This window comes from Necator americanus, chromosome II (assembly GCF_031761385.1).
Source record: "Necator americanus strain Aroian chromosome II, whole genome shotgun sequence".
In the NCBI taxonomy this organism is placed as follows: Eukaryota; Metazoa; Nematoda; class Chromadorea; order Rhabditida; family Ancylostomatidae; genus Necator; species Necator americanus.
The window spans coordinates 18,782,687-18,902,895 of record NC_087372.1 but is presented as its reverse complement, the minus strand read 5'-3'; the positions used below and the strand labels follow the sequence as shown (position 1 = coordinate 18,902,895).

Here is a 120,209-nt window from a genome sequence, read left to right as displayed (position 1 = left end):
CGAGACGTAAGGTTTCGTAGGCTAAGGAACAGCGACAAATGGTTTGATTCTGTGCAACCTCTTGCTCAGGAAGGTTAGGTTGGGCAGAGCTATGTTGAAGCACAACAAACCTCGGCGAAGATGCGGAGATTCGCATCAGGCAATAATATCAGCTCGCCGATTAAGTCTGCAAGTCAAGTCAGTTAATCTGGAGCAATTTACATATTGCAGCATGTTCATTTCTTGATGCTTCTTTTGGTAATCGAAGGCATGTTCTTGACGCCTTCCGACACGATATTTATGCTGTGTAAAGCTAATCTTTTTATTGGCATTTTTTCAAATTGAAATGTTTTGCAGAACGATGGGCAACACGTATACCTCTATTTCCACTCACGATCCGAATGATTTATTAGTGGGCAGAGATAAGTGAGTATCACTAATAGATCACTTGCAAGAGGCACCGAATTCTTGTAGTGTGCAGTCGGCGGCGAACATTTTATTAGGTTGAGTCGAAAGTTCTCGGACAATGTGGTAGTGATGATTTCTAGAGATCATCACTCAGCAAAGAGCTGACAAAAATGGACGTGTTAGTTACCGTTTGATAGAGTGTAAAATTCTCTTCAACTTGTAGGTTAACAATTACACTGAGCTAGTTCCTTTCCTGCCACCATGCCGCGCAATTTCAAGTCGTCGTCACTTCACCTCCCTCAACGTCATACTTATTCTCCATGTATCTGGCGAAGAACCAGCAAATATCGATAGACGTCTGAGGGAAGTTCACAAGGAGTGCAATCCCACCAAAAGTACAGTCTACAAGTGGCACTCGAAGTTCGCGTCGGGCGACTATTCCATGGAAGATGAAGACCGTTCGGAACGCCCGATGGAGTTGGATTTGGTCTTGCTGCGGAGACAGGAGGAAGCCGACCCGTATCAAATCACTCGCGAACTGACAGTCGCTCTTGGGGTGAGTCAAACCACAGTTCGCGGATTGAAGTCAATTGGCAAGGCGCGAAAACTAGGTCGATGGGTACCACATGCTCTGACGCAGTATGAGATGGATTGCCGCGCTATACTTTCTCTCCTCACGCTCAAGCGCACCCACACGTGACTTGAGCACCTAGTCACCAGGGATGAGAAGTGGATTTCCTATTCTAACATTCAACGGCGTGCCCAATGGGTTGACAAAGGTACGGAAGCAGAAGACGTCCCTAAACTCAACGTACACACCAAAAAGGTTATGCTCTGCATCTGGTGGAGTGTACACGGCGTCGAATACTGGGAGCTGCTCGCCTAGGGATGTACAGTGACCGCAGACGTCTACGTTGAGCAACTGAGGAATTAGAAGACAAATCTCGAAAATGCGCGCCCGCAACAGCGCAAAGTCTATTTCCAGCATGACAACACTCAGTCACAGATTGGAAAAATGACCAAGGCAGAACTGAAGAAGTTCTTTTAGACCATTTCACCACATCCACCGTATTCCCCAGATCCGGCTCCCTCGGATTACCACCTTTTCTCCTATCTCCAACGTCATCTGGATGGTCAAGACTTCCAAACTCGCGACGATATCAAAAAGACACTCGAGCAGTTCTTCAAGGAACAGTCCTCAGCTTTCTGGAGCAAAGGCATCTATGATCTGCCTAGACGTTGGCAGAAGACCATCGATGCCAATGGGGCATACTTCAAATGATTCACAGTTATCGTTTGAAAATTGCAAAGTAAATAAAAATATTGTCAATTTGTTCGAGAACTTCCGATCCATCCTAATAAGTCGACGTGAAGTGTCGCATTCCCGGTGATCCCGGTGATCCGACACACTACGTTTGATCCCGTCTAAAACGTTTTGGACAACGTACAAATTGGGCAATTTTGTTTGTTTGGAACTGTTTTTAAATAGGATTATTGCAAAGAAGATACAAACTGATACTACATGTCAGAGAATACTTGTAAACAGAATTACCTAGTGTTCATTTGATTGCTTAACACATGCAAAAAAAAATGCAGGGAACCAATGAAGAGGTCAGCGACTTTTTCGGGTTCCACATTACCCGCGGTTCGACGAGCAATTCATTCTGATTCTATAACTTCTCTAGCTGTTGTCAGACCCGGTATGGTTATAACAGGAAGTCGTGATAAGGTATGTGACTTGATTAGAAAGAAAACAGCAGTTAAGTTGTGATTCTGAGTATGCTCGAAACTTATGTTTTGATTGATTATGCATGTGCTGGTATGTCCTAGAATTGTTTTTTTTTTGTGAAGTTGTTCCTAGTGTTGTCTGAATGATCAACTGTTCACTTCGTTGATGTGGACTAATCGACAGTATTATCTCGCATTACTTCGTTCGGTTTGTCCAGAAGAAGCACATGGAAGAAATCATTTTTTTAAAAGAAGATTTTTTTTTGGATTTTTGTGGAGCATACAAGCTCTTCATGGAGAGCGGCTCGAGTTAATCTGTTGGAAACTTAGAAGCAATGATGAATAACACCGTAAATCTCATTTACCATTTTTTCAATCTTTCTCATTACGAAAGTGTTTACGAAAGGCAACAACTGTGGTTATTGTGACTTTTCTGCATCTTCCTTGCTAGTATCTATATTCAAGACTTAGGTGACTGCCATCCAAGACATAGAACCGTAGAGAACATTAGAATCAACCTTTTGTTGTTAACATACCCTATTATTAGTGTTACGTAAAAGTTCCAATTCTAACGAGTGAGAATCTATTATATGTATGATGTTTGCTCAGAAAAAGCACCCGAACAAAATGTCAAATTAAGTGTTTCGAGATTAAATCCAAGAGAACTTTGTTCTCTCAAAATAGTTTACTCCCAAACCACATGTCTAAGTATGAGAAGACTTCGCGACGTGTGTTGGTAAACAGAGCTGTGGGCAGCATAGAAAGAATTCGAAAAAAGAAACATTTTTGGCTTTCAAGCAAATGTAATATGAAAGAATACTCGTAACACAGTTTTGAGAGTGTTCACGTCTATTTCGTTGTAATAGTAATTACACTGTACTTACTTACTGGGGCACTGTACTTACTTTAAATGTTCACTCCTGTTTATGCATATAATCCCTGTTGCTTCAGCAGCAACGACTGACAGTTACAGTAAATATACACATGTGGGTGATCAGTAGCATTAGTCGATAAATACTTGCAAGAACACGCATCTAATGACAATTCATACTCTTTCGGAAAGTTGCATCCGCACGAATTCGGGCTAACCACTAACATTATTGCTGCTGAAGAGAAATTGAGATTTATCGAATTGGTAGAAGTGCTGGCACCATCAGAAACACTATAAATTGTTTAGCAAAATCCAGCGGAGGATTGACCGATTTCTGATCACGTCGAATCATTGATACCCTTGACAGAAGTTTTTGCAGTAGCAAAGTCAAATGGTAACAATGTTGGTTCAACACAGAGGGAATACTGTGATGACTGGGTTTATAATTGACTATTCATTCTTTACATTCAAAAATCTTGAAGGTACAGTGGTTTTTTTGCCGAATGGTAATTGTTTAGCATACATTGTTTCTACCAAATAGCAAGAACATACGACTTGAAGTTCCTTGGAAGACATTACAGACACACTTGTTATCCGATGTAGTAACAGCGGAAAGCCATTTACTAAGTTACAGTTTCACTATTCCTTCTACTTGAAAATTCTCGTTCTTTAACCGCTCCGCATAAGGGACGTACATTCTACGAATATGATTGTAAACGCGAAAACTTACTGAATGATTGTTATTCGAGGCATATTATTATTCGACTATAAGTTCGGTTTTTTTGTTAACTGAACAATTTTGCAACTTTGCTTCATAGTCTGAAAAAACCGGCTGTGGCATGTATTTAAAACATATCAATGGGAGTTTTTGGAAGCTACTTTTCGACTTGTGAATTCATGCTTCTCCTTTTTTGACAACGAAATTGCTGAAACAAAACGTTCCCTTCAACAGGAACATATAATGGCTTCCTTTTTTATAGGATGAGTATTGTGTGATTTACAATTTCAAGGTCAATTTTAACTAATTCAGAATTTCGCATCCTAAATTTCCTTATCCAGATTGTTGGTGCTTGGTGCTGTCAACAGTCCTATGGTTGATATCAGTGCTCTACATGGGGTTTCTTTTGGAAATAAAACACTGTTTTACTGCGCGTAGATGTTACCTCAAGTAACGATCATTTCTTGACTCCAAGTGCGTTTCTTTTCTATTTTCATATTCTAAAATAGAGTTCCAGATACCTGACTTTGTTCGATTCTTGTCATTTACTCAACCTGCCAATGCATGATGTGAAACAAAGTCTGGAGACCAGACGATTGTTGAGAATGTTGGTCTTTGTTTCACATGAAATGCAGCAGCAAATACCGTTACGACGAAAGAGATGAGTGCAACCTACACTCCAAGACATAAACCTCGTTAGGCTCCGCTTGGAATCGCTGTCCAATCGATAACTACACAGAACTTTCCATACTTCATCCGTGTCAACCAACACAAATTTACATACTCCTACGAAGAGATTTGCTCCTTTGACCTCAAAAAAGCCGATTCTGAAGAAAAAAATTGAAAGAGGTAGGCCATGCTCTACCACGAAGTGTCAGTTGAGTAAAGAATCATTAGAAGATGATAGAGAAATAAGAGTGTTTTGCGCGCAAACTGGAATAACCGTTAAGACACAGAGCGAAATCGGATGGTGCTCTTGCCTGCAACAATTCGGCTACAACACAGAATCGATGTGACTTAAACGAATCTGAGGTGGTGCAGATTTCAGGTGGAGTATTCGTATACGGGATAGGGGACTTGCTAATTGCTGTAAAAAAACGGCCCGGAAGATGCGGCGCCGCACAAGACTGGCGCGCTCCAATCGAACCTCTTGTGCAAAATGGTGCGCCAAAACGAATGAAGCCGTATCTTCCGGGTCGTTTCTTACGGCAGTTAGGAAGAAATGGACGGGATCACCCCTCTCTCCATAGTCTCCCATCCCACATACGAATACTCCACCTGAAATCCGTATCACCTCAGATTCGTGGAGTGATGCCTTTAAAGGCATCGCCCCACGAATCTGGGGTGGTGCGGGTTTCAGGCGGGTAATGCCTATACGTGGTCGTAGATTGTGGGAAAGAGGGTGATTCCATTCATCTCTCCCTGTATAAGTGTAAACTGACGATCCCGGAACTGTTTCTTACGACGGCTTCTGTTGAACCCATTCGGTTCGGATTTCGCAGGCGGGAAGGGACGCAAGGGTACATTTCGAAAGCATCCGCTAAAACGACTATGACTGCGAGCTAACGTAGCCTGAGGTCATAGCTGGAGAAGTATTCAAAGATTCAAACTTCTACATTTTCCGCTCAGAAGATTTTTGAGGGCGACTGTATATGATTGTTTATTCACTGTTTCTTCTTCTTTTGTCCGCTTTGGGTTATTGGGTAAGAATATGGTTTGTTTTTACTGTGAACCTTTGTTGTAGGACCAGACTTTATCAAAACTGTCAGTAAAATCGGGGTTAAGCACAAACATATCTGAATTTTGAGACGCTTCCATTGAAAGCAGTAATCCTGTAGTACAGATGTGGAAAAAGCAGTTCTGAATGGCCGCCTTCAACAATTTTTAGCGACGTTTTGACGAAATGTGGAAGTTTGACTATCTGAACACTTTTCCAACTTCGACCTCGAGCTATATTAGGTTGCAATTATTGTCTTTAGCGAATATTCGGAGATATTTCGTTCCCTTCTCTTCCATACGCTAGTTTCTGGATAGATTCCAAAGAGACAAAAAACTTTTGTTGCACAGAGTGAAATCGTACATGGATTTGTTTTTCTTATTTTCTTTGTTCTGTGTCTATTGTTCTATGTACATTCTGTGTATGTCAAAGCAGCCTGCTCACATGGTTGGCATGGTCCCTCAAAGATTTGCATCTAGAATGATTACCCTGTCACGAAGAAAGTGATCTTTGGTTTGTTCCCTTCCTGCTATTTCAGACATTGGCGCTGAACAATGTGGACACCGGCGAATGTGTAACGATGTGGACAGGTCATGAAGCGGAAGTCACTAAGGCAAGAAGTTATTATCAAAAAAGTTAAGAGTGAAAAAGCGATACTGACCAGCAAAATAAACTTTTCAAAGAGGTTCTGAAGTTGGGAGCCAGGAACTTTTTCTGAAATCACGATGAATAAGGAGGTAAAATGCGTCTCATTTCACAATAAATCACTTCAACTGCATGGATCTTTGGTAAAATGGAAGAGGTGATTGGTATCTTTCAGCTTGCATACGAAAACACTGTCGGAAATCATTTTGTGCTAAGCGGCTCAAGGGATCAGTCTATCAAATTATGGCAGTTTCATTCTAGAGAAGCTCAGAAGACGTTTCAGGGTCACACACTAGGAGTAACTGGACTTGCTATGATAAAAGGTGTGTTTCATCCTTCACATGTTTGAAACGCCGCGCATGAAATGACTATTTAAGAGAACTGTTTTATTTCTGGGTCGAGGGATACTACATTGAAAATCTGGGATGTGGAGTCGACGAAGAGAAGCGTGCGAAGCGCTCAAGTAAACCGGAATTTGGTTAGTTCTATACTATTTGCGGATGGGATCTAACTGATTCCTCACAGTAGAATGACAGCAATTCTAACCTTGCAATATCTTGTCTACTTCGTTGCGAAAGGTGCTACAGATGATGATAGGGACTTACTTGAACTTGCGTAATATTTGGCTGGTGTGCGGTGTCATTTATCGTCGATTTAGGTGCACAGCAGAACAGACAACGAGTTAGCACAGCGCAAACGAACATTGTAGTATGAATTACTTCGAATCATCAGAGCTGTTCTGCATTCCACGTTTTTTCGCCTCGAGTTGTCAGTTATGTTTGGTTGAGAACGTACTCCACTAAGAAATTTTGCAACGTTCTCCAATACTTTTTAAATCGAGTACATGTTTAATTTATCTGATTACACTTAAATATTATGTTAAAGGAGCATGTTCAATTTTGCAAAGGACTGAAAGATGCAACTGTCTACAAGGAGAAAAAAGTCCAATATGACCTTTGTTTTTTTCATTTCACAGGTTAATAGTCAGTTCATCTCCGTTTGTTTAGGCAAAAAATTGAACGGTAACTGTGCTTGGTCTTCCTGGGACACCGAAAAAATCCACGTACTCCTGACATATTCATCTATGGAACTTTAAATTGTGCACTTGTAACTCTACTCTCAAGTTCCGCACATAACTCCTTGACAGCTAAATTAGCAATATCCTCAAGAACATTTTCAAACACTAATACATAAAAGCTTGATGCTTACTCTCCACGCCACAACAGTTTCGTCCAATTAAAAAGCTAATTCTGAGGTTTCTGTTTTAAGGTGACGCACATCACCTTCCACTTGCCTTGCAACGTTATTGCTCAATCTTCAGAGGATAAAGAAGTAAAGTGAGCCAGATCGTGGTTCCCTGCTGAGATATTTGAGCCTAATGCGTGATTTCAGACTGTGGGATCCTAGAAATCTTGAACTTGTGGCGCAGCTGCCGCGAAAAAACCATATACAAATGCACTGCGAGTTTATCGACGAGAAACTTCTCGTGTCGACGAGCAACGGCTTTAACGGTTACGGCTGCGAAATCTCTGTAAGCAAAGAGAATTGACTCTTTCGTTCAAAGGCTGCATAGCACTAAATTGACGAAGCTGGATCTCTTGACGAACAGTAGGGTAAGAGTTGTACATCACAAGTCTGAACGCTATCACACCCAGTTTCCTCTAATTGCGTTGAAAGAAGGCGACAGGACAAGGCTGCTTCTCTTAAGTCGTTTTTCAGAGCAATTAGGGGGAATTGAACATGAGCGTGCTCATTCTCGTAATCTACACCTCAAACACTATATTTTAGTGGGGAAATCCAAGCTATAGTAGAATTAGAATGGAGCACGGTGCATTTGCGCTACCCTACTGTTCGTCAAGAGATCCAGCTTCGTCAATTTAGTGCGCTCGAAGCGGTACGGTGGAGCGTAGCGGTTAGGATCGGGTGAAGATCCTTGATACCACTGTTCATTGCTGCAGTTCGTGATGGTCCCACTCGATTTCAACCGTTCGTGTGTTCATTCGTGTCTTTTTGACCACACTGTACTTCATAGTATACTGAAAAAGGCCTATCATGAAAGCTTAATTCGCATTCTAGATTTGGGACTTGCGCACGCGCAAGCTCTTGCGGGAACTTCGCGGCCACGAAGGTTCTGTGCCATGCGTTGCCAACCTCACACAACAAGTTACCTTGAAGAAGCTGCTAATGAGTGTCTCCATGGACAGATCGGTACGGATATGGAACATAGAAGATGGAGGTAACTGAGTTCTCGGAGACTTCTTCGATTTATTTAATGTAAAACAAGGAGAAGGACCAAGGAAAAAATCTTTGAGCAAATGAGAAATAGCAGTACTAGTGGCATCAAAATCTAAGTATCAGATTGAGGAAGACGTTTTGGGTAAAATGTAGTTGAATGGGGGACTCGGTGGCGCCCTTATTTCTGGAAGTAAATAATTAAATCAGTCGGGGCCTTAAGACCTAAGGATTAGTCTTAAAGGATGTATGACATGTAAGTTAAAGCTACTAAGAGGAAAAAATAGACAATGATTGGCCCCACTTCAACTACACTTTCTCCGACGTTTTTTCACGCACCACAGGTTTCGACAGTTTTGGTTTGGGGTACATGAGTGGCTATACTAGAAAGAATGAGATGAGGATCTCGTCTTCAGGGGGCTTTTTTTCGCCAACCACACGATTGACCCGCACATGAGACAGACATGTAAAAGCTTCAGCAAAAATTTGTCTTACACCCTAAAAAACGCTGCATGTTTCTCTGCTTCTGTTTTTGGACAGTCCCATTTCCTCGAAAAATCGAGTGAGTGTCGAAAGGGTGTATTCAAGAAACTTATTAAATAGCGATACGTACAACCGTTCTCCTTCCATGAGTAGAATTCAGAAAAACCGGCACTAGTTTTGACGGACGCGGTAACCACCATCTACTTCTATAACTTCCATGCAACCCTAACTGCTCCACGAATTTGTTGTGCTGCTTCTGAGCTTTGCGGGCGATGGTGCGATGAAAGCTGGTCACCGATAATGGCAGATTTCCTCCACATCTCTACGGTGCACCTCCGTGTACTTTAAGAAGAGCGATCGCGGTCCATTCCATATACGACAACGCTCTTCTCTATTTTGTGTCGACTTACTAGTGAAATGGAAAACGAATTGTTTTCAGTTCACGTAGCATCCTAAAATTTCGATCCTTCTGAAAAATCAAATTGCAGTCAAAACCATTGAATCTAAGCATTACAAGTTTTTGTGCTGTTTTTCTTTTAATAAAAGATAAAGCCATTTATTAATTAACTAATACGTACCGTATGTTTCCATAAAGGAGATCCTGTTACTTGCCTCAGTCGATGGCGACGCCTATTGAAACGGTGAAACGGTCAGAGATCAATCCCTGACAGAAGTGAGGTTTTTGTATTTGGAGTTAAAGATTCCAAAGGGCACATTTCTTATCCAACCATGATGAGCTATCCTATTAACACGCAAAAAAGCATAGAAACACTGTAAAGAAATTTCCTCGAGTTTCTGAATAACGAGGCTCAATGTAAGTTTAATGAAATATAACTTTGCACTTTTTAGAGGAAGGATTTAGTTGTACTTGAGCAACGATTACTGTGTCTAACTCTCCTAATTTTTTTAAACACAGTTGAGAAAAATTCTAAATTTTTACTCAGATTTTCGAATTTTTCTCAACTAGTTTTTGAGGGAGCCAGAACACCTGGGGGTCAAAATATGGCACCGAATTTTCAAACCAAGCTACCGTAGTCTAGCAACGAGAAAAAGCAAAAAATTTCAGATTTCCGCCTGCGCGTCAAAATCTATATGACTTCGCACAAGGTCCAGTAACTGAGCTCGTAGTTGACAAAAACCAATTCGGCTAAGTTTGTGATGGAGAAGGATTTTTGCTGTCAGAATTCAATTTCAATTTTTCCCAGGTAGTTTTCGTTCTTCCAAAAGTTAGTCGAGAAAAAGTTGAAAAATTTGCTGAAATTTCGAACTTATCCTCAACTAACTTTCAAAAAACCAGAGGATCTCAAAAAAAATCTTTTGAGTGTTTTACAGCGCGATTTTTTGTCTATCTAACACATCTTTGCCTGTCCTTTTTCGTCTTTTCTGCACGCGGTTATCCATATTTCCTTCAAAGTTACAAAATTCAATCGGTCCACCGGTTCATTTTTTTCGATTTTGCAAAAACGAAGATTTCGGCAGAGGCTGAACTATTCGCCACCTGTAATCATTAAAGGATAAAGCTACTTTATCCTTTTATTCATTGTCAGTGAGTAAAAGTGTGCGCTTTTAGAATGGGTTCTGCTTCGGTATTAGTTGTTTTTTTCACTCTGCAAAAATGGAAAAATTTCGGTAGCAACCAAAAAATTGTTGTGATAAATAGAACTGAAGAAACGAATTATATTATAGACGCCACAGACAGTTCACTGCAAGAGTGGCTCTGCTCATATCTCCTGCATCACTGTATCCGCGGGATATGCCAATGGCAGGATTGCGGAGGTGTGAAAGTAATTAACGGGGCTTGAGGAAACTTTGCCCGTTTTCAGGCCACACATTTGTCAAAAGTAAATTCTCGAAGTATTTTGAAATCAGCAACTCATTTACTTCCGAACGGTTCTTTCAAAATTTAATTTTGACCACTTCCAAGAATTCCGACGGTTTGCGACGGATTACACGTACACACACATACACACGTTACAGCATAAGCCCGTTATTATATAGCATGATAATCGTGATTATTTGTAGTAGTTTCAACTATTCCAGCATTCGATGATGATAGCTAACTGACAGATGGCCTTATCTTTTGTAAAAAAAAAAAACAAAACAAAACGTACGTACATGCAACATGCAACGTATTGACGGTAGACTGGAAAAACTTACGATTTTTTAAGCAGGTCACTCTAAAGGAAGGCTGTGCGCCTTAGTTCAGAACGCATTGTGTAATTTATACTCTTTTTCTTGTCTTCGTTCTTTTTTCGCTTCCTTTTTCCTTCTCTCGATGTCCTTCATTTGTTTAGTATTTTCGCAAACTGGTTCCTGACCGAAAGGTGTGAAAATTTCCATATCTCTTCTTACGATCGTCTGTTGAAAAATTCTCGCTTGACCTTGCTCATATATATCCACCCACGTATCGAAAGCCGAGCCGAACCAACAGCCGAAATAACATCTCCGTAGTGGTAGGAACAATTTGGCTTACTTGGCATTGAGTGCACACTATATGACAAATTGATACAGAGGGGGAGATTCTTTTCAGTTTCAACCACTGAATTTGGAGACTAGTAGTGAATTGCAATGAAATATGTGTTCTCCGCCTGTTTTTTGGTTGTTGGAAAATTGTTGTTATTCTTGAAAGGAAATGAACATCTGCAGCAGTGAAATTTGTAGCGCCCCTCTGCTGCTACTGGATTGAGAAAAGTAGCGTCATTTGTATTTTCACGTATCTGAGAGCGTGCATCAAACCGCTTGATTTTATCTTCATTACGTGGAAACTACAAGTTGATCGGAACTTTTCGGAATCAACTTTCTATTTTTCTGCATGTTTATCGTGGCGACCGCCTATCTTGTAGTACTGTGTGATCACCTAACCTGATACATAGAAAGCTTCTTTTAGGAAAAAAAGGGCATTTGCGTTTGGATTGAAGGATACCTTATAATCCTTACCAATACTTTAATACTCTCAACTTTCAGTCTGCGTCTGGGAGGAAACGGTTGTCACTGACACAGACCTTTTGCAATGCGTATCCTTCAACGATGGGCAGTAAGCCTACATCTCTTCAAAACTATCGATTTCATCAAGTTATTTATTTAATACTAATGATGTAGTGCAATGATGCAATTTACAGTGTGGTCGTGTCCGGAGGGAAAGGACTTCTCGCTCACATACGTGTGCAGGGAAGAGCAGGAAAACCGTACTTCCAAACGCTCTCGGTGCAAAAGATGATCTCTTAGACTTTCAACGTGGTTCTAGGCGATTTCCGTTGTTAAAATTTGCTCAACAAACAGGAAGACAGCTACCTTGTACTAATACCTGACCTGAGCACGAATGTCATATAGTCATTGTTGGATTACCTACGGCACGGTGACTAAAGGCGATCGATTTGTTTCGTTCATCAGACATCAGGAAGCCCTTCCTTCCATGACGTGATTCCCAATGAATATCTCAACCGTATCGTGTCTTAAAGTTTGCACAGTGAATAAACAGTTGCTTCCAAAATTTCCTTTATTATCAATCAGTAAATAGTGGTGCGATACAAAAGCAAACTTCAAAACACATATTTCATCCTTGCTAACTGGAAAAGCGTATAAGCGAAACTGGTTCCCTTGTTTCTAGTAGAGCAATAAGAAGAGTCACTCTTCGTGTAGGCACAACATTTCGTCAGTCGGCTCAACGTCCGAGAGGACTGCGAATTCACAACTTCAGGCATCTCGTAACACTCAAAACGTTCCGATAAGTGGTAGGAGAATGGAAGAATTATTATCTGCACGTTAGTGACCGAACTATATGAGGCTACATTATGGAGCACCCTTTCCGCTTAGCTCCCTTCCCGTCAGGATCTTCCATAGTCAGCGTCAGTGTGCGTTTCTTTTCGAGCGCCAACAACTGTTGGAACAATTCTGTAATGTTGTCGTTGTTCTTTGCGCTTGTCTCGATGAATCCTGTTCCCCATTTGGCTGCCAATTTCGATCCCGTCTCTGTGGCCACCTCTCTTCTCTGAAACGTTCAGTCAAAGCTCAGAAGTAATGAAAGTGTAAACTTGCTTAGATAAAACTTCATCTCATTTCGCGTTATTCATTAAACCTAAGAGCTACATATTTAAAGCATCTGTAAGTGAACTCAAATGTGTATGTGGAAAAGTAAAAGTACAAAATTTGCATTTTCTCTCCAAAAGGAAACCCATTATCTTTGATTAACTTCTTCAGCAGCAACTCACAAAACTTATTTTGAGAAGGACATTTTCAATAGTCAGCAGATCTATTCTAATGTCAAAAGTTGTGTGGCTGCGCATTCATGATAATTACTGAGGATCTATCAAACAGTTGTTTTTTTTGCGGTGTCAATATCGTTAAAGGCATCACCCCACGAATCTGAGGTGGTGCAGATTTCAGGTGGAGTATTCGTATACGGGATGGGAGACTACGGAAAGGGGAGTGATTCCGTCCATTTCTTCCTAATTGCGTAAAAAAACGGCCCGGAAGATACGGCTTCATTCGTTTTGGCGCACTATTTTGTACAAGACGTTCGATTGGAGCGCGCCAGTCTTATGAGGGGTCGCATCTTCCGGGCCGTTTTTTTACGGCAATTAGGAAGAAATGGACAGAATCACCTCCCTCTCCGTAGTTTCCCATCCCGTATACGAATACTCCACCTGAAATCTGCACCACCTCAGATTCGTGGGGTGATGCCTTTAAAGGCATCACCTCACAAATCTGGGCTGGTACGGATTTCAGGTGGGTTCTACTTATGACGGGATCGTAGATTGTGAGAAAGAGGGTGATTCCGCTCATCTCTCCCTGCATCACTGTATAAAGACGGCTTCGGAATGCGGTTCCTCATGATGTCCTCTATTGCAACGCGTCACTTTTGCCCCCAGCCCCGCTTGGTATTCATTCGAAAATCCATTCGAATGCCCCGATAGGCAATTCACTTCATTCCCCACAATCTACGACCCTGCATGGGTATAACCCACCTGAAATTCGTACCACTCCAGTTACGCTGGATGACGCCTTTAAAAATAATTGCCAAAGCTACTGCAATAAAAATAGGACACGGCTGGATGCAAAGCGGGCGGAAATTCTCAAAATCGCCACCAAGTCGCCTTGTTCGTAAGACACCGTTAAAATGTATTTCTCATTGAAGAACTTCGCCTCGTATTCTTTGTTCAAAATTTAAACAAACCTCCTGGTCATCGCTCTTATTTCCGACCAGCATGATTGGTGTCTCGGCCAAGCTGTTCCCCTTAACTTCCATCAGAGTCTTCACAATTGGCGCAAGTTCTTCCAGCGACTGTTTACTGAAAAAATAGGAGAATATGAATGAGTTGGACGATATTTAGCCTTTCTGAGAAGGCTACTCATAAGGAAAGCACGTTGATCGTAACAACTACATAGAAGCAATTAGTGGGAACTTCTCTAGTCGAACAATAGGTATATAATAGTTCTCTTGAACCAGAAAATTGAAGCGCCGGTACTTCTACATAACATCTTAAAGGATAAAGGACAAAATGTTTGGCATTAACCAATCCTCTTGGGATGCGCCACACGTTCACTTCAATTCAGAATCGTTTGAGTTTACGAGCGTGTAACTGGCCATATCACCTGCGGGGGCTGGCCTATGTGTCAAGTCGGTGTTTTTATCCTCCCAGAGAAGTCTGATACCAATTAATACCAATCATTTACCAATTAATACCAATCTGATACCAATCAAAGATGTCCTCAAAGAAAATCTTTGAGGACATCTTTGATCTTATGTACAGAAAGCGAAATATCCAAACTTCAGGTGGCAAAACGTTGTCTGGTCCTCCTAAGACATTCAACTTCTACAATTAAAAGCATCACCCCACGAATCTGGGGTGGCGCGGGTTTCAGGTGGAGAGTTCCTACACGAGGTCGTAGATCATGGAGAGAAGGGTGATTCGGTTCATTTCTTGAAGATGAAGCGTGTGCACAAGGCTGGCGCGCTCCAATCGAACTCGTTGTGGAAAATAGTGCGCCGGAACACTCGAAGCCGTATCTTCGAGGCCACTTTTACGGCGATTAGGAAAAATGGACGGAATCACTCTTCTCTGCATAATCTACGACTCCGTATAATCATATAACCCACCTGAAACCCGCTCGACCTCAGATTCGTGAGGTGATGCCTTTAATTTGATTTTTACGACTGAGTTCGTCCCTTACGACCAATTCCTGCGTTGGTTGGAATCCGAAAAAGAGGATTTGTTTTTAATTTAATTTAGTTTTGCTAACATAAAAGTTTTCAAATGATGCAAAGTGACTACCACTTACATCATGTACCGTGGCCCATATAAAGTTTGACCGGCTATGGAGGATTCATTTTCAGACATTTTTTGTGCTTCACTATGATGTTATTGGTTTTCTCCATATTTTTAGTTCTATTATCGCCACTCTTATTGTCTCTTTCTACATAACATTTCTACATGACGGTATCACTTGAGGATCGTTCGGCAATAGTCGCCATGTGCAGACGCGGGTCGTCAGTCTGCAAAATTTCAAAGACGTTCAAAATTCATCGTAAGTATACCACATCATAAAACATTTCAAAGAGATTGGGAGGATTTGCGGTTCCTGCCCTTTGATAGGCCGTCAAGGACAAACGTTGTCGAAAGCAAACCTTGGAGGATGTGGTGATTCTTTGGACCAAAGAAAACACTAAAGATATTGACTAGGCTTTCTAACGAGATTGGGCACCAGCCCATGGCGCAAAGAAAACACTGAAATGGTTCGAATCCAAACTATCGAGTATCTGGACGACGGAATTTTGGCCGTCAAACTAACCCGACTTCAATTCTTTGGATTTTGCTATGTGGTCGATCTTGGAGCAAAAAGCCTGCTCTTTTAAACACAAGTCACTGAATTCGCTGAAACTATGTAGCATAAAATAGGCATGGGAAATCTCGCCGGAAATGGTCGCGCGCATCCACAAAATTTCCCAAAAAGATCAAATGCTTGTATTCATGCTAAAGGCGGTCATTTTGAATGTGATGTGTGAAGTCTTATGTAGAATTTTTGTGCCTAGTTAATAAAAGTAAATATTTCTTATTTGAATTGATTGTCGCAAAGATGTGGATAGTTTTTCTGCGTCATACTTCATGTGGACCACCCTGTACGTGGTAACGAGCCTGGGTTGCAGTGGCTGTGGATAATCTAAAGAAAAAATTGCGATCTTTGTCTTGGGTTCCAATGTAATTCCACAGCAGAGTAGTTCCAAGTGAAAGCCAGCCCGAGAGCCAGAGTAGAGTGGAACTAGCTGCACCACTGCGACGAAACGCTCGCAGTCAACAGGGTGGTTTAAAACCGTGTCGTGAAGCTTACTTGACGAAACGCTTGCACCCTAGATCAAAACGTCTTTTTACTGCACTGTTCTTGAACTAGCTGGCAAACTCCTTAACGTTCATCGTCCTCAAACTCGTACAGATAGTCGTGAAGAAACAGAAATTTTGTTACGTACTGCAGACTATAGCGCATTTTAGCACTGTGGATCAGGTAGGTGAGATAGAGATGACAATTTCCGTAGCAACAGTGAAAGAAGACAACATAGAAGCCCTTTGAGTTGAAAAAGCTGAGGGATTTGGAGAAGAACCGAAGCAAGTTGTAGAAATGTAGGAACAAGTTGGTCCAGCATATATATCGCATGTCACAGCTTTTCCTCTTTTACTGTCGTTTTGCTTCTACGAATTTATTTGACTCTACAGTTCTGTTACTTTTTTTTCCCTTTCCAGTCACTCCTAACCCTCCATGAAGCAGGGAGAAATGGAGTTTGGAAGCGATAACTGTTGCTCAGAGTTTTTAATACCGGTACACAAATCTGGTAGTACCACATACCATACTTCGCCTGGGCCAATGCACCAATTTATAGTATTTCTGTTCAACTCAGCAGTAACCTTAATGAGATATAGTGGGGTCAAAACGATATGAAGCACGGTGCATTTGCGTACACGTTCGAAGCGGCGCGGTGGAGGCTGCAGTTGGAACCGATGTGGGACCATCGCAAACTGCAGCTATGGATGGTCCCAGCAAGGGTCCCAGTGCGATCTTAACCGCTACGCTCCACTGCGCAACCTTGAAAGAAGTCGCGTACGCAATTGCACCGTGCTTCATGTCGTTTTGACCATACTATATGCTGTGAAGCTCGAGTGTCTAAGGAATGTACCATGACAACATTCACTCACAACACAGTAATTCGAATTATTTGCCCTTTTATTCTTTATTCCTATTCCTTGCTGAATTCCTGATTTCGAGACCTAACAGCAAAAGCAACTAAAGTGTGGGCTTAGCCTGCTTAGGTATCGTCATGGCAAGGCTTCCCCGATTCAAACCCAATGAAAGTTTAGAAGTATACAGCTACCATATGGTATGGGATTGTAAAAGTGGAGAAGGTTGTTGACCTCCCGCACCTTTGACTAACGTCCAGTGTTCTAATTTCCTCACATGCACACTTCTAATGCAATCATGGACCTCCTCTACGTTATGTATCAGTTTTAGGGCAGTAGAAGAGGATCCGATGTACAGTGAAGAAGTCCGAAAATATCTCACTCCCTTCATGTCTCTCACACCACTATTCTTCCATCTTCGACAAATCCTTCAAAAAACTTGTCGCTTAGGAAGCAGGAGAAAATACAGTCAGGGATATTGACTGCATCGTCAAACGGATTATGCTAAGAGTATCCTGCTTTATTCCAGTCCTCCCGAAAACATTCAGTTGAGCAATAAGTCGTGAGTTTTGTTTTAAACATAAAAATGCACCATTTTAGTGGCCTGTAAAATGAAGATTCATAGAGTTAAAGTTAATCGTAACACGATTGTCGCGCACAACAAGAGGTTAGAGATCGAAACGCTCATAACTTATTCGTCAACTCCATAGTGACCAGTACATCTCTGCTTCCCTAAAATTGTGATAGAACCTGTCACACGAATGCCGCCTTGTTATTGTCCATTTCTCTAATGAAGCGCATGAAAATGAGAACCAATTTCGCCCATGTGCCAAGTCAACGTTTTATCCTCCCAGACAGGTCTCTTTCCATTTTACCGATCCCAGTGGTTTGAAAGGCTTGGTTGGCACTACAGCAGATACGAACCTCCTATCGATCGTGCAGACACGGCGGAACCTCACACCGTCTACACCCACCCCGATGAAAAGAAAAGAAGAATATAGCAACAATTTTTTCTCTTTCCCTTTTCTCTTTTCAATTCGATTCTGAACTAGTCTTCGTGAGCAAAATCAGGGGATGCCATAAACATTATTTGCAAGCCTGATTAGCAAAATCTGATTAGCTTTCGGAAGTCGAAAGCATTGCAACGGAATTTTCTGGTCATATTCTAATAGCGTACTTATTTGCAGCTGAAAGTAAGAAAAAGCAAACAATTCAAGGAGATTTACGTTGCTAGTATTCAATTATCAAATGAACAGGCTTTCCATATTACGCGTGTTTTCATTGCATGTTTGTCTTGAAGTAATCATATTTCACCAAGGATATAAAAATTGCATCCGATAAAAAATGTTGGGTTGTAAGAGTGATGACATATTATCCACTTAACAATAAGATGCAAAAATTGGCAGATAACAAGGAAATCTTGGATAATTAATTTCACCCTTATAAAATCGCTATAAAATCATAATCATTTGTGAGACTAGGGAAGGAATATGTACATAGAACCAATTAGGGAACTATTGCACTTCCACGCAGACACTTTTACGTTCCAGAAAAAACGGTTGCAGTCCAAAGGAAATTCTTAATTTTCCCTTTTTTTATACTAATTATTCAAAGAGGTTTAGAGAGACTGTGGAGGGATGCTTCAGAAGGTCTAAAATGATTGAAGGTCCACCTTCTTATGCAACCTCGTTTCTTTTTTCTAAGAAGGTCAATAAACAAATTACAAACTCTCAACAATCTTCAAGAACTGTAACTGAATAATAAACTTAAGAGAGATATTAAGGAAAAATGGACGCGAACTAAAACTAACTTTTTATATTCTATATTCAGACATTATCAAACGAGCCCACTCAATTTCTATTCTGCAGTCATTCTTTCGTAAGCATTAGTTGACTGGGCTCACCACCGGGTACTCGGACAACACACATGTCCTATTGATTGAGGTGCATCAGTTGGTGCACGATGAATAGAAACGGAGGTTAAAGGGACTAACTTCCTGTCCCTCTAGCGCTGCTTTCTTCGTTTAAACGCATCACCCCACGTATCTGGTGTGGTACGGGTTTCAGGTGGGTTATGCCTATACGAGGTCGTAAATTGTGGGTAAGAGGGTGACTCCGTCCGTTTCTCTCTGTATCAGTGGAAGCGGACGACTCCGGAATGCTCTTTCTTATGATGGTGGGGAAGAAGCGCAATGGCGCAATAGAGGACGTCATAAGAAACAGCATTCCGGGGTCGTCCATTTCCATTGATGGAGGGTAAATGGACGAGATCACCCCTTTCCCCATAATCTACGACCCCGTATACGGATGACCCGTCTGAAACCCGTACCATCCCAGATTCGTGGAGTGATGCCTTTAAGTCAGCAAAGGGGTTAACTGTCATTATTTCAAGAGAATTTTCTTGAGAGAGCTACTACGAAAAGCCACTATCAAGAAAAAAGAAAATGAAAGGATTGTGTGGGAAATTGTCTATGTGGAGGTGAAGGAACTAAAAAAGAAGTAAGATTTTCGGAAGCGAACCTTGTAACAGAGTAAATGAGGACGAATGCGTGTCCTTTAGAGATAGACAACCGTTGCATGGCCGGAAACTGGTGACTTCCTGTAGTGTCTGTAATTTGGAGCGTGCATACATTCTTCTGGTTGCAGCTGATAACCTGGAATAGATATCTGTAAAGTTCAAGCTACCCGATCGTGCTTGCAAGATCTCTATGAAAAGTGGTGAGGAATTGATGTAATGCTTCAACCGTCTAAAATCGGCCAAATGCTACCCGTAAATCCTTCCATTTAGACTTCATTTGAACAAAATAAATCTCGCTGAGGTCCATTTTAATATTATGCAACACAACATCCAACATTAGCAGTCAGTGGTAAAAATATCATAATCAACCATTTGAATTGTCTACATTGAAAAAGGAGAAATTGTACAATAAGAAAAATTAAAAGCGCCTACGTAAGCAGAATACAAGCCGCTATTTTGTTTTTGTTTTTAATCTGCAATGTGTCCACAAGTTTCGGAAGTCATGCCGTATCTTCTACAACTTAAAATACTCTGGACCCCTACTACCGAGCTATCCGTTTAATCATCAAACTTTTTCTCCATTATTTAGTGCTAGGGTAACTAGCACTACACTTCTAAGGAAAAACGCCTAAGAGACGAGAAATTCCGATCCTCCAAAGTCAGTGAGAAGCTATGGGGACTGAGTGACAAAACAGAGCTTGTCTATTAGCAGTTGGTAAAAGTTAGTGGCTTGATGACAATTGAAAATTGGACAGCACCATTAAAATCGTTACAAGATCACTGAAATGGAAACATCTGCATCAAAGCAAGATTGAAGTCCTTGCTATTCGTGGATACTTACCGTAGCCACAATTGCAAATCTGCTGAGAGTAATTTTGCTAGTATAAAAAGGACCTCTACATACATATATAATCCTAATATGACTAAATAGTACATAATATGGGTGAATTTCGTGGAGCCCAAGTAGCTTCCCACATCAGCTGCACAGTTGATGATTCGAAACCGCAGTAAGCTAACCAAGCCGTCCATCTTTCTGAGATCTTGATTAAATTGGTGTCACATTTGTTTGGGAGTATAAGCGCGCTTGCTTGACAAATCAGAACCCTCTCAGAATAATTTTATAGGCTACAAGCACTTCCACAAACCACTACGTTTCTGAAATAAACTCAAATCCGCTAACGTAGAGGACAAAAAGCAACGCCGCCGGCTTTATCCCCTATCCAGTATGTAACGTACTGATTAGTTACAGAAGGAGTGAAAAGACCTGGAAAGGAGTACTGTTTAAACATCACCCTCAGGTCGTAGAAATCGTAATCAGACCACAGAATAAAAATTGAAATGCGGTTCAATCCCAATATGAAAGGAAAGTGCGGAGTCATGAGAAGATTAGGGGAGTGCGCTTATTGCAGTTCTGAATGATTTTAAAAAAACCCGAAATAAAAACTGCTAAAGTCAATGTGCGGGCTTTTGGTCCTATGACAGGAGCTAGAACTTATGCACTTTATTCCTTCGTCTCTGAATACTGGGATGCTGTTCACCTGAAAGGGGAGGATAAAACAACACACTTTATCATACAAACATTGCACTATTTATACGTTTATAAACAGAATTCGATGACTGCTGTAAGAAACCATTTCGGCATTTGGCTTCAAGCAATAGCACGAAGAAATTAGTTTCCAGGAGACACTGTATATAAAATTGGTCGTGCCCTTAAAAAAGTGGCGAGCAACAAAAAAAGGGAATTTGGCAATTCATAAATTTAAATGGATTCTGCTAGCGTGGGGCTGATTTAGCGCAGTCGACAAGAAATCTGACTGTTTCCGCATTATTAATCGAGCTGGCGTCAAGGTGCCAACAAAGCCTTTCATCACTTCGGTATTTCGTCGATAAATTGGTACCACTGGGAGGATAAAAACACTGACTTCATCGGCTCATTGCAAATCTGAACGCGCGTTCATGACCTCATGCGAACTCTATACTGAAGTCGAACGCGTAGACGTATCCTCTAAGGCTGGATCAATATAGTTCACTTTATTCTTTGTCCTGCTAGTGCATTCATTGTATAATGGTGGTTTTGCTTATGGAGAAATAGAAAAAGAACAACAACAAAGAGTGAAGATCTATAAAAAGGACACGGATGTTTTTTTTTTGAAAGAAGATCAAATTTGAGAGGTTCCTCCATCACATCTGAAAACAAAAAAATCGCAAGTTTTGGAATACCTTAGGGCAACACCGGACCGAACTTAGTAGCCCTCTATTTAGCTTCCGTTACCTACATAGGAATCTTCGTCACTCACGTGTATACCAGTCTTCACTACTGTTGTTATCTTGGACATTGACGGCATATCGGGACAAGCCTTTCTTCATAAGTTTATGGGAGATAAGAACGCACCCCGGGTACTCCCCGTACTCTCCAAGGCTTAGATGCATAACTGCAAACATATTTTTCTGATTTTCACACTCAGTGACTTCCATAGTTATGAATACTCTTTAAACTTAGTGAGGAAGCATACAATGAAGCTAATTTTCCGCTGTTATGGATACCACTGAAGCAAGATCTGAGGCCAGAAGCATTATATTAGGTTGACTAGTTATTTTTTGCACAAGCTTACCCTTTAAATTTCATGGTTTCCTAACCACACATTGAAGATGTTTCCTAATCCTAATCGATATATTAAATATATATTGAACACTGGTCTCCACTATAGTGTCCCACCTCTCTGGGAGGGATACAATTCCCTGGGACCAGAAGCTGAAGGGCTAAAACTCAAAGAAAATGACAAGAATATTTGAGCAGCAAAGAAATTATTCGTAGGTATACTCTGAGACAGTTTTTGCCTCAGAGAATGCCTAAGAATACGGTAAAAGTGGTGGTTTAATGGGGCGAGATGTGGGGAATGGGGTGGCTGGAGGATCGTAAGCTTCTCTAATCATTATAGAAGACCTACAGTTGTGAATATCTCCTCCTTAGAGTAGAACATCACAAGTTTTTAACGTAGGTTGGCGGTTATAGTTAATCCCGAGTCACAAGCAAGTGGAGACTAATCCTGCTCCTAAATTATCGAGAAAAATCTACGCCAAGGAAATGCAGAAAGAGAGTAAGTTCTTAGTCTTTGTTGGACTTCTGAAGAATGTTCGCTGTGAAATTGGAAACTGAATAAGGGTAGTGTAATAAAAAGGATGAACGGGCAGCGGATCCCATGAAATGGATCACGTTTCGATTTCTGTGAGCTGCTATATAGGACCACGGTTGAATTAGTATGCGGATTCAGCTGAACCCCAGCATAGAAAAATAACAGCAGGACAAGCACGTAGGACCAGCGAGAGAAGTACCAGGCGTGTCACACTTTCGTACAACAGTTTAGAGAATCATGCGCGAACAGAATCTCTCACCTGCCTATAGGTATCCTCAATTGTAGGGACGTAGTTTTCTGAGAAAGTTCCTTTGACGAATCGCTGAACAATCGACGATTTGCCAACACCTCCGGCTCCGAACACGGCGACACGGTAATCGGACGATGACGCCTCGCCGACACGGGCGCTCTGAAATTCATTGATAAATGTTTAACATTAATCGACTACTAATGAAACTGACCGAACTAGAGGAGTTCGCCGTTTCCTCAATGCTGATTGTCGTTCTTTCTGGAAAGCACAGCAGAATTTGGAGGCGACGAAGACACTAACGAGCAAGAAAAAGGAATAAGCGATGCGAAAGAGACAAATTGCATTGGACTGGAGCGGATTTTTCAGAGTTTTCCTGTGTTAGGGTCTCTCATGCACTTGGTGCTGAATAAATCAGCGAAATCTCATTCGTGCACATCTCGCAAGATTTTGTTCCACACCACACAACGAACAACCCCAAATGTGACAGATGGAAAAGGAGACGAATCGATGATTTTAATTAACATTAAAATAAATAAAGAGTGGAAATAATTTCGATGAAGACGAGACTGAACCATCAATCTGTGGGAGGAAGTAATATCATAAGCGATATGTGGAAAAAAAAACAGTTTCGGTTTTCAAGAGCAAATGGGCTGTACGTATTGTATTTAAACTAGAAATACTGTGTTTAATGCAGTAAATTTCACATGTAAAAGGCGACATTTACTGGATTTGTTGTTCCAAAGATGCCTTATTATAAAATGAATTATGCTTATGTCAACAGTGTTTTCTCTTCACAAGAGAGAAGTACCCACCCGAACTCAAGGACAGGTGGTATTATACGAGTGTCTGTTTCACAACTAGTAAAGCAGTGATGAAGGATAAAATGCTTAATGAAGCTGATGAATCCTTTCGTGATGGGCCTGCGCGTTCGACCTTAGTGTTTAGTTTCATTACTAGAACAGCTCCATAGATGGATAGAATAGATCTTAGATCTCATTTTGTTGTAAAACATTTCTTTGAACTCTTTTACTACCAATCCATCCAATTTAAAATGGAAGCTAACATCCAGTTTCATCTGCAAAGAAGGAAAGGATATTTCAGATTTTGTCGCTTCATAAGTTTCAGTCCACAGAGTTTCAGTACTATAATCCACATATTTCTGAAAACACACAAAAACTATTATGAGGAAAAATACGACAATAGAACCCTAGATATATGGACGTTGCTAAGGGATTCGCAGTTGTTTCAAACCCTGCTGCATGCCGCTGTTAAGTGAAAGAAATTTTTTTAAAGTGTCTAAGCGTCCTGGAAAGAACACATTGCAAGGGTGCAAATGAATAATCAAATCTAAAGTCTGAGTGACCTTCCAACAAAGACCGGGGATGGACAACTACTGAATTCAAAAACAACAGCATCAAAAACAATTGAGGTAGCAGATAGGAGATCCCAGATGGAAGAAGTCGCAGGAGCGGAATTGGTGGCCGTTCTGTGAGATCGATGTGGCGGGTGAGGTCGAAGGCTGCGAGAACTCGAGATGAAAACCCGGCCATTCTGTTCTGAAGTAGTATCTCTGCAATATCGTCACCACGCCCTTGTCCTAACTTTAAGGCATTGGATTTCGCTAGCTATTTGTTCCGCTCCATCAAACAAGCTCAGTACGCGATATCGTTTCTGCCATCGAACACCTGACTAACCGTTACGAGCTTCAGCAAAACAATTTTGAATAGGGCAGCAATGCAGAAGAGGAGCTGAAAGAAGATCTGCGGGGCACCACCACATCATGTGTTCTGTGCATTGTTCAAAACTGCTAGAATAGTGTGGTCATTCTCCGGACGAGGCAGAGAATCTTTCAACAAACTGAGGCGCTTCCGCCACAGAGAAAAGTACATAATATGTGTGGGACTCCGAGTGGGCGAGTTAATAGAATGGAGTGCCGGGAAGAGCAAACAAAAACGAAAATTTCAATTTAAGTTTTTATATTCACCATCGCAGCTTCAGCGTACAACAATTTTAAAAGTAGACGGATGAAGTACGTCAGCAAACTGTTGCAGCTGCAAAGTTCACTCTCGGCAAAGACATAACGTTGCATCAAACTGAACTTCCCTGAAACAAACCTGATATGCATAGCTTTGATCATTAAGTGAATTGAAGACTTTATAGAACGAACAACGAGTATATATGTTCCATGAAGAGAGGATAAAGAAGTATAGTGACGATGCGTAACCACTAGAGCTCGACGAGACTTTAGGAGAAAGACAATTATGTTACGGAAACGAAGATTTAGGAGTAATTAGCAAAGAGATGCTCTTGCCTGCTTGAAGAGGAAGCAGCATAAGAAACACATGCAAAGGAGCCACACACGAGGGCCCCCATAAACCTGCGTACGTAGTCGACCTGAGCACGGCCGAGCATGCGCTAGTGCCGAATCCGGAGGTCCAACGTTGAATTAGCCCCGAAATGAATCGATTCAAAGCGCCCGAGCTCGCGCGAAAAGCACTACACCACTTATGAGATGCCATCGGCAATACCTTAACTACCCACAAGCGCATTTCATCTCAACACCTCGTATTCGTTGCCCTGAACTTTGAATGTGGTATTCGAAAAGTGGGGTTGTTCGCAAGCGGGACTCAATGAAGCCGTTTCTTCTGTCAGGCTGTTTCATTTCACGGGTTACTCCTCCTGTTATTTTGCAATTTCTGAACTGTATGCAAGAGTTCTGCCAATGCTTCTCAGCATCTCCGGCATTTCGTTTGAATATAAAGAGGAACTTATGCTACACAGTTTGCGCATTAAATGGAAGCAGAAGTGCTCAGCAGGTGGTACTTTCGAGTCCAACGAAGAACTCTTTGCTAGACGCTGTGAAGAACCTATAGATAAATTAGTGATTTTATGGAAGAGACGATTGTGACGAAGCTTTGTGGAATAGGGATTCAGCAATATGCGCGTATACTAGAAAAATCCAAGTTGACAAAAGAGCCATTCCGAAAACTACATTACTTGAAGCAAGACCCTTCTAGTGAACAATGTACAACAACAAGTAATTGCAAGCTAATTCACACAAAATGTCGTCTTCTTTCAAGCTTTTTTCAATATGGAACCTTCCTCATCCAGTTCTTGAGAGTTTCATTAAGAATACAATTCAATAATAATGTTCCCCTCAGACTTCCAAAACTTCTCTCTACAAGCGAACTATTTTCAACGTAGGATCGAGTAATGGATTTTCAGACAGTACATATGTTCCCTACTTCCGTCGTTGAGACAGACTCCTGTCTGTCTCATGCAACCTCTTTCTCTGCATGAAGATAGTTCGTCCAATTCTTGAAAGAGTTCATTCTTCAGGGAAGAACTTCAGAAATTGATGGGATGAGTACTCATTCCCTAGGAATTCGTATAGCCAGGGTTAATCATGTAGATGTAGGATGCAACCTGAGTTGTATCCTATCCACTTACGGAATCCAAGGAGAACAACGGCGGAAGTAAGGGAATCTCGTCGAATGTAGATATTTTTTTCGGTGAAAATTGCATCTCTTTCGAAAATATCCCAAGGGGTTGGCACCTCTGACAAGCAACTTAACTAGATATTAGTGCTTATTGATAGCTTCCCCTCCTTCAAGGATGATTACTTTACATACTTGACGCATGAATAGGCAGAAATGGAGAATTGAAGCAAATCTTTGGGCATCTATTGTTACCTGCTAAATTGAACTGCTAATAACTGAAATTGTTTGTAACGTTCAACTTTATCCTTCAAATAAGCTCCGACTACATTTTGCATCAGACTTCTAAACCTCTAATGTTCCACTCTAATATACGTTGGTTGTGTTTTGTAGTGTGAAAGTACGGGTAAAACAAATATGACTGTATATTTAGATGTTGGAGTCAATAAATAGAAAATAATTATAGGATAATTCAATAATTGTTTTCTTTATTAGAGCAGGACAATTGTAGGATAATTGTATTTGTAGGATAATTTTAGCATATCGCCGTCTCCACAAATCTTCCAATGCTGAATTTCCATAAAGCTCGTGCACTCTAGAGAGGGAACTTTATGATGTACAGCAGTGCAGCACGGTACATTTCAATTCAAAGAATTTATTCAGAAAGTGTTTTAGGTGTTTTAAAGGGGCTTAATTTGAAATAAGTTGAGAAGGGTGTTTAGAGTCAAGCAAATCAATCATCTCAAAATCAGTTTAAAAAGTTGAAAATATCCACAGCAAAGATTCTCTTTGAAATTCTTACTCTTAGTTAATAAATGACAGAGAGTGAGAGGAAACGACTGCTTGAATAGCGAACACAGAATATGGAATTTCTAAAGACGTTCCAAGAATGGAACGGGAATAATAGCCCTACTTATCCATTTTCCGAGCGAGGCAGTCGTGTAAGTGGACTGGGGAATGAAATCAACGAAAAGCTGTGAGTGAAAAGCAGAGCAAGATTGAATTGCATATTCAACGAGACTATCGAGGCAGAAATTATCCGTTAGCAAGCAACTCAAAGCGAAAACGCTTTACGACTACGATGAATGTAAAGACGCCAATCGAACGCCATCTACGGCCTTTCATTATTCACCAGACACCTGCAACTACGTGAGGGCTGCAGGCTGCCGTTCTGGATTCGAGAAATGCACGCAGTGTTACGACGACTCGCGTCGATGCATTGTTCTGGGTAGATTCGCAGCATTAAGTACTTGTATCTTCACCATCATATTAAGTCGCCCCGTGAATTATGCTCTTTTGAACGGGATTGAGCATTTTTCGTTGCGAAGAATTGATTTCTAAAAGAGGGGCATTGAATGTCTAACAAAGAGATGCAAGATGGTTGTAGAAACTAAAGACTACTAACTTCAAGTTCTAAAATCATTTTACTCATCTTTTCTTTGGAAATCATAAAATCATCAATTGTAGCGTAACCCAATATTTCAAAAATGATAGGTTCAGATGCAATATGAGCTCACAATGAAAATAGCTGCATTTTTAGAACTTTGGTTGGGAACGGTTCCTTAGCTACTGAAGACAGTGTTCACGCAAATTTTAGATGCTGGGTCTCTTCCATTAGCAAGCATGTTAGGTTTGGGACCTGGTTTGTAACCATCACAGCAAACATATTCTACAAATCCAGGAATCAGTCAGTTTAGAAGCGTCGGGCGGGTCACTTCCTGGAACTGAAGTCCTTTATTTATTTACCAGTCTGAACGTCCGGCTAAAGTCTTTCTTTCTGTGGTGTTTGCTTTGCTCGCTTTCACTGATCAACGAAAATTAATATTAGTGCCGTTTTCTGTGAAATTAGACTCGTGTATCTCTAACAATCATTCTTCATGTTTTTTATTATAACTAAAGACGAGAGATTTCATAGTCTTCCTTCTAAACGCGTCAGTTCTACATTTGGAGAACATTCGAGCACTCCTTTTCAATATATTATAAACCAAATTTAAAAGTATTACTCAAAATATGGGTTTTCCTCCTGTTGTTCCCCCCAACAGTTATCAAAGAATGATGCACAAAATGACGGGTAAGACATCACTCTACTGATAAAGATAACGTTCTACATCAGATCATGTAAACTGTTCGCTACTATTTAAGCAGCCGTTTGCATGCATTTTCCACTTTCTGAGGAAGGCATACTTCCAACCTGAGGCGAAGGAAGAAGGAAATAGAAACGCAGAGAAGTCGTAAAGGTGAAAAGCAACGCGCCCAGTGGCCACAGCTTTGCAGACTTTCTGTGGCGTCCGCTTCGGTCGCGTTCACCGATCAATGAAAATTAATAGTAGCAGCATTGGATGTGAAATAAGACTGGTGCACTGGTTTCTAATAATACTTTCTTTTTTTGTATAAAATTAGGGGCAAGTTTTCATAGATTCCCTTCTAAATGTCCCACATTCTGAGATCATTCAAACGTCAGCTTTAAATACTCCTTCCATACCAAAATAATACAGACACGATTTGAAAATATTACTCGAAGTACGGGTTTTCTTCTTATTTTCCCCAAAAGTTATCACAGAATGATGTTTTAGCATAAAATGACGTGAACAACATCATCGTACTCATAAAGATGACGTTCCACGTTAGATCATGTAAACTGTTGGACACTATTTGAGCAGCGGGTTTCTCTCATGTTTCCACTTTCTGAAGAAGGCATATTACCAACCTGAGGAAAACGTGCAAGGAACGGAGGAGCCATAGAGGTGGAAAGCAACGCGTCCAGTGGCCACGGCTACGAAACGTCCCATTTACCTTTAGCGACATGGACACAAAGTTATTGCGCACCATTTCGACGCCGTTGGACCGGTCACATCCCATTTTATAGCTTTCTGGCGCCGGCGTACCAAATCGACACCGGTGGACCCGTCCCACCTCCCTTTTGGAATTATTTTTTCACTCACACTCACACTCACACTCACACACACACACACTCACACACACACACACACACACACACACACACACACACACACACACACACACACACACACACACACACACACACACACACACACACACACACACACACACACACACACACAAGCACCACGTGACAGACTAAACCCGTTATTATATAGCATGATCATGATCATCATGATTATGACTCCCCCGCGTGTCTATTTCCTTTTTCGTTCCGTTCAAGTTGGTAGCATACCTCCCTCAGAAAGTGGAAAATGCATTCAAACGGCTGCTTAAATAGTAGCGAACAGTTTGCATGAAGCTATAAAATGGGATGTGACGGGTCCAACGGCGTCGAAATGGTGCGCAATAACTTTGTGTGCATGTCGCTAAAGGTAAATGGGACGGATCTGACGTAGAACGTCATCTTTATCAGTAGGGTGGTGTCTTTCACGGCATTTTGTGCCAAAACATGATTCTTTGATAACTGTTGAGGGGAAACAGGAGGAAATCCAATATTTCGAGTAATGTTTTTAAAGGCATCACTCCACGAATCTGAGGTGGTACGGATTTCAGATGGAGTATTCGTATGTGGAATAGTATATTATGCAGAGAAGTGTGATTCCGTTCCGTCCATTTCTTCTTAATTGCCGTTAAAAAAAACGGCCAGGAAGATTCGGCGCATGCACAAGGCTGGGACGCTCCAATCTGGCTCATTGTAGAAAATAGTGCGCCGGAGCGCTCGAAACCGTATCTTCCGGGTCGTTTTTACAGGAATTAGGAATAAATGAACCGAATCACCCTTCTCAGTAATCTACGATCCCGTATACGAGTACTCCACCGGAAATCCGCACCACCCCAAATTCGTGGGGTGATGCCTTTAAATTTCATCCATAATATATTGGTAAAAGGCATTTGAAGCTGAATTTTGAATGTTCTCCGAATGTAGAAGTGACGCGTCTAGAAAAAAGACTATGAAATCTTTTGCCTTTATTTATAATAAAAAAAAGATGAAGAAAGATTGTCAGAGATACACAAGTCTAATTTCACAGAAAACGGCACTAATATTAATTTTGTTGATGAGTGAAGCGATCGAAGCAAACATTGCAGAAAGTATGATGTCCGAATTTAGCCGGATGTTTAGACTGGTGATTACATAAATTACAAAATATTATATTTAGTTCCAGTCGTAGGACAGTATGGTTGCCCTAACATCTTGTTTTAAAAATGTACGACGTGGTGACATTGTAAAAATCAAACCACGCAGATTCGACACCCCATTGAGCCAAATTCTTGCAAAAAAGATAGGAACCTGAAACCTTAAAGATGAGGAATTCTATTATAAGTAGTTTCCTCCATTCGTGATAAGAGGAGCAGAAGAACAAAATTAAATAGTTTTTCAGAAAAGAAAGTTTATCCTAAAAACACTCACATCGCCGTTCTTTCTAACCTCTTAGTCTTTTTGGTATTTTGATGGGACAAAATTTTAAATTTTCAGACTTTTTTGGACTTGTCCCATGTAAATTTTAAGAGAACCAGATAGTGCGAAAAGTTTAAATTCTGCACATAGGAGTTTTCTTATTCCCTTTATCCAAGTGTGTGGATAAATGTTCTCCGAATGTAGAAGTGATGCGTCGATTTTCTAAAACATTGTCATATTTTTCTGGAATAGGAAAGCTTGCGACACTCCCAATTTTCGCTCACGTGTGTGATATTGAATAGAATTCAACACCTCAGAGTAGCTTAGCCAGCGTGTTGTATCGGAGGATGTTCTCTATCAGATGCTACAACACACAATTTCCAGAGTTTCGCCGTTCTTCCAAATTTTTGATGGAACAAAGATGGGAAAAATGGAATTTCTCCTACATTTCCACCTTTGTTCCATCTAAATTCCAAAAAGACTAAGAAGTGAAAAAAAGAGCGGTATAACCCTTTTGTAGGGCAAACATTCTTCTCTCTTTCAGAAGTGGTTTCAAGTTTATAACTCTTTAGCGAAAATTTGACTTAGTGGGGTGTCGAAGCTGTGTAGTCCCAAAGTCGTAAAATGATTTTTTTTAGGTTCTTTTTCGTCGTTCCTCTCTAATTCGACCTATGCATCTGACTCTTTTTTGCCACATCATATGCTTTAATCAGCATTTAGATATATTTCATAGATTTTAGAATAAAAATAGAATAGAATAAAAATTAAAATATTTCAATAGCAGTATTTTAAAAACATTGCAGCAAATTTGGTTCCTCTAGGTGATCCTTCGCTTCTGTCAGCTACCGATCTTCTCGTTTGCTTGTTCCTCGGCTAAATTTCAATATGTCGTTTTCGAAACACATGAAATTTCAAATACAACTGGCAAACTGGCTGCAACCGAGAACTGTCCCAGCAACATTGGAGAAGAAGAAGAAGAAGAAGAAGAAGGAGGAGAAGGGGTCATAGTCGAGATGGTCGTGCCCCATCACCACGTTTAATCCGCTCTCTGCATTTTCTTCTTCTAAATCGTGCTCCTTTTCTGAGTAGGAATACTATTTCTGTTTAGGCTAACAACTTTAAAAGAGCATTCCAAACAACAAAAAGAAAAGGGAGGATCCCAAACTACTTAGAGTGCGAAATTTACGCACGTGCGCAACATCAACTACTTTAAATACGCTGTGACACCAAAACCTCGTTGCTCGCCGGTCTCTAAAGCTACGTGGCAACTAAACTTTGAAGTGTATAGAATGTGAAAGTCACCGTCTGCATTCCTCATCATACAAGGCCATCATACTAAATCCTTAGAAGAAAAGTGCGTTTTTACCTTCACATCCTTCACATGAGGATCGCTGTCATCAGTTTCAGCTATTTTTGCTATTTGAATAATGTGAACTCATGAGTAACAAGCAGAAAAGGAGATTTATTTAAATTTATACATTTTCGTCGTAAATGAATTTATTTCATTTTATCTCCTATCTACTTCATATTTTTGGCATTGGCATTATCGAGAGCCATTTTCGCAAATTCGGTGATAACATTGAAAGCAGCTTCAAAAAGTTCGGGTGAGTCGAAGCAGTTGCTCCTTTGATATCTGAAAGAAAATCAACTCAACCCTAGAAGCGTCACAAATCCAACGTTTATTGAATAGGATGAAGCTTTTTGATGAGTACCGTATGGTTTTGATTGTTTCTCCCAGCTTGATCCTCCCTTTGGTATGATAGCGCTCTGTTTCAATATCGAGAAGACAGAAAATTCCACTTCGTGAACATCCATCTTTACAAACGAGCATAATCATCGACGTCTTGGCTTCTTGATCAATTGTGCTCCGAATCTGCAAGTAAAAACTTTCTTGAACTAATGATTAAGAACATTAAGGGTTCTCTATCTTGCAAGATCAACCCAGATTAAGCTTCTAGTGCAAGCCGTTTTTCAGGCCCTTATTCAATAAATCCTAAACAACACATTCGGACAACAGAGCAGAAAAAATTAGAATAATTGTTTGAAGATGTTCCACATTGGTACTGGATCTTCTCACGCGTTAGCTGGCTGTGCATCCACAGACAAATAAACGAGCAGTCGAGTTACTATATTTCTGAATTTCTCCACTACTCATCCTCACTGGTTCACAACCCTGCATGAATCTGATGGCAGAAAGTGAAAGACTACTTAGAGACCAAAAGACAAAGAATTCCAGACCTCCAGATCCCTTAATTCGGTAATGAAGGTGTGTGAGGGGTGCGCACCTCAATCCGATACAAAACTCATGGAAGTTTTGGCTTGATTCTTCCCCTTGCGGGTAAGCGAGTTTTGGATTGTGTGAGGAGACGGTTTTCAGACACATTTATGTTCCTCATGTAGGCATCCAAGGTCTCCAGAGGAGGAGGGAAAGATTTCTGAATTTATTATACCATGGTGATTAACACTATAAACGGGGACGATTCCAAGAGTTCTTCATCTCTACTTCGTACATTGGAATCGCCAAGTGAAGAATACCGTAATGAAATAGAACAGTTTATCGTCATTAAGGGATTGACGAATGTGGCTGTTGTGCCGAACGTCTATATGAGAGAGTGCCACCAGTATAGAGATCCTTTTAAGAAGTTTTTCTTTTCAGGGAAGAGAGACATACCACCGTTTCTCAATGTCCAGGTTCATTTGTGTAGGGGAAATTGGAAAACAAAATGGTATCGAAAAGTTGTAAAAGTTGTAAAAACATTCTGATTCACTACCAATCGGCGCATCCCTGGAGAACTAAAAAGTCAGTCATTGAAAATATGTTTAAGACAGCGGCAACGGTTTCGTCTGAGGCACAAGGACGCATTGCCTCCATAAACATGGCTAACCCCATTGCTGAGTCGAATGGGTACCCAGCAAAGGTCTCTCATAGGAATCGGAGCCATGCAACTGAGCGGCGGCGCCACAGGGTAGAAGAAGCAACAAAGATCCCTTTCTGCCTTCCTTTTATTTCGAATGACATGAGCAATGCAGTGTGAGCTAGCTTACGACAGGCGGGTCTGCAAGACTCAGTCAGAGTAGTGGACATACCACCTGTAAACCTGAAGCAGCAGCTAGTCCGCAATTGCGCACATGACAGACTTTGTGAGACACCTAATTGCATCGTTTGTCCGAACGGGAGGCAGGGTGATTGCGTGGTATCGGAGGTTATCTATCTAATCACCTGTCAGTTATGTGGGGCTGAGTACATTGGCGAAACAGGAAGATCACTATGTATCCGCATCAAGGAGCACATAGACGGGCTCGTAAAATCAAAAACATCATCCCTTTCAGGTGCTCATCGCTGACAGTGTCATGACAACACCCCTTTCAAGATAGCTGTTACTATTTTAGCACGCGAATCAGACGTTCTAGCGCGAAAAACATTGGAAGCGTTTTGGATAAATGCAAAAGGTCCAAAAATGAATAGAAAGGAGGAGTGCTTAGCCGTGACCAACGAGCTGGCTCTAGTATCAAGACCTTTGCGGATTTGATCTACGGGGTCATATGCGGGTCGCATCTTAATTAGTATTAGCGGAGCGATTGCACCACGCGGATATCCGCTAACATCACGGCAACGCGGCTACTGAGGTAGGCACAACGATTTGGACTTTGTTGGTTTTTGTTTCCGGGTGTAATATCCTAGGGGATGATGACTTGTTCTGGATGAGGCATTTGAGAGGATATATTGCAAATGTTCTTACTTTTCAGGCTCTCTTTCCAGACGAAGGCGACAGCGCCGAAACGTTAGCCGTAAGAAAATTTGTTAACAATCTTGGCTGCTGCTTAAATTCGACTATCAACAAGTTGCAATCTCTATGCTAAGATTCAAGGAAAATCGAACTTTTGCACCTCCGGTGCCAGGCTTGTTTGGGAGGATAAAAACACTGACTTGACACATCGTCTAGCCACCGCAGGTCATTGTATAGGCCAGCTAAACGTTCGTAAACCTCAAACCACCCTGAATTAAATTGAACGTGGGGGCGCATCCCAAGCGCATGGATTCACCATTCACCCATTTCGCCACACACTTTATCCTTTATCCTTTTACCGCAATGAACAACATCGACGGCGAATATGGTCGGCTCACGGAACATCTTGGGAACTATACAAGGAAAGCGGCGAGTTTTAAAGCCTGTAGAAAATGTCTGCATTTGGAAAACCTCGAGCTGATGCGACGGCGCGGAGCCGCAGGAGCCACAGACAATCTCGAACTCACGTGGGAGCTAGCGGCTTGCATGGAAGCGACTAGAGATCTCAGAAAGAAAAGCAACAGTATTGAATGGAGCAGCAGAAGCGGGCAAGAACTATATGCTATCAAACCACAACTTTGCCGACAGCGAAACAAAAATGACCGTCGTCCAGAATGTATACAACATAACTACAGGAACGAGTAATAGAGAAGGTCACAAATGAATTCTTCCCCGATTTCTTCATGTTCAGTTGCCTTTCCACCATTTGGGAAGAGATGCACATGTGTCGACAGTTGTGTTCTTCACTGATATGTCGACCTTCCGAAGTCGACATATCGGTGAAACATTTTGCTTCACCCGATCCCGACAGCTTTAAATTTGAACACCTGAAAAACGAACGACGGCCCTTATCAACAAATTGGCGAGCCTCTTCACTCGTTCACCTTAATCACCTTGATCACCTTGACTCCCGTTGATCTTCGAACTGCTCGAGCGGGCGCCAGTAATTCTTCTATTTGTCCCGATCGCGTGCCAGAGTAGCCCAGTGGTTCCTCCTTTCGCGTGGGACACGAAGAGCATCATATTTTTCTTTGAAGGACTTCGTGAAGAAATCTGACTATCGGGTCGGCGGTCTTCCCGTAGTGCGCTTAATATCGCGGGGAACCCAGTCGCTCTCGGCTTTGGTCCAACGGTTGTCATTAAAGCGCATCACGTGTCCGGCCCACCTTATTTTACTTTCCTTGGCAAACGCGGCGGCGTCTCTAATCTTCGATCGTTGACATAGGAGAGAACTTCGAATCCCGTCCCTCACTTGCGTGAAACAGGATACTCCTAGCATCACTCTCTCAATTGCGAGTTCAATGACGCTCACCGCGCTTTCTTCCTGCTTGCGAAATGCCCAGGTTTTCGAAGCATAGGTCAAAGCAGGAAGTACGGTGGTGTTAAAGAGGTGAGCACGGAGCCGGGTGTTCCTGGTCTTCTTCACTACATCCTCGATGCTCTTGTACGCTCCCCAAGCCGCTCGTCTCCTTCCGCCCAGCTCGGGGGTCAGGTCGTTCATCATGTTTAGTTCCCGACCCAGATAAACGTAGCTGGTGCATTCGGATATGTTCGTTCCGTTGAACGTGAATGGGGCATCCGAGACCCATCCGCTCCGCATAAACATCGTCTTTTGTAGATTCAGCTGAAGACCGATGCATCTACATGTTTCGTCGAATTCGGTCAGCATTCGTTTCGCTTGGCTGATGCTGATGTTATCAGTACGATGTCATCAGCAAAGCGCAAATGGTGTAGCTGCCGACCATCAATCTTCACTCCCATGTAGTCCCATTCCAACTTTCGCATTGCGTTCTCGAGGGTGGCTGTGAATATTTTGGGTGAAATTGTATCACCCTGTCGGACCCCCCTCTTCACGTGATGATGTTCCTGTTCTTGGCGAAATTTCGGTCGTGAAGTTACTGTACAACTCTCGAAGTACCTTTATGTACTGAGTAGGGACGCCTTGGTTGTCCAAGGCTTCCACGACCGCTTCCGTCTCAACCGAGTCGAAGGCCTTCCTTAAGTCGATAAAGGTGAGAAAGCGGCATCTTTTACTCTCGTGAAATCTCGATGAGTTTCGAAACAGTGTGAATGTGGTCAATCGTGCTGAATCCTTTTTGAAACCCTGCTTGCTCGCATGGCTGTCCTTCATCCAAGACTTTTTCAATCCCATTAAGGATTACTCCTGTAAAGAGCTTGTAGATGACGGACAGTAGGCAGATTGGACGATAGTTGCCGATGTCATGTGGATCTCCTTTTTATAAAACAACACGGTCTTGCTTGTCTTCCACTGTTTAGGAATCTTGCATTCCGACAGATAACGTGTAAAGAGTTTCGCCAAAGTGTTAATGAGTACTGGCGGAAGGCTCTTCAGGTGTTCTGGTCTTATTCTGTCGGGACCGGGTGCCGTACGATTTCTTACCGACATGATAGCATGTCGTATTTCGGACGGGAGAACCTCTGGAATGACTTGTCCATCTTCCCTCAGATGGTGAGGAGGCAAATGGACATGGCTGTCGAAGAGATCAGAGTAGAAGTCGTAGATGATTTTCTCCATCCTCCTTCTCGATGCAATGGCTGTTCCGTTTGGGTTCCGGAGAGCAGTCATCCTCGTCTTGCAACTGACGAAGTCTCGACGGGCATGGCGGATGCTTTTCCCCGCCTCTGCAGCTTCAGCTAGCACTTCTGCTCTTCTCTCTTTAAGGTCTTCCTTTATCGCCTCTCTGCAAAGCCTGACGCCTCTCTGCAAAGGACGTGAGTTCTTGGTTCCCTGCGGCTCGTGCTGCTCCACGCTGGCGTATCAGCTCAAGAGTTTCAAGAGACAGGCGCCTCTTGGTGGTTTTAAAACTCTCAGCCTTCTTCGCGCAGTCGTGAAGGTGTTCAACAAGCCGGTCATATTCCTCGTCGATGTTGTCCATTGCGGAATCTTCCCAAAAGCCGGCTAGCGTAGCGAAGAGATCTTAGTTGATGGTAGTCCTGGGATTTCTCTCCCTGAACTTGGCGGCTTTCTCTGCTCTCTTTGTGAAGGAAAATCTTCCTCGGAGAAGGCGATGGTCCGATCCCGTATAGAACTTTGGTACAACACCGATGTCCGTCAGGCAGAACCTTTTATTGACGATGATGTGGTCTATTTCATTACGGTACCCTCCACCGGGTGACTCCCACGTCCAGCATAGAGAGGAGGGCTTCCCATGGATGGTCTTAGTCGTCATGATGAACTCGGAGATCCTCTCCCCCTGGTCATTCCATTGTAGGCCGTGGGTACCGATGTGAAGTTCCTCCGGCGTTCTTCTTGGGCCAACCTTGGCGTTGAAATCGCCAATTATGACCTTGTAGAAGGCATGGTCTTCTCGGTAGAACTTCTCCAGGTCCATATAGAAAGCTTCGACTTTTTCTTCTTCGTAGCTTGATGTTGGAGCGTAAGCGACGAAGATAGTCAAAGCTGGTTTTGGGCCACATCTTCTCATCCGCAGACGTCCGATTCGGGTCGTAAGTTGTTCGAAAGAGTCGATGTTCTTTGCCATACTCGTGTTGACGAGAACGCCAACTCCACCAACACCTCTACTGTCGCATGTTCCTAAGAACAGTTCTTCTCCAGTCTCATATACGGCGTTGAGAGGGTGACGTCGTCTCGTTTCGGTCAGTCCGATGACGTCGTACTTGATCTTCTTGGCTTGCATCATCAGATCTTCGATGGCCGCTTCCGATGCAAGCGTACGTGCGTTATAAGTACAGATCGCCATCCCAGTCCTTTTCCGTTTTGGTAGCCTACATGACTCCTGCAACCCCGTCCTACCTGGCGCTACTGTACCAGGCTTTCCTCCGGAATCAGGAGACTCTTTTCTATTACTGTGTTTTGCGTAAAAATCTTAAAACCCATGGGCAGGTTGCAAGCCACTAGTCCCATAAGTTTTTGGGAGAACTTCCGTTTTTCCGGAGAACACGTGGAGCTTATTTCTTGGAGGCGACTCCAAACCGCCTCCCTTGCACCTCCCAGTCACTTGATTGCAGGCTTTTGGCCGGACCGACGTGCGGGACACAAGGATGTCATGAGTCAGTCCTGGCTCAGCAGAAACAAGGAGTCCATCCCCTGAATCCACCTGCGTCTCCGGGCAAGCACAAAGCCGCTTTTGGTCCGCGATTAGCCCCCTATCCGCCACCCGGGGACGCGCCACGTAGCCTCGCGACTAACCGGTTGTGATCCCTCTAGTGAGGGAGATCCGTGGCTTCACTCGTTATCTGTCGAAATAACGAGTGAAGCCACGGATCACTCGTTATCTGTCGAAATGCAAGGTTCCTAAGTAATGAAAGACTAGTAACACAGTGCTGCTGCAGGAGAGCGAAGGAACTATCGCGCAATCTGCTTATTATCTGTCATCTGCAAGCTCTTCACAAGAGTAATCTTAAACAGTACTGAGAAAAAGCGTTAGCGAAGGACAGTCATGCAGGCAAGAAGGTTGGGTGTGTGCTTGTTTGTCTGTCTGACCGTCTGTTTTTCAATCCATCCGCCTGTCCTTATATCGGACTATCTGTCTGCCAGTCCATCTGTCTGTGAAGCAGGCGAATTTGTGGCAATGCGCTAGGTCTTTGGCAATAGAGGGCAGTATTAACACTCGAAGTCGAAATTCACTACGACTGCTACTACGAAGTAATCCTATTCGTGCACAATTACACGCATAAAGGATGAAATACTATCCGAAAATCAAGAAAAGGAGATCCGAGAGGTTAATGCGTCAGGCCGACCTTATACGCTACTATACGGAAACCAAATAACTTTTGTAAATATAGCAACTACACCTTTTCATGAATACGGACCAAATCTTTTGGTGGTTCTTTCTCAACACTCCATCCATTAATACAGTATACTTTCACCTTCGATTTCCCTATCGCCAGTAGTCGCACGGTGTAGCCGTCGCCTTTAAACGGAATTCGGTGGTAACTTTATTTTTCAAATAAGTAAAGGAATGGGTTACATTGGTTCATATCTTCCACTTTTACGCTCACCCCTCCATAAGTGCCGTCGGTTGGGAGTATGTATCTATAACAATAATTTGTACTTACAACTAAAAATTTATAGTATTTATATAGCAGCGTTGAGCGTTTTTTTTATGGTTCCGGCAGAATCTTAGACGTCATTTACCGCCGCAAAGGCGTCGAAATATAATCATGTTAGGGAAATACGTGAATTTAGCAATCTATATTTGGATTCCAGTCTTCTATAGTTTGGAAACATCGTCTCGCTGAGAAACGCTGGTAGCAGGCACATACCTACTGTGAATTCGTATTAACAACATCCACCACGTCCAAGCAACGAATTAAAGTATTATGCTGCCGATATCTAATATTTATTGATGCACTAGTAGAATAATAGTAGTACCTTAACATAGTATAATAATAGCTGTGACTAATCGCAACTATTATTCTACTTTGATAAGGAACTTACGTTGTCTGGACGAAGTTCGCTTGCCACAGATTTTTTTCTCATTTTCTCTCTTCACAAAAATCTTAAGCCCTAGATGTTGTCCTCACTTCGCGTCCTCGCTGTTATGTGCATCCATGAATATAACAGCGTCTGGGCTTGTTTGGGAAAGCATTCGGAAATAATCTGCTTGTGTATCATCGTTGAATGGCGCTTGGGCCATGATATATTGGCCTGAAGTGTCCTAATTGAAAAGTCGAATTCAAAAAAAAGGAAAAATGAGAAGAAAATGGACTATTGAAAAGAACATGATTCCACAAATGATACATAGGCATAGTATGATTTCCGAGAGTGGTGGTATTCATTGCTAAAAGCGTCTTCCTATTTGCAGCGGACACAGAATCATGTGTACTGTAGCATCAGTTTTTCAATCCAGATTCTTGAGAAGTTATTATCAAAAGAATTCCAGGTAAATTTCTGTTCATTATTTTGCCTGCATCTAGTTTCATTTCAGTCCATTTCTGTCACTCTGCTCAGTGCAACAGCTTGCATGACTGTACTCCATCAAGTGAGCCTTAAGCCTTGCTCGATGGCGGAACTGTGAAAACACATATGTTTTTCTTGTGGTCAGTTTACGCTAAGAACTTAACGGCGCATGTGCTAGGTTTACATATTTCAGTTCTTGAATATCAAATATGAGGTACAAGTATATTTTCTTTCCCAGCTCCATTCTAAATTCATCTCAGCTTCCATATCGTCCTCATCTGTCATCCCATCCCATGAATTCAAGTCATCACACTCCTCTATGCCGTTGTTTATAGAAGCGAAGATATGGTCATGTCAGCCTTTCCTCTCTCCTCTTGATTATTCCGCTTCAGAACACACTCTTGAGAATCACTTGATGCAGTATCAGAGCGCGACCAACTGCGGAAAACGACGTTGCAAACCAAAACTAACCACTATTTCTACGCATCACACTGCTAACCTAACTTCACTGATTTTTCTTACAGTGTCTTTCATGTGGTTACGTCATCACACTCACCATCGGTCTCTATTTCTGTTATTCAAACAATTTGGGCAGTCGGCATCAGATATTTTCTTACTTTGTTGCGGGTAATTTTTGATCTGATAGTGAAAGTAAGAAGGTAAACAATAAAGCAGCAGGTAGGCAAGATTGTGTGCAGACGTCATAGAATTCTACAAAGAACTCAGTGATTATCAGATCAAAGATTCTGTAGATGTGCAATAAGCACAGCTGTCTGAATGTACATCTACAGAATGACGAGTATTGTGCAGAAATCATGCAAAAAAAAAACCGTTCCTGCACAAACAATGACCATGTGATTTGCGCATATATAGTCTGGTCAAAACGCCGTGAAGTTCGGTGCATGTACGCATGCGGCAACGCTCGGGGCGTCGCGGTTGAAGTCGAGGTGGGGACATCGCGAACAGTGGCGAAGAGTGGTACCAGCAGAAGTCATCCCTCGATCCTAACCGCCACACCGCACTGCTTCGAGCACAGCCACTTACGCAACTGCACTGTGCATCATGTCGTTTTGACTTTACTAAGTGTACATGCGTAGGTGGTCAGTTTAACGTACAAGAATTTGTTTTCATCTTCAGCAATTGAATGTTAGTTATTTGAGGCCGACTGGACTGGGAATTCGTGCGTGGGGACATCTGTAGGAGTTCTAGAAGTAGAAACTTGCTGGATCTCCTTCTGAACTGCGAGATTTGATTCGTCAACTGATAGCAAAAGATCCTATTTACAATAGTTACCATCATCTGTTGGACTTACGTGGTTTCGAACACCCATCAACGTAAGAAGCGTGGTAGTAATCAGGGCTTTCGTTCAAAACGACTCGGCTCCAGTCGTAAAGTAGCACAACTTAAGTGGCATATGGAAAAATCTCTTGGCAACAAATCCAGCCTAGTCTCACCGTCTTGTTTCAGATTTTTTGGCATGTTCTCCTTTTTCCAATAAGCAAAAAAAGTCGGGGATTCTTTGACGAACTCCTTATGCGCCTCTAGCACTCCATCCCCAAGTTTTCTAGATGCAATGCGTGCGGTGAACTGGAAGTGATCATCCAGTAATCCAGAAGTAATTATTTTTCCAAACAATGATACATTACATCCGGTCTATCTGACAATTAACCTTACATGAGCCACTCACACTTTCAATTAACTTTTTAGGGGTTGGCACTTTGCTTTTCGATTTTCGTGTTGATCTCGTCGAAACTCGATTTGGTGGAAGCATAGCAACAGAGCCCTCTTTTGTGGCGAATGAATCCATTCCGATTAATTTCACCTATAAAGGGCAAGAGTAATAGATGGTCAGCCCACTGATTTAGCAGAAGTCTACCTTTCTCTGGGTAGCACAACGTAAAAATGACTAACACTTTCTTTCCCATGACCTCAATCGTGAATCAGGTAAACATCTTAGGAAGTGTCCATTACTAATGACTGGTGCGCATTGCATGCAGTTTAGTGCAACCTTCTTAGATTCTTGTGGCTTTGCGCTGACACAACAGCTTGCCAAACTTCTTTATTCGTTCGAAACTTCGTTTATTGATTCATACGGACCACACCAGCGACCGTCTTCAATCGTTTCGCGCTTAGTTAAAGACCTCATAGTTAAAGGCATCACCCCACGAATCTGAGGTGGTGCAGATTTCAGGTGGAGTATTCGTATACAGGATGGGAGACTACGGCGAGGGGGTGATTCCGTCCATTTCTTCCTAACTGCCGTAAAAAACGGCCCAGAAGATACGGCTTTATTCGTTTTGGCGCACCATTTTGCACAAGAGGTTCGATTGGAGCGCGCCAGTCTTGTGCGGCGCCGCATCTTCCGGGCCGTTGTTTACGGCAATTAGCAAGAAATGGACGGAATCACCTCCCTCTCCGTAGTCTCCCATCCCGTATACAAATACTCCACCTGAAATCTGCACCACCTCAGATTCGTTGGGTGATGCCTTTAAAGACCCCGCACTTTTAGTTAAAGAACCAAAGGAAACTGCCATCAGTCACCGATTTTCGAAAGGAGGACCTTGAGCGGTGGAGACTCTAAATCTCATCATCAAGGCAGTGTATTCACAATGGCATCTGAATAACGAGGACTGTCTGATGTTATCACCAAAGCGGTAGAGATGTCCGTTGTGGAAACCTGATTAGTTTCTGCTTCAGGTTACTACAATGGAAAAAAAAACTGATGTAGTCGAGGGAATAAAGTATTTCTACACGGTCAAAAAGGAGAAAACAAATTAAATATCTACAAGGACGAACAAACGGTTCGACCATATTTTGTGCAGAATGGAGAACGTCCAATGTTGATGTATAGTAGGGTCAAAACGACATGAATCACGAGTGTACTTGCAGTGCATTTGCGTACGAGCTCGAAACGGCGCGGTGGACGCAGCAGTCGGAACCGAGATGGGACTTTCGCAAACTGCAGCGATTGGTGGTGCCAAGAATGGTTCCACCACGCTCCTAGCCGCACACTCCACCGATGCGCCTCGAGGAAAGCCGCGTATGCAATTTTGTACGCGGCCTTTCTTGAGGCGCTTCGGCGGAACGTAGTGGCTTGGGGCGTGGTGAAATCATTGCTGGCACCACCCGTCGCTGCAGTTTGCGACTGTCCCTCTTCAGTCCCAACTGCTACCTCCGTTGCGAGCGCCTAGGCAAATGCACCGCAACTACAGTCGTGATTCATGTCGCATTGACCCAACTATAACTGGAAATGCTGCCTCAGAAGAGAATTGAAGACACTCCTTTGGCGTTTAAAGGCAGCATACCACGAATCTGACGTTGTGAGGGAAATCGCAGGCCAAGCTAGAGATATGGTTGTAGATTGCGGGAGCACGGGTGGTTCCGCTAACATCTCCCTAATCAATAATCACTGTAGGGAAACGACGTCAAAGACTCCGTTTTTCACGACGATTTCAGTTGCAACGCGCCACCCTTGTGGACGTGCCGCATCCAGCTGCGCAGCGGTCGAAAGCAAGAGAGTCCTCCTGGACTCCCTATCCAAGATAAACCAATGCACAGGTTGCTGAGGGGACCAGAGCGTACACATAGAAGAACGTTCTAATGTTCTTCGTAAGAGCTACAGCTGTATCCTTCTTAGGACGATTAGCGAGGGGTGAACGGAACCACCTCTGATTCCACAATCTACAACCCATCTCCAGCTTTCCTCGCGGATTCTCTTACCACGTTAGATTCGTGGTATGCTGCCTTTAATTATTCTATTCTTCGGCACATCAGTGTTTTCATCGGTTGCAATTTCTTCGAGAATCTCAACACAAGTCTCAACATAGCTAGCTAGCTAGTAGAGGGTAACTTATCTTCTCCCCTTTGTTCTCTTCTTAAATGTATTGCAGTGTAAATCCCAGATACTTGCTTATCTTGTTTTTAATGCTTTTTCCCTTCGTTTGAGAAGGTATTTCCACGGAAGCAGTTTTCTGCGTACTTATTGCGTGTCTTGTGTCAGATTGTTGCGACTTCTGTGCAGAACCTACAGACCTCAGCGAATTTTGTGCAGGATGGCCAGTAGTTTTTGTTCTTGAACGCGAAAGGCAAACTGTGAAGAAAATGAGCTTTGATCATCACATCAACAACTCTTCTACTCAACAAGAGCAAAATGAAAGGATATTCCGTATTGTTGTTCTGCTGTTCTAAAACATATCGCTTTCATATCATTCAAATAGGCCTCGTTTTGTGCAGTCCAGCACTTCAATCAAGCTCTGCAGATGGAAAGAACAGATCGATCTTCAAGAGACGGCTCTGCCGGGGAAATCTTCGTTAATACTAGCAATGTACAGCAAAAATGATTGTAGTCAACAAAGGAGTCAATTGTCTTCTAATGTTCGAAAAACTCTTCAAAAGTGAGTTCAAGGAGACAGGTTTGGCTGAACACTGGAAGAGACAACCGACGTAGCCAAAGAGTGATCGAAAAACCAAAGAGCTTGTTTAATTAAAGAAGCTTTGAAGCCTTCAAGCACTAAAATATTTCAACTATTACCATAGAAGTGTACTCGGCGTGTTGGAATCATGCATCTCTCGGAAGTCTGACCTGACTCCTAAGACTTCGGAAAGTGGTAGCTTCTTTCAAACCTAACTTGTGATTCATTAATGTTGCATCCTTCCGCAGTTCCCTACATCGACAAACTTATAAAGTCGTTCCATTTTCGTATTCTTTCCATCATCTCCTATCTTGCTTCTGCTAGGAAGAACAGAGGGAAGTCGTCATTTTTCTTTTCGGTTTTGATCAGAAACAATTCCCCTATTGCTTGACAAAGCACTAACGTTTGGGAAAAAATATTGCTCGATGTGCTTGTTATAAGTGTTTTCTTAGATATCATGAATTTGAAAAACAACATAATTTAAAACGGAGTTTTCGGGCAGCAAAAATCAATATTTTCTACATCTACTTATCTTCGTTTCTGTTCACAGAGGCTAAAAATCAACGAAATAGTTTGATACATTTGCGTCGCGTACGGAAAATGCATCGTAGATGAATCTGTGGCTCAGAAATGGTTTGCCAGATTCCCACATTTTCACCACACTGAAGAAGTATGTAACGCATTGTTGCATTTCACGTGTGCTATTTACTATGCATTATTGCAGAACATCGAATTCTTCTAACAATAAGGGAGGAAGGCGCAGAGAGTAGAAACTCTTGATCTAAAACCAGTTACAACGCAAAGTATGGAGCCAAATAATCATGATGACGCCTCACACACTTTCTCAACCGCCCCAATTTTAATCTGCCTAATATGTGGTATCCACGTCTCTAATCATACCGTTCCAGGTTTTTGCACTAATGCTCAAATCTTCAAACCACCACTTATCATTCTTTCTTTGGTGAAAGCGCAACGTGAACGAACGCACGCAAAACGACGTGCCGACGTGTTGGACGTGCCCTACTAAATAAAGTATTTCCATGACATGAGTATACCTGTACTCACAGACACACATAAAAACACGCAGAATAAGTCTGTTATTGCATAGCACGGTACGACGGTATGATAGCATTTAATCTTCGAGATTCTATTTCTCGATCCTCTAGATTCGGAATGTTACTCATGCAAATAAATTATTAGTCCCGAGCTTGAAAACACAATTAAGCAGGAGTGGTTATTGAGCCTGCTGTCATCATGGCATTATCGAAAGGTAATACGTTGTTGTGTCGAAACTAATGAACACTTTCCTCAGAGTTAGTTTCCTTTTTGTTAGCATATAAACAAAACCAGTCTAAATGATCGGCTAAGCCCGGACTTCAGACTTTTTTGTGCTGTTCTCTTCGCTTACCTTCACTGATCAATTAATCAAAATTAATCAAAAATTGATGGTAGTGACATTTTCTGTGAAATCAGAATTCTGTTTTTCTAACCACTCACTAACATTTTCTTCTTTCTTTTTTACCATAAATAAAAGCGAAAGATTTCATAGTTTTATTTCTAAACGCGTCAGTTCAACACTTTGAGAATGTTCAAACTTTAGCTTCAAACACTCCTTCGATTCCAATATAATATAGACGCAATTTTAAAGCATTATTCGAAGTATTGGTTTTCTTCCTGTTTTCCCAAAGAGCTATGAATGAATGATGTTTAACATGAAATGATGTGCACGACATCATCGTACTGATAAAGACAACGTTCCTCGTCAGATTACATAAACAGCTTGCTACTATTTAAGCAAGCGGTTTCATTCGTGTTTCCAATTTCTGAGAAAAGCATGTTACCAACCTGAGGTAAACAGGCAAGGAAACAGACGCTCGGAGGAGTCTGCGCGGTAATACTGCATTATGGCAAAGCAATTCCAAGCCGTTAGACCCAGCCACTTTTATAGCTATTTGGCGCCGGCGCACCAATCTGCCTCGATGGACCCGTCGATCCCATTTTATAGCTATCTGCGCTGGCGCACCAATCCGACACTGTGGGACCAGTCGCAACCCCTTTTTGGAATTTCGTTTCACACAGACAGACACACACATACACGCGGATTAAGGGCATCACCCCACGAATCTGAGGTGGTGCAGATTTCAGGTGGAGTATTCGTATACGGGATGGAAGAATACGGAGAGGGAGGTGATTCCGTCCATTTCTTGCTAATTGCCGTAAAAACGGCCCGGAAGATGCGGCGCCACACAAGACTGGCGCGCTCCAGTCGAACCTCTTGTACAAAATGGTGCGCCAAAACGAATGAAGCCGTATCTTCCGGGCCGTTTTTTACAGCAATTAGGAAGAAATAGACGGAATCACCCTCTTCTCCGTAGTCTCCCATCCTTTATACGAATACTCCACCTGAAATCTGCACCACCTCAGATTCGTGGGGTGATGCCTTTAAGCGCGTTATTATATAGCATGATCATGATATTCTGTTTAACAAACCTGACAACACTTTTTTATTTGAAGAGCTGTTTAGGAATATCAGGAGGCTACAGTTGCAACTATTTTGCGTCACTGAAAGAAACAACACGAGAATCCATAGAGGAATTGAAAATCTCGACAACACCAAAGCGTCAAGCGTAAGCATTGAAGAACAGTCAAGATAAATTTTAGAAAGGCTTGGATTACTTTCGGATATTCCTATAGTTCCGAGCATTTTCTAAAAAACTCACCTGCAGTCACAGCTGAATGTGTTGTCCCTGTCTGTGGACACGACGACTCGACGACAGCACTATGGCTTCTAAGAGCACGTAGTTATTTTTCACTGTTTTTAAAGTCTATCCGTATACGCATGTTTTCGTTCATTTTCAAGTTGTACTGCATGAATAGTGAATAAAGTATAAAAAACTATTCTTCATTAGTTTTGTCCTCTGCTTCTGCTGCTAGAATGAGTAAAATACCAGTTTGTAGGACCTGATTTTTGCACTTTTTTGCCTGATTGTGAACAGCTGTTCTACGTTGCTGTACCGGAATCGTTCTCTTTAATTTAACAGTTTCTTTAACTGGCATATCTCCAAAGATCTAATTCTGTAGGATTCAATTCCTGCCCCATTATTTCGTAATCTTATTAATAATAATTAATAAATTAATTAATAAATTAATAATAATAATTATTTCGTAAAGTTTACCAAACTGAAGAGGAGTTCGACATTTCGAGATGTCGGAAATATCGAACTTCTACTCAGTTTGACTCGACTTTTCTGAATCGGAAGCCTGGCCAGTGAAAAAACACTGCTGAGATTCCGCAAAGACTTGGTAAAATCTCAGGAGGTGTCAAAATGTCAAGAGCTCTAAGGTCACATAGAGGCTCTTTGATCCTCATAGGCTGGCGAGGACCTATGGTGAAACCTAACCTCGCCATGGCAAGAGTGTTTAGTATAGGGGAAAATCTGTGGGTCAGCATACACAGTGCTCCAGTACCCACGACACTGAGTCCTGGCGCTTCAGACGTCGTATGGCACGGCGACTAGTGATAGACGATCAAAATCTCATCAAGGTTGCTTAGGAAGTCTTTGAATCTGAACCAAGGCGGAATACACACTACCCACTACTCGAAATGCAGGCTGTCTCAGAGTTTGCTCTCACAACACGGGAACACAGACGACTCACATCTCTTTCATGGAGCTGTAGAGCGCACCAAACTCCACGTAACTGTTTTACAAAAGATGACGGTACATTCGTCCTTCGCGGAAGAAAGGTTTCGTCACGAAGTTTTTTTGTGCACCCATCTGCCTTTTATCTCGTCGATTCTAACTAGATCGTCGCCTCCTCTGAGAATTCCTACATTGAGCGGTTGATGTTAATTATCAGCTGCAGAAAAGCTTCGAAGGAGGATTTTTTGGGATACAGATAGAAAACGAATTCTAAAACAGCACAAAGCTGAAAAATCTAACTCTGTCGCATCGGTCTCCCCGCGAATATAATATTCCATTGGTAACCTGGATGTAGACAAGATTTGTCCTGAATAAGTTCCACTGGGACTTTTTTCTTTGTCGACTCTTCTGTTACGTGTTCTTATCCATAACAAAGGTGACCCAGGTGACTTTTGAGGCTACAGTCTGATAATCTTGGTGAGCGGCTTTTACAAAGCATTCACGAAAATCATCCTCACCCGCATGTCAAGAACGCTGTGCGATGCTAAACTTCATGTATAAACTAGATCCCGTCAAGGTATTAACTACATACATCACATTCAGATCAGGTCGAGGGCCTAGAGGTTTACTGGGAATACCGTCTCCCCCTGTCCTAACCTTCGTCGAGAAGAAGAATGAGAATGCATTTCACAGCGTAGAAACGAATGCAATGTCAGCGAATGATAGCTCTGCCCGATCGGGATACGACCGATGCACCACATCAATACAGCACTTCCACCATTTCCTCACCATACCCACTAGAGGGGGAGTACCAAAAAGCGATACTGTATCACCGTCACCAAAGCTCTTCACGGCTGCACTACAGTGGATAATGAAATCAATTGCTTGGGAGGGGGCATAAGTGTTGATGGAAGGTTCTTCTAAAATTTGATTCGTGGACGACATCACTCTTTTTTCTATGAGTAAGTACATGCTATGAACAAAGAATTAAACAAAACAAGGAAGAGTACAGGATTGTGAATAAACGCAAGGAAGACACAGGTCATGAAGAACGTCTACTACGAGGACGGAAGAATGCAACTTGACGTAATTACCAAATCGTGGGAACTTCGTCATGCGTGTACCTCGCACGACGAATCATCATGGAGAACGGAATGACTTGAAAGAAGAACTGGAAAGATGGATGAGAGCTGCGTGGGCAGTAATCACACTTGTCAGCGAAGCTACGGACCAACTGACGGACCAAGAGCTCCAACAGTTCTTCCAGCGCCCCGTTGCGCAGCAGAGACGTGGGTAGACACCGCTGCCATGTCCAAGAAGTTACCTACTAATTATAGAGATATTGAGAGATAGATGTCTTCTGAGGTTTAATTGGCGCACACAGCGCCGTCCTCGCACCTCCGAGGGACTAGATCACGAAATCGACCATATTGAGGTCTGTCTGCGAAAAAATACGATCAAAGATATAGATCACAAGTATGAGTGTGTTCGCGCACAATCCTCACTCATCCTCTTAAAAAGACGTGTTGTAACGCACCTCCCTATAAACGCGCCGCGTATTCGAACACACGAAAATCAATTAGGCTCCCTCACCAACCTACTCAGCCAAAACGAGTCGATAGGCTCCAGAGAGAAGTAGCGTGCGCATGGAGACGTAGCATTACAAAGCGTCTCGTGGGAAGAACACGAAATCCCACCCTCACTTTTTCACAACGATTAGGAGGAATTGATCGTGAATGCTCATAGGTGTGATCATCCACCTAACCTTAACTTTTCGTAGAGAGATCCGCGATATGCCACATTTAAGAGGAATGTCATGTCTTCGTGACCCAGCGGATTATATGTCGAAAACCAAGCATAGATGAGCCGGCCGCATTACGAGGAGAATCGAAGACAGATGAACCCAGAAAACGTCAGAGTGGAACGCCCCAAAGGATGCTGAACACTCTCGACGAAAACCTTCAACAAAACGGACTAATGTGTCTGCTGAACAAATGGACCAGCTGAGAACTCAGCTGGGAACGGCTCAAAGATCTCGGCAACATCACTTCCGAAACCTGCAGATATCTTGGATGACGATGGCGAGGAAAGGAACTCCTTAAGAGGTTGCTAGGGTCTGCGCGTTCAGTGAAGACGGCCCATCTACGTATCTAAGTAAGATTAGCGTTACTTGTGGTCGCAGAATGACTACGATATAAGCACTACACGGAAAATAGGACAGAAATCTAGCCCCTATGAACTTTAATCTTAGACACATTCTAGCAACACATGAAACGATGAAACTAACGAAGAAGAATTTCACTCGGACTACGTCTTAATCTTAATCTCAATCACGTCTTAATCATGCAAGAAGTACACGAAAAGAACCAAGAAAAACAAATGAAACGGCTTTGATGGACCTATCGATGTCGTCTTCCTATTGACGAATCGTCGCATCGATTGGAAGTGGACGTTTTTAAGTAGTGCTTTACGCCGACGCCGTCTGCACGTCTACAGTGCAGAAAAAAAACTTCAGCCATTTACATATAATTCCATGAAAAGGAGTTTCAAGCAATAGCCGGTGAAGTGCTGACAAAAGATAGCTACCAATTCTAAAATCTGGAGGACCACCAACTTGCTTCAATTAGAATTTTACACCAGAAGATTTGAACTATTAGAGACGCATTACAGATATAATATTCAAAACATTATAGTGCTACAGGACCGGGGTAAAATGTAGTTTGGGGGAGGCGCTCAGGGAGCCTTTATTCCTCGAAGTAAATAATTAAATCAAACGGGGTCCTAAGGCCTAAGTATTAGTCTTAGAGGATCTATGACATGTAAACTAAAGCGACTAAGAGAAGAAACTAAATTAGAGCGAAAAAATAGCAAACTGAGTGCCCCCTTCCTTTTCAACTACATTTTACGCAAGTACTGTTTAAATTTAAAATTTTTACAAATTCAGCAGGCAAAATTTGTCCGTGTAAGTATCGTCGGGCTTACTGCATGTACTATCAATTTGCACATCTGTTCGCCCTACTCAAGTATTGAGAAATTTCTTTAGAATTTTTCCAAATGAAAGAGAAAGGTTATTCCCACTTTTCTTTTGGAAGTAGTAACAACGGTAGAGGCCAAAGTAATGTGGCAATAAGAAACTACGAGTCCTCAGCAAAGAACTTTCTCCTGATACATGAAGAAGTTTATCGCCAGACAACAATATCAAAATTGAACGGTTTCGTGCAGGAAACAGTTATGTATGAAGGAAGACAAATAATGCACAATGTTACTCTATTAGTTTCTATATACATATATGCAGCAGAGACAACACTAGGAAAATTTGTCACCAGTAGTTCGTCACCTAAAGCATCTAGGTCACGACCATCTCCGACGGACGAATCGGCTCACCAATTCCTCGCATTTCGCCAACTTTCGCCCTCTTCCTCCTTTGCACACTAAGTTACTCACTGCACGTCCGGAGACATCTGTGAGGATATGGATGAGGAATGAAGAGGCTTAGGAAACTCATGGAAATGTTAACTTACATGGAGATAGGAATTTGTAGTAGACGACGATCGAAGCAGTCATGAGTATAGTGAAACCCAGCATATAAAAAGTGATTATTTCACCCGTTTGAAAGGGCTAAACATAAGAGGAATCATTTTAAAAGAACAATATGTGGGAGCGAAAGTTGGAGAAAAGCAGCACTCACTGCGGATGTCGTCATGAAAATGAAAAAGCGGAACAACTATTGGGTGGGAATACTTTAGTGGCAGTTCTGAGTAGTATTCAGGGGGGAAGACTCTGCAACATCCAATATTACATCGCATCGATTCTTCCCTCCAGGCTCCATCTCGTCGTACTCTCAATCCACATGCTCTCTTCACATTTCCTACTTAGCTGTAGAGCACGAAATCCTTACTTCATAGGCATTGTCACTTGAGCAGAGTAGTTCGAGGAGTAGCGTAAGGATCTGGAAGAAACAAGGTTTCAGTTTAACATGGTATATATGTACATACCACTGTGCATTTATATCTATCTGAGGTTGCGCTTTGATCAACGATGATCAGTTCTGCAGTGGAATCAATTTTGGAAATCCTAAGTGACTAAAGGGAGAGAGAATCACTATAGAAACTGCCTTCCCCGTTGTTAAGGTCCAGATACATATGAATAGCGACACTAATAACAGTAGGTTAGTTCTTCAACCTACCTTAGCTTGTTGAAAAGTTGATAACAAATGACTGAGAGAACTGCAGAAAAGCAGTGGAAATTCTGGACTCGTACAGTATTACACTGCTGATCGATAGCTTTTCAGGGATTTCCAAAAGGTTTCGATGCTGCTGAATACCGGTTCGTATACACTGTAACACCTGTTTATTCAGAATTCTACTTCTGTATTAACGCTGCATGTCATGGCAAACTCCTTCAGTTCCAGACCGTGTTTTCATTCCAACAGTCCCAGCAATACTAAAAGACATAGTAGGATCAAAAACATCTCAAGCTCGGCGCGGTTAGGATAGATGTACGAACCTCGAAAGCTCCACACATAATTGCAGTCCGAGTGAAGCTAGTGACCAGCTCGTTCTCAACCGCTCGCTTAAAGGCATCACCCCATCTGAGGTCATCCCCATCATCTGAATCTGAGGTGGTGCAGATTTCAGGTGGAGTATTCTTATAAGGGATAGTAGATTATGGAGAAGAGGGTGATTCCGTCTATTTCTTCCTATTTGTCGTAAAAAACGGTCCGGAAGATGTGGCGCCGCACAAGGCTGGCCGGCTCCCCTCGAACTCCTTGTAGAAAATAGTGCGCCAGAACGCCGGAAGCCCTATTTTCCGGGCCGTTTTTTGCAGCAATTAGGAAAAAATGGACGGAATCGCTCTCCTCCTAATAATTTACTATGCCGTATACGAATACTCCACCTGAAATCCGTACCACCTCAGATTCGTGGAGTGATGCCTTTAACCGCGGTGGCTTAGACAACCACCCAAAATTCAAGTCGTCCTGACCCAACCATATTATTACTTGAAATCAGGACAACGATTGTGGTTTGTAAACATTGAAAGGTGAAGAAACGTACTTATGTATGCTTACATCAAAACCTTGCCTCGAAAATATTTGAATAACATTCTATTAAACATGGAATTGCAAGAATAAAGCTAGTGAAAGTTTTCACTCTCTGCAAAATATTGCAACAAATTATTGCTAAGAGTGAAAAGTTGAGTGGATGAGTACCTTAGTATATCTGCATCAGGGCTTAAACACTAACTGCGATAGGACGAGATACGGGTTCTTTTTTCAAATACTCCCAGTCATTTTGCCAAGATTCAAGGAAGGTCGAACTTTTGCTTTTCTGAGATGAGGGTCCATTCACCTGCACTCTAACAAAGGGAAAAAAAAACCTACAAATCAATCAAATATATGTATATGCATGTAAGCATTGTATATAAGTATAATTAATCATTACAATCACATTTTTTTAAAGAAAACAAAGAAACAAAGGAAGAAAAACCGTTTAATTTATTTTCAATATAATTCTTCAAGTTAGCTCCTTTTTATTACTATTGTTTGTACTCTCATTTATGGCTTATTATTAGATATTGTTATTAGGGATTGTTATATATATATATATATATATATATATATATATATATATATATAACAATATAATTCTTCAATCAGAAAAAAATTCATTCAGAAACAATCCCTAATATATATATATATATATATATATATATATATATATATATATATATATATATATATATATTAGGGATTGTTTCTGAAATGCCACCTTTTTTACTGTGGACAGCTTCCCTTTTTCTAATCCTTTCCTTTTCCTACAAGAAAAAAGTCTTTGAACACAAGAAAAATTCCTCGAAACATTTGATTGGCGGTGCGACTACACTTACTGAACAGCAAATCAAACAAACAAGTAAGTCCTTAACAAGAAGAACTCATAAAACAATGGTGTAATGGTAGGTTGCAGTCTATGCTTCTAACGGAAACCAACTGTTGAGGGACCGCTAGGAAGCATTGCAAGTGAAAACAAAACGAAAAGAGAAAGAGTCAGCTTTTAATTCTTTCTAAGCTCCAATCTCTGTGCCTATAAATATTTATGTTTTGCTTATTGAAATCGGCAAAATGCAACCTCGACTGAAGAAAGTGGATATTTTTATGGTGAAATGACCGATGGGGAACTTACTGTGCTTGCAGAACTTGTAGTAGATGACGACAGCAAATGTGATGAATGCTGTGAAAATTGCGAAGATCAATGTCACTTGCTCCCCAGTTTGCATGAGGCTTAAAAGTAGAGATAGAGGTATAGGGTAGAGGTAGTAGAGAATAAATCTGATTTTTCTTTCATCCTTCCCACTTGCACGTGACTCTTGTTTGTTGCACGTTGTGCTCTTTCTGTGTTATCCACTACATGGTAGTTGTCCAGTGCACTTGATATCTTTTAACTTCAAACAAAATCATCGATTCTGCGCGCAGGTAAGCAGTAAATGCTCACAAAATCCTTACTAGAAACCTATCCCGCATGTTTACTATAAGCGAAGAAGGAGTAAAGTTGGTAACGAAACTGTGGCGAATGGAAAATTGTGTGACGGTGATTTCGAGGCAGGCGCCGTTTGGAAACAATCTGATTACGAGCCCGTCTATGGTCTATATATAACAGACCTCAACATGCAACGAAATCTTGTATCTACTTCTTCATCCCAGCTCGGCGTTGACGTAATCAGTGTCCACATCAAACAAATCATGCCATTTACGACAATTTGGTCTTATATGTCAGCATCTTCTCTCTCTACAAAATTTAGTGTATCGATCGTTCATCAAAATCTTTGTCTTCGGCTCACTTCGGCAAAAGAAAATGCATGTCGATACATTTTTAAAAGATGAACACTTCCTAGATATTTTCTTTATCACTTGGACAGGAAATGTAAATAAGGATGAACGATAAAGTGTACGAGTGTTGATAGTGTTGATCTATCCCTATAGGGATGCGCCTACGTGTTCGACTTCAACTCTGACTTCGCTTGAAATATTCATGAACGGAAATATAAATATATATATGAAAACGCAACTATATCATGGTTCTGGTCCAGCCAAATCTCCAAACTCGCTACTAAAGTGATTTGCTAGCAGGCAAGTAAATTTGGAGCCTCACTGCTTCACTTGGATGAAATTGTTGTTGTATTGTAGAAATTGAAGGAAAACGAAAGATGAAGCTGAGTGAGCTTACAAAGAACCTATAGTCACAAGAGGGCTAGAGCTCCCTAGGACAAAAAGAAAATATCTCAAGCTGGAAATATTAACATAGTTGCCCTGACTCCCTTAGATTGTGTCATTTTTTTTTTAGTGCGCGGACACATGCAAGCACAACGAGCAATTATAAAATAATCCTAGATAAGTATCGTAAGATTAAATGTCAACTCATACTCAGCACATAAAAAATATTAAAAATTTGGATTCTTATTTAAATGATGACTTTACTTTTCATACAAGTCAGCTCCTCCTTGATTTTTTCTCAAAATTGGCAGAAACGTCCAAAAAACAAGAAATGATTAGGTAAGACAGGAATCCGATCGAATTCACGAAAACGACTTCAGATTCACTTCAAAGGAGTGCATCCGAGTTCGGGTACGTTCACGCTTCGCATTGCGCATATAGCAATCAAAATCGCATACCAAGCTTGTGATGAAACGGAACTATGAAATGTAGCAACACTAGCTTTACACGAAAAATATATTGACGCGAACTTCGCCTGCAGCCTCTTGAAGAACGTTAAAAGCACATCCGTGGGAGCACCCGGCGAAGTGCTATTCAGTCCTCGTGTGGGAAAAGCCATTAACTACTGCTAACATATCTAAGTGTACATTAGGGCGCTTATAAAGGAACGAATGAGTTTACATCCAAGTGGATTTCAGATAGTCCCAGGAAGAAAATTGCTGCTCAGGGATACTCCATGTGAACTCAGAAGTTCTGTGTTCTATTGTTAGCTCTTCTTCCGAGTTGTCTGCACTCAAAAAGTGCTGTATAAACAAATGTACTTTCTGCTTCAGAATTTTCTTCGTCTTTGTTGATTGAACGAAAAAAAAACACTGAATAGAAGTTCGAGAAAGGAGGTGGATAAGAAAATAAATGTCTGCATAAAAGGAAAAATAAATGTTGATAGATCGAAAGATTACGTTAAAAATATGAACCATAAGAATGAATAAAGGGGTTTACCGTTTTGCTACAGACGATTCACTATTCGATGCTATTAACTCATTAACTATGCGTAACTTTCTTAACTTTGAAAGTTTCGCAATCAAAAACCCTTAAGACGTGAGTTTTACGACTGACGCAAATAGAATTTTTTTTCACAACAATCTCATTTTCTCAAAAATTAAGGATATCATATCTCATTTCTCTGCGTATGGAACTGTGTGTTACTATTCAACCGTACTGTTTATCGTAAGAAAAAATTGTCATATTTGTTTTCTTAGATTCTTTTGAAAGAAATCACAAGCGTAAGATTAATAATTTAATGATTACAACTTAGTCAAATATGGAAATACGTAGTTCAGTCGTCCAGTAGTCACCTATCCACATGTAGAATATTTTTAGGCGGCAATTCTTACCGAAGGTTTGTCTTCTCTGCTTGCCGGTGATTGCTGTTAAAATGTGTTAAATTGTCTTCCACAAATGAAGAAGCGAAAGAAAATTGCTCCTCAGAAAGGAAAATAGCTCCTCAAAAATTCCTGAAAGGAGTGAAGGAGCTAGGAGTCGTCAATGGTTATCATTTTTAGGAATAACCAAGACTATTAAAGTTGGTGGTATCACCCTCTTTCACTTTATCATGGTTCTGCAGCTCGATTCGAAAAAGTGAGGAGTTCAAGATACATCTGACTTAACAGATTTATGACTGAGAAACGTTTAAGGCTTTCTTGTGCGGTCATAACCGTAAACTACAAAACTAAATACCAAGAAACAGTTGCTAGAGGAAGTGGATACCGGATTTCAAATGTGTTGCAACCCGTGCCGTCGAACAACCCTCCTGGAAACGTAGCACCCATGGTGAAGACTCTTCCTTAAGAACTGAGTCCAGTAGGCTTGAATTCGACGTTGTATACGAGCGCTGAAACCAAAATGATTGTTTGTTTACAAAATTGAAAACTCTCGAAGTACTTTTCGGAAGTTTGAGTCAGACTTGAACTGCATGCCGCGAACATTTTTTTTTTACTTAGGGAAAACCACCACCGAAATTTGAAGGCTGGTGAATAGCATCTAGCGAGCAGGTTGCAGTGAGAAGTCAAAATAAAAAAAAGACTTACTCAATGCGCTCTACGAAACCGCTAAGAGCACAAAAGTAGAGGTTAGATGCACGTCAATGGAAAGCAGAAAATTTTACAAGTGGGGATGGAAGTCTTATCCTATGTTAGTCTCGCCTTCCTCGGTGCAGAAACTCTGATGTTGACACTATTGGTATGAATTCCATTCCGCATTTTTTTTTTCAAATTTAGGAACCGTCAAATTACTTCGGAAAATTTTGGCTATTCTTACTGGAAAAGGTAAAACTGTGCAGCAGGACAATCTCAGTGCTTCTATTGACCTTAACAAATTCTTGCAAACCTCACAACCGTTTGCTGGATTTTTTCTTGTTTTCAGAGGACGGGCCAAGATTTTTCCTTGATTTCAGAAGACGGGCACAAGACCGTTTCTAATGCCAATTTTATACGACTTAGCTGACTTAGTGCAACCACATTGAACTATAGGATAATAAAAGAGCATTTAGCTTGAACGCTGAGAAATACGTGAGCGCCCAATAGTAGAGAAAACGAGAGGGATTGGGAAAAGTGAACGTAGTTTACTCAGGCAGACGACTTTTGCTCAGAAAAGTGGAAACCTTCAGATTTCATCACATCTAAGACGTCTAAACATTGCCTTCCGGAGAATGAAAAACACTCGACGAAGTCATCGAGGCGATCGAAGGATTCACATATTCTCACCACGATCAGAAGCTAAATAGACGGATGGGCAGAATCAGAAGGAATCATGAAATGCACTGTGCCTCGAAAAAGTAACTTTTCGGATCCTACTCATGAAATTCTCGAGTTCTATCTTCGTGTTTTGCACATGTGCGTGCGTTTTTTTACGTTCCACCCTACAACTATCACAATAATGACAACGACAAATCCTTGCATAAGATGAGGCGCTGTGCAGATTTTTCGAAATGTACACTGTTCTTATATTTCAAAGCTTGGCATGCAGGAGAAATTCGAGAAACAAAACTAAAAGCACGGGAGTGCAAATTTACACGCGCACTGCGTAACGTAACTCCGCGTGTAGTTTTATTACTTTAAAGAAAGTTGCACATAGACGTTCCTGTGCTTCCTGAATGAGGTAGTACGGTCCAGGTTTGTGGTAATCACACTAAGAATTTTGGAAATTTATGTAAGTAGCGTTAGCAATGGTAATCTTTTACTTGGAAAAAATGCTCTAAGAGAAAAATTTAGAAGAAAGAGGGATCCAACATTAGCTGAATACCACGGATCTGGCAGATAATCACCACTACTTAACAACTGACCATCTATCACCCTCATGCAAAAAAAAAACAAGCTCTTTTGTCGTTGAGGACAAGTTGCGTCTGTTCTGCTGTTTGCAGCATGCTGTCAATCAACCCAACCACTACTTTTGCTAAATTTGTTATTGGGGACCGTATATTATATAAGTAAGGATTATATATAGCTATATGTAATATATAATTACAACTATATATATTACATATAATTAAATGTACAATACTATATATGTAAAGTTTAGTTTAAAGTTTGTGACGTTAATCAATCCGCTTGGGATGCGCCTCCACGTCCACTTCAATTCAGAATCGTTTGAGGTTTGCGAACGTGTAACTGGCCTATACAATGACTTGCCGTGGTTAGCCGATGTGTCAAGTCAGTGTTTTTATCCTCCCAGACAAGTCTGGTACCAATTTATCGACCCCGGAGGGATGAGAGACTTGGTGAGCACTAGGGGGGATTCAAACCTCCGATCGAACCGATATTATATATATATATATATATATATATATATATATATATATATATAATATATATAACCCCTAACCGTAACTACAATGTAGTATAGTATGTATATAGTATGTATGTCATATGTAGTATATTCCATTGTATCGGTTTAAACTTCCATCAAATCAGAGGTTCAGATTTTCGTGGCTTTTCCCTCATTGATTGATGACCCTACAACGTCCCGAAGCTTTTTTAACAGATCCAAAGCACCTGTTGGTAACAATACTTTATTTATTCAGAAAGGTTGGTGGTTTGTGTTGGATTTCTTAAGTTTCTCCGGAGTTGATAAATTGGTACCAGAGGAGATTGTCTGGGAGGATAAAACACTGATTCGTCATTTGCGAGATTTGCCCCGGCAAGTCAAGTGTTATCTGTTATCAGAGCAGGAGTGAAAAATGAAGAGGGCAAGGAGAAAGAAAAAAGAGATGTCAAATAAACTCATATTAAGGAAAGCAAAATATTAAAGAAATAGATGACATGAAGCATTTTTTAAAGCTTTTACTGATATAATTCCACACCTTTTGGTCCGGGACTAGCTTGGGAACAAGAGTACAAAGGAAAAAGAAAGAGTGTAAGTTATATAATGCGTTTTGAACTAAGCCCTGGGGCCTTGCTTTTATTGAGTTGTTTAGAGAAATTTCATCACAAATGGAAAATATTGAGTGTGAGAGGAGGAATCAAAACAAGCGAGCATTCGGTATCCGCAGTCAGCTGTCAATTTGTGGACAAACCACCAAATAACGAACTAAACATAGTGCACTATAAATAACCTGTCTGAATGCCCGGCTAAAGCCTGACGCCGGGCTTTTTGTGGTGTTGTCTTCGCTCGCCCTCACTGATCAAATAATCAAAATTAATCAGAAATTCAAATTCATAATCAAAAAGGTAACGATATTTTTTGTAGAATCAGAATTCTGTTTTTCTAACACCGTTTTCTTCATTCTTTCTTTACTATGAATTAAAAGTTAAAAGGACAAAGTTTCTGCCGTTAATCAATCCATTTGGGGTGCGCTCCCACGTTCCCTTCACTTCAGAATCGTTCGGGGTTTACGAACGTGTAACTGACCTATACAATGACTTGCGGTGGCTAGGCGATGTGTCAAGTCGGTGTTTTTATCTTTCCAGACAAGTCTGGTACCAAATTATCGACCCCGAAGGGATAAAAGGCTTGGTGAGCACTAGTGCGGATTCGAATCTCCGATCGATCGTGCAGGAAGCGGAACCTCTAACCGCTACACTGCACCCGGCCCAGTGGAAGGGCGGGTGTGGCGCAGTCGGTTAGAGGTCCTTTGTACGGGTTCGAAACCGCCCTAGTGCTCACCAAGTCTTTCATCCCTCCGGGATCGATAAATTGGTACTAGACTTGTCTGGGAGGATAAAAACACTGACTTGATCATCGGCTGACCCCCACCAGTCATTGTATAGGCCAACACGCGTTCCAAAACCTCATCGATTACGAATACCAGTGAAACTCGTTGGCGCATCCCAAGTGGATTGGTACGCCAGTGAATTTATGCTTTATCCGCCGATTCCAGATAGCTATAAAATGGGTGCGACGAGTCGCATGGCGTCGGATTGGTGCGCAGGCGTGAAATAACTATAAAAGGGGGTGCGACGGATCCAGTGGTGTGAAATTGGTGCTCCTAGTGCAGTAGTATCACGGAGTATTCGTGTGGATGTTACAACCGTTTCATATCCGTTGCCACTGGCGTTTCACCTCTACGACATCTCCGCTCGTCTACCTCTTTACACGTTTCCCTCATGATGGTAATATTACTTCATGAGAAAGTGGAAACACGCATGCAAGCGGCTGCTTAAATAGTAGCAAGTTATTTATATGATCTGACGAGAAACGTTGTCTTTATCAGTGCGATGATGTCGTTCACTTCATTTTATGTTAAAACATCATTCTGTGACACATTATATACTTATACATATAAGAATAAATATGAATGTCCGGCTAAAGCCGGACCTCAGACTAAACGGTGGTTTTAGCTTCGCTCCCCTTGACTGATCAATGAAAGCTAATAGTAGTGGTGTTTTCTGTAAAATTAGATCTGTGTTTTTTTAACAACGCTTTCCTTCTCTTCTTTATATTATAAATTAAGGCGAAAGATTAGAGAGTTTTCCTTCTAAACGCGTCAATTCTACATTTGGAGAATATTCGACGATCAGCTACAAACACTCCTTCGATGCCATAATAACATAGATACAACTTGAAAGCATTACTCGAACTATTGGTATTCCTCCTGATTTCCTCCAATAGTTATCACAAAATGATGTTTTAACATAAAATGACGTGAAAGACATCATCCAAATGATAAAGATAACGTTTTACGTCAGATCACATAAACATCTTGCTATTATTTAAGCAGCCGTTTGCATGCGTGTTTTCACTTCCTGAGAACGGCATGCTACAAACTTGAGGCGAACAAAGAAGGAAATAGGCACGCGGAGGAGTCACAAAGGTGAAGGACAAAGTGCTCAGTGGTCACGGCTATGAAGCGGCTCCAACCATTTATCTTTTGCGTCATGCACACTAAGTTCTTGCGCACCAATGACCGGGTCCACCGACGCCGGTGGATCCGTCGCACCAGAGATTATAGCAATCTAGCGCCGGCACACCAATCGGATGTCGTTGGACCCGTCGCACACCCTTCTATAGGTATCTGGCGCCCTTCTTCTTTCTTGCTGTGGCGTTCGCTTAGCTCACCTTCACCAATGAATAAAAACCAATTGTAGTGGTACTTCTAACAATGCTTTCTTCTTTTTATTAAATATAGAATTAGGCGCAAGATCTCATAGTTTTCTTTCTAAAGCCCTCAGTTCTTGGTTTTTGGAACATTCTAAATTCAGCTTCAAATACTCTTTCGATACCAACATAATACAGAAACAATTTGAAAGCACTACTCGAACTATTGGTATTCCTCCTGATTTTCTCCAATAGTTATCACAGAATGATGTTTTAATAAAGATAAGCTCTATATTAGATCATGTAGACTGTTGGCTACTAATTAACCAACCGTTTGCAAGCGTATTTCCAATTTCTGAAGAAAAAACTGTTACCAATCTGATGCAAATGAGCAAGGAAATATACACGCGGAGGAGTCTTAGAGGTGTAGCGTAGCACCTGCAATGGCTACGGCTATGAAACGGTGGCAACGTGTCATTCATTTTTTGCGACATGCACACAAAGTTACTGCGCGATAATGCTGCACTATGGAATTTTAGAATTTCGTTTCAGACACACACACACACACACACACACACACACACACACACACACACACACACACACACACACACACACACACACACACACACACACACACACACACACACACACACACGCACACGCACACGCACGCGCACACACACGTGACAGACTAAATTCGTTGTTATATAGGATGACATATAATAACGTAAAGGATAAAGTGTCTGCGTTAATCAATCCGCTTGAGATGCGCCCCACGTTAAATTCAATTCAGAATCGTTAGAGGTTTACGAACGTGTAACTGGCCTATACAATGACTTGCGGTGGCTAACCGATGTATAAAGCTAGTGTGTTTATCCTCCCAGACAAAACAGTTGCCAATTTTCGAACCCGGCGGGATGAAAGGTTGAAACTGGGAAGAATCAAATCTCCCATCGATCGTGCAGGAAACAGAACCCCTAACTGCTGCACTACACCAGCCCACGGATAATTCTGCCTCATTAGAGGGAACACAGCCAGTTATACAACCATATCCCGCACGTCAGTCCGGCCGAAAGCCTGCAATCAAGTGACTGGGAGGTGCAAGGGAGTCGGTTTGGGTTTTAAAATTTTACGCACGTCACAGTAATAGAAATGAGTCCCCTGATTCCGGAGGAAAGCCTGGTACGATAGCGCAGGGAAAGACGGGGTTGCAAGAGTCACATAGGCTACCGAAAAGGACTAGGATGACGATCTGTACATATAGCGCACGTACGCTTGCATCGGAAGCGGCCATCGAAGATCTGATGATGCAAGCCAAGAAGATCAAGTACGACGTCATCGGACTGACCGAAACGAGACGACGTCACCCTCTCAACGCCGTATATGAGACTGGAGAAGAACTGTTCTTAGGAACATGCGACAGTAGAGGTGTTGGTGGAGTTGGCGTTCTCGTCAACACGAGTATGGCAAAGAACATCGACTCTTTCGAACAACTTACGACCCGAATCGGACGTCTGCGGATGAGAAGATGTGGTCCAACACCAGCTTTGACTATCTTCGTCGCTTACGCTTCAAGATTAAGCCACGAAGAAGAAGAAGTCGAAGCTTTCTATATGGACCTGGAAAAGTTCTACCGAGAAGATCGTGCCATCTACAAGGTCGTAATTGGCGATTTCAACGCCAAAGTTGGCCCAAGAAGGACGCCGGAGGAACTTCACATCGGGACCCACCTACAACGCAATGAACAGGGGAGAGGCTCTCCGAGTTCGTCATGAGGGCACGGTAATGAAATAGACCACACCATCGCCAGTAAAAGGTTCTGACGGACGTCGCCGTTGTGCCAAAATTTCATACGGGATCGGACCACGAATAAGCTTTAAAACCACCAAAAGACGCCTGTATCTTGAAACTCTTGAGCTGATACGCCTGCGTGGAGCAGCACGCGCCGCAGGGAACCAAGAACTCGCAAGATTTTGCAGAGAGACGATGAATGAAGACCTCGAAGGGAAGAGCAGAAGTGTAAGATGAACCATCAGAGGCGGGACAGAGCATTCGCTACGCCCGTCGGAACTTCGAAAATCGTGAAATAACAATGACTCCTTTCCGAATCCCATATGGAACAACAACAACATCGAGAAGGGGGATGGAAGAGTTCATTCACGGCATTACTTAGATCTCTTCGACAGCCACATGCACTTGCCTTTTCACCATCTGAGGGAAGATGGATATTTCATTCCAGAGGTTCTCCTGTCCGAAATACGACATGCATCATGTCGGTGAAGAGAGGGGTCTCAACAGAGTTGAGCCTGAACATCTGAAGTACCTACCGCCAGTCCTCATCAACACACTGGCAAGGCTCTTCACTCGTTATCTATCGGAGTGTAAGATTCCTAAGCAATGGAAAACCAGCAAGACCGTGCTGTTGTATAAGAAAGGAGACCCACAAGACATCATCAACAATCGCCCAATCTGCTTACTGCATGTCATCTGCAAGCTCTACACAAAAGCAATCCTAAACAGGATGGAATGATGAATGAAGGACAGCCATGCGAAAAAGCAGGGTTTCGAAAAGGGTTCAGTACGTTTGACCACATACACACGGTTTCAAAACTCATAGAGGTATCGCTAGAGCACGGGATACCGTTGTGTCTCACTTTCATCGATTCGAAGAAAGCCTTTCATACAGTTGAGGCGGAGGCGGTCATGGGGACCTTGGACAAAAAAGGCATCCTTACTCCATACATAAAGGTACTTCGTGAGTTGTTTAGCAACTTCACGACCGAAATTTCGCCATTCTACAAGAATATCATCATTGACGTGAAGAAAGGGATTCGACAGGGTGACACAATCTCACCCAAAGTATTTACAGCACGGCTCGAGAACGGTGTGCGAAAGTTGGAATGGGACGACATGGGAGTGTAGGTTGATGGTCGGCAGCAACACTATTTGCTGATGACATCGTTCTGATAACACCTAGCATCAGCCAAATGGTACATGTGGATGCATCGGTCTTCAGCTGAATCTGCAAAAGACAATGTTCATGCGTAACGGGTGGGTCTCGGATGCCCCACTCACGCTGAACGGAACGAACATATCCAAGTGCACCAGCTACGTTTATCTACGTCGGGAACATGAAGAACAAGCAGCTTTGGGAGCGTATAAGAGCGTCGAGGATGTAGTGAAGAAGACCAAGAACACCCGGCTCCGTGCTCACCTCTTTCACATTACCGTACTTCCTACGGTAATGTTGAAGAGGTGCTTTGACCTATGCTTGGGCATTTCCCAAGCAGGAACAAAACGCGGTGAGTGTCTTTGAACGCGCAATTGAGAGAGTGATGCTGGTAGTATCCCGCAAATCACGCACGCATCACGCATCACGCAAATGAGGGACGGGACTCGAAGTTCCCTCTTGCGTCGGTGATCGAAGAGAGACGCCGCCACTTTTGCCAAGGAAAGTAAAATAATGTGGATCGGACACGTGATGCGCTTTAACGACAACCGTTGGACCGGAGCCCTGAACGACTGGGTTCCACGCGATATTAAGCACACTACAGGAAGACCGCATACTCAATGGTCAGATTTCCTCACAAAGTCCTTCAAAGAAAATTATGAATTGCTCTCTGTGTCCCATGCGAAAAGAGGTACCACTGGGCGACTCTAGCACGCGATTGGGATGCATGGAGGAATTAGTGGCGCTCGCTCGTCCACTTCGAAGGTCAGTGGGAGTCAAGGTAATCGAGGTGATCAAGTGGCAAAAAAGCTGCTGATGCTTTTCACTACATATGTAAAATGTAAGGTGTTATCGGACATGTGAAAATTGGTTTGCAAAATTTCGTTCTGGCAATTCTTCACTTCAAGATGGGGAACGTTCTGATCAGTGATCATGACCATTTGATGGCAGTGATCGAAACTGACCTAATGTAACCCTACGAGAAATTGCTGAGAAGACCAGCGCATCCGAGGGAACAGTTCACGAGCATATCAAAAAAATTGGACTAGTAAAAAAGCTGGATGTTTGGGTGTCACGTGAATTGAAGGAAATTCACTTAACGCAGCGAGTTAGTATCTGCGATTTGCACTTCAAACACAATGAAGACGACCCATTTTTGAAGCGAATAGTAGTTGGTGATGAGAAATAGATTGCTTACAATAATGTTGCTCGAAACGATCAGTAGTGAAAACCGAACGAACCTGCTCAGACGATGTCCAAAGCTGATCTCCAAAGCATCAAAAGAAGGTCATGCTATCAGTTTGGTGGGACTACAAAGTGCTATATATTTTGAGGTGCTTTCAAGGAACCAAAATCTTGATTCGGACCTCTACCGTCGACAACTGATAAAATTAGATGAAGCAATAAAAAGCTGGCCGGAACTAGCGAATCAGTCGCAAAGGAGTAGTGTTCCACCAAGACAACGCTAGACCGCATATATCTTTGGCGACTAGGCAAAAATTATTGGAGCTTACTTGGAAATTAATGTTACATCCACCATGTAGCCCTGATCTTGCGCCATCCGACTACCACCTATTTCGATCTATGCAAAACTCCTTGAATGGAAAAACCTTTACTGAAGATCTTATGTAGCCCAGTTTTTTGCCGAAAAAAGACCAGAAATTGTGCAAGAGAGCAATTATGAAATCACCAGAAAGATGGCAAAAGATAATCGAACAAAATGGAAAATATATAATCGATTAATGCCTTTCATTACCAGGAAATAATTTTTTTTGAAACCCTTGAAAATCCCAATTACTTTCCGAACGGCCCAACATAACATACACACACGCAAGCACGCACAAACACACGTGACGGAATAATTCCGTTATTTGTCGAATGTCAAATTGAAGCAAGAGCCAAGATTGTTAACAAACGTTATCACGGCTAACCTTTCGGCGCCACTTTCGGGTTCGTACGATAGGATCGTGGCAGCTATGCAGAAAAGAGCATTGTCATGACATTTTCTGCGATGAGTCCCGGAAGGAGTTGCTGCGTTGAATATTTCATCCCATCTAGATGTTCTTCAACACGAATACAAAGAAGTTGCCCTGTTTCGCCACTATATTGTTCGCCAAATGTTTTGCACAAAATTAAATAAACTACACCAGAGATTATGCGGTTGCTACCTACCTGCTTACCGAATGGGCATATTACACAGTTTGGAGTCAGACAAATGCGATCGCACATTCTTTTTGGCGACCCGCTGCTTTAAGTTAACCGCATCGATCCGCTCCTGGACATCTGATGTTACCTCGTTCTAAGCATGTTCCAAAAGACTAATTTCTCGGTTTTCCAAGAGTGATCATAAGGACAGTGAACTAATATGTTTTTACTACTAGGTTTTCGAAACCATCGCGTCTTACACTCACCGTTGGAGCACTGTATTTCCATGTTAAGGAACAACAGCTAATTTTCTTTGAGTTTTTACCGTGTAAACCGTGTGTAAGGGGATTGCTGAAGAATTTGGAAGCTCGAAACAGGTGTAAATCTCGTCTTGAATGGAACATATGATGCAACAGTCATCAATGCAACGACAGTACAAGAGAGGTTTTTGTTCCAGGATGAGTGGTTCCATTTTGGAAATGAATGCACTGGCTAGTGTGGGAGCTAGTCTTTGCCCCATGGCCAAACTCCTGACCCGTCTGAATTAGTGTCCCGACCAGCAAAATATTGAGCACTTTAAGCATTCATCGAGGTTTAGAATGTTTCGGCTCTTCGAGTAGAAAAAAAGCGTGCATTTTGCTATCAGAATTCAATCTAATTTTCTTTCGATTAGTTTCCGTTATCTCAAAAGCTAGTTGAGAAGAAGAAAATTTGCTAGAATTGTCAACGTTTCCTCAACTAGCTTTCAGAAATCCAAGAGCCCTTAAAAAATAGTTTAGCCGTTTTATAGCGCAAATCTTCTTTGACAAGATTTGCGCTATAAAACGGCTAACAACAAGAAGCCAGCACACTTGTCTTCCTCCGTTTATTCTGCAGTCCTGTTTGTTTCTGTTTATTTCATCATGGAAAGCCGCATTTTTCTTAAATTTTCCCATTGCTCCTGTTTGTTTTGGTCTAGATTACCAAAAACTAGTATATCATTGCAAGAAAAGCAATAAAGATCTATATAATAACGAGTCTAATCTGTCACATGTGTGTGTGTGTGTGTGTGTGTGTGTGTGTGTGTGTGTGTGTGTGTGTGTGTGTGTGTGTGTGTGTGTGTGTGTGTGTGTGTGTGTGTGTGTGTGTGTGTGTGTGTGTGTGTGTGTGTGTGTGTGTGTGTGTGTGTGTGTGTGTGTGTGTGTGTGTGTGTGTGTGTGTGTCCGTGTCCGGCGTCGGATTGGTGTGTCGATCTCAGAAATTTATAACAAGGGTGGGGCGGGTTCCACGGCGTTGGACAGCTGCGCTGGCGCCAGACAGCCATAAAGTAAGCTTCGACGGTTCCCTTGGCGTCAATATAGTGCGCCAGCGCAATATAGTTATAAAATGAGGTGCGACGGGTCCAACGGCGTGGAAATGTTGAGCCATAGTGCTGTATCATCGCGTAGTAACTACATGTACATGTCGAAAAAGGTAAATGGGACGTTGCCACCGTTTCATACCCATGGCCACTGTTCCCGTTTAAGGCCTCTATCACTCCTCCACGCGTCTATTTCCTTGCATGTTTGCCTCAAGTTGGTAACATGTCTTCCTCAAAAAGTGCAAAAAGACATGCAAACGGCTGTTTAAATAGTAGCAAACAAATTACATGATCTGTCGTTAAAAGTTATCTTTAAAGACTTTAAAGATTGTTAGAGACGCACAAATCCAATTTTACAGGAAATTGCAATACTATTAGTTTTCGTTGATCAGCCAAGACGATATTTAAACTATTCCATGCTTCTACCGAGCATAAACTCTTGGAATAAATATTAACCAAAAGTGACTGTAAAACAAGTGGTATCCATACTCTGTCGCGACACTATAATGTAGACAATTTATTGCACTCACTGCCAGATGCGATCATAACAGCCGTGTATTTGGAAATGCACTCATGTGAAGTTAAGCCATTTAAGGGCGAAACTTCTGTTGCCTATTTGGGACCTAGATATTAAAGATAAAATCTGAAAGATAAAAAAAAACGAAGATTGAGTCCTGAGACGAGCCGATAGAAATGTTATAAGTGAATAACGCGTTCTGAACAAAGATTCTGTTAGAGGTAGAATCATGACATAGCCATGGGAATTAGATACAAATAATTAGCGATATCATCATTTGATAAGATGTTGTCAAGAGGTTTTTATCGAGTCTCGCGCCGAGATCATACGACTCCGATCCACCGTCGTCCATGTGTTGCCATCACCGTTTCTGGGTAAGCAATCATATATGGTTTCCACCAAACGTACATACGTTCTTGCACGGTCACCCAATCCACCCTACAAAGCATATCAGCGTAAAACTGATAATTCAGAATGATGCACTGTACCTTCAAACCATTGCTTAGAAATGCAATCACAAGCTTGTTTTCTTCGTCCCAGCGTAGATTCTGTCCTCCAAGACCAGTGTGCCCGATGAGTCGATGCTCCATCTGGTACAGTAGTAATAGTATCCACACTGGGTGTATGAGGGATTTGAGTCACATAAAGCTCTATTTATGACTGCAAACACACCCCATTTCTATTAAGGTGCATAACCGTAGTGCCGCGCCCTCTTTCAGCATGTGCACCGGTGACAATATCTTTCGTAGTGATCAAGTTCTCATTGAGTAAATTAAGCGTTGGCTAAAAAAACAATGCGAGAAGATCGAACAAAAGTGTTCTGCAGTGCCTATTCATGTCTAAGTCTGAAAGTTGTGCTGAAGTGCATTAGAGAATGAAAGCTGAGGCAATGTCTACGCGCCACTTGCCATGCGTTGCCCTTCACGTAAGTTCATATTACGAGAAGATATTGAGTAATAAGAGTACCTTGCTAATGAGTTTTCCCTCTATGAGTAGCTGAGCAAGCTTGGCCATATCACGTGCAGTTCCTATTCCAAGCACTGCAGGTTGTTCTAGAGCGTACATCTCCGGATTGTTTAGCGTTACTTTCTTAAAGAACACATAACTTTAAAAAAGTATTGCTAATAAGTCATTGTGACTACGCGACTGACTGATGAAGCGCATTCAGCGTTTTTATGTTAGGTATTTCATACCGCGGACAGACCACGAATGGCATCATAAGGTCAATTTTATTTCTTGAATTCTTCAAAGAGTTTTTAAATTGTACCCATCAGTTTTACTGTTTACTTAATTTGATTTTATTCTTCTCCTTTTTGATGCTTTTCAAGTTGGGGTGTCAGCAACAATGACCATATGAGGTGTCATCAACAATGGCTAATCGTCTCGCGCAATTGGGTTCCATGTATGATACAAACTATTAGGTTGGTGCGTAATTAATGTCGGAAACGTACCACATACTTCAATTTGCTATAACTCAGCTTAAACACAACTTCATAATAGAAATAAAAACCATTGGAATCTACAGCCTTGAGCATAGAAACTGAGATTACAGGTATCGACAAAATTATCCACTTTCAACATCATCTGAATTAGTGAATTGTCGCTGACGTAAATGTGAATCAAGAGCTCGAAAAAAGTGATAGTTTGTTAGGTAAAAGTCTGGAGAATACGGTAGATGAGGAAGAACTTCTATACCCAAGTGGGTTAGTTTTTGCCCGGTGATTTGTGCGGTATGTGGCCTTGCGTTGTCTGGCAGCAGAAACGGCCCTCCTCTATTCACCACTGCCGACCACAATTTTTGCAGCTTTTCATATGCTCTAAATCTAATTCATACATATAATCTGTAATCTCTCTAATCTAATTCATACATATGCTCTAAATCACAGCAGTAGAACTCCGCTGTAATTGTCTGGCCTGGTTGCATGAAGCTGTAGTGGATTAAATCCTTACAGCACCACCAAACTGTATGCATGACTTTTTTGGGGTAAAGATCGGGTTTAGGAAAAGTGTTAGGAGGGGCGTCCTTATCTACCCACACAAATCCACGTTCCCTATTATCGTGAAGAACACATTTTTCATCTACATTTATAACACGACTAAGAAAGGGCTCATTTTTTAACCAAATCAAAAGGTTAGTACACGTGCCGTAACGTGCCAGACGCTGCTCTTCGATCAGCTCGTAAGGCAAGCAACGTCCGTCTGTTAGCCTCCGGATTCTGCTAACGTCTGTGTGTTAGTCTCCGGATTTGCTTCCACGGCTCTCTCCAGGTCTTCATAAAGCGACGACCTGCGACCGCGACCCGGTTTTTCTTCGAGATCAAAGTCGCTAGAAGCGAATTTTTTAAACTACACCTCCACTGTCTGCTCGCAAGGACGGTCTGACTTGAAAGCCCTGCTAAGGTTGCGAGATGTTTCTGCCGCGGAGTGTCCTATTTTAAATTCGTAAAGCGTGATGGCTCGATAGTCGTGTCGGTTCGTGATCTTTTAGAGCTCTAGAATAGGCCGGCTGAAAAAAATAGAGCGACAATTATATGTGTTTGAAAGACCAGAAAAAAAATCTACAAAACGGTATGTTTTGTTTGCCTTGAGACGAAATAATTTAGAGTAAAAAGTTGTTTTATACATATCTCAAAGCTGAAATTAATTTTGCACCAACTCAATAATTACTTAAAGTCTATAATTCGGAAGAGTTTCCACAACTTTTCGTCCTTTTTTTTACGATCAGAAAAGAAAACCGTTTTGAAAGTCGTACTTCTACCTTTCAAGAATTTTGAAAATTTTTCTTTTTTAGCCACACTGTGCAAGTGAATCTTACCACTTCCAGGGAAACCGCAATGGAAATATGAACATGATTTCTTATTCTAGAAAGAGTTAGCTACTAAAGTAAATCAGACTTGCGCCACTAATGGTGACCGGTGAGTATGTCCCTTGCATGCGACCCGTAAGTCCAGACCCGCAATGGTCTTATTACCATTTGGTATCGCATCGGTTTCGCGTGACAACACTGCAATGCCTGAAGCAACGTGAGACTGGCACTAGGCAAGCAACATCAGTACGTATAAATACTCAAATCCACTTTTCGCGGTTTCATTCCGTCAGCTATCATGGTATATAATAACGACTTTATTCTGTAGCGTATTTCTGTCTATGTTGTGCGTCAGTCACGAAATTCGAAAACGCGAAGGAAGCGGGTCCAAGGGCATTGAATTTGTGCGCCGACGCCAAAAAATTACAAAATGGGGTGCTATGCGTCCCATCGCGTCAAATTAATGCGCCGGCGCTAGAAAGCTATCAAATGGTGTGTATGCCGCGAAAAGTAAATGCTGTTACAGCCGTTTCATAACCGGTGCCACTGTCCGTGTTGCGTTTAACGTCTGTAACTCCTCTATTTCCGGCATCCATTTCCTTGCAGGTCTGCCTTATCTTGGTAACATGCCTTCTTCAGAAGGTGGAAACACCCATGCAAATGGTTGGTTAATTAGTAGCCAACAGTCTACATGATGTGACATGGAACGTTATCTTTATCAGAACGATGATCTCCTTCACGTCATTTTATGTTAAAACATCATTCTGTGATAACAGTTGAGGGGAAAACAGGAGGAATACCTATACATCGAGTAATATTTTTTTTTACGTGTCTGTATTATTTTGATATGGAAGGGGTATCTAAAGCTGAATTTAGAATATTCCAAAAACCTAGACGGGTTTAGAAAGGTAGCTCTTTGTATATGTGACTCCCAACCGTCTACCACGTGCAGATAACAATAAGACTTGTATAGGTGGCTCCCAACCGTCTATCTTTTCAAGATTGTCATGGATAGACTGTCATTGATAGTATTTTTGACTGGTCCTTAGCCTGCAATCATTGATCGGTCAAAGTAAATCGATTGATATAATATACGTTGATCTGTCTAAAGCATTCGATAAAGTATGTCATTCTAAATTAATTGCAAAGCTCAAGTACTTCGGAATAACGGCCATGTTATAGATTGGAAGATCTCGTATCTTAGCATGAGAAGTATGACAGTAAAAGTTGGCCACAAATACTCAGCCAAATTCCCTTGCAGAAGTCTCATCTACACTATCGACCTACCTAATGTGCTCAGAACTTCTTCTCACGCCAGTGTCCAAATGTACGCTGATGACATTAAGATTTACGGCATATACGATGACGAAAACTACCTCCAAGTACGCACTACACTTCAGACATCTTTGGCTAAAATGTCCGACTGGGCTTCCAAATGGGACCTGCGCATTAACTACGACAAGTCTCCGGTTATGCATATAGGTAAAGGGAATGTGGCTGAGTATAGTATGAATGGAATAACTCTTAAAATTTGTAAATCTGTAAGAGACTTAGGGATTTTTGTGGATGATAACTTCAACTTCACAGAACATACTGATCGTATTGTAAGAAAAGAATACTCCTCCCTTTTTCGACTATTATGCATTGCTCACATCTCTAATCCAACTATTCTCACTCGTCTATACAAATCGTTCGTCGTACCTCTTCTTGAATATGGCTTTCAAATTTGAAGCCCTTCAAAGAAAAAAAAAACATATAGCGAAGCTCGAGAAGGTGCAAGAGACTTTTACCCGTATGTTATTCGGAAAACTATCAGCAGACTTAGCGGTGAATAGCTACAAGGATCGTCCAAAAAATTAGGTATGAGCAGCTTAAGGATACAGACGTATACACACCGACCTAATCTTTTGTTTTCGAGTCCTCGGAAACGAAACCAAATTAGCGCCCAGCAAGTATTGGTGCTTCAGACCTACTAGTAAAAGAACTGGTGGTTTCAGTTTATATTACGCTAAAATACAGCATAGAAAATTTGAACTGATGTTTAATAACTTCTTCTATAGAACTGCTAGATGGTTGGAGCTCTTACCGCGCGATACTGTTGAAGCCGAACATAGTAGGATATTCAAGACGAATTTGAAGAAAATTGACATAAGCCGGTGTTTGAATATTGATGTCTAGCTGCATGCCTCTGATTTTAGCAACTCTGATGCCTTTTGCACAGGGCATGGAACTGGATCACGGATTCCCGTCAATGATACCTCTCATTTGTCTTTTACATTTCTCCATTTATACTGGTTCTCCAATAGTTATCGTTTTCAGCTTACTGCGAGGCTACTTTTTTCCTTCTTCCGACATATGAAGCCTATTCCGGTCACTGAAGCTCATTCGCTAACGAGGATACTGATATCTATTGGTTAAATCTCTCTTTAATTTGTTCCATCATATTACCTTCTCTCTCAATTACTTTTGAATAACCTCCTCTTGCTAAGTTCTGCATCTCTTGGCAAGTTTGGTCTCGACTGCCACTTGTCTAGATTGTGGCGGTCAGTCGTTTGAGGATCACGATTGTTGGTGAACCCTCTTGCTCAAGGTCCCTCGCCAGATTCGCCTTTAGTTCAAACGTGCTCCTTATGCCTTGTGCTAATTCGGCTGTCCGAACCCTGATGTTTCTATAATTTGACCAATGATAAGCGCTCTGGATGGGAGAGTAGATGTCATAAGAGGATTCTTCAACTTCTGGAGTAGGAGAACGACGTGTTTGACATGTTGGACTTGTTATCCGCCGCAAAAAAAAGACAGCGCCAGTTTTCTCTGACAATAAATTGGGCTCTGGTTTTAGTAAAGTTTGCAAATTTTTTTGTTCGTAAGATTCTCTGACTCAGACAGAGTGTGTTCCATTTTTTATCTTTCTTTTCTGGTGCACCATTGGTGTATGTGAATAAATAAATAAATAATTATCATTTAGGAACTTATATAAATTGTAATGCTCAACAATACTTTTTTTATCTCTCATCAGGCGGGTATAGCGCAGTGGTAAAAGGATCCGCTGGGAATGCATAGTCGATGGTAAGAACGAAGAAAGGAACAGGAGAAGAATGAAGAACTATGAGCGGATTCACCTGCAGGTTTCCACATGGCATTTTATGGGCCACACTCACGAAACTCGAAAGATTTCAAATTGAAAGCAAATGTGTTGACATTGACCAGTACCAGGTACTCTATCCTTTTGTCCTTCATGCTGTCTGCTTTTGTTTTCATCATCTTGCAGCTTATCGTTGGAGACTTCGAATATTCCATCAGATAAACCATCTGATTACTGCATTATTTGCTTTTTTGGTCACTGAACGGACCTGTAGGCACTTTTAGTTCTCTATGGTTCTTTTACTGCCTTTGATTTTCTCTCAGTCTCTGTCCCCAAGCGCATGTGATACACTTGTCATAATTTGATGTATTAAGTATGAAAATTTGAGAAACCATGGTGTTTAACTCACAAAAATAGTTTGAAGCCAAGGAGGATTTGTAGCTACCTTCATGCCTAGCCCTCCACGTAAATACTGTTTAAAAATAAACCCATAATCAAGATTACCTAAAAGTAGTAATTAAATGAGTAGAAACGAATGAAATCATACCTCTTACCAGGATCGGTGACAAACTCATCAATTCGATCAATGACGGTAGGCCGCGTGATTCTAGCTACCCGCCAAGCTTTTTCCATTGGTAAGCCGAAATGCAGGTCTAGCCCTGAACAATGGAAATGTGCGAACTGCTTCTTCTCATTGTGCATGATCATCGTTTGATTCAGTAGGATCATTTCGGATTTTGCCACAATTGTTTCCATCAAGATTTCAAAACAAATGTGCCCACAAATGTGCCACTCTCCGAAACTTCGTTTTCTTTCCGAACTACAGATTCATTTTTTGGAACTATTAAACGCAAAATATCACGCAACTCATGATGGTGGTGTCTCTGTGAGACAGCTTTGAGTTCGAGTTTTATTTTACAAGTATGAGCGCAGCCAAGCTTAGTTCTTCCTAATTGTGCTGAATAACGACGTGGGAAACGTGTTATTGCTTACGAATTACGCCAGGACGCATCACCCACGTGCACGCGGCGCGTCCACAAGCGAGCGGTTGAAAACCAACGAAGCCTTCTCGGCAACTTATTCATTGGTTTTATTGTAGAAGTATGGCACGTTCTAAAGTACCTTGTAAAAACAAAAGGCGTTCCAACGCGTTCTTTTCTTTTGGAACATGTAGGGAAAGTTGAGCGGAGCCAAGTTTCCATTAACAGTTTTACAACTGTCTCCGTATTCTACGACCTAAACTTTGCTTGCTTTGGGGTTTCCGTACCACGCCAGTTTCGTGCCTTTAAATGCAGCATATCGCGATAATTGACAATGTTGCGATCTCTGCATGTGGAGAAATGTAGAATTTGGGTGTAGATTATGACTATGAGCAGTGGTTCAATCAATTTCTCACTAATCATACTAGAAAACGGCCGTGTGGGAAACGGCCAAATTACTACGGAGTAAGTTAAAATGAGTCACTCTTGTACATGCTCAAATCGGGTGCTGAAGAGGCTTCACTGATTGTCGACCGCTCGCTCGTGGACACATACACAGAAGCGGTGCATTCTAAAGTACTTCCGAGGGAATAAGGCAATTTTCCACGCCATTTTTCAGCATCATTAGAGAGGATAAAGCGACTAATACTCTGTTCTTAAATAGAAGACATACATACACGTTTCATTTTCGAGCGGGTAACGGGTTGAACGACTGAGGAATCTGTGGCTTGATTTGATTGTGATTTGGGTTCAGAAAGGTGAATTAATTCGAAATCATATACCAATGCAAGCACTTACTTCTTCCACGACTTCATCAGAACAAGCTGACTTTTTTATATGATTTCATGAACAAATATTTAACTTATGTCGTTAATGGTACGGATGGGCCGCTTCCCCAGCACTAATTATCTCACCCCCCTGCTGATTCGTGCAATGCCGGCACTACTTTGAAGGCATCACCTCACGAATCTGAGGTGGTACGGATTTCAGGTGGAGTATTCGTATACGGGATCGTAGATTTCGAAGAGAGAAGAAATTTCGTCCATTTTTTCTTAATTGTCGTAAGAAACGGCCCGGAAGGTATACGGCTTCGGGCGTTCCGGCACACTATTTTCAACAAGGAGTTCGACTGGAGCGCGCCAGCCTTTTGCACGCGCCGCATCTTCCGGGCCGTTTTTTACGGCAATTAAGAAGAAATGGACGGAATCACTCCACACTCCATAATCTACTATCCCATATAAGAATACTCCACCTGAAATCCATACCACCTCAGATTTGTGGGGTGATGCCTTTAATTAGAAAACAAATAGCATAAAGATTGTGACTTGGAAAAGTTTCGAAAACATTTCTTCTAAATATTTGTTCTACTATGATGTTTACGAAACCACAGTTTATTTTTTTCAGAAATTTGAAATTTTGTCTTTCAGCCGAATCGTGTAGGTAAATCTAATATTCGCAGCAAATAACAACGATTCTGGAATCGAAGCACTCTGTTCCACAAGGAATTAGTTCCTAAATTTATACAGCCTTCACCAGTGAATTGAAAAGTTATGATAAACGCGTACTCTTGTGAAATGTGTTCGTAGAGCAAACTATTGTGAAACTAAGATTTACTATCGATATCTGGTTGTAAGCGTTTTTAACAGCGCCCCGTTCAAGTGGATAGTTGGAGACATTCATGATATTCTAAGAAACACTTCTTAAAAGGTCATTACAGGCGAGCTGAATAGCTAGGGTTCCACGCTGATGATTTAAAGAAAAATTATGACAGCAATTGCATTGATGGCAAATAAAGCTATTAAAAAGAAAGATACAGTTGATTCGCGGGATGGGAAATGGATCTTCATTATATACATGCTATTAGGGTGTTCGGAAAGTATCTGCCAAAAATTTCGCAGTAGCGCAGATTTCTTGAGATATTCTGGAGGTTCCCGTTTCAAACACCTTATATAAGGATACTACCGCTTGTATACACATAACATATCTGGCTCCCTCTTCCTTGCCTATTTCATAATGGCCGAACATTCCACCCATACTCGACACGTTCTCCTTTACGAGTTCGAATCTGGCCAATCCGCTGCTGAAGCCCATCGAGACATAAGTCAAGTATTCAGCACTGAAGCCCCTTCTGAGCGGTCTGTGCGCGCCTGGTTCCAGCGCTTCAAAGCAGGAAACAAGAAACTCGAAGATGAGCTTCGCTCTGGTCGACCGACTGCAATATCGTTCGACGAACTGAATAATCTGGCGGAGCAGCATCTATATGAAGGTGTGCGGTATTTGCTGCCAGTCTTGGCTGATCGCTGTCCACCGTGAGCAATGGACTACGATCTATCGGAATGGTGATATATTATATAAGGACACTACCGCTTGTACACACATAACATATCTGGCTCCCTCTTCCTTGCCTATTTCATTCTATAATGACCGAATATTCCACCCATATTCGACACGTACTCCGTTACGAGTTCGAATCTGGCCACCCCGTTGCTGAAGCCCATCGGAACTTAAGTCAAGTATTCGGCACTGAAGCCCCCTCTGAGCGGTCCCTGTGCGCCTGTTTCCAGCACTTTGAACACTGGAAACAAGAAACTCGAAGATGAGCCTCGCTATGGTCGACCGACTGCAATATCGTTCGACGAACTGAAGAATCTGGGAGAGCAGCATCCATATGAAGGTGTGCGGTATTTTGCTGCCAGTCTTGGCTGTTGGCTGTCCACCGTGGGCAATGGACTGCGATCTCTTGGAATGGTGAAAAGCTCGGTCAGTGGTTCCCACATGCATTGAGCGACGGCAACCGCCGAAGACGCCTGGACATTTGCACTTAGCTGCTCTCCAGAAGCCGGAGATTCGAGTGGTTGGACACCATTGTCGCTGGAGATGAAAAATGGGTCCTCTACGTCACCCACAATTACAAACGTGGGTGGTGCGCTGGCCATGAAATGCCGGATCCTTTCGTGAAAGGTGAACAGAAGGTTATGCTGAGCGGCTGGTGGGGAGTTCATGGAATCTACCGTTTCGAACTGCTGCCGGATAACACGACAATTACTGCCGAGGTCTACTGCGCTCAACTGCAAAGACTGGCCAATAAGATCCGCAAGGAGCACCCGAAGCTCGACAACGTTCGCCTGCTGCACGATAACGCGCGCCCTCACATCGCGAAGAAGACTTCCCAGAAAAATCTGGAGCTCAGATGGGAAGTTCTATCGCACCCGTACAGCCCAGACCTGGCGACTACCACCTCTTCCGATCGCTTCAGCATCACCTGGAAGAGAAGCGCTACGATGGTCGTGACCACCTCAAAAATGACCTTCGGGCTTTCTTCGCCTCCAAGTCGCCGGAGTTCTGCTCCAAAGGAATCCGTTATCCTGTGAGACGTTGGCAGAAGGTTGTCGATGTTGATGGAGGTTATTTCGTCAAATAATGAAATGTTGTTAAAAAGTTGTGTTGTTTTGAAACTTTGCCGTATTCCGACAGATACTTTCCGAACACCCTAATATTATCCAAAGCCGTCTGCTAGCTCATTCTTGTCCTACTCAGAGGTCGTATCTTTTTCAATTTATTCGCTATTCGCTCTAGACCTACCTGCTGCTCAAGTCTCCGAGCTGTACATCATGACAGGGATAACTTCGGATCGGTAGACTAGCAGCTTGTCTTCTTCGGCGATGGGGATAAACCACAGGTACTTGGTCCGGAGAATGAACGCCGAATTGGCTTGAGCGAATTCGCCACATTTCGACAACTCTTCAGACAATGAACCCCTGATCATCCGTCAATCGACCAAGTTGGTTTGTTCTTCACGGATGGCTCCTCCGCGATGTTTGATAAGCTGATCCACGAAAATCCGCTCCAAAACATTGTACAATATACGCAGCAGTGATATTCCTCGCGTATTGTTGGGCAACGTGAAAGATAACTTCCTGTAGAGAGGAATTATTATAGCGTATCTCCACGAATACGGTATCCTTTCTTCAACCCATATTGAACGGATGATCTTATCCATCTCACGAATCCCAGAGGAGTAAGAGATTCCAGCATTTCTGCGTTAATTCCGTCGTCTCCACCAGATTTCCCATACTTCATATTTTTGGATAAAGACCAGAATCTCTGATCCGTTGGTGGTTCCTTGCTGGCATTAGTGTGTGCATGTTCAGCAAGGTGTTGAGCTGTTCCCTCAAGAAGGCCAGGGGTGCCTACCCCACAGCGAAACACCGTTGGCACTGTTGATGACAAGCAAAACACCTCTTGATCTTGCCGTTATATTGCCTTGTTAGAATAAAGGATTTCCTCGAATTCTCACCCTTCTACGCTTTTTAAACTCCTTCGCTCTTGGTGTCGCTCTCACGTTTTCTCATGCATTCTTTGCTATGATCATTTAGTGTTAAAAGCGGGATGTTTTGTTTGCAGCGTTCTGAGTACATTTACTGAAGGAGTCGACGGTGTCCACTCACTTCGCAGCCGGTAATCCAACGTTAATCGACACTCGTTAGCGAAACCTATTTCTATATTAATCATTCTTCAGCCGTGCCAATTCGAAGTTCGGTTTATATAGAACTCCATGTCTCCTTTTCTGGAACCGTAGTTCTAAGTTGAGAAGGCTTCTTCTCAGACCTGCGATGCCGAATTTTGGTTGAAGAGCAACTCCTCGGTTTCTCTTGTAAAAGGCATCTCGAAGCCGAGAAGAACTGAGCGGTCGGTATCGAATGCGGCCTCCCTCATGATTCTAAATTTTCGGATCTCCGACAAAGACGAAGTTCCTTGTGTTCTGAGCTGAAGCTTTAGAGTTACTAACTTTCTTTGGTGCTGCTCTTCAGAACCTAAAAGAACCGCTGCCACGTAGTGGCGTCGATTCCTCTTGAATGTGGTGGGATTCGTACGCTCGCAGTGGTCTACCAGACGACTACCGTTGCTCGATGTTTGCTTCGCCGGATAGTACCATTTTCCTGCCACATCGAATAATTGTTAAAGACCCATCTTTGCACCCGCATCTATTTGGACAATTACTGCTTGTTTGATTGCTATCTTTAATATCAACTTTTCGAGTTCATCGTAAAAGGCGTCCTTGTTATAGTCCTCATTGGTTTCCGTAGGGGCCTGAACACCAACAATTCAGAATTTCAATCCTCTGCGATTCCGTGGTCGTAAAAGACTCTTTATGAGGCGTTGATCCAAACTCATTCTTCAGATTTTTATAGTCATTCTCGACATATAAAGTTTCTGGCGTTAATCAATCCACTTGGGATGCGCTCCGGCGTTCACTTCAATTCAGAATAGCTTGAGGTTTACGAACGTGTAACTGGCCTATACAATAAATTGCGGTAGCTAGCCGATGTGTCAAGCATCAATCAACTCTGCTAACAGTTAAAAATTGTGGATGTGACGCTTGTATGAAGCTCAAGTGCAAGAAATGTTTGCATGGGATGATAACATGCATTGTTATTAAAAAAAAAAAAACTTCGTTTAACATATGCGCTCATAAACAGGTTTCAGAAGGTTCACTGTTATAACCTATATAGTGGTTCATTTGCTCAACGAAACATCGTGAAAATGTGCTTATGGTTTGCTTTAAACGTTTCGGGAGACTCTTTGGTTTCATTGAGGCACAGCGGTTATTAACACGTTGAACAGGCAAAGTCTGTGCATGGAACGAGGTGTTCAAGTAGCAGCTTAACGTTGTTGGTAGGCGTTACAATCAAATTAGCTATGCGAACATTTGAAAAGTCATTATACTGGAAGCTGAAGACTAGCCCTGACAATATTTTGTTTATTTGGAGACATCGCTCTTGCAACAACAAATGACCTAAAGAAACTGTTGCTTGATGTCGGACATTTTCTGGCAAAGACTCGTGACGTTTTCGACATGCCTTCTCTGATGAGACGTAGATAAATAGGATTGTATGTATTAATTTTGAAACTTTTAAAGCTAGGGCTTTAATTTTAAACTCCTCTGCAAACGAATGAAAGATCATTATCTGTTCTGCAGTGTGCTTCAGCTAGTAATAAACAGAGCTACAAACATACCATGTTTATCAGCAATTTCCTCCTTGAAGAATTGTCCTATACCGCGCTTTTTCGCATCTGTTCTTCGTATGATCTGATCAACTAACCATCCGTAAGAAAGTGCATGATACCCAACAGCTTTCCCTGGTTCCCATATTGGCTTCTGCAAAAAAAAGATTGAGATCAAAATGTGAGACTATGGAAATGCAAGCTCGAGCTCACCGATTCTTCAATGAATTTCGCCATGCGCTCGTGGTCACAAGCATCTTCGTACGAAATTTTACCGTCAAGGCAAGCCAGACCCGACTGCAATTCTTAACCTAATATTTTGTCAACTCTTCCCATAAGAAAGATAATACATACAGTGTGAGCTAATACCATTTCCACTGTTATGTTTTCTTTACCCTGCTTTGCGAACTCTGGCCAAAACGACGATATTTTGTCAGAGTACTTTAGACGGCCACGATCGACCAGCATTGCTACGCATATTGCACCCACTGCCTGCAAACGTGGTCGCTGACAACTAAAATGAAAATATAGTAGGGTCATATATGAAGCACGGTGCAGTTGCGTACGCCGCTTGGCGCTTCGGTGAAGCGTAGCGGCTAGGAGTGCGGTAAAACTCTTGCTGGCACCACCCACCGCACCAGTTTGCCACGCTCCCAAGTCGATTACAACTGCTGCCTCCACCGCGCCGTTTCGAGCGCGTAAGCAAATGCACCGCAACTACACTCCCGATTCGTGTCGTTGTAACCCGACTATACGTCGGTTCCTATTTAGATCCAGTATTTTTCTGCCACATATTCTCTATTTTCGAACTGAACAGCAACTACTATTTGTAATAAGGTGACACTATCGAAGAGCTTCTTGGCGGCGACGCGTGGTAATGGAAACAAGAATCCAATATAATTTTTTTTTTCAATGTTCCAACACAGGCCTGTAAGGAATAGCGCACTTCTACGACTACATCTTTTCTGTTTTGCATACTAAGGAAATCGCTTTGCACAGACCACTACTACTTCCACAACTTATCATAAACAGACCTGAGCGCTGCAGTTAGATAGCCCAGTTGAATATTTTCGGGAGAGGACTGCCACACATAAAATTAGCGTGTTCGAAATCTTGTAAGTTAATTTGAGGTTAAATCAGTTTGATAAGAAATGAAGGAAAAATCAGTTAGTCAACAAATCGACCCCTCCATCGAAATAATCATTACATTCATGAGCGTACGTTGAAGCATGAGTGTGCTGATGGGATTTCAAAACGTTTAAACGTTTAAACACATAAAAATCGATAAATAAACAAGATAGGTTTTTTCGAAAGGAGTTGCTGTTAAAACTAGTACCAGCATAGCCAAGACCCAGTTGAGAAGTCCACTATAGTCTGTGCCCGTTCCAAAGCGTTTATGAGCAATTTCTGGTACAAATCTGTGTCATCTGCTTGACTTGAATACAGATCATCCTAACACACTTGCAGTCAGTATTGATCAGGGTGCTTAATGAAGCCTTTTTTCATCCGTTTAATAGTTTTTTAGCCTTTATCTACCAAAAGCTAGACAGCTTTTCACAAATCTACCGAAAAAAAAAGAAAGGAGAAAAGAGCTCCTGAGAGCTTGTTGGACCAACCGTAGTATCTGCGAGAGCAGCGGTACAATGATTGTTTCTATCGAAGAAATAACGCTCAGTATGCATTGGCCGCACTACTGATGACCCCAGTGCAGCCAGAAGCTTCTGAGAAGGAATGTTCGCTGTCAGTTGAAACATGCTCATGAGACGAATGGACGTCGAGAGTGAAAGAGTATGGAAAGCGTAGAAGGGCGAGAATCCAAGCAAACCATATACACTATTATGGCAGTATAGCGGTAATCTGATGTTTGCCTGCTCTCAACACTGCCAGTAGATTCGCTGTCAGAAAGGTAACTTTGACGATCTGGGGAGAACATTTCAATATCTTGCTGAACGTGCATGTTCAACGACCAAAGTGCACTGCGGTTGGCGAATAACCACCGACGAAATCGGAGGTTCTGGTCTGTATCCAAAAAATAAAGGATGGAAAATCTGGTGGAGACGATGGAATTAACACAAAAATGCTAAATTCTCCCTTCCTTCTGGGATTCGTGAGATAACGAAGATCATCCGTTCGAAATGTATTGAGAAAAGGATACCAGATTTGTGGAGACATGTTGTTATAATTCCTCTCCACGAGAATTATCCGTTGCGGAACTCAATTACTACCAGGGAATATCTTTCCTGTGCGTAATGTACAATGTCTTAGAGCGAATCATTTTCGATCGGCTTATCAAGAAACGCAAAGAAACCACACATGATGAAAAAGCCGTCTTTCGGCTTGGTCGATTTATGATTGACCAGGTGTTCATTGTCAGGAGAGTGATGGAAATGTGGCAGCGGCAGTCGATACCTGTGCAGTTACCCTTTCTAGACTTCGAAGCCGCTTCCAACACTTCTTTTCTGCGCTTCGTTCCGTTGGTTTTCCTAGAACGTTCATTAGTCTAATCAAGATATGAACACAAAAATGCTGTTGTTCGCAAACCACTTAGATTTACTCCACCGTTCCACGTGAAAACTGGAGAAAGACGAGGTGTCGCGGAGCCTTCCTGTTTCAGCTTTGGCGTCGATGATATCATGCGAAGAACAGTTCAGCGATATTCCTTGATTTGATTCTTGTACCATTTAGTCGTCCCTTGGTCGACCTCGAGTAATCCGATGATGTGGTGATACTCGTTTCAAGCTGCGCGAAGTTGCAACATGTCGTCGACCTTGCATCGAAATTAGCTGCAGTTTTACGACTTTGCCTTGATAAAAGTCAGCAGATATGAGTCTCCGTGATACTTTCAGCAGGAATCCGCGTGGACGGAAAAGCAATTCCGTTATTTCAGTTACATGCTGAAAGACAACGGCAGCTACAAGAGAGATGTTCAGCAAATATGCGCAAATGCCATTTCAGCGTTCAACTTCCCAACAAAGTGCATATGGTCGACCCCCCATCGCCAACGAAGTCATGCTGCTATTCTACCTATCCGCAATTTGCCCTATCATGATTTCCGGATGGGAGACTTAGGCAGCACCCTCAACGGAGTAGACGTGGAATGCAGTGGAGTGGATGCGTGGCTATTTTTGGACAAAGGTGTGGCATAACGAAGATTTTTACACAGAAGTGGACATGTTGTACCGGCGGATGACGCGAAAAAAACATGAACATCCTGCCCCACCCTCTAAATTAGTCGCAGAAAACCGTCTTTGCTTCCTTGGTCACAATACGAGGACACCATCGGATCGCCTCGTTCAAGTTGTCTTGAGGATGTTCTCAAACCTAAATTGGAGAAGGGCACCTTGATGTAAGAGAAATTTCTGGCGGAAGTGATGAAGGAAGATCTGAAGAAACTTGGCATTGATAGACAGTTCAGGAGAGACGTAAATTTCACAGAATATGCAGCAGTGACGGATGAATATTCTGTGTCCTGCTTGTCCGCATCTTCCCCGAGGTGAGTCGTCCTTGATCAGCCACATTAGGCCTTAGCAAGTCAAGCCGTTTAATTCGTGTAAGTCACTGTCACTGGGAATATTTAGTAGGAGCAGAACATGAGTTCATATTGAAGACGTTTTGATTTTTCTGGTGAACATACTTTTGGAACAGTTCTGATCATGTTGTAGACTAGTGTGTGTCTCACATGTACCACCCAGGTACACCGAAGTGGAATGCATATGCTTAAAATCATTCTTGCGGTACCCCCTATAAATCGAACTATTCATTTCCAGTATTCTTCGCAACCTTCGGACCGTGAAAACACATATATGAACATATGTGTGATCTAAATGAAATAAAATGCAGTAAAATAAGAAAAAAAAACCGGGATAAAAACACAAAAATAAACAAAACAACCAAAAATTGGTAAAGTGAAAAGTTTTTCGGAAATAATGTTAATCCTAAAAAGCAAAATAAACCTACTTTACAGAATAAGTTTTTAATCCCGAATGACAGATCTGGTGCAAGTTTGTGGACGATTCAGCGATCTTCAGAAAAGAACTCCTCAGAAAACCGTTTGTCGACTGAGTTTTGGCCGCTACTGTAGATTATTACACGCAAACATTGTCCCATCACATACCCACATTCATACCCAACACTCTAATACCCTCGCAAACAGATTTCTGTTGCATAAACTCTAAGTGGCAAATATTCAGTGTAGATGAAAAAACAACTATAAAATTGATCGCTGACGTGGGACATCGTTGACAAGCTACATATATAATAGTTGTGAACAGTATTACTCCAAAGGTCATGTGACTTTAGTACAATGGACCGAGAAAAGAGACTTTTGGCAATGTTCAACCTCGTACTTTCATTGAATTGTTCCTCACCTGTTGTTTCAGTGATGTTGAATACGTTGCTGTGCTCCCCGTCCAAATACTCTCTCGCAACCTTAGCTCTATGTTTTATCTTAGCATCCCGCACGCGCGGTATTGAACCTGTCAATCAAGTGGGCCCAGGCACATCAGATTTAGAAGAAAAGATCAAACAAGCAGACACTAGTAGTTGTTTAGGCTATTTTAGGAATCAGGCGAAGTTGTTTAATAATACAGTTGGCGTAAAATGGAGTGGTTCCATAATACCAAGAGATTGTCTGAGATTGTTCTAATGTGAAACAAACGTGACGCATTGGAAGTTGGTTTGTCTCAAAAACGAACTAACTGATATTTTCTTTATTTTTTCCAGATGAAATTTTCCATAGGTGATGTAGTCCCAGGTAATCTTTCGAAAAGTTTCTGCTGTACGTTTTAGGAGTTCTACTTGAACTCACTCAATAAGTCCTGTATCCACTAATCAGTTGTCTAGACATAAAGATAAAGGACAAAATGAGCTGTGTTATGAGAAAAAAACGGCCACGCGTGTTTTGTTCTGTCCGTTCTTTTAATCTTCTGTCAGAGTATTACCGATCTTATTGTAGAATTCAGCTGGCGCATTACTCCAAATAGCATGACACAGGTTTAGGTGTAGTTTTTCTTGAAGCCTAATTTTTGTGCACAGTCCAACCTTCGAAGTGCTGAAAATTATCTGCAAAGTGTCTTCTCTCCACCTTCGCTCTGACTCCCTGTCAGCGAATCCACCCCAAATGTCAACAACACATTCTCCCTGAAGAAATTGAGTATTGTTTTGATAGTAGGCGTTGTATAAGACTTATTCTAGAAATGGACACAAAACAATGGACACAAAAGGAGCACCTGATAATAGACGCAAAGCGCTGCTCCATCGCGCTCCCAACCACGGCGAAAATTGCTCCTAAACATTTAGTGTTGTTCTAAAACAGTGTCGACAGTTCATAGTAATTTCACCAAGAGTACAGTTAATATACCACACTCAATCCCTTACAAAATGAAACTTTTTCTTCAAAAATTTGCCCCAAGACCTATCCAAAACTGGTGGAGGGAACTTACCACAAGTTCTTCCTCTCTTAGTTGAAATTTTTCAACTATGAAAGAGTTATGGCAAAGCTACAGGAGTAATCCAAGAACGGGAGAGCTAATCGTATACTAGAAGAGGCGCTGTGCCTGGCTTGAGCCTCAGGTGAATTCAGCAGACGGACTCCCTCTTCTGGCGTGCCAGCATTACTCGTAATACCTTTGTATCACGCACGTTGGTCCGGCGAAACCCCCTCCCCCCCCCCAACGTAGTGAGACGGAGCAACTAAAGCATCGAGGATTAGGATGGAGAAATTGATCCAGAAATGCTACTCAGATCTCTTCTATAACCACTACCACTTGCCTCCCCACCATTTGAAGGGAGATGGACACGTCATTTCAGAGGTCCTCTCTTCCGAATGTCCGACATGGCATCGCATAGGTGAAAACCGTACTTCATCCCATTCCAACAAAATTAACTCTGAACATCTAAAAAGCTACCGATGGTTCTTATTAACACACTGGAGAAGTTTCTATTTTTTGTTTCTGCAGCCTTTGTAGCCCAGAGCAGTAAACAACAAGCAAACTCAGTCTTTTATAAGGTTGGCCTCCACAACATCGCTTTTACTGGACATTGCTTACAATATGGATAACTCCCAAATCCCGAAACAGTACTTCAACGGTTAGGTTGGCAACAAAGTGCGATACGATCTCTTATTGGGTTGTAGATAGAATACGACTGAAAGGAAGTTTTTACTACGCAGTTAATATAGAGACAACTGTCTTTGATAACTATAGATGATAACTCTACTTTTCACGTCGATGTCCTCATCTAATCGCAAAGTTCATTATATACATATTGATGTGATCGTGCATCACTGGCTCCAAATCAACTGCAACTTAGTCATTCTTAAAAGAGCTATTCTTGCTTGCTGAGTATCACGGTGTCACAAATAGTCCATTGGCAATATGTGTATTTTGAATTAAAGGCAGCATACCACGAATCTGACGTAGTGAGATCTGACGATTTTAATTGCAACGCGCCACCTTTGCAAGAGCCTCGCATCCAGCTGCGCTGCAGTCGAAAGACAGCGAGTTCCCCTGGACTCCCTATCCAAGTGAAGCCAATGAATTGGCTGCTGAAGAGACCAGAAGCTTTCTAACGTTCCTCGTAGGTCCTGAAGCGATTCCCACGCCGTTTTTCAGGATTACGGAAGAGTGAGCGGAACCAGTTCTGATCCTGCAATCTATAACCTCGTCTCTAGCTTTCTCCGCGGATTCTCTCACCATGTCAGACTTGTGGTATGCTGCCTTTAAGTATGGTAGTTGTTACCATTTGTTATGTTTGATAACAATTTTGCACTTTGGTAATGCTCTGTGCATTTAGCAGTTATCATTTGCCATGCATGGTGGCTGTCGAAGCACGTAACTTCAAAGAACACTTAAATGAGCATTGTTTTCCACAAAGGTTACTAGCAGAACGGATGTCATAGCCATAGTAGACAGTCCAAACAAATGAAAAACAAAACCCAAATGGTGAGTGGATATGATTCAACAAGAGACACAAGACCAAAAATCGTAGAGAGTAAGTAAAAGGAATTGAAGAAGAACAATCGGAAGCGATCATCTCATGCATATGTGGCACTAATCTTTTTAGAAGGAACTGACCGAAAAGTGTCAAGAACTGGCTTGAAGATTTCATGTACTCGACCATCAGTGGTGACAGGCCGACGTCTTCGCTCCTTTAGTTTCAACATCAATATCATTGAAGAAATCATTATCACTGTTATGCCAAGAATCAACTTCGTAACTGCCCATAGTACTTCGAGCCACATCTGAAGTCGAGACACCTTGTATGGAAGGATTTTTCTCACCATGATGTTCAAAGGCATCACCCCACGAATCTGGGGTGGTGCGGGTTTCAGGTGGTCAATGCCTATACGGGGTCGTACATTAAGGGGACGAGGGTGATTCCGTCCAATTCTCCCTAATTGGCGTAAAAAGCAGCCCAGAAGGTGCGGCGTGTGCACATAGGTGGCGTGCCCCAATCGAACTCGTCGTAGGAAATAGCGTCCCGGAACTGTCGAAACCGCATCTTTCGGATCGTTATTTATGGTAATTAGGAAGAAGTGGACGGAATCACCCTCTTCGCCATAATCTACGACCCCGTATAGGCAACGCATCTGAAACTTTCACCACCCCAGATTCGTGGGGTGATGCCTTCAAATAAAGAAAACAACGCTAGAGGGAGCTAGTCCTGTATTCGTTCATCAAACTTGGAGTAACTAATTCTTAATTGATAAGTTAAGTTTATGAAATGACATTTTTCTATTTAACGACATTTCTTGTTCAAACTCGTTCGATTGGATTTCGGAACGTCTGAGAAGCTTTTGGAGCAAAGGTGTTATGCACTGCGTACATAAGAACCAATAAATTAACAACAGCTCGCATTATCGTGAAAGATCACATCATTTTCGCAACCAACGTATACGAATACTGTAAAAAGCTTGTACTGTGCGGAGAACGGAGGGGATCGCATGTGAGGAAATCGATATACTCGATACATGATGGAAGTTTCATAGAGTTACCGGTGACTTGACTTATATCATGATCATGCTACATGATAACGGGCTTAGTCTGACGTGTGTGCGTGTATGTGTGTATGTATGAATTTATTTGTGTGTATGCGTGCATGAAATGTAAAACTATGAAATCTTCTGCTTTTATGTATAGTAAAAAAGAAGGAAGAAGACGTTGTTAAAAAAAGTACAACACAACAAGCATACATACATATATATGCCAAATAGGTCCAAATCGACTAATTCGCAAAGTTTTTGCTCATTACTTTCCTCTGTACCAAAAAAGCTCAGATTATCTCTCAATCGCCCCCCACCCTTTTTCTCGCCTCTTCTCTCTTCACGCTCTGATGAAAGTTCTGGAATGTGGTTCGATGGTAAAGGAGAAATTTACATTTACGAATACGAGAATTAGATGCAGGGTATCCAATTACATCTGTAGAATAAATGGGACTGTCAATCACTTAGACTAAAAGTGCCCAATATAAGCATTTAGTTGCATTAGCTTGCATGATGAATGCAACAAACCCGGGCATTGACTCATCTGCTGAACACTCCATGATTCAGAAATAAGTAAAGAGAGCGCAGCCAACATGAGGACCAGTGTACATACGTAGGCCACAGAGTTACTTCAGACCTTCACCTACTTACCTTTACTTCAGTCTAAAAACTACTTATCTATTGTAGCTACACATGCTTATGAGCACTAATTAACCCACAAGACACAAGGGAACTGAATACTTTAGATAACATTCGTAAAACACCGTGAATAACAAACCAGAATTTAACAAGTACTCCGCAGCGGAAATGTTGAACCACCTTGTCAGCCGAATGAGGTGAGTAGAGTAAGAAATACTCATTAGCAATTGCTATCATTTGATTTCACACCGAATAATACACTTCACACATCTCTCCCCATAAAATAGACGGCTTTCATCTGGTGTAACGTTCGAGCCACAAGTTAGCAAATAACAACAAAGCTTGTGTTTTTCTGTTTTCAATCTCTGTGCGAGGGAGAGCAAAATTTAACTCAAACATGTTTCTCAAGTGGCTTGTATAGAAATTATTCCGGCGACTGTTCAGAATTTCCCTGATTTTGGTTTCTTCTTTTTCATTTCAGCAAGACAAAGTTATGCGACTGTATCACACTTTATACTTCTATATTTAACCTGGATGGTGTTCAAACTCAAGTTTCTTTTCGACGGGTTGATTCCAATTAAAATCTATTTCAAAGAACTTTGGTGTCTTGGTGGCTGGATTCATGAAACTTTTGCTTCGACTTCATCATATTTGACACGATTTCTGCGGCACAATAAGGAACAGTCGTTTCGGAACTATGAAAACCGGCACGCAGTGAATATTTATCAGCGCAATACCTGTGTGCTTAACAGATCGTCAAATGAGTTCAAAAGTAGACAGTTTCGAAAAAGGACAGTGCCGCTGATTGGAACCATATTAATATTCATTCATTCGTATCCTATTCATATGATACCTGTCTTTGTTAGTGTTGGAGCCGTAGAGATGTTAACTACGTTAGCCCGATCAAGGATCCAGAAGAAAGAAGACCAAGCAGAAGCCAATCAAGGATTCAGAAGAAAGAAGACCGAGCAGAAGCCGATTAAGGATCCAGAAGAAAGAAGACCGAGCAGAAGCCGATTAAGGATCCAGAAGAAAGAAGACCGAGCAGAAGCCGATCAAGGATCCAGAAGAAAGAAGACCAAGCAGAAGCCGACCAAGGATTCAGAAGAAAGAAGACCGAGCAGAAGCTGATTAAGGATCCAGAAGAAAGAAGACCGAGCAGAAGCCGATCAAAGATCCAGAAGAAAGAAGACCCAGCAGAAGCCGATCAAGGATTCAGAAGAAAGAAGAGGCAGAAGCAGCGCAAACGAGTCCATCGGATCCCCTCAAGATGCCTCGAGGAACCGAAGGTAAGGCTTCGGAGTCACAGCTCGAGAACTTTCTTGCAGCAATGGTTGAACAAATGCGGATTCAACATGAAGAAATGAAAACGCTGCTCACCGCCTAGACACCCACGCAAAGAATCACCGTAAAGGACGTCAGCAAGGATCAACACAACCAGCTGAGTAAGCAAATGCAAATGTTCGAAGAGGTGGGCCACACTTTCGCCTATTGGTACAAGAGGTACATTTCTTTTCGCCCGATCATCAGGGATTCGGTCCTGCCGGATAGCAAGAAGCCCGATTTGACCCTCATGAAGCTGGACGATGATGCCTATCGCAAATATGCCGATGACATACTACCGAAACAACCGCGCGAGATCGATTTCGAGACGAAGTCGAGAATCTGGAAAAGCTTTTTGCGTCAAAGAAGACGCTGATTCGACGACGGTAAGAGTGTCATGGATAAACTGCTCACCGCTGACGGCCAGTTATTTACCACTCCACGACTACGCTAACATGATCAAGCTGGACTACACAACACTGAAGACGCTACAGTTAGTAGCAGCACTTCATGATCCTCCCTTAGTAAAGTTCGTTTCAGAATGCTCCGCCGACTGGATACGCACACAGAAGATGCGCCGTTGACGATAGAAGACCTCGTTGTTGAATGTGAGAACTTCCCTGCATTGAAGATAAACAACACAGACATGGAAGTCATGATGTCCATGTCGTGCAAAAGAAGAATGTGAAGTGCTCCACTTGTGGAGGATCGCACTACAGTAGCACATGTCCGCTTCTCTCCTCCAACACTGGACAGAAGATGCGACAGAAACCAAGGAGACGATGCAACCGTCGCAAGAGAAGCCAGTGCAAGAACGTTGTCACCTTCGCCGCTGAGAACGCTCAAACCTACCTCGATGTCAATACCAGGGGATGTTCTCTACGCTTCCAGCTCGACACAGGCGCAGATATCACCTTGGTATCACGTCGAACGTGGAAAAAGCCGAAAAAGTCGGATCTCCACCCTTGGAACCCACTCAAGACGGCAGATGGATCACCGATGAAGATTGATGGAAGATTCTCCACAGACTTCTTTGTCAGAGACCGCACAACAGGGAAGACCCTACGTAATGGAACTTGTTACGTCACCGAAAGCACGAATCTGCTAGGACTGGAGTGGTGTATTCAACTTCCAGCGTATAAGGAGTTGAAAAACAAATACCACTGCCGAGTGGTGACTAAAGAAGAATCAAACCGAGAGGAAATCATCGCAGACTTGAAGAAGCAATACAAAGAAGTATTCAAGTGCGGATTGGCAGTCAAGACTAAAGCGAAGTTGTTGTTGAGGGACAACGCAGTACATGTTTTCAAGAAGATGCGACCAGTGCCCTAAGCCTCCGTGCCGGATTTGGATGCTGAAATTGATCAGTTGGTGGACGAACAAGTGATATCCCAAGTAGATCATTCAGAGTGGGCCACGCCCATCGTTGTAGTCAAGAAGAAAAATGGGCAAATCCGCTTGTGCAGAGACTTCTCGACAGGACTGAACGATGCGCTGCAGTTGTACAAGCACCCGTTGCCCACCGCGGAGGACGTGTTTACGAAGCTGAATGGAGGACAGCTTCTCACGCAAATCGACTTCGCAAAAGCATATCTGCAGGTGGAGGTTTCAGAAGAATCGAAGGAAATGCTGAAGATTGATACGCACAGAGGACTGTATCGCTACAATCGTCTATCCTTCGGCGTGAAGTCAGCACCTGGCATATTCTAGCAGATCATGGATTCAATGATAAGTGGACTGGAAGGCGTAGCTGCCTATCTGGATGACGTGATAGTCCCAGGCCACAACAGGAGCATCGCCATAACTTGGAAGCGCTATTCGGAAGGATCCACGAATACGGCTTCCGCGTCCGATTGGAAAAGTGTAACTTTTTGATGGCTCAGATCCGTTATCTTGGATACATCATAGATAAGGACGGACGCCATCCTGACCCAGAGAAGATCGAGGTCATCCGCCAGATACCAGTACCGAAGAACGTGGCAGAGGTTCGCCCGTTCCTTCGTATGATCAACTACTATGTCGCGGCAACCACTGCAACGTTGAGAGAACTCAGAATGCTGTCCGCACGATTCGGAAATCCTAGGGTAATCGTGTCAGACAACGGTACGTAGTTTACAGCGAAAGAATTTCAGAGATTCTGCGACATGCAGGGAATTGAGCACGTTCGCTCGCCGCCGTTCCATCCACAGTCAAACGGTCAAGTAGAACGCGTTGTGGATACCTCGAAAAGAACCCTTCAGAAGATTAAGGAGGGAGGTACGTCGGAAAAACTTGCAGAACTTTTGCAGTGCTATCGAAGAACACCATCGAAGAACTTGCTTCAACGCCAGGACATCTTTCTCCAGCGGAGGTGTTCCCAGAGCGTCAGTTGAGGACGTCGTTGACGCTGCAGAAGGAATCAGCTAAAGAAGAGGGGACACGCAATGTGTAAATTGAAGAACAGTTCAGTCTTCATCATGGATCACAGAAGAGATCGTACCACCAGGAAGATCTCGTGTGGGTACATCAATAACGCCCAGGACATGAGAAATGGATCCCTGCTCGTGTGAAGAATCGCTATGGACGAAGCCGTGTACGACGTGCTAACGGAAGAGGACAATTTGTGGAAAAGAAACGCTATCCAGGTGCGTGGAGAAAAGCACCGGAGTTAGCTCCGAGAAGACTGAAGCTTCAAAGAAGCCATTCAACCAGGAAGACCGACGGTAGCATGGTATGTCAAGGACGATCGCCCACGTCAAGGACAATAGCAAGAATCGACGACCAACTATTGCACCGCCGACAACGACTAGATCAGCTCGACAACGACGACCGCCTCGTCGATTGCAACCCGATCCGAAGATGAAGACGTACGCGATGCGTTCATCTTAGAGAGGAGGTGTTGGTGCCGTAGAGATGTTAACTATGTTAGCTCATGTAGTCGTGTATATTGTGTTATTGCCATTGTATGTAATTTCCATGTGTTGAGAGGTATTCACCAGCTCAATGTACGCAGCAATTTTTGGCACAGTTACCCGATTAGGGTTTTGTTTGTGAGCAAGTACGCGTTCCAATAAACCATCTCCACAACTCAAGCAAGGACACAACAACTAGCAACCGAAAAGGTTATCAAAAAAAAGAATAAGCAAAATCAAAATACAGGAAGATTTTTGCAATCCCTTTACGATCTTCCTTAGTTCCAAGTTCAGAGTTCGCCTGCTGCAACAATGCAGACATGATCAGTGATCGTTAAAAACTGCTTTTGAATGCGCAGATCGTGGAGAGCAAATTCGGCCACACAAATTTTACGGCAGTTATAGAAAGACTCAAAAAATCGGTACTCTTTTCCTAACCAATGACGTGATCTTTCACCACTAGTTAAAATGCTGGAAATGAACCGTATGTAGGACCGTCCAGAGGGTCCTGAACCACACTTGAAAAATGGACAAGGAGAGATCGAGGTCTTCAACTGCTGGAGGAAATCTACCTTTCTAAAAGACTGAAATGAAATGGACTACAACAACCTGGCTCAGTGCACGTAGACACCCTCAATACTGCTGAACACCATGGAGGATTTTCCAGATAACTCATAGGTGTTCGCTAGCCGGCTTACAGCAGATCCACTTAAACCATCTCTGCAATTGCATGTCCTTCAGTTCATGAAATGCGAGTCTGTTGATGAAGTACCCATTTATGCTAGACAGTGCGTCACTCACATTTCCTTATAAAATTCCCTATTTTGCCTGCTGACTGTCATACTACTCCCATAGAAAATCCAGTCTCAGAAAAACAGATATGCTAGGCTGGATCACAATTACGCGCGAAAGAAACGCAAAAATAAGTGTCGGAAATCTTTCAAATGAATTTATTTACAACAAGAATAATTTAGATGGTAGCTATTACATCGTATAGGGAATGGAGCAATCGTATGTAGGTCCGAGCAGTATCACCAAAGCCGACCTGAAAACTCATGCTTGAATGGATTAGAAGATATGCTACTCCACAATCTGAACCTAAAAACTTCAACAGAGTTTGATCTAGACAAACGTTACTTGAAGGGTTTCTTCGAATAATGAATAAACTTCGCCTCTAGCGCACCGTCACCTTACGAAAATATGCAACGTGAGGACGCGCCTGAACTCATCCACACCTAATATTTCACCACGGTTAGTGATTTTCTCAAAAATCAGTGCCTAGAACAGTAACGAAGAAAAACTAGCCCTCTTGAAAAAACCTATTTCACATTTGATATCAAATTAGAACAAATACTCTCTTACTAATTCTTGTGAGCTGGTATTTGGCAGGAGTAAAGATGTTCGTGGAAATCCTAAATAATTACTGTATCCCTGTAAACTAGTTTTAGAACTAATGTGATATACGATAAAGTTCTGAGAGATATATACCATACTCTACGGTACCTCCTTCGTAACTTTTCGTCAGTGTCAATTAACGAATGCAATATTGACGACCAGCGCTCGAAATTTGTAAAAGATTTTTTTTTGAAATTTTGGAGAGATGTTGTGAAGATGAAGTGGTTCTGCAGATATGAGAACTTGCTGGACATGATACTTAACGGCTTAACTTAGGAGAGTGGATATCAAAATCTTCCGAGATAAATCAAATATAACTACATGTGAGCAGGTTAAGGATGATGAGTGTGTCCAAGAAATTTTCAAACGTTCAAAGAAAACAGCATCTTCTTTTGTCTACTTAAACGATTTTCTCAGCAGAATTAATGTTGTTCGCTAAGGAACTTTAAAAACAAGCACTTGCTAAAAGCTTAAAGCACTGTGTCATGCCTAAGCATGGGAAAACCCAACTTCCTCTGCCTTCCAACACCTCGGGAAAAAAGGATAGGAGGTTTCTATGGGATTGTTATATAATTGCACTGATCCTAAAAGCAACATGCTGACGAAAACGGCCAAATACTCTCAAAAACTCTTCTTCTGATAGTTTTTCTGCATTTTCTCAGCCGTTTACTATAAGACTAACTAAGAAGTTGATTCTAGGTTGAATTATAACATAACAAAGGTAGCAATGGCGATAACCACGCATGAACTCTGACAACTTTCTTGTTGTTTTCTGCGGCATCGTATCTAACTTCAAAATTACACCAACAACAAAGACTAGAATTCTTCTACGTACAAGACGGCTATCCTTCATCGCTATCGCTTTTCGGGAATAATATTTCATGCCCAACGTATTATTCTTGAACACTTTGCTATCTCACCTTCAAGCCACTACTCATATAGGCGAACGTCAGATTGTTCTTCAAATCCACCCTAACATTCTGTCCTCCATAACCAGAATGTCCTAGGAGGTCGAACGTCATCTAAATTATTTGAATTTATTTGTGAGGGAAAAGACCAAGTTTCCTTCCAAAAGCGTTTCATCAATCCTACATTTTTGTGTTGGAATCGCTTCACCATTAGACCTTGTCCTCGTGAAACATATGCACCCGTGACTATATCTCGTTGTAAAACATAGTTGCTTGTTAGTTCCTTGAACGTTGCAGGGCTCATGAGTTCTCCGACACTAAACATAGACTGCTGTGACATCCCTCCTCAGAAAAATGAAAAAAAAGCTTATAGACGGACTACTCGTGTCCTGGAATTAATCACTATCTAAATTTACGTTCTTGACATCTATTTAAATCTTCTTTGTTAATATGCAAAACACTGAGGAAAAAATGTTAAGTAAAAATAATTGAATTTCTGCGCAAATGATGTATTACAGACCGAAAAATAATTCTCTGTAAAGTTGTTGAACATAAACGGTAAACAGGAGGTAAACATAAACCCTTTTACCATCGAACACTTATCGATATTTAGCTCATGTGAATGCAAATGCTGGCAAATGCGGACATTGGTAAACCTGAGACAACACTGAAGAAGACAGCGAATGAACTCCATAATAACAATGGCAATAGCTCCATGTTTTAAATCTTCCTTCAAAAACAGTAAGGAGCTACTTTGAACATTCCTCATTGCAAATGCAGACGTGATGAATTGTATAAATAAATAGGAAACAAGGCTCAACTCTCATGCGCAGTTTTGCCAGATCGCACAGGTTCATTTGTTTGATTGCAATTAATTAGTCTGTTTATTGCAGCAGAAAGCGGGGACATCAATTCAAGAATTGAAACGAAGACAATGAAGTGGCGGATTGTGATTTTTTGTTAAAATGTTTCTTCTCTGGCCTTTCTTGCGTATAAAACGGTTCTACGCACTATTAGGCAATGGAGCAGAAAAATGGAGCAAATGTTTTGCTTCAGGCGAACACCGCCTTACCACCTTTTAAGAGGTGAAAGTGCATATCATATCAGTGCTGAATGTCTTCAATCGAGTGTACGCGCCCAAGGAAAATGTAAGGCGAGTAGAGGCGGATAGGGAGTACGTGTCAAGCACAAGAAGAAAGTGCGTTGCGACCTAGGTAACGCGGTAACCAGTTCTAAGTTGTCCAGCGCAGATTCTCACACATCTCCTTCCGGTCCAGTGTCAAAAGCGATCCAACACCAGCGAGTGTAAATTTCTGCACCCCTTGTTAATAATTCCGCCAATAATTTCGCATGCACTATCTCTCAATCCACTAAAACTAGCAAGAAAGTGCGCATTATTCACTGCAGTTTTCACTATTCTGTACAATTGAAAATAATTCACTGGAACGGAAAATTGTATTTTGCAAGTCTGTGACACGCGTTCTCCTTACGTTGCAGCGTATTTCTGTCCATCTTAGACTCGAGACGGATCACAAGCTGTTTAAATGGAGAAAACGTAGTGTGGTTTCTCTTCATGCGACCAAAACAGGAACCGTATCTTATAGATTCTGATACTTGATTTCTCCTATGCTCTGGTCCGCGCCAAATTATCCATTAATGCCTATGACGTATTTGGAGGTAGAAGTTAGTAACTTGATTCATATACATTTGACCATAAACAAGTAGGAATAAGCATTAATACGTACCGGAATCTTTCGAAAAGTTCTGCCATTGCGCGAGAGGTCCCGATGCCAAGAACGGCAGCCTGCTCAACTTCGTAGAGATCAGGATTGTTCAACGTCATACCCTGTAAATAAGAAATAAGTAAAAACCCATAATAATTTGCAGCAGAGGTAAAACAGTAGTAGACCTTCTTAGGAATAGTTTTCTGCTCCGTTGCCCAAGTGCACAGAACCGTTTTATACACAAGCAAGGCAAGTGAAGAAACGTTTTAACAAAAATAACGATCCACAACTTCATTGTCTTAGTTTCAATTCTTAAATTGATGTCCCCAATTTCTGCTGCAATAAGCAGACTAATTAATTGCAATTAAGAGCCGTGGAGCTGAAGAACCTTCTAAAAAAAAAACTTCGCTTTCTTCCGGGCGAGGGTTCTAATGCAAACCTTACTGAATATGGCACAGCTACTACAATTTTCGCAAGTATTGCATCAGTAAGTATTCATCTTATCTTTAGAGTTTGCGATAGATCCCTTGCACACTGTCCTTTATAACCCTCTTGGATCTTTCGTCATGTAGTGGCGTCCGAAAGACTTGAAGCCAGTGCAGTTGCACAAGCGACCGCGCTAGAGGCGGAGGTCCCAGTCGAGGTAGAACCACTACATTCGAGACTGCAAATAATAGAGCTAGAGGGGGTCCTACCTCGTTGCAACTAACCATCCAGACACTTACTTTCTCCACTCTTTCGAGCGGAGCCGCTTACGCAACTGCATTCAGCCTTAGTTCGTTTCAACCCGACTATACTCTTCAGGACATTAAAAAATCAAAGCAAAGACTAAATTGTCATGAAATCTTCGCAATCATTAGTAAAAAAAACTCTGAAGAGAATCTTTTGAAGACTATTATTAATGGATCATTCAAGTACAAAAGTCTGCCCAAATCCTAATTCTTCTAACACGGCTGACCTTTACGAAAGCGATCCAAGGCACATTTTGTCCAACCCTAGATAAAAGACCATTGGTCAACACTTGGTGGATGAATCTGAAAACGTAGTCTATTAATCAGTCGATATCATACCATGCCAATCATCATGCAGTCTGTGATGCATAGGTGATGAGTAATAATTCACTTACTTTGTTTACGCAGCGCTTATCAAAATTATATGCATAGTCTAGTCACAACGACCTGAAGCTCATTGCACTTGCTAAAAGGCCGCGCTCGTAATGGTGTGATTGAGCAAGCGGTTGGAATCCATGAGGGACTCTCAGTGTTAGTGATGGTCTGTCCTCAGTTCCTCGAGCCGCTGCACTCGAAAAAAGCGATGGAGCAGTTCGCTCCATCGCTTTTTTCGAGTGCAGCGACTCGCGCAACCGCAGCAAACTTAAGCTTGTTTTGAACCGACGTATACACTTAGTTTTTAGCCAAAGCTTCCAGCTCTAAGCTCATTAGAACGATAATTTTCAATCAAGTAAGAGCATAAGAGAAATCCTAATCAGTTTATCGGTGTATAATAAAAATATAAACAAAAAGAAACCAAAAACCTTAGTTTCTACAGGAAACAAGAAATCCCAAAACACCTCCAGATTTATCGATTATTCTTTGACAACCTCTAGCTTCGAAATGTTTATATTTTTTGTTTTCAGTTTTGTCTCGTACTTGAACGAAAATAGTAGATGTGGTGGAAACAAAAGCTTGAAGCAGCAGTACAGCAGCAGTACTTTTTCAAGAAATCTCAGGGAACTTGGATAGAAATTGAATTTGATGAAACTTTAGATCTCTCAATTTCGAAAGACGGTCGTTCGACAAGTGAATACTCAGAAACTTGAAAAAAAACACACACACAACATCTACAATGATACTCTTAAGCTAAGCTAAGCTTTCATTTTTTAAATAAACATTTCAACTAAATATGTTCTTTATTTGAAAACGAACGAAGTTTGAAGATTCTGGACGACGTCTACAGACGAGATAAAAGCATTTGCGAGCTTCTTCATCTTATGCACACCATGTAAATACCATAATTCAACATTTACCTTGTGTTATGTTATGAAATAGATACTAGTGTGAAATATTACAACAACACTTAATCTTTACGTATTCAAAAGCAAAACAAAAGAAAACTGGTTAGCATCGTTTCGGCAACTCTGCGTAACCATACGTACTATACAAATATGCATGTACTAATAACCCAAAACATTTCCTTCATATATGACTTTATGAACGAACCGGGCTACATTAAAATCAGACGGATTATGGAGGTATTCCTGTATGAAATTCCACAACGAAGGCGCTGTCAATCGAGAGACGCGATAGGATTCGCATCGCGGTAGTCCAATATGAAAGTCCAGATCTAGGTTAAGATACAGTCATGAAAACAAGGGTAAATATATCAAACAAACGCTATACAGAACTTTGGGCATCAGTAAAGTTATAAGAAAGATATACAAAAATTACTTGCCAAACAAATCGTAAACTAAAGTGAATAAAATGAGAAGAACTCTGTCTTAAAAAAAAAACCAGTGTTAAGTTACAGCACGGTTATCGGAGCAAACTACACGCAAAAGGTACGTGACTAAGACCTATTAATTATTAATTAATTAACTAATTAATTAATCAATCAATTAATAGGGCTACTCATTGTACCGTCCAACCACTAATTATTTTTCTTTGGCTTTGACGAAAACGGATCTCGGAATGAGGACTCGCTGTCGCTGAAAAGTTCAAATGGAAAGTAAATTTCAAACTCTATTAACTATACTCGAGGCACAATTATCTGTGAGGCCGATCCACTAACTTGTAGTCTTCGGTAATTTAAAAGCTGGAATTTCTTGAAGATACGAATAAGACAGATAAGATAGATAGAATAATATGTACGAGTCTGATTGCTGCGCTTGCAGTTGTCGGTCGAAGCGGTAAGAAGACGCTCTTGTCTAGCGCATTTCCAAAACCCAATCCAAGTACGTCAAATAACTTGACGGAGCAGGCAATCCTTGGTAACAACAATCCGTTGCGCCAGAAAGTGCTCAAGTCAACAATGTCCGGCAGTTCAGCCCCGTTCGTATACGTTGCTATCCTACCTCGCTATCCTTTCTATCTCTCCATATTTATCTTATTCCCAACACCGAAAAACTCCTGCAAATGAACATACGTCATGCGAGACATCAAGTCTCGCGGGCCTAACAACAGTGAAGAATGGGTGGGTTCTGGGAGAGCTGTGGATCGAGAAAGTTGGGCAGAGCTACATTCGATGACACTACGGTTCAGCGAAGATACGGGTAACCGAGTCAGGCGATAACATCAACCTCGTTCAAATAAGTAAGCAAGCAGATAAAAAGTAAGGCAGTAGATAAGATAGATAGTTAGATCAGACAGAATAGATAGATTAAATAAGCTAGACTGACTAGATATATTTAGAGGCAACGTTCAGAGATATTTCCGATGTTATATCATTTCAACTGGTAGGCGAGGACGAGACCGAGGTGAGTCAAGAATGTCTGCAAAACGTAAAACCTCAACGGCATAAGATGTACTAGTTGTGAAACAAGGCAACAGACCCATACTTCACACCCGCGCAAGCGAACATAGATTATTTGATCTACACACAGAATATCAGGCGGTTATAGGTCACAGAGCGGTACAAGTGGCAAGAACTCATTCGTTATGGACAAGCATTCATTCTTATTATTCATTGAAGGGTTTCTTTTAAGAATAAAAAACGCCTCCAACGTCTTCCTTGCCGATATTTCTGTTTCGTGAGCCAGTATAACGCATTTCACATCGTAATCGTTCCCGTTGTGGGCCTCATGTCTGTGCCTTCCTAGTGGTGTTATCAAACTTTTTCGTCGTTTTCCGGCCATGTGTTCATTAATCCTCACTCCAAGATTCCTACCGGTCTCCCCAACGTAAGTTGCATTGCATATCAAGCACTCAATCTCATATATTACCCCTATTTTTGCGCAGTCGCCTGTTTTTCCGTAAGGACAAATAACACATCTTTCACAGATGCAGTATCTATCATATAGTCTGTTTCTAACAAGCTGACTTTTGATGTTTGCATTTGGGATATTTACCAAGATCACGTCATTTTGTAATTGTGCTTGGATAATGCTGCGCTGAACAGCGGCACTGACACTGTCAGAGATAAAAGGAAGACAAAGAGAAATTTTGTTTTCGCGCGGAATATTGCTATTTACAGTGCGGGTTCTTCGGTAATGCGGACGTACTGTATGGCCATTGGCACATGCGATTTTCAAGGCTAGTCTTCGTGATTCGTGTCGTTCTTGGTTGCCAGTGCATACTTCACTAGCGGTTTTGAACATATTACGAATCACTGCGCGTTTTACTGCAGTCGGATGTGCAGATTTGGCGTGCAATATGATGTTCTTGCAACTTTCTTTGCGATACCACTTTACTCTAATAATGCCGTTTGAAGTACTTATTTGTGTGTTGAGGTACGGAAGCCATCCTTCTTTTGGGGTTTCTCGTGTGAGTCTTATATATTGCGATTGTTGGTTGAGTATTCGGAAACACTCGTCCATTTCGGACTGTGTTGATGTTATGATGCAACAGTCGTCAATATATCTGCAATACATTATTGGTCTACGCGAAAGTACTGGTTCTTCGATTCTGCTCATGAAGCAGATCGCCAGTACTGGTGCTAAATCGTTGACCCATTGCTAGCCCTCTCAGTTGCGCGAAATAATTTCCTGACCACCTGAAGATATTACAATTCAGGCATTCCTTGATAAGCGTTATTATGCGAGATTTACTTAGTCCATATGTTTCCAAGTTGTTACCATATAAATCTATCATCTCAGAGAGAGCTTGCAGCGCCTCACTGTTTTTTACATTCGTGTAGAGTGAGGTTACATCAAAAGACTCTATTACGCAGTTGCCCTCAACTCTCGCATTGCGTAATCGCTCAAGGAAATGTGGGTGTTCGACAAATGAGATGGTATTTTAGGCAAAATTTGACTCACGATTTTATTAAGGAACCACGAAATGCGATCCGTTGGTCCTCCCACACAACTTATTATTGGTCGGATTTTGAATGTGGCCGCTGATGTTGAGTTGACCTCATCGGGTTTCAGTTTATGCGTTTTGATGAGGCTGTAGAACACAGGGCAGGTCGGTTTGTCAAGCTTTAGGCGGCTAACAAATCGTTCGTCAAGGCCAGCAGATTTTCCCATAGTCATCCATACATGATTCAAGCGTTTGCACTGCACAAGGAATTCTTTCTCTGTTACGCGGCGTTAGGCGGTGCAGTGCAAACGCTTGAATCATGTATGGATGACTATGGGAAAATCTGCTGGCCTTGACGAACGATTTGTTAGCCGCCTAAAGCTTGACAAACCGACCCTCTCTGGTTCTACAGCCTCATCAAAACGCATAAACTGAAACCCGATGAGGTCAACTCAACATCAGCGGCCACATTCAAAATCCGACCAATAATAAGTTGTGTGGGGAGACCAACGGATCGCATTTGTGGTTCCTTAATAAAATCGTGAGTCAAATTTTGCCTAAAATACCATCTCATTTGTCGAACACGCACCATTTCCTTGAGCGATTACGCAATGCGAGAGTTGAGGGCAACTGCGTAATAGAGTCTTTTGATGTAACCCCTAACTCTACACGAATGTAAAAAACAGTGAGGCGCTGCAAGCTCTCTCTGAGATGATAGATTTATATGGTAACAACTTGGAAACATATGGACTAAGTAAATCTCGCATAATAACGCTTATCAAGGAATGCCTGAATTGTAATATCTTCAGGTGGTCAGGAAATTATTTCGCGCAACTGAGAGGGCTAGCAATGGGTCAACGATTAGCACCAGTACTGGCGATCTGCTTCATGAGCAGAATCGAAGAACCAGTACTTTCGCGTAGACCAATAATGTATTGCAGATATATTGACGACTGTTGCATCATAACATCAACACAGTCCGAAATGGACGAGTGTTTCCGAATACTCAACCAACAATCGCAATATATAAGACTCACACGAGAAACCCCAAAAGAAGGATGGCTTCCGTACCTCAACACACAAATAAGTACTTCAAACGGCATTATTAGAGTAAAGTGGTATCGCAAAGAAAGTTGCAAGAACATCATATTGCACGCCAAATCTGCACATCCGACTGCAGTAAAACGCGCAGTGATTCGTAATATGTTCAAAACCGCTAGTGAAGTATGCACTGGCAACCAAGAACGACACGAATCACGAAGACTAGCCTTGAAAATCGCATGTGCCAATGGCCATACAGTACGTCCGCATTACCGAAGAACCCGCACTGTAAATAGCAATATTCCGCGCGAAAACAAAATTTCTCTTTGTCTTCCTTTTATCTCTGACAGTGTCAGTGCCGCTGTTCAGCGCAGCATTATCCAAGCACAATTACAAAATGACGTGATCTTGGTAAATATCCCAAATGCAAACATCAAAAGTCAGCTTGTTAGAAACAGACTATATGATAGATACTGCATCTGTGAAAGATGTGTTATTTGTCCTTACGGAAAAACAGGCGACTGCGCAAAAATAGGGGTAATATATGAGATTGAGTGCTTGATATGCAATGCAACTTACGTTGGGGAGACCGGTAGGAATCTTGGAGTGAGGATTAATGAACACATGGCCGGAAAACGACGAAAAAGTTTGATAACACCACTAGGAAGGCACAGACATGAGGCCCACAACGGGAACGATTACGATGTGAAATGCGTTATACTGGCTCACGAAACAGAATATCGGCAAGGGTTGGTTTTTTTTTAAGGAACCCTTAAAAAAAAAAAATTTTCTAAAAATTTCCCCTTTCCCCCTTCTCCCCTAAAACCTTTTTTGTAAAAAATTCTGTGTTTTACCAAAAAACACTGTCCAGTGAAAAATGCGTGCAACCAACCCCCCCCCCCCCGGGGGAAAAAAAAAAATAAAAAAAATTTTTTTTTTTACCTACCCCAAAAAATTAAAAAAAACAGGGTGGGGGAAAAAAAAGATTCCCTATTCTCTAAAAAAGGAAAAAAAAAAAAAAAAAAAGAAAAAAAAAAATCAAAAAAAAAAACCCAAACAAAAAAAAAAAAAAAAAAAAAAAAAAAAAAAAAAAACAGAATAGATAGATTAAATAAGCTAGACTGACTAGATATATTTAGAGGCAACGTTCAGAGATATTTCCGATGTTATATCATTTCAACTGGTAGGCGAGGACGAGACCGAGGTGAGTCAAGAATGTCTGCAAAACGTAAAACCTCAACGGCATAAGATGTACTAGTTGTGAAACAAGGCAACAGACCCATACTTCACACCCGCGCAAGCGATGAAACCTCCCTATTTGCCTTCGTTTGGCCACTAGAACGCATTTAAGGAGTTGCCTCAACAGATGAACTAAGGTCTGTCGTATTCTTTGATAAACTCCATAGTCCAGGAGAAACCAGGAATCAGTTATCTGACTTCTGGATTTGAAAAGGATGATTTCCATTCTGTTAGCGTTAGTATTGATCTTCGCCAACTATATAAATACATCCGGAACCCCAAGTATTGGTGGTGCGAACACAACATCGAAAATCTCCTCGGGTGATGCTTTTAAGAAGTCAATTATAAGAAGTGTGTGGTTGCATAGAGACCCGGCGATGACTCTAATGTTGAGTATACATTGAGTTAAGGGACAGTGTAGAATGCATATAGAAGGAGGTCTTGCGGCTCCCAAAGTAATTCTATAGCAATTTGGCATTTCATTATAGCATTTTTCTAATCAGGAAATGGAATTTGTAATGTTGAAGGTGACATATGTTATATTATGAACACCAATGAAAGTCATGCATCTTTTTAATCTCTTCTGCGGACTCCAACGTTTCAGGAAATTAATGAAATACATAGTAGAATACATACATAGAATCTTTCATACTACATATTGAAAACTAAATTAATGAGCGAGCTCCCAAGGTATATCTCACCATACTTTTCAGCAAACTCTTCTCGGAAGTAAGCACCAATAGAACGGTGCTTAGGATCTGTTCTCCGGATGATTTGATCAACAAGCCATCCATATGTAATAGCATGGTATCCGGTTTCAGTACCCGGAGGCCAGTTAGGGATCTAAATGTTGGTGACCACCTGTCCGAATAACAAAAATAAAATCTGATGAGAGATGAGATGATGAGAGCTACCTGCTCTTCAAAAACCGTCGCGATTGCTTTCCAGTTATTGGCCATTGAGTAGTTGATCTTCATGTCAGTGTATGCAAGACCAGCCGAAAATCTCAAAACTAATTTTGCTCCATTTTGGATGACTAATCACCGAGTGCATCGGGGAGTATTTACCAAGTAACTCACTCTGTGGCCAAGTAGCCACCTGACTGTGACGTTTTCTTTTCCGTGTTTCCCGAAATTCGGCCAGAATTCAGTTACTGAGTCATCGTATTTTAGGTGTCCTTGATCAACAAGATGAGCAACGCAAAGCGCAGCAACTGCCTCAAACCACAACCCTTCATGAATAGATTCAAAGCAACGTTTCAGTTCACCTTCGTGGATGAGAACGCGACGTTGAGTGTATCTTTATTCCACAACCGTTCGCTATCTCGGTCAGCATATCCACCCCATATATCAACAACTTTTCGCCCGTTGTAGTATACAACGAATGAAGCGCCGCTGCGTTCCCATTCGTGCAGAAAGTTGGCACTGAAAACTTGCATGAAAACGAAACACGAGTCAGTTAATAAGCAAATTAAAGGCAACAAACCACGAATCTGACGTAGTGAGGGACACCGTTGGATAAACTAGAAGCAGAGGTGGTACTCGCTCATCTCTTCCTTCCTCATTGTAAAGGAAGGGTGTCAAAGATTTCGTTTTTCACTTTTTCACGACGATTTTAGTTGGAACGCGCCACCCTTGGACATGCACTCCAGCTGCGCAGCGGTCGAAAGCCAGTGAGTTCTCCTCGACTACTTATTCAAGTGGAACCAATAGATAGGTAGCTGAAAAGGCAAGAACGTATGCAGAGGAGCGTTCTAATGTACCTCGTAAAAACTAAGGTGATTCCCACGTCGTTTTTATGGAGGACTGAGAGGAACCACCCCCGATCCCGCAATCTATAGTGGGGTCAAAACGACAAGAATCACGAGTGTAGTTGCGGTGCATTTGCGTACACGCTCGAAACGAGGCAGCAGGTGGAACCGAGTTGGGACCGTCGCAAACGATGGGTGGTGCCAGCAGGGGTTTCACCACGTTCCTAGCCGCAGTGTTCCACCGAAGCGCCTTGAAAGAAGCCGCGCACGCAATAGCGTACGTGTTTCATGTAGTTTTGACTTTACCATACAGTCCCATCTCCAGCTTTCCCCGCGGATTCTCTCAGCACGTCAGATTCGTGGTATGCTGCCTTTAAGTAATTTCAAAATTCATTAATAAGTAGCACTGTTCAAAAGGAATAAGGTCGATGAAGTTTTCTACTAGCAGAAATTAAGGACAAGATATGCTACTAGTTTACAGAATATGCTACTAGTGTACAAAACCCACGAAGACAATGTTGAGTTGGAGCAAGCACATATGTATGCATTCCTTCAAATCAATAGGCTAAGTAGAATTGTCGTCATCTATCTCTATATATTTATTTGATATTACTTTTATCTATAAATTTATTTATATTCAAATATAAAGGTGTCTTTACGGCGAAGAATCACCTGATTAATCGCTTTGCCGAGGTGTGAGATTCCCGGCGGAACATGTCTGGACCACGATAAACGTTCCGTCCGGTAACCGTTCTTGAGCACTATGTATGTGGGAGGAGTCACGACAGAAATTTCGAACCTTGTAAGTCGAAATGAATTTTAAATGATTCGAAAGATCGTCTATCTGCGAGAAGAATTGGTTATTCCAAGTACGGAAATAGTTCGCAGAGGCATAGAATAATTGTGAAAATCATGTTATTGTAAAAATAGTCGAGATCCCTGTTTGTCCCTCGAAAACCTCTACCGGCTGTCATTCAATGTCAGCGCCTAAATCACGCCCTGTAAAAAGGGAGAGTTCTAAGCGAGTATGCGAGACTTATGCATCAATTGTAGTACGTTGACAGCTGTTTAAAGATTCTAATAAACACGGAAGTAGAGCAAAGTTGTATGTTTGACATTGAACAAACCAAGCATTTCCCAAAATAGAGGCTGACAGTCAGGTTTTTTTTTTTGAAAAGAACGAAATAGTTCATTGGGAAATTTCATGAGCAAGTTTCTCACAAGGCTAAGAACGTATACCTTTTATTAACTTTCAATGTGGCACTTTCGCCAATTGCCAAAGACGATGGAAATCTCCAGCCCACATAGTATGGAGAGCAAAATTTTCTAAGTGGCTTCCTGATTACGAAAACTTTGAAAATCGTGTCCCGTTTTCAGAAATAAGCGCGTATCATCTTCTCGTTCTCGTTCGAAGAAATATCCGACGAAGATATGCCAATGGCAGATCTCTGGAGGTGCGAAAGTAATTAACAAAGATTGCCGAAATTTTGCTTATTTTCAGGCCACACATTTATTAGAACTAAACTCCTGAAGTATATCTGAAACCAGCGGCCTAATTTGCTTTCAACTGGCTTTCCGAAAATCTAATTTTGCAAACTCCAAAAGATTTTTTTAGAACACAAATTAGTAGCTGTGATGTAGCTGTTCAGTTTGAGCCAAAATGATGATCAATGATCGGGGTAATGGAATCCTACTGCCAAACTAGTTATCCTTTGTAGAAACATTTTGCTGATATGCAACATTCTCCTGCTTTTAATAGCTCCACGCAACAACTCTGTGGGAACATGAGGTTCAGCGTTAGATACTGGCTGGCAAAAACATGCTCGAATGTCCATATGACGCCGCCGCAAATCATTATTAGATTTCCTTCGACTTTCTTGCTTCCCAAAAAGTCGAAATGACTCATGTTTTCAACAGATTCGGAACTCACCTAAATGCTTCTCGTACACCGTTGAATGCTTCGTCGGTTTCGCCATCAACATGTATGCTGACATCGGCACGATAGAAGCAAAGCTCTGCTGCATACGCGAAAAGCACCACAAAAACTATCCACTTCACTATCTTACCACGCATGTAGCTAAACTTTAAACACATCATATAAAACAAGTATTAAGTCACAAAAATAGTAAATGCTTAGCAATTCGGTTAGTACCATAGACGGTCACTGTTTACAATCGGAAATAATTGCAAGTGGTACATTGAATCATTAAGAATACACAATATTGTGCGTTCACAAATCGGATGATACAAATGGTAACGAGAATGTTCTGGAGATCCATTTTTAAATACGCGAGTGAAACCAAATTCTTACAAATTAACGGAGACGAGAGTCAGCGGTGTAAAACTATGCCTAATTGAAGCCAGTGCAGGTGTACGTCTAAAAAATACACGCAGCTAAGTAGACAAGACAGTTATCTTAGGCCAACCTCATCTCATTACGCGAATGAGAACACAGTCTCCAAATTATTTTCGAAACAGGAAGCTCGAACTCATTTTTAGGCAATAAAGACAATAGTTTTTCGAATACGAATGGCGAAAAGATTCTCAATGTGAAAAGGGTTCCTTAAGATGCAAAAGTGCTAAGATAAGTTATACAATTCACAAGAACTGAAACCGAAGATACCAACGAAGAAGAGATTAAGATGGCACGTTGATCCGATAAAAAAGAAGGCATAGTGAAATAAGGAATATATTTTAAAATTTTATGTAAACTCAAATTATTGAAAAGAATACTTTAGGAAAATAAAGAGGATCAGAAGGGGCGATCAGTGTGAACTCTTGTAAAAGTAAGGGATTAACACGTTGACGGTGAGCCATTTTTTTCATGACTGTCCCGTGGGGTGACACATTTTTCTCTTTTGAAAATTTGTTAACTTTTAAATAAATGATTGAATATGATTGAAAAATATTAATTGAACATTAAAATTAAAAATTAAATTTCAAAATTATTAAATAATTAATTCAAGAAATCAAAAAAATCTAAACTAAAAACTAAAAATATGCAACAAAAAACTAAAGTTAACATAACATATAAAATAATTCAAAATTAAGATGGCACAAAATTAAAAGAATATATTAAAATTAAAAAATCCAAAAAAATGAAAAAATTAATTAAAATGGAAGGAAAAGAAGGACATTCATATGCTATATACCAAACATGACACCAGCTTTCATCCAAACGGCAAGCACCTGGTTGTTGCTGGATATAACATGATAAGAGGATTCGTTGACCTTAACGATCAGATTGCCTATACTCCGTTTGTGAGGACAGCCAAATGGTGCATCCATCTGTTTTTTCATCTCGTAAACCAGACTGCCTTGGTCAACGCTTGATTTTTGTATTGCGAGAAGGTTAAGACAATCATAATTAATTACTCCAGCATCTTTTATCTTTCGATCAGCAGTTCAAGATCCCGCAAGCGGAAGCTGGCGTCTGATCCTAACGCAAAGAATAAGGACGGACGGCTTTGTTCTGACTGCTACAGGTCGATCTCTGCAACTTCAAGCAGATAGACTGCCCTGAACATGGCTAACAGGACTAAGGCAAAATGCAGTGAGTGCAACAAATCCTGCTGCTTAGATTGTTCCCAAACAACTCATAATTGTTGATTGTTGTAATGAATGTTGTTGGTAATTGTTTGTAATTGTTGGTGAAAAATAAAATAAATATAAATACAAAAAAAACTAGAAATTCAATGGATAGTCGGTCGATGCTAACATAAGATACTTCTAAGTCTATACTGATCATTTGAACAGAAAACAAAAAAATCGCGCATATTTTGACTGGAGTAAAATACTCTCGCGCAGCATTCAGCGACGTCGTCCCACGAGAGAGACGGGCTGTCGCGCACCATTGAGCGACATTGTCGTCAACGTGCTAGCTAACTGTGAATTTGACGAAGTAACACAGAATCGGATTGAACCCGTAGACGTTTATGAGAGCATATGGGACTTAGTCAATGACATGACAATGAATAATATAGTAAGAAAATGTCGTTGTCTTCGCAGGCATATGTGATCTCATAAGGTTGCTGTGCAACTCTCGAAGTACCTTTATTTACTGAGTGGGGACGTCTTAGTTGTCCGAGGCTTCCATGACCGCTTCCGTCTCAACTGAGTCGAAGGCCTTCTTCAGGTCGATGAAGGTGAGACAAACGGCATCTTGTACTCCCGTGATACCTCGATGAGTTTCGAAACCGTGTGAATGTGGTCAATCGTGCTAAATCATTTTCGAAACCCTGCATGCTCGTATGACTGTCCTTCATCCAAGACTTTCAATCCTATTAAGGATCATCAGTCTCGTGAAAAACTTGCAGATGACGGACAGTAAGCAGATTGGACGATACCAGCAAGACCGTGTTGTTGTATGAAAAGTGGATCCACATGCCGATGTCACGTGGATCTCCCTTTTTATACAACAACACGGTCTTGCTGGTCTTCCACTGTTTAGGAACCTTGCATTCCGACAGGTAACATGTAAAGGGCTTCGCCAGGGTGCTGATGAGTAGTGGCGAAAGATTTTTCAGGTGTTCTAGTCTTAATCTGTCTGACCGAGTGCCGTACAACTTACAATTTCTTACCGACATGAGAGCATGTCGTATTTTGGACGGGAGAACCTCTGGAATGATATGTCCGTCTTCCCTCAGATGGTGAGGAGGCAAGTGGACATGGCTGTCGAAGAGATCAGAGTAGAAGTCGTATTAATCATTTTTCTCCATCCCACTTCCTAATGAAATGGTTCTTTCCTTCGGGTTCCGGAGAACAGTCATCCTCGTCCTGCGATTGGCGAAATCTGGACGAGCATAGCAGATGCTCTTTCCAGCCTTTAGTCAGCACTTCTGCTCTTCTCTCTTTAAGACCTTCCTTTATGGCCTCTCTGCAAAGCCTTGCGAGCTCGGACTTGAGTTCATGGAGAAAATCTTCCTCGATTTCAATGATCGATGGACTTGGAAAGCATCTCTCCCCGCTCACTTCATTGAAAGCCGTGGGTCCCGATGTGAAGTTCCTCAGGCGTTCTTCTTGTGCCAATTTTGACGTTGAAATCACCAATTAAGGCCTTGTAGAAGGCATCTTCTCGATAGAACTCCAGGTCCATATTAGAAAGCTTCGGCTTCTTCTTCTTAGCTTGATGTTGGAGCATAAGCGAAGATGGTCAGCACTGAGGTTAGAATACACTTTCTCATTCGCAGACGTCCGAGTCGGGTCGTAAGCTGTTCTAAATAGTAGACATTTACTGCCATATTCGTGTTGACGAGGACACCAACTTCACCAACCCCTGTACTCGCATGTTCCTAAGAACAGTTCTTCTCCAGTGCTATATACGGCTTTCAGTGGGTGGCGTCGCTTCGTCTCGGTGACGTTGAACTTAACTTTCTTGGCTTGCATAATCAGATGTTCGATGGGGGCTCCTGATGCAAGCGTACGTGCGTTATAGGTACAGATTATCATCATAGTACTTTCCGGTTCGGTAGCCTATATGACTCCTGCAATTCCGTATTTCCTGGCGCTACCGTACCAGGCTTTACTCCGGAATCAGGAGTCTCTTTTCTATTATTGTGACATGCGTAAAATTTAAAAAAAAAATGAGCAAGTGCCAGGCCTCTAGTTCCACGAGTTTTTGGGAGAACGTTGCGCTCTCCGGATTGGACAGGTGGACCTTTTTTGTTGGAGGGGACTCCAAACGGCCTCTTTTGCATCTCCCAGTCACTTGATTGCAGGCTTTTAACTGGACCGACATGTGAGATACAAGGATGTCACGAGTCAGTCCTGGCTCAGCAGAAGCAGGAAGTCCATCTCTGAATCAATGCGCATCTCGCTCTCAAAAGGTCGTTTTTGATCCGCGATTAACCCTCTAGCCACCCCCCGTAGATGCGGCACGTAGCTTCGCGACTAACCGGCTGTGATCGCTATAGTGAGGGAGATCCGTCGACCAATATACAAACTTTAACTATTTTTGAAAAAGAATCCTTATCCAATTTTCAGCTAACTTCGAGGCGGACTTCATCTGCAGATGTTTACTCCTGATGTTACATAGTCGAGTGTTAATGGCTTCACCCTTGACTGCACACGGATCCAAACGTAGAATTTCTAGCCAAATGCTACTATATATTGCTGTTTGAAAATAGATCCTTTGGAGCTAAAATCTAAAAATCTCTAAAATATCTAAAATTAGTTTTACATATGTAATTGACTTAGTGCTCCAAAAAAAGGAGGCACACTATCAAAAAACAGACAGAATATGCCGAGGTTTCAAGACAAGAGAACATTCGATCTTTTAGAGCGTTAAAAATTGGATACGCTCTATATCCTTCCTTTCTTACGATTATAGTGGAGAAAACAATTGGCAAATAACAAGACAACAGGTTGCATCTCGTTTGGTTTGAAATTTTCTCTGGCAATGACTAGTTCGTTGTTTGACATTGTGGGCTGAGGCAACACTTCATGAGTGTGAGTGAAAATGTGGCTAGATAAAACTAGAAAATATAACCAGATAACAGAACATACAAGCGGCTGAGCAATTGTTGGATCAAAAGATACAAACTTCGCAACTTAGCTTCGCATGTACTTTCGTATGTTCAGAACCAACGATTTCCCGACAATCCGCACGTCCGCAAGATTTGCTTCATCTATCTTGGCGAACTGTGTAAGTGCCATCTCTATATTTATATGGTCGAGTAAGAACGACATAAAGCACGGTGCAGCTGTGTAAGCTTTTGCGCTTGAAGCGGCGCGGTGGAGATAACCGTTGGAATCAAGGTGGGACCATCGTGAACTACAGCAATGAACGATGATAGAAAGTATCCTCACTCGATCCTAACTGCCACACTCCACGGCATCGCATCCAGCGCAACCGCCTACGCAACTGTCCGTGCTTCATGTCGTTTTGGCTCTACTATATACTATACTATATCCTGGTGAAACCATAGTACTGAGAAATGCGAAATCACGAGTGATTAAACGGTTATCATTCTTCTCTACTCGATATAAATTCAGGTACTCGGAACTATATCAGTGCAGATAAGTGCAGATAACACCAGGAAAAAAATTACCTTGGAATCAAGACATATCTTTGAAAAATACATCCGCATCGTTGCTTTCTAAGCTGTAGCAATACATCTATAAATACTCAGCAAAAATAGACAAGGAGCAAAAATAGACACTATTTTTAGATAGTGCTCTTAAAAATTGTAAGCGGAGGCAAAATCTGCCGGTGAGACCTATACAAAGAGACCTGACCAACTCACTGATAAGATTCTCTTGCTTCGAATGTTTGCTTTGACACACGCTAATTTGGATGGACACCACTTCCTACGAAATGAAGAAAGAAAAAAAAAGTATGCTAAGACAGCAGATAATGTTTCCATGATGTTGCTGCTCCATTAAAATACGCTTCAACTTTGTTGGTTATTAACTTGAGGTATTCCTTGTAAGCAGTTAAAATGTCTGCTATTACATGGAGTAACTTAGTTGAAGAACCGGGTGGGGTGGGGAGGGATGGAGGGGGAGACAGGTTGCATCGAACCCGAAGGAGGAATTCGGCGTATGGCTCGCTGATCGTGGATTGCTGTGGAAGGAGCGACTTTGCCCCAATTCTGAACCTCACGTTAAAGTCGCGAAACAGGCGAAAGTGCACAGCCCTCATGAAGGCTAACGGTCCTTTTTAGGGCCACCAACTTGCGAATACAAATCGAAAAAGTGCGAATAAATGTTGTTGCACGCATGCTTAGTGATCGTGGATTGCTATGGAATTCATTTTCGGTCCTTTTTTTTCCTTTAGAAGAAACACATGATATAACTTAGTTATTTATTTCTCGTAAACTTGTTCGCAGTAAAACGTAGTTGGGAGTATCCACTCAGTGGCGCACTTATTTCTGGAAGTAAATAACTAAATCAGTCGGGGCCCTAGGACCTAAGCATTAGTCTTAGAGGATCCATGACATGTAAGCTAAAGTTACTAAGAGAAAAAAGTAAGACAGATCTCCCAGAAGCAAAAGGCGCCAATGAGTGGCCCCACAAATACATTTTCCCTTTGTTTGGAAGACTTGGTAAAGTTAAAACAGTATAGTTCCAGCTCTGTCTTCCTTTCAACCTATATGTCGTGGATCCTCTAAGACTGATGCTTAGGTCTTAGGGTCTCGGCTGACTAAGCTATTCTATTGTGCTCCCTGACCCTTTTCGCGCTCTGAGTGCAAATATTACAGTACTTGCACAGTCAAATTACCCCCACTAATGACACTAAATACAGTAAAAAAGCAGTTCGATTTGGGTGCGTCAGAGTGCCCCACTAACGTCCTATTATTATCCTATTAACGATAGACCAAATAAGGCATAAGATTCATGAAGAACGTGTACACATAAGATTACATTGTTGTCATGCTTGCAAAAAACGGCAGCAACAGAATACGACATGCGCTTCAGTTTGAAATCAAAGAGAGCATGTCATAAAATTGACGATGTTGGAGTGTACACGAATAGAGAAGGGGGGAGGGGAGGGGGGGGGGATGTTGCAGCGTGACCACGCCCATTTCCCCGCGCTAGTCCAGAAGAACATGTGAAACGGCGCTGTGTGACTCCATCATCCAACGTTGCAACCTATTACGCTGGAGTAAAACTACAGCTCACAACTACATCAAAACTTAACCGTCGTCCAACATGAAACGCAACCAAACAGAACAGAAGCTGTGCACCTTCACGAACATGCAACTTACTAAGCGTTACAGAACGACGGCAGTAACTTGTCTGCAATTGAGGGCATGAGGCTGCTTCTACTGCTCACACAAGCTGAAGTAGGTTGTGTAAACGGCTTCCGCTGTAATGCGCAACGTTTGCCTGCGACCCGTCGAAAATCCCTTCGGACAAATCGCAGTTGGGGGTGGCGCAAGGGTGGCGCGCTGCACGCTGCACGCGCAGGACATCGTAAGAATCGTTGGAAAGACGAGATCAACAACTTTGTTCCACATCCTTGAAGTACTGAGTTTGACCTTCTTTGAATCATGGGATTGTATAGATGAATCGTGTACTACTTCTCCTTAACGAAACCAAGATTGTTATCTTTCTTTACGACCTTTCTTCTGGCCAACCTTCTGCGCCGTCGCCTTTTTCAGGACCTGGAAAATCAAAGGCATGTAATCCCCCTTTCGAACGCCTCATCATTCCACAAGATATGACTTAGCAAACAAATTACTCAAAGACAACGTCAGAGGAGCAGACACAAAATTAGTGCTCACCTTGATAGCCACAAAACCGCAATCGGACCAGCGGTCGTAATAGTTATGCCGCTAATAGTAACTAATGCCCCTTGCATCTGACCCGCGAAAGTCTTGATCCGGCTTCGCTTTCTTGGTCTTAGTGATGCACTTTTCTTTACAATTCATGATTGGTCTTTTGGCTGTTATAAAAAACGGCTCCAATTCTTTTCGCACTATAACACCTGGTTCGCGTGCCAAGATCATGACAGCCATCTTGAAAAGGGTGTTGTCATGACACTGACACTTTCCGCGATGAGCACCTAAAGGGGTTGATAGTCTTGACTTTACAAGCCTATCTAGGCCCCATACTCAGCCCCAAATAACTGACATGTGATCAAGTAGATGACTCTCGACACCACAAAATCCTATTGCTTTCCATTCGGACAAACGACACAGTTAGGTTTCTCACAAAACCTAGTCAGTCATTGGCCCAGTATAGCTGTTTTTGAAGATTCGCAGGTGGCATGTCCACTAATATGATTGAGTCTTGCAGACCCGCCTGTGACTACTAAACCTGCTGCCACTTTTTTGCTCATATCATCCGAAATAAAACCGCTGCAGCTGTCTTAAACATAGCTTCAGTGACTGATTTTCTCGTTTTCCAGGGTACGCCGAATGGTAATGAATTAGAAAAGTTCCTGCAACTCAGTTTTCGGCACCACTTCCTCTTCCAAAGGCCCCTGTAGGAATGAACCTGTACATTGAGAAGCGATAGTCGGTTGTCCTCAAGTTTTTCCCTTGTGAGCTTCATGTGTTGGTATTGCTGATTTAAGAGGTCGAAGCATATGTGCGTTTCGGCTTGCGTTGGACATATAATGCAACAATCATCTATACATCGGCTGAACAGAAGACATATACGTCACAGTAGGGTTAATGTGGGAACAAGTCTTTGTCCCGTCGCCATGCCTCTAGTCTCCCTATTGTACTGCCCAGAGCAGCAAAATACGGAACATCTCAGACATTCACTTAGCAGCGTCATGATTTGCTGCCGCGAACCCTTACTTGTTAAGAGAACTCTAATGCGCAAGGAAAAGCCCTGATGGTACTTGGAGCAGCATCAGTGGAAACGTTGTTGTCAAGTGAAATGACATCGAAGGATTCGATGCCGCAGCGATTGAGGCGCGCTTACTTTGTAGGGGTGCTTTTGCAGTATCCGTTCTTATCCTATTCAGACGTCGATATTGTCTGCTAAACCCATGGGAAAGGTGGTATAAACTGCCGTTCCTGAGGTGGTTTTGTTATAGCCATGTCCAGTTTACGTGATATAGCAACAAATTTTCCTCCCTTTCCACTAACAGACATCTTGATCTTACCCTCAGAGCAAATGTCACGTAGCTTGCACAAACCTTTCGTTGCGTGGGTCTTATATTTCCAAAAACGTGTTTCGGTGAGTATCGGGAGAGAATCGAAAAAAAACGGACGTAGTAAATAAACTGAACTTAGTATCTACCACCGAATTTGCCTCCTGCAACTTGAACAATAGGGCAGGGAAAGTAATGGAAGGAAAAAACTGTAACTATGGAATTTCTCTGTCCTCTGCCCTGCTTCTGCCTTGTTGTTCCTCTTAAGCTCCCAATCGCAGACGTTCATGGACCAACTGTAGACTGCCTACAGTCCTGCGCGTTAGCACGGGGCGTATCGAATGAGATGTAGTGAAACTGAAGCCTGAGTCTAGAACTGATAGTGCATTCTTAGAAAAACAAACATAGCCTATGAGTGAAACACGAGGTTGGAAGGGTGCATCTGCCACGTTCGAGTTTTGGTGTAGGGTAGTGTGGTTAGTACTTGTTACTTACTGCGGTCTCCGACTTCGTTAATGATCAGGTGGTCTACTCAATTTCTACTGCAGCCTCGACTTGTCCTTTGAGCGAATACAATCACATATGTTTTCTGGATCACCTACGATTCTAATCCAAAGAACGTTGCCACCAGGTTGTTCTTGACAATACTGTTATTTGAACACAGATTTTGCCAGCATAGAAAACATATGATTTTGTTTGGTCCTCAATCCGCTCTCAAGATGAGAGTCTCTTGCAGTTGCCGGCTTTCCCTTCTGAGTTCGCATGCCTCGTGCAAGCGTTTCTTTGCGATGAAGTTAGGGCTATCTGTTCGTTCTACGCTATCATAGTCCGGTCAAAATGACCTAATTACTAATGCAGGTGTGGCGGCTGCACTCGGAACGTACGGTGCAGCGCAGCCGCTAGCACCGAAAGAGGATCTTGCTAACACCACTCATCGCGTAGTTCGGGATGGCTTCCTCGATCCCAAGCGCTAGCTCTATGGCGTCGTTTTGCCCAACCTTTGGTAACGAAACTAGCGCAGCACATGAGTAGCCGTACGCATACGGCAGCAGAGAAAGCGTGCGGGCTGCAGCCTTGTCAGAATGACTTGATTTATGGGGTACGACGTAGACGGTTGGTTTCGGAATTACATGGTTCTCAAAACCCTTTCAGGTTACTGTGAGTGCTTATAGCATTTCAGTTGGTGGCTCTCCTCCAGCTCGATGCAGATATGTGGGTTCGTCGGAACGAATTGGTGGAATTTTGACCGAAATGTAACTGTGTGTAGAACGACATTTCAGCATGAAAATACGCAAGACATATCAGTCCGGTGGTGTTATTAGCACCTTTGGGAAAAATGGAGTGTAAGTCGTTAACATATTCGCTTTTAGCATGTTTCATCTGAACTAGGCAACGAAGACTTCGACAAATAGGTAACTCCACATCTTATCAATATCAGCATATGCACCTCAAGCATCCATCTTCTACGCTTGACACACACTCCTCTCCTCGACACTGTTCAGGTCGAGAGCGCATGAACGGTGATGAAGTAACTGTATAGTTAAAGCACAGTACAGTATCAATATCACTATACAGATTGTATTATAATGCTTTCGAACTGAAAGTTTCGCACAAATAATTTGAAATAGGTTCTTTCTCGTAATGATATATATATATACTATTGTAAAACAAAGCTTATGATTGCTAAGCTTGCATCGGGACAAACATAATTTATTAGAGAAATACCAATGAATTGGTTCCAAGCAAAGTCCAAAACTACATGCAACTTACACAAAATACCCAACTAATCTGGAACATTGCGTCGTTCAAGCATGACAGAAAAATAAAACTTTTAAAAATATTATAGATTGTAAGAAGCACAAAGAGTCTTCTAATCCAG

The 120,209-nt window shown here is 41.9% G+C and overlaps 18 protein-coding genes across 34 annotated transcripts; 7 read left to right on the top strand and 11 right to left on the bottom strand.

Moving 5' to 3' along the window:
* Nucleotides 1-340: 340 nt before the first annotated feature.
* On the top strand, nucleotides 341-12,006 carry RB195_018400 (uncharacterized protein; the record flags this gene model as incomplete). Of its 8 annotated transcripts, none has more annotated exons than XM_064185843.1 (11): nucleotides 341-405; nucleotides 1,984-2,116; nucleotides 2,249-2,323; nucleotides 5,960-6,034; nucleotides 6,350-6,389; nucleotides 6,444-6,544; nucleotides 7,336-7,403; nucleotides 7,459-7,597; nucleotides 8,143-8,302; nucleotides 11,746-11,815; nucleotides 11,901-12,006. In XM_064185843.1, the coding sequence occupies 11 exons, from the start codon at nucleotides 341-343 to the stop codon at nucleotides 12,004-12,006; spliced, it is 1,032 nt and encodes a 343-aa protein (XP_064041718.1). The 8 variants fall into 8 exon arrangements, with proteins under 8 accessions (XP_064041718.1, XP_064041719.1, XP_064041724.1 ...); XM_064185842.1 differs by having other exon boundaries at nucleotides 6,242-6,389; XM_064185841.1 differs by lacking the exons at nucleotides 341-405; nucleotides 1,984-2,116; nucleotides 2,249-2,323; nucleotides 5,960-6,034 and adding an exon at nucleotides 6,147-6,158 and having other exon boundaries at nucleotides 6,242-6,389.
* Nucleotides 12,007-12,565: 559 nt separating this feature from the next.
* RB195_018399 (uncharacterized protein) lies at nucleotides 12,566-29,024 on the bottom strand (the record flags this gene model as incomplete). 2 transcript variants are annotated; one of them, XM_064185836.1, is made up of 6 exons in its annotated part: nucleotides 12,566-12,769; nucleotides 13,955-14,069; nucleotides 19,466-19,599; nucleotides 22,857-23,006; nucleotides 23,059-23,105; nucleotides 24,542-24,629. In XM_064185836.1, 6 exons carry the CDS (start codon nucleotides 24,627-24,629, stop codon nucleotides 12,566-12,568), a joined length of 738 nt encoding a protein of 245 aa, XP_064041717.1. The 2 variants fall into 2 exon arrangements, with proteins under 2 accessions (XP_064041717.1, XP_013306537.2); XM_013451083.2 differs by lacking the exons at nucleotides 23,059-23,105; nucleotides 24,542-24,629 and adding an exon at nucleotides 28,992-29,024.
* A 3,138-nt stretch (nucleotides 29,025-32,162) lies between these two features.
* RB195_018398 (uncharacterized protein) lies at nucleotides 32,163-33,586 on the bottom strand (the record flags this gene model as incomplete). Its single annotated transcript, XM_064185835.1, has 3 exons — nucleotides 32,163-32,277; nucleotides 32,357-32,517; nucleotides 33,530-33,586. The coding sequence occupies 3 exons, from the start codon at nucleotides 33,584-33,586 to the stop codon at nucleotides 32,163-32,165; spliced, it is 333 nt and encodes a 110-aa protein (XP_064041716.1).
* Nucleotides 33,587-34,735: 1,149 nt separating this feature from the next.
* RB195_018397 (uncharacterized protein) lies at nucleotides 34,736-35,077 on the top strand (the record flags this gene model as incomplete). Its single annotated transcript, XM_064185834.1, has 1 exon — nucleotides 34,736-35,077. The coding sequence occupies one exon, from the start codon at nucleotides 34,736-34,738 to the stop codon at nucleotides 35,075-35,077; it is 342 nt and encodes a 113-aa protein (XP_064041715.1).
* Nucleotides 35,078-35,489: 412 nt separating this feature from the next.
* RB195_018396 (uncharacterized protein) lies at nucleotides 35,490-36,101 on the bottom strand (the record flags this gene model as incomplete). Its single annotated transcript, XM_064185833.1, has 1 exon — nucleotides 35,490-36,101. One exon carries the CDS (start codon nucleotides 36,099-36,101, stop codon nucleotides 35,490-35,492), a length of 612 nt encoding a protein of 203 aa, XP_064041714.1.
* A 489-nt stretch (nucleotides 36,102-36,590) lies between these two features.
* Nucleotides 36,591-37,019, bottom strand: RB195_018395 (uncharacterized protein; the record flags this gene model as incomplete). The annotated part of the gene is made up of 1 exon (XM_064185832.1): nucleotides 36,591-37,019. One exon carries the CDS (start codon nucleotides 37,017-37,019, stop codon nucleotides 36,591-36,593), a length of 429 nt encoding a protein of 142 aa, XP_064041713.1.
* A 91-nt stretch (nucleotides 37,020-37,110) lies between these two features.
* RB195_018394 (uncharacterized protein) lies at nucleotides 37,111-37,329 on the bottom strand (the record flags this gene model as incomplete). The annotated part of the gene is made up of 1 exon (XM_064185831.1): nucleotides 37,111-37,329. One exon carries the CDS (start codon nucleotides 37,327-37,329, stop codon nucleotides 37,111-37,113), a length of 219 nt encoding a protein of 72 aa, XP_064041712.1.
* Nucleotides 37,330-37,371: 42 nt separating this feature from the next.
* Nucleotides 37,372-38,154, bottom strand: RB195_018393 (uncharacterized protein; the record flags this gene model as incomplete). Its single annotated transcript, XM_064185830.1, has 1 exon — nucleotides 37,372-38,154. The coding sequence occupies one exon, from the start codon at nucleotides 38,152-38,154 to the stop codon at nucleotides 37,372-37,374; it is 783 nt and encodes a 260-aa protein (XP_064041711.1).
* Nucleotides 38,155-38,759: 605 nt separating this feature from the next.
* RB195_018392 (uncharacterized protein) lies at nucleotides 38,760-52,072 on the bottom strand (the record flags this gene model as incomplete). Of its 3 annotated transcripts, XM_013451081.2 has the most annotated exons (11): nucleotides 38,760-38,813; nucleotides 39,209-39,327; nucleotides 39,385-39,449; nucleotides 39,941-40,064; nucleotides 41,432-41,521; nucleotides 41,629-41,718; nucleotides 41,771-41,903; nucleotides 42,004-42,138; nucleotides 51,754-51,830; nucleotides 51,891-51,987; nucleotides 52,058-52,072. In XM_013451081.2, 11 exons carry the CDS (start codon nucleotides 52,070-52,072, stop codon nucleotides 38,760-38,762), a joined length of 999 nt encoding a protein of 332 aa, XP_013306535.2. The 3 variants fall into 3 exon arrangements, with proteins under 3 accessions (XP_013306535.2, XP_064041709.1, XP_064041710.1); XM_064185829.1 differs by lacking the exons at nucleotides 38,760-38,813; nucleotides 52,058-52,072 and adding an exon at nucleotides 42,193-42,198 and having other exon boundaries at nucleotides 39,203-39,327; nucleotides 51,891-51,933; XM_064185828.1 differs by lacking the exons at nucleotides 38,760-38,813; nucleotides 41,432-41,521; nucleotides 52,058-52,072 and adding an exon at nucleotides 42,193-42,198 and having other exon boundaries at nucleotides 39,203-39,327; nucleotides 51,891-51,933.
* Nucleotides 52,073-63,354: 11,282 nt separating this feature from the next.
* Nucleotides 63,355-63,885, top strand: RB195_018391 (uncharacterized protein; the record flags this gene model as incomplete). The annotated part of the gene is made up of 1 exon (XM_013451080.2): nucleotides 63,355-63,885. One exon carries the CDS (start codon nucleotides 63,355-63,357, stop codon nucleotides 63,883-63,885), a length of 531 nt encoding a protein of 176 aa, XP_013306534.2.
* A 751-nt stretch (nucleotides 63,886-64,636) lies between these two features.
* RB195_018390 (uncharacterized protein) lies at nucleotides 64,637-65,032 on the top strand (the record flags this gene model as incomplete). The annotated part of the gene is made up of 1 exon (XM_064185827.1): nucleotides 64,637-65,032. The coding sequence occupies one exon, from the start codon at nucleotides 64,637-64,639 to the stop codon at nucleotides 65,030-65,032; it is 396 nt and encodes a 131-aa protein (XP_064041708.1).
* A 1,895-nt stretch (nucleotides 65,033-66,927) lies between these two features.
* On the bottom strand, nucleotides 66,928-69,090 carry RB195_018389 (uncharacterized protein; the record flags this gene model as incomplete). The annotated part of the gene is made up of 2 exons (XM_064185826.1): nucleotides 66,928-67,114; nucleotides 69,059-69,090. 2 exons carry the CDS (start codon nucleotides 69,088-69,090, stop codon nucleotides 66,928-66,930), a joined length of 219 nt encoding a protein of 72 aa, XP_064041707.1.
* Nucleotides 69,091-69,352: 262 nt separating this feature from the next.
* On the bottom strand, nucleotides 69,353-90,776 carry RB195_018388 (uncharacterized protein; the record flags this gene model as incomplete). 3 transcript variants are annotated; one of them, XM_064185824.1, is made up of 14 exons in its annotated part: nucleotides 69,353-69,499; nucleotides 69,550-69,651; nucleotides 69,734-69,844; nucleotides 70,028-70,150; nucleotides 75,359-75,453; nucleotides 75,504-75,608; nucleotides 81,948-82,089; nucleotides 82,149-82,232; nucleotides 82,290-82,427; nucleotides 86,976-87,074; nucleotides 87,164-87,221; nucleotides 89,009-89,082; nucleotides 89,144-89,175; nucleotides 90,695-90,776. In XM_064185824.1, 14 exons carry the CDS (start codon nucleotides 90,774-90,776, stop codon nucleotides 69,353-69,355), a joined length of 1,392 nt encoding a protein of 463 aa, XP_064041704.1. The 3 variants fall into 3 exon arrangements, with proteins under 3 accessions (XP_064041704.1, XP_064041705.1, XP_064041706.1); XM_064185825.1 differs by lacking the exon at nucleotides 69,734-69,844; XM_064185823.1 differs by lacking the exon at nucleotides 90,695-90,776 and having other exon boundaries at nucleotides 89,009-89,175.
* A 313-nt stretch (nucleotides 90,777-91,089) lies between these two features.
* On the top strand, nucleotides 91,090-91,686 carry RB195_018387 (uncharacterized protein; the record flags this gene model as incomplete). 2 transcript variants are annotated; one of them, XM_064185821.1, is made up of 1 exon in its annotated part: nucleotides 91,090-91,686. In XM_064185821.1, one exon carries the CDS (start codon nucleotides 91,090-91,092, stop codon nucleotides 91,684-91,686), a length of 597 nt encoding a protein of 198 aa, XP_064041702.1. The 2 variants fall into 2 exon arrangements, with proteins under 2 accessions (XP_064041702.1, XP_064041703.1); XM_064185822.1 differs by having other exon boundaries at nucleotides 91,402-91,686.
* A 951-nt stretch (nucleotides 91,687-92,637) lies between these two features.
* Nucleotides 92,638-93,210, top strand: RB195_018386 (uncharacterized protein; the record flags this gene model as incomplete). Its single annotated transcript, XM_064185820.1, has 1 exon — nucleotides 92,638-93,210. One exon carries the CDS (start codon nucleotides 92,638-92,640, stop codon nucleotides 93,208-93,210), a length of 573 nt encoding a protein of 190 aa, XP_064041701.1.
* Nucleotides 93,211-93,229: 19 nt separating this feature from the next.
* Nucleotides 93,230-94,746, top strand: RB195_018385 (uncharacterized protein; the record flags this gene model as incomplete). 2 transcript variants are annotated; one of them, XM_064185819.1, is made up of 6 exons in its annotated part: nucleotides 93,230-93,245; nucleotides 93,311-93,566; nucleotides 93,659-93,962; nucleotides 94,011-94,134; nucleotides 94,398-94,524; nucleotides 94,599-94,746. In XM_064185819.1, the coding sequence occupies 6 exons, from the start codon at nucleotides 93,230-93,232 to the stop codon at nucleotides 94,744-94,746; spliced, it is 975 nt and encodes a 324-aa protein (XP_064041699.1). The 2 variants fall into 2 exon arrangements, with proteins under 2 accessions (XP_064041699.1, XP_064041700.1); XM_064185818.1 differs by lacking the exons at nucleotides 93,230-93,245; nucleotides 93,311-93,566 and having other exon boundaries at nucleotides 93,753-93,962.
* A 695-nt stretch (nucleotides 94,747-95,441) lies between these two features.
* On the bottom strand, nucleotides 95,442-109,854 carry RB195_018384 (uncharacterized protein; the record flags this gene model as incomplete). Of its 3 annotated transcripts, XM_064185817.1 has the most annotated exons (12): nucleotides 95,740-95,814; nucleotides 97,085-97,186; nucleotides 97,257-97,389; nucleotides 98,818-98,918; nucleotides 99,755-99,830; nucleotides 101,016-101,139; nucleotides 106,733-106,874; nucleotides 106,946-107,043; nucleotides 107,111-107,129; nucleotides 107,186-107,248; nucleotides 107,299-107,455; nucleotides 109,712-109,854. In XM_064185817.1, 12 exons carry the CDS (start codon nucleotides 109,852-109,854, stop codon nucleotides 95,740-95,742), a joined length of 1,233 nt encoding a protein of 410 aa, XP_064041696.1. The 3 variants fall into 3 exon arrangements, with proteins under 3 accessions (XP_064041698.1, XP_064041696.1, XP_064041697.1); XM_064185816.1 differs by lacking the exons at nucleotides 107,111-107,129; nucleotides 107,186-107,248; nucleotides 107,299-107,455; nucleotides 109,712-109,854 and adding an exon at nucleotides 95,442-95,489 and having other exon boundaries at nucleotides 95,758-95,814; nucleotides 106,946-107,008; XM_064185815.1 differs by lacking the exons at nucleotides 95,740-95,814; nucleotides 97,085-97,186; nucleotides 97,257-97,389; ... (2 more) ...; nucleotides 101,016-101,139; nucleotides 106,733-106,874 and having other exon boundaries at nucleotides 107,038-107,043; nucleotides 107,111-107,248.
* Nucleotides 109,855-112,753: 2,899 nt separating this feature from the next.
* On the bottom strand, nucleotides 112,754-117,242 carry RB195_018383 (uncharacterized protein; the record flags this gene model as incomplete). Its single annotated transcript, XM_064185814.1, has 4 exons — nucleotides 112,754-112,905; nucleotides 113,055-113,253; nucleotides 113,438-113,576; nucleotides 117,091-117,242. The coding sequence occupies 4 exons, from the start codon at nucleotides 117,240-117,242 to the stop codon at nucleotides 112,754-112,756; spliced, it is 642 nt and encodes a 213-aa protein (XP_064041695.1).
* Nucleotides 117,243-120,209: the final 2,967 nt, after the last annotated feature.